The 139,407-nt window shown below is 61.7% G+C and overlaps 10 protein-coding genes across 10 annotated transcripts in view; 6 read left to right on the top strand and 4 right to left on the bottom strand.

The window, feature by feature from the left end:
• Window positions 1-12,645: 12,645 nt before the first annotated feature.
• On the top strand, window positions 12,646-15,117 carry LOC140695409 (uncharacterized). Its single transcript, XM_072958106.1, has 2 exons — window positions 12,646-13,975; window positions 14,677-15,117. The coding sequence occupies exons 1-2, from the start codon at window positions 12,656-12,658 to the stop codon at window positions 14,848-14,850; spliced, it is 1,494 nt and encodes a 497-aa protein (XP_072814207.1). The 5' UTR covers window positions 12,646-12,655; the 3' UTR covers window positions 14,851-15,117.
• Window positions 15,118-18,098: 2,981 nt separating this feature from the next.
• On the bottom strand, window positions 18,099-91,310 carry LOC140695406 (uncharacterized). Its single transcript, XM_072958103.1, has 12 exons — window positions 90,729-91,310; window positions 85,970-86,056; window positions 85,510-85,629; window positions 84,950-85,076; window positions 64,517-64,713; window positions 64,167-64,286; window positions 63,607-63,733; window positions 33,815-34,011; window positions 33,465-33,584; window positions 32,905-33,031; window positions 19,298-19,398; window positions 18,099-18,145 (listed from the first exon to the last, which is right to left on the bottom strand). Exons 1-11 carry the CDS (start codon window positions 91,046-91,048, stop codon window positions 19,315-19,317), a joined length of 1,626 nt encoding a protein of 541 aa, XP_072814204.1. The 5' UTR covers window positions 91,049-91,310; the 3' UTR covers window positions 18,099-18,145; window positions 19,298-19,314.
• LOC140695407 (uncharacterized) lies at window positions 33,989-36,460 on the top strand. Its single transcript, XM_072958104.1, has 2 exons — window positions 33,989-35,318; window positions 36,020-36,460. The coding sequence occupies exons 1-2, from the start codon at window positions 33,999-34,001 to the stop codon at window positions 36,191-36,193; spliced, it is 1,494 nt and encodes a 497-aa protein (XP_072814205.1). The 5' UTR covers window positions 33,989-33,998; the 3' UTR covers window positions 36,194-36,460.
• LOC140695400 (uncharacterized) lies at window positions 37,716-41,165 on the top strand. The gene is made up of 3 exons (XM_072958097.1): window positions 37,716-38,123; window positions 38,540-38,825; window positions 39,131-41,165. Exons 1-3 carry the CDS (start codon window positions 37,989-37,991, stop codon window positions 40,921-40,923), a joined length of 2,214 nt encoding a protein of 737 aa, XP_072814198.1. The 5' UTR covers window positions 37,716-37,988; the 3' UTR covers window positions 40,924-41,165.
• On the top strand, window positions 64,691-67,162 carry LOC140695408 (uncharacterized). The gene is made up of 2 exons (XM_072958105.1): window positions 64,691-66,020; window positions 66,722-67,162. Exons 1-2 carry the CDS (start codon window positions 64,701-64,703, stop codon window positions 66,893-66,895), a joined length of 1,494 nt encoding a protein of 497 aa, XP_072814206.1. The 5' UTR covers window positions 64,691-64,700; the 3' UTR covers window positions 66,896-67,162.
• LOC140695405 (uncharacterized) lies at window positions 69,099-71,692 on the top strand. The gene is made up of 2 exons (XM_072958102.1): window positions 69,099-69,543; window positions 69,849-71,692. The coding sequence occupies exons 1-2, from the start codon at window positions 69,369-69,371 to the stop codon at window positions 71,639-71,641; spliced, it is 1,968 nt and encodes a 655-aa protein (XP_072814203.1). The 5' UTR covers window positions 69,099-69,368; the 3' UTR covers window positions 71,642-71,692.
• Window positions 91,311-91,651: 341 nt separating the features above from the next.
• On the bottom strand, window positions 91,652-103,976 carry LOC140695411 (uncharacterized). The gene is made up of 3 exons (XM_072958108.1): window positions 103,833-103,976; window positions 103,273-103,399; window positions 91,652-92,384 (listed from the first exon to the last, which is right to left on the bottom strand). The coding sequence occupies exons 2-3, from the start codon at window positions 103,340-103,342 to the stop codon at window positions 91,840-91,842; spliced, it is 615 nt and encodes a 204-aa protein (XP_072814209.1). The 5' UTR covers window positions 103,343-103,399; window positions 103,833-103,976; the 3' UTR covers window positions 91,652-91,839.
• Window positions 103,977-109,046: 5,070 nt separating this feature from the next.
• On the bottom strand, window positions 109,047-110,824 carry LOC140695412 (uncharacterized). The gene is made up of 2 exons (XM_072958109.1): window positions 110,193-110,824; window positions 109,047-109,364 (listed from the first exon to the last, which is right to left on the bottom strand). Exons 1-2 carry the CDS (start codon window positions 110,736-110,738, stop codon window positions 109,302-109,304), a joined length of 609 nt encoding a protein of 202 aa, XP_072814210.1. The 5' UTR covers window positions 110,739-110,824; the 3' UTR covers window positions 109,047-109,301.
• A 12,931-nt stretch (window positions 110,825-123,755) lies between these two features.
• LOC140695417 (uncharacterized) overlaps window positions 123,756-139,407 on the bottom strand; it is an 82,434-nt gene continuing 66,782 nt past the window's right edge. Inside the window, exons 13-15 of the mRNA XM_072958114.1 lie at window positions 125,124-125,320; window positions 124,774-124,893; window positions 123,756-124,340 (exon numbers count right to left, since the gene is read on the bottom strand). Of these exons, the coding sequence (XP_072814215.1) occupies window positions 123,980-124,340; window positions 124,774-124,893; window positions 125,124-125,320 (678 nt within the window). The 3' untranslated portion in view covers window positions 123,756-123,979. The remainder of the gene's footprint in view (window positions 124,341-124,773; window positions 124,894-125,123; window positions 125,321-139,407) is intronic.
• LOC140695401 (uncharacterized) lies at window positions 129,025-132,474 on the top strand. The gene is made up of 3 exons (XM_072958098.1): window positions 129,025-129,432; window positions 129,849-130,134; window positions 130,440-132,474. Exons 1-3 carry the CDS (start codon window positions 129,298-129,300, stop codon window positions 132,230-132,232), a joined length of 2,214 nt encoding a protein of 737 aa, XP_072814199.1. The 5' UTR covers window positions 129,025-129,297; the 3' UTR covers window positions 132,233-132,474.

Below are 139,407 nucleotides of genomic sequence, written 5' to 3'. Positions count from 1 at the left end.
CTGGCAGTGGGTGGGAGAGACAGGATGCCCCTTAGTTTCCCTGGCAACTGCTGCAGAACTGAGTCTTTCAGGATAAATTCAAGTTAGGCCTCAGCTGCTGAAACACCCATTATTTCAAGGCTGGTTACCTTGGTGACCCAGGTGGTGAGGACGTGGTGGGAGGAGGGGGTGGAGAGGCCAGGCAGGGGGCCACCGGCTCAGAGGACAGGCTGACCCTCAGACCTAGACATGACCCTGGTCACACACTGAGCCTTGAATTTCATCACAGACTGACCTCGGGTCCTGACACAGGGTGCCTGGCCCTTATCACAGACGAGCCCTGTTCCTGGTCCCAGACCGCCACCTGAGCTTGGCCGCGCAACCACCACGGAGGGACACTCAGCGAGTGGTGACTGCTACTTCTGTTATCATTGCTGTGCCGTTAACGTGCGTCCCACTCACAGCTGACACCTAACGAATGTCATTCAGACTAGCGTAACCGCAATGGGGGACTGTTCGCAAGGACTCCTGGGGCCCACAGTGCTCGGCAGAGGCTCGCAGGACCCCCTCTGCTGGGTGGCCACAGGGCTCCTGGGCTGGGTGGGCTGTGAGGGGGCAGCAGAGGAGTGGGCAAGGCTGGGGGGTGGGCTGCCCCTCCAGGCCCAGAAGGAAGCAGCCATTCTCCCCCGGCTCAACGCCCCCTCTGTCTGGAAGCCTCACTTTCATCTCATTACCTGATAAACTGAGCAAATGAACGGCAGCCAGGCAGCCTTGGCCACCCAGGAGACAGGGCACACGGTCAGGGGGCTCCCAGCCTCCTTCCCACCCTGGCGCCCCAGCCTGCAGGCTATGGCCTCTCTGGCCCACGGGGCCTCAGTCGGCCGGGATGAGGGCCCTGGGAGAGGCCCGCATCCTGCTAGGCCTTCCTGCTTCCTGGGCAGAGCTCTCCCCAGCCCAGCAGGTGAGGCAGCAGAGGCAGTGGGTCCGCCCCTGTCCATTCCTGCCCTGTCCTCGCCCACCAGGCCGGTTCCCCAGGCATCCAGGCCGTACTCCACGACCTGTGAAGTTAGGGCGTGTCCTGGGGCATGGAGTTCCTCCTCAGCCCAGTACATGGATGTGCAAATGAGGACCACAGGGGACAGGACAGCTCTCTGAATTCCCCCACCCAGTCCCCAGTCCCCTCCACCCTAGCCCCCATGGGTCCTGACTTGGGCCATCTGTCCAGAGGCAGGCAAACGCAGAGAAGACTACCATGAGAGGGAGAGGGATACAGAGCTAAGAGGCCAGGAGAGCAGGAGAGCAGCTGCAGAGGTGCAGCCAGGCAGGGACAGAGGTGGAGGACAGGGGACAGTTGCTCAGGCCCAACAAACACTTCCCACTTGAGCCTGCACATTCCTGGGCCTGCACACTGCTGGGCCTGCACAAACCTGGGCCTGCACGAACCTGGGACTCTTGACAGCCGTGCCTGCCCTCTCCTAGGCATTCACACTCCTGGAACTGCACACTCATTGGCCTGCACCCACCTGGAGCTGCACAATCATGAGCCTGCACATACTTGGGCCTGCACCCTGCTGGGCCTGCACATTTCTGGGCCTGCCTTCTCCTGGGCCCGCACAATCCCTCATCTGCACACTCCTGGGCCTGGACATTCCTGGGCCTGCAGAGTACTGGGCCTGTATACCCCTGGGCCTGCACACTCCTGTCTCTGCACACTCCGGGTTCTGCACACTCCTCGGTCTGTATACTCCTGGGCCTGTACACACCTGGGCCTGCACACTCCTCTGTCTGCACACTCCTGGGCCAGCACACCCATGGAACTGCACACTCTGGTGTCTTCACACTCCTGGGCCTGCACGCTCCTGGGCCTTTCCTCACCTGGGCCTGCCCCCAGTTCGGCCCGCCCTCTCCTGGACCTGCACACTCTTGGGCCTGCACACTCCTGGGCCTGCACACTCCTGTCTCTGCACACTCCGGGGTCTGCACACTCCTCGGTCTGTATACTCCTGGGCCTGTACACTCATGGGCCTGCCGTGGCCTTGGCCTGCACGCTCCTGGTCCTGCACACACCTCTGTCTGCACACTCCTGGGCCTGCATACCCCTGCATCTTCACACTCCTGGGCCTGCACAACCCAGAGCCTGCACAGATCGGGGCCTCTACACACCTGGGCCAGTACACACGTGTGCTTGCTCCCCCCCGTGTCTGCAAACTCCTGGGACTGCACATTCCTGGGTCTGCACACACCTTGGCCTGCACACTCATGGGCCTGTTCCGTCTTGTGTCTGCATACCTCTGGGCCTGCACACTCCAGGGCCTGCACACACCTGGGCCTGCACGAACCTGGGCCTCTTGACTCCTGGGCCTGCCCTTTCCTAGGCCTGCCCACTCCTGTGCCTACACATTCCTGGGCCTGCACACTCCTGGACCTGTACACTCCTGGGCGTGCCCTGGCATGGGCCTGCACACAAATGGGCCTGCACTCTCCAGGGACTGCACCCTCCTGGGCCTGCACACTCCTCTGTCTGCACACTCCTGGGCCTGCCCCAAATTGCCCTGCCCTCTCCTGTGACGGCCCTCACAAGTCCTGCACACTCCTAGGCCTGCACACTCGTGTACCTCCTCCCTCCTGTGCCTGCACACTCCTGGCCATGTACACTCATGGGCCTGCCCTCTGCATGGCGTGCACGGTCCTAGGACTCCCCATTCCTGCGCCTGGACACCCTTGGGCCTGCCCTCTCCTGGGCCTGCACACTCTGGGGCCTGCCCTCACCTGGTTCTGCACACTACTGGGACTGTACACCCCTGGACCTGTACACTGCTGTGCCTTCCCTGGTCTGGGCCTTCCCTGGCCTGGGCCTGAAAACTACTGGGCCTGAAAACTGCTGGAACTGCACACTCATTGGCCTGCAAACTCCAGGACCTGCACAATCTTGGGCTTGAACACACCTGGGCCTGTATACTCCTGGGCCTGCACACTCCTGTCTCTGCACACTGTGGTGTTTGCACACGCCTGGGCCTGCACGAACGTGGGCCTGTACACTCCTGGGCCTGCACACACCTGAGTCTGCACACTCCGGGGTCTGCACACTCCTCGGTCTGTATACTCCTGGGTTGTACACTCCTGGGCCTGACCTGGCCTGGGCCTGCACGCTCCTGGGCCTGCACACTCCTCTGTCTGCACACTTCTGGGCATGCACAACCCTAGACCCTACACTCCTGGGCCTGCGCATCCCAGAGCCTGAACACACCTGGGCCTCTATACTCCTGGGCCACTACTCTCATGTGCCTGCTCCGCCCCGTGTCTACACACTCCTGGCACTGCACAGTCCTGGACCTGCACACTCCTGGGCCTGCCCTGGCCTGGGCCTGCACACTAATGGGCCTACACACACCTAGGAATGCACCCTCCTGGGCCTGCACACTCCTCTGTCTGCACACTCGTGGGCCTTCCCTGGTCTGGGCCTTCCCTGGCCTGGGCCTGCAAACTACTGGGCCTGCAAACTCCTGGAACTGCACACTCATTGGCCTGCACACTCCAGGACCTGCACAATCTTGGGCTTGAACACACCTAGGCCTGTATACTCCTGGACCTGCACACTCCTGTCTTGCACACTCTGGTGTTTGCACACGCCTGGGCCTGCACGAACTTTGGCCTGTACACACCTGGGCCTGCACACTCCTGTATCTGCTCACTTCTGAGACTGCATACACCTGGGCCTGCAAACTCCTGGGCCTGTACACTCCTGGGCCTGAACACTCCTGGACCTGTACACTCCTGGGCATGCCCTGGCCTGGGCCTGCACACTAATGGTGCTACACCCACCTAGGAATGCACACTCATGGGCCTGCACACTCCTGGGCCTGCCGACTCCTGAGCCTGCATTCTCCTGGTCCTTTCCTCGCCTGGGCCACCACCTATTAGGCCCGCCCTCTCTTTGACGTGCACACGCTTGGGCCTGCTCACTCCTCTGTCTGCACACCCCTGCGCCTTGACACCCCTGGACCTGCACACTCCGGGGCCTGCGCATCCCATGGCCTGCACACACCTGGGCCTCTACACTCCTGGGCCAGTACAGTCATGTGCCTGTTCCGCCCCGTGTCTGCACACTCTTGGGACCGCACAGTCCTGGCTATGCACACTCCTTGGCCTGCAGACTCCTAGGCCTGTTCGACTTCTGTCTGCACACCTCTGGGCCTGCACACTACAGGGCCTGCACATACCTGGGCCTGCACGAACCTGGGCCTCTTCACTGCTGGTCCTGCCCTCTCCTAGGCCTGCACACTCCTGGAACTGTACACTCATGGGCCTGCACACTCCTGGACCTGAACAATCTTGAGCCTGCACAATCCTGGGCCTGTACGCTCCTGGGCCTGCACACTCCTGTGCCTGCCCTCTCTTGGCCCTGCACTCTCCTTGGCCTGCACACTCCTGGCCTGTTCCCTCCTGTGCCGGCACACTCCTGGGACTGCACACTCCTGGGCCTGCCCTGGCCTGGGCCTGCACCCTCCTCTGTCTGCACACTCCTGGGACTGCACAGCCCTGAGCCTGTACACTCCTGGACCTGCACACTTCTGTCTCTGCACACTCTGGTGTCTGCACACTCCTGGACATGCACACTCCTGGGCCTGTACACTCCTAGGCCTGCCTTATCCTGGCCCTGGACACTCTTCTGTCTGCACACTCCTGGGGCTGCACACTCTTGGGCCTGCACACTCCTGGACCTGTACAATCCTGGGCCTTCCCTGGTCTGGGTCTTCCCTGGCCTGGTCCTGCACACTAATGGGCCTGAACACTCCTGGTCCTGTACACACCTCGGCCTGCACCCTACTGGTCCTGCACACTCCTCTGTTTGCACACACATGGAACTGCACACCCCTTGGCCTGCACACTCCCAGACCTGCACAATCTTGAGCCTGCACAATCCTGGGCCTGTACACTCCTGGGCCTACACACCCCCAGGCCTGCACACTGCTGGGCCTGCACACTCCTGAGCCTCCCTTCTCCTGGGCCTGCACAATCCCTCATCTGCACACTCCTAGGCCTGCACACCCTTGGGCCTGCACACTCCTGGGCCTGCACACTCCTGTCTCTGCACACTCCGGGGACTGCACAGTCCTCGGTCTGTATACTCCTGGGCCTGTACACTCCTGGGCCTGCCGTGGCCTGGGCCTGCACACTCCTCAGCCTGCACACTCCTCTGTCTGCACACTCCTGGGCCTGCACACACCTGGGCAGGCACACTCCAGGGCCCTCTGACACCTGTGCCTGCACACTCTTGGGCCTGTCTTCTCCTGGGCCCGCATGAACCTGGGCCTCTTCACTGCTGGTCCTGCCCTCTCCTAAGCCTGCACACTCCTGGAACTGCACACTCATGGGCCTGCAGACTCCTGGACCTGCACAATCTTGAGCCTGCACCATCCTGGGCCTGTACGCTCCTGGGCCTGCACACTCCTGTGCCTGCCCTCTCTTGGCCCTGCACTCTCCTGTGCCTGCACACTCCTGGGCCTGCTCCCACCTATGCCTGCACCCTCCTAGGCCTGTTCCCACGTGTGCCGGCACACTCCTGGGACTGCACACTCCTGGGCCTGCACACTCCTGTGCCTGCCCTCTCTTGGCCCTGCACTCTCCTTGGCCTGCACACTCCTGGCCTGTTCCCTCCTGTGCCTGCACACTCCTGGGCCTGCTCCCACCTATGCCTGCACACTCCTAGGCCTGTTCCCACGTGTGCCGGCACACTCCTGGGACTGCACACTCCTGGGCCTGCCCTGGCCTGGGCCTGCACCCTCCTCTGTCTGCACACTCCTGGGACTGCACAGCCCTGAGCCTGTACACTCCTGGACCTGCACACTTCTGTCTCTGCACACTCTGGTGTCTGCACACTCCTGGGCCTGTACACTCCTAGGCCTGCCCTATCCTGGCCCTGGACACTCTTCTGTCTGCACACTCCTGGGGCTGCACACTCCTGGGCCTGCACACCCCTGGGCATGCCCTCTCCTGGGCCTGCAAACTCCTGGGCCTGCACACTCCTCTGTCTGCACACTCCGGGGCCTTCCCTCTCCTGGGCCTGCCCCCAGTTCGGCCGGCACTCTCCTGGAGCTGCACACTCCTGGGCCTGACCTATCGTACGCCTGCACAGTCCTGGATCTGCACACTTCTGGACCTGCTCCCTCCTGTGCCATCACCCTTCTGGAACTGCACATTGGGCGCCTGCACACTCCTGTGCCTGACACACCTGGGCCTGCACGCTCCTCGGCCTGCACACTCCTCTTGTCTGCACACTCCTCTTGTCTGCACACTCCTGGGCCTGTTCCGTCTTGTGTCTTCACACCTCTCGGCCTGCGCAATCCAGGGCCTGAACACACCTGGGCCTGCACCAACCTGGGCCTGTTCACTCCTGGGCCTGCCCTCTCCTTGGCCGGCACGAACCTGGGCCTAAACACCCCTGGGCCTGCCCTGGCCTGGGCCTGCACACTAATGGGGCTGCACACACCTAGGAATGCACCCACCTGGGCCTACACACTCTTCTGTCTGTACACTCCTGGGCCTGCACACTCCTGGGCATGCACACTCCTCTGTCTGCACACTCCTCGGCCTACACACTCCTAGGCCTGCACACTCCTGGGCCTGCTGACCCCTGTGTCTGCACACTCTTGGGCCTGCACACACCTGGACCTGTACCATCCTGGGCCTTCCCTGGACTGGGTCTTCCCTGGCCTGGGCCTGCACACTACTGGGCCCGCACACTTCTGCAACTGCACACTCATCGGCCTGCAAAGGCACGACCTGCACAATATTGGGCCTGAACACACATAGGCCTTTATCCTCCTGGATCTGCACACTCCTGGGCCTGCACACTGCTGGACCTGCACAGCACTGGGCCTAAACACACCTGGGCCTGCACACTCCTTCTCTGCACACTCCTATCTCTGCACACTCTGGTGTCTACACACTCCAGGGCCTGCACGAACCTAGGCCTGCTCCCTCCTGTGCCTGCATACTCCTGGGCCTGCTCCCACCTGTGCCTGCACACTCCTAGCCCTGTTCCCACCTGTGCTGGCACATTCCTGGGACTGCACACTTCTGTGCCTGCACACTTTTGGGCCTGCACACCCCTGGGCCTGCACACTCCTGGACCTGTACACTCCTGGGCCTTCCCTGGTCTGGGCATTCCCTGGCCTGGGCCTGCAAACTCCTGGGCCTATACACTCCTGGGCCTGCACACTCCTGTACCTGTACACACCTGGGCCTGCCCTGGCCTGGGACTGCACACTAATGGGGCTGCACACACCTAGGAATGCACCCCCCTGGGCCTGCACACTCCTCTGTCTGCACACTCCTGGGCCTGCATAACCCTGGATCTGCACACTCCTGGGCCTGCGCATCCCAGAGCATGCACAGATCTGGGCCTCTACACACCTGGGCCAGTACACACGTGTGCTTGCCCCCCCCCGTGTCTGCAAACTCCTGGGACTGCACATTCCTGGGTCTGCAACACCTTGGCTTGCACACTCATGGGCCTGTTCCGTCTTGTGTCTGCATACCTGTGGGCCTGCACACCCCAGGGCCTGCACACACCTGGGCCTGCACGAACGTGGGCCTCTTGAATCCTGGGCCTGCCCTTTCCTAGGCCTGCCCACACCTGTGCCTACACATTCCTGGGCCTGCACACTCCTGGACCTGTACACTCCTGGGCGTACCCTGGCATGCGCCTGCACACTAATGGGCCTGCACTCTCCAGGGACTGCACCCTCCTGGGCCTGCACACTCCTCTGTCTGCACACTCCTGGGCCTGCCCCAAATTGCCCTGCCCTCTCCTGTGACGGCCCTCACAAGTCCTGCACACTCCTAGGCCTGCACACTCGTGTACCTCCTCCCTCCTGTGCCTGCACACTCCTGGCCATGTACACTCATGGGCCTGCCCTCTGCATGGCGTGCACGGTCCTAGGACTCCCCATTCCTGCGCCTAGACACCCTAGGGCCTGCCCTCTCCTGGGCCTGCACACTCTGGGGCCTGCCCTCACCTGGTTCTGCACACTACTGGGACTGTACACCCCTGGACCTGTACACTGCTGTGCCTTCCCTGGTCTGAGTCTTCCCTGGCCTGGGCCTGAAAACTACTGGGCCTGAAAACTGCTGGAACTGCACACTCATTGGCCTGTAAACTCCAGGACCTGCACAACCTTGGGCTTGAACACACCTGGGCCTGTATACTCCTGGGCCTGCACACTCCTGTCTCTGCCCACTGTGGTGTTAGCACACGCCTGGGCCTGCAAGAACGTGGGCCTGTACACTCCTGGGCCTGCACACACCTGAGTCTGCACACTCCGGGGTCTGCACACTCCTCGGTCTGTATACTCCTGGGTTGTACACTCCTGGGCCTGACCTGGCCTGGGCCTGCACGCTCCTGGGCCTGCACACTCCTCTGTCTGCACACTTCTGGGCATGCACAACCCTAGACCCTACACTCCTGGGCCTGCGCATCCCAGAGCCTGAACACACCTGGGCCTCTATACTCCTGGGCCACTACTCTCATGTGCCTGCTCCGCCCCGTGTCTACACACTCCTGGCACTGCACAGTCCTGGACCTGCACACTCCTGGGCCTGCCCTGGCCTGGGCCTGAACACTAATGGGCCTACACACACCTAGGAATGCACCCTCCTGGGCCTGCACACTCCTCTGTCTGCACACTCGTGGGCCTTCCCTGGTCTGGGCCTTCCCTGGCCTGGGCCTGCAAACTATTGGGCCTGCAAACTCCTGGAACTGCACACTCATTGGCCTGCACACTCCAGGACCTGCACAATCTTGGGCTTGAACACACCTAGGCCTGTATACTCCTGGACCTGCACACTCCTGTCTCTGCACACTCTGGAGTTTGCACACGCCTGGGCCTGCACGAACCTGGGCCTGTACACACCTGGGCCTGCACACTCCTTTATCTGCTCACTCCTGAGACTGCATACACCTGGGCCTGCACATTCCTGTATCTGCTCACTCCTGAGACTGCATACTCCTGTTCCTGCAAACTCCTGGGCATGTACAATCCTGGGCCTGCACACTCCTGGACCTGTACACTCCTGGGCCTGCCCTGGCCTGGGCCTGCACACTAATGGGGCTGCACACACCTAGGGATGCACCCTCCTGGGCCTACACACTCCTCTGTGTGCACACTCCTGAGCCTGCACACCCCTGGGCCTGCACACTCCTCTGTCTGCACATTCCTTGGCCTACACACTCCTAGGCCTGCACACTCCAGGGCCTGCTGACTCCTGTGTCTGCACACTCTTGGGCCTGCACACTCCTGGACCTGTACAATCCTGGGCCTTCCCTGGTCTGGGTCTTCCCTGGCCTGGGCCTGCACACTACTGGGCCCGCACACTTCTGCAACTTCACACTCATCGGCCTGCACAGTCCACGACCTGCACAATATTGGGCCTGAACACAACTAGGCCTGTATCCTCCTGGATCTGCACACTCCTGGGCCTGCACACTCCTCTGTCTGCACACTCCTGGGCCTTCACACACCTGGGCCCGCACACTCCTGGGCCTGCGCATCCCAGAGCCTGCACACACCTGGGCCTCTACACTCCTGGGCCAGTACAGTCGTGTGCCTGTTCCGCCCCGTGTCTGCACACTCTTGGGACCGCACAGTCCTGGCTATGCACACTCCTTGGCCTGCAGACTCCTAGGCCTGTTCGACTTCTGTCTGCACACCTCTGGGCCTGCACACTACAGGGCCTGCACATACCTGGGCCTGCACGAACCTGGGCCTCTTCACTGCAGGTCCTGCCCTCTCCTAGGCCTGCACACTCCTGGAACTGCACACTCATGGGCCTGCCGTCTCCTGGGCCTGCACACCCCTGTCTCTGCACACTCCGGGGACTGCACACTCCTCGCTCTGTATACTCCTGGGCCTTTACACTCCTGGGCCTGCCGTGGCCTGGGCCTGCACGCTCCTGGGCCTGCACTCTCCTCTGTCTGCACACTCCTGGGCCTTCACACCCCTGGACCTGCACACTCCTGGGCCTGCGCATCCCAGAGCCTGCACACACTTTAGCCTCTACACTCCTGGGCCAGTACATTCGTGTGACTGCTCCGCCCCGTGTCTGCACACTCCTGGGACTGCACAGTCCTGGCTATGCACACTTCTTGGCCTGCAGACTCCTGGGGTTGTTCGACTTGTGTCTGCACACCTCTGGGCCTGCACACTCCAGGACCTGCAAATCCTGGGCCTGCACACAACTGGGCCTGCACACTACTGGGACTCCACACTCTCTGTCTGCACTCTCCTGGGCCTGCACACACCTGGGCCAGCACACTCCAGGGCCTGCTGACTCCTGTGTCTGCACACTCTTGGGCCTGCCTTCTCCTGGGCCCGCACAATCCCTCGTCTGCACACTCCTGGGCCGCACGCTCCTGGGCTTTTCCTCGCCTGGGCCTGCCCCCAGTTCGGCCCGCCCTCTCCTGGACCTGCACACTCTTGGGCCTGCACACTCCTCGGCCTGCCCTCTCCTGGGCCTGCACTCTCCTTGGCCTGCACACTCCTGGGCTTGCACACTCCTGGACCTGCACACTACTGGGCCTGCTGAATCCTGTGTCTGCCCACTCCTGCGTCTGCACACTCGTGTGCCTCCTCCCTCCTGTGCCTGAACACTCCTAGGCATGCACACACCTGGGCCTGCCCTCTCTTGGCCCTGCACTCTCCTTGGCCTGCACACTCCTGGCCTGTTCCCTCCTGCGCCTGAACACCCTTAGGCCTCCCCTACCTGGTTCTGCACACTCCTGGGTTGCACACTCCTGGGCCTGCTCCCACCTATGCCTGCACACTCCTAGGCCTGTTGCCACGTGTGCCGGCACACTCCTGGGACTGCACACTCCTGGGCCTGCCATGGCCTGGGCCTGCACCCTCCACTCTCTGCACACTCCTGGGACTGCTCAGGCCTGAGCCTGTACACTCCTGGGCCTGCACACTTCTGTCTCTGCACACTCTGGTGTCTGCACACTCCTGGACATGCACACTCCTGGGCCTGTACACTCCTAGGCCTGCCCTGGCCTGGGCCTGCACCCTACTGAGCCTGCACACTCCTCTGTATGCACACTCCTGGGCCTGCACACTACTGGGCCTGCACACTCCTGGGCCTCCTCCCACCTATGCCTGCACACTCCTAGGCCTGTTCCCACCTGTGCCAGCAATCTCCTGGGCCTACACACTCCTGCACCTGCACAGTCCTGTGTCTGCACAACCCTGGGCAAGCACACTCTGGGCCTGCACACCCCTGGCCATGCCCTATCCCGGGCCAGCCCCCACTTCGCCCGACCCTCTCATGGACCTGCACACTCCAGGGTCTGCTCACATCTGTCCCTGCACACTCCTGGGCCGGCCCTCTCCAGTGTCTCCACACTCCTGGGCCCGCACACTCCTGGGCCTGCATACTCCTGGACCTGCCCTGTCCCTGGCACCAGCCTCCTTCACCCCAACGGTGCCACTCACACGGCTGTGGCGTCTAGCCAGGAGCCCCCAACCGAAACCCCTCCCGAGGGACCCCCTTGCCGGTCCCCAGGGAAGCAGCGGGGCTCCTCTTACCTGCGAGGCGGAGACGTAGTCCAGCTGCAGCCTGACGTCCAGCTGCCGGGCGTGCAGGGCCAGCGTGCATGAGGACAGCAGGATGGCCGTGATCGGCTGGAAGCTGCCCCCGGAGCCACTACCGCCCCTTGGGGAAGAGGAGGAGGAAAATCCACGTCAGTGCCAAGAACACAGGACCCGTCCACAGAGGGCCCCTCAGGTGTGACAACCCCAGAGGCGCCCGCAGCCGACCTGGGCTGAGAGCCACTTCTCTCGCGGAAGCTCAAGGACCTATGCTGAGCCTCCCTCTCCCTCCCTAAAGAGGGAAAACCCAGAGGTTTTCTAACTTTGCACTCACTGTCCATGTATCAGCCATGTCTAGTTTACCTCCCCAGCACGGCAGACCGCCTCCCTGCCTTCCCCACCCCCTGCAGGCGGCTCTCGGGGGCTGGGGGGGGCGCCCTTCCTCCCTGAGGCCAGCCCTGCTGGGGCAGCAGGTGTAATAGAAAAGACCAGATCTGACTGCCTATTAGATCTGTTCTTTTTCCTTTAACCCTCTGCTGTTTTCCAGGCTGTCTTACCAGCTCTGCACCTTTTGGAAATCAATGTTGCCTTCAGCCTGAAATTGACAGAAGAGCCTGTTCTCAAGGCTCTCAGCCTTCAGGATAAAACCTCTTTTGCTCTCCCATACACACAAGCAGCTGCAGAACAGAAAGTAACATTTGTTTTGTTAGAGGTTTTACAGGGGCCCCATGAGCTGACCCACAACTGCAAAAACAAAGAATTCCTGCACCAAGGACTTTGCACCAACCACCCACAACCCCTCTCCTTTTTAGCGTAAAAGGAGCCTGAATTCTCACTCGGAGAAGGTGGCTCTCCAGGACATTAGCCTGCCATCTTCTCGGTCAGCTGGCTTTCCAAATCAACTCACTATTCTTTACCCCGACACCGCGTCTCCCGATTTCTTGGCCTGTCGTGCGACTTGCGGAATGAGTGTGGACTTGGAAACACAGGGAAGGAAAGCCAAGTCAGGACTCTCACCCTCTGCCTCTGCTCAGAATACCACCAACGGGTTGCTGGGACAGTGGACGGAAAACTGAGGCTGCAACACGACCATGAGCACTGGGCCTGGGTGGGAGAGATGGCGGGTGCTGTCCGAAGCGCACCCGGCCTCCTTCCGAGTCACATCACACCCACGTCCCCAGACCCAGGGAGGCCTGGAGCCCCACACAGCAGAGCGCCTCCAAACCTGCAGATGCCCAGTGACCGGTCCACTGTGCACCCTCTGGCGCCCTCCTCCCCGCTCCTCCTCCTTCTGCCCCGCTGGCTCAGCCCTGGTCCCACCACATCCTCACCCAGGGCCAGCACTGCTGCAGGAACACCCTCGGCAGGCCGCCCAGCCTCACGCCCTCAGGTCCGCACACCTGGTTGGTGCAGCTCTGCCCCTTTCCAGCCCTCACCACCGACTCTCCAACCGCCTGCTCTCCCGCCCTCCGCCCCCAGTCCTACAGAGCGCCTCCTCTGGTCACGGCATCCTGCCCTCCAGGGTCGACAGGGCCTGCACAATCCTGGGCCTGCACACAACTGGGCCTGCACACTCCTGGACCTGCGCACTCCTGGACCTACGCACACCTGGGCCTGCAGGAACCTGGGCCTGTACACTCCCGGGCCCGTTCCGTATTGTATCTGCACACTTCTGGGCCTGCACGCTCCTGGACCTGCGCACACCTGGGCCTGCACGAACTTTGGCCTGTACACTCCTGTATCTGCTCACTCTTGTGACTGCATACTCCTGGGCCTGTACAACCCTGGGCCTTCTCTCTCCTGGGCCTGCCCCAGTTCGGCCGGCACTCTCCTGGAGCTGCACACTCCTGGGCCTGACCTATCGTACGCCTGCACAGTCCTGGATCTGCACACTTCTGGACCTGCTCCCTCCTGTGCCATCACCCTTCTGGGACTGCACACTTGTGCGCCTGCACACCCCTGTGCCTGACACACCTGGGCCTGCACGCTCCTCGGCCTGCACACTCCTCTTGTCTGCACACTCCTGGGCCTCACCTATCCTACGCCTGCACAGTCCTGGATCTGCACACTTCTGGGCCTGCTCCCTCCTGTGCCATCACACTTCTGGGACTGCACACTTGTGCGCCTGCACACTCCTGTGCCTGACACACCTGGGCCCGTACGCTCCTGGGCCTGTACACTCCTGGGCCAGCCCTGGCCTGGGCCTGAATACTAATGGGCCTGCACACTCCTGGGACTGTACCCTCCTGGGCCAGCACACTCCTCTGTCTGCACACTCCTGGGCCTGCACAACCCAGAGCCTGCACACACCTGGGCTGAACACTCCTGTGCCAGTACACTCGTGTGCCTGCTCCCTCCCGTGTCTGCACATTCCTGGGCCTGTACAGTCCTGGGTCTGCACACTCTTTGGCCTGCACACTCCTTGGCCTGTTCCGTATTGTGTCTGCACACTACTGGGTCGGCACACCCTAGAGCCTGCACACTCCTGGGCATGCCCTCTCCTGGGCCTGCACTCTCTTCGGCCTGAACACTCCTAAGCTTGCACACTCCTGGACTTGTACACTCCTGGGCCTGCCCTGGCCTGGGCCTGCACACTAATAGGCCTGACACTCCTGGGAATGCACACTCCTGGGCCTGCACACTCCTCTGTCTGCACACTCCTGGGCCTGCCCCATTTGGCCCTGCCCTCTCCTGTGACGGCCCTCACCTGTCCTGCACACACCTGGGCCTGAACACTACAGGCCCTGCACACATCTGGCCCTCTACCCTCCAGGGCCTGCCTTCTACTGGGACCGAACAATCCCTCGTCTGCACACTCCTGGGGCCTGCACGCTCCTGGGCCTTTCCGTGCCTGGGCCTGCCCCCAATTCGGCTGGCCCTCTCCTGGACCTGCACACTCTTGGGCCTGCACACTCCTGGGACTGCACACTCCTGGGACTGCACTCTCCTTGGCCTGCACACTCTTGGGCCTTCTTCCTCCCGTGCCTGCACACTCATAGGCCTGTTCCAACCTGTGCCGGCACACCTCTGGGTCTGCACACTACTGTGATGCATACTCCTGGGCCTGCACACTCCTGGACTTGTACACTCCTGGGCCTGCCCACTAATGGGCCTGCACACTCCTGGAAATGTACCATCCTGGGCCTGCACACTCCTCTGTCTGCACACTCCTAGGCCTGCACACTCCTGGGCCTGCACATCCCAGAGCCTGCACACACCTGGGCCTCTACACTCCTGGGCCAGTACACTCGAGTACCTGCTCTACCCCGTGTTTGCACACCCCTGAGACTGCACAGTCCCAGGTCTGCACACTCTTTGGCCTGCACACTCCTAGGCCTGTTCCGTCTTGTGTCTGCAGACCTCTGGGGCTGCACACTCCAGGGCCTACACACACCTGGGCCTGCACGAATCTGGGCCTGTTCACTCCTGGGCCTGCACACTCCTGTCTCTGCACACTCCTGGCCTTGGATACTCCTGGGACAGTACACTCCTGGGACTGACCTGCCCTGGGCCTGCACTCTCCTGGCCCTGGACAAGCTTCTGTCTGCACACACCTGGGGCTGCACACTCCTGGGCCTGCACACTCCTGGGCCTGCCCTCTCCTGGGCCTACACTCTCCTTGGCCTGCACACTCCTGGGCCTGCTCCCTCCTGTGCCGGCACACTCCTGGGCCTACTCCCACTTGTGCCTGCACACTCCTAGGCCTGTTCCCACCTGTGCCGGCACACTCCTGGGACTACACACTCCTATGTCTGCACACCCCTGGGCCTGCACACTCCTGGACCTGTACACTCTTGGGCCTGCACAATAATGGGCCTGCACACTCCTGGAAATGCACCCTCCTGGGCCTGCACACTCCTCTGTCTGCACACTACTAGGCCTGCACACTCCAGGGCCTGCTGACTTCTGTGTCTGCACACTCTTGGGCCTGCCTTCTCCTGGGCCCGCACAATCCCTCGTCTGCACACTCCTGGGCCTGTACGTTCCTGGGCCTTTCCTCGCCTGGGCCGCCCCCAATTAGACCCGCCCTCTCCTTGACCTGCACACTCCTGGGCCTGCACACTCCTGGGCCTGCACACTCCTGGGCATGCCCTCTCTTCGGCCTGTACACTCCTGGACCTGCACACTCCTGGACTTGTACACACCTGGGCCTGCCCTGGCCTGGGCCTGCACACTAATGGGCCTGAACACTCCTGTGCCTGCACACTCCTGGGCCTTTCCTTGCCTGCACCTGCCCCCAATTTGGCAGAACCCGGTCCCAGTATCCATCCAACCTGCAGGGGACTGTGTGGGAATCACACAAGGATGTGTGACCAGAAGGCAAAAAAAAAGCAGGGAGCCACTGTGGGGCAGCGCACCCTAGAGGCCTAGATGGGGCACTGGGCCTGAATCTGACATGACAGAACGACCTAGGAGGTCGCATGCCAGAATGGACGATATCAGAGTTGTGTTTAATTTCAACCCGCCGACAGGGAGCTGGGAAGCAGGCGGCAAGGAGGGTGACTTTCCCCAGATCCCAGGGCAGACCCCGGCCTGTGTGGGGTGTGCCCTGCTCCCCACAAGCCCTCTGTGGGGCCCTTCCTTTGCTGAGTCTGTGCATGAGCTCCCTGTGATGCCAGCCCGCAGAGGTGACAGGTGCAGTAGGTGTTTGTGGTTCTAGAGACATGATGGCTTTCCTAGGAAGCAGGGTCCTGAATGATCCCCACTGGGCCAATGGGGGATTGGGGAGACCCTGAGAAGCAGGTGGCTTGTCCAGGGTGACAGCACTGCTGGCGGGGGAGCCGGGTCTGAACCCAGCTGTGTCGTCAGAGCTGTGACCCTGGCTGCATCCAGGCCTCCCCAGGGCAATAGGAGGGGCCGAGTTGGTGTCACTGGGTGGACATGGCATGGGGTGGGAAGTGAGCCATCAGCAGCCCAGAGAGGCCCTTGGGGAGCTTTGTGTAAGGAGGAAGCTTGGGGAAGGGGACCCCAGGAAGTGACCTCACTTCCCTGGCAACAGAGCCCAACAGAACTTGGGACCCAGGTCACCAGGCACCCGCTGTGTAGAGAAGGACACTTCTCAACTGACTTGGCTGGTGAACTCAGCTCAGCTCAGACATGTTTTGTTGCATCCCAAGATCCCGAGGTCGCGGCCCCCGGAAAGCCCGCAGCAACGGCCTTTGCCAACAGTGCCGACAGTGGGTCGGGTCTCACCCCAGGCGCCTCTGGCCTTTTGGCCAGAGGGACCCAAAGGTAACACAGGGAGGCCCAGGGCAGGCCCGCCCAGGCCGGGTCACCACTCAGACCCCACCCGGGTGGCCCCACGGCCCCTTCCTGACTGGTGGCGGTGGGGCAGTCATGTTGGGGGGGGGTCCTGCCTCAAGCAAGAGCAGGCTGAGGAAGGGTCAGAGGCCTGGGGGGCCGATCACGTCCCCAGCCTGGGTCCAAGTGGGCTGGCTGGGATGTGGAGAACCGGGGCAGGGCCCTGCTGCCCGAGGTGGCGCCCATGCCCTAGGGTGTGTCTCTTGCCTCCCGGGTGACTGAGATGACCAAGGTCCCAGTCTGATCTGGCAGCAGAGGGTCGAGTGGGGCAGAAGCAGGAGTGGTCCTGGCCGGGCAGGGCTCTGAGACCTCCGGACCGGGCCGGCTGCCGGTCACTGTCATTGCAGAGCCAGACACCGCAGGATCCGGGGAACCAGGACACTCATGCCACCTCTCCAAGTGAGGGGCTGGTGTGCCACACTGTGGAAGGCCAGCACAGGCTCCAGAAGAGTCTGGGTATGAAGGGCTCCCCACCACCACGGCCTCCTGCCCAGACATCGCCCAGGTCTCTCCCCAGGATCTTGCCCAGGGCTGAGGGGCAGCTCAGCACCCCCGGCTCTGACCTGGAGCACCGTGCCCACCTCCTGGGGATTCAGGTAGAGGACCAGGAGCCCCCCGAAGCAGAGCCCAAAGGTGAGAAGGGCGGGGCCGGTGTGGGTGTGTAGGTGAGGGAGGGCGGAGGGCTGGGCCACACAGGGAGGCATCCCCAAAGTCTGTAGTTGGGACCAGAGCAAAGACTGGCCTCAGACCACCTGTCTGGAAGAATTCAGTCACAGAACAAGTGCCTGTGGGCACTTGCTCAGTGGGAGCTGCCTGCAAAGCTCTGGGAAGATTTCTGTCCTTGAAAAGGCACGTGGAAAGGGAGGCATGTGGGTACCTTTTTCCAGGTTGTGCCTGAGCAGAACCACTAGACTTAAAGCTCTCTCCACGTCCAACAGTTACAGGTCCAGAGCAGGCAGAGGCAGGGGAAGACGCCAGAAAACAAAAACAGGACCACCAGGGTCCAGCACGAGACCGCGAACACCCTCCAGCTGCTCCTGCTGAACATGAAGATCCTGCTGCTCCAGCTGCATATGAAGAGCCTGCCGCTCCTGCTGATCTTGCCACTCCCGAAGAGCCTGCAGCTCCTACTGATCTTGCCGCTCCTGAACAGCCTGCAGCTCCTGAAGAGCCCGCCGCTCCTGAAGCGCCTGCCATTCCTGCTGATCTAGCTGCTCCTGAAGAGCCTGCTGCTCCTGCTCATCTAGCCGCTCCTGAACAGCCTGCAGCTCCTGAAAAGCCTGCAGCTCCTGAAGAGCCTGCCGCTCCTGCTGATCTTGCCACTCCTGAAGAGCCTGCTGCTCCTGCTGCTCTAGCCGCTCCTGAAGAGCCCGCCACTCCTGAAGAACCTGCCGCTCCTGCTGATCTAGCCGCTCCTGAAGAGCCCGCCATTCCTGCTGATCAAGCCGCTCCTGAAGAGCCTGCCGCTTCTGCTGATCTAGCCGCTCCTGAAGAGCCTGCCGCTCCTGAAGAGCCCGCCGATCCTGAAGAGCCTGCTGTTCCTGCTGATCTAGCCGCTCCTGAAGCGCCTGCCATTCCTGCTGATCTAGCCACTCCTGAAGAGCCCGCTGCTCCTGCTAATCTAGCCGCTCCTGAACAGCCTGCAGCTCCTGAAGAGCCTGCCGCTCCTGCTGATCTTGCCACTCCTGAAGAGCCTGCCGCTCCTGCTGCTCTAGCCGCTCCTGAAGAGCCCGCCACTCCTGAAGAACCTGCCGCTCCTGCTGATCTAGCCGCTCCTGAAGAGCCTGCCGCTCCTGCTGATCTTGCCACTCCTGAAGACCCTGCAGCTCCTGCTGATCTTGCCACTCCTGAAGAGCCTGCAGCTCCTGCTGATCTTGCCGCTCCTGAAGAGCCCGCTACTCCTGAAGAGCCCGCCGCTCCTGCTGATCTTGCCACTCCTGAAGAGCCTGCAGCTCCTACTGATCTTGCCGCTCCTGAACAGCCTGCAGCTACTGAAGAGCCCGACGCTCCTGAAGAACCTGCCGCTCCTGCAGATCTAGCCGCTCCTGAAGAGCCCGCCATTCCTGCTGATCTAGCCGCTCCTGAAGCGCCTGCCGCTCCTGCTGATCTAGCCACTCCAGAAGAGCCCGCTGCTCCTGATCATCTAGCCGCTCCAGAACAGCCTGCAGCTCTTGAAAAGCCTGCAGCTCCTGAAGAGCCTGCCGCTCCTGCTGCTCTAGCCGCTCCTGAAGAGCCCGCTGCTCCTGCTGATCTAGCCGCTCCTGAAGAGCCCGCCGCTCCTGAAGAGCCCGCCGGTCCTGCTGATCTAGCCGCTCCTGAAGAGCCTGAAGCTCCTGAAGAGCCTGCCGCTCCTGCTGATCTTGCCACCCCTGAAGAGCCTGCAGCTCCTGCTGATCTTGCCGCTCCTGAAGAGCCCGCCGCTCCTGAAGAACCTGCCGTTCCTGCTGATCTAGCCGCTCCTGAAGAGCCTGCCGCTCCTGCTGATCTTGCTGCTCCTGAAAAGCCTGCAGATCCTGCACCTGCACCTGCGCCGCTGGGCAGTGGAGAACCATTTCGGGCATCATCACCCCCTAGGGCTGAGCCCCCTCTGCCCCCTCCTACACCTTCTCCAAAATCCCACCATGAATCCCCTCCCCTACCCGAAGTTGACTTCCCTACCCCTGAATTTGCTTTTGTTTTGTTCTTCTTTAGTTTAGTTTATTTGTTTTACATCATTTATGGCATTCTATAGTTTTCCATTTCCCACTTCCTTTAATAAAATACAGATTTTTTCCCTTTTAAACTGCATTTCAGGAACATTAAGTGCATTCCCATGCTGTCCGACCATCACTACCATGTAGTTTTATGCTATTTATGCCCGTGAAGTACATCCCACCACGGCCTCAAACCCCTCATCTGAGGACGGACTGATGCCTGAAATGGTGGGAGATGACAGGTGTGGGCACGTTGCTGGGATCAGAGTTGATCCCAGGGAACCCACTGTATTGATGGGCAGCAGGTTCAGTGTCCAGGTGCTCTGTTCCGGGGAGGGCGGCTAGAGATGTGCAGAGTCCCCTCCCAGCGGTCCCCGTGCCTGTGTTGGGAACTGACCATCAAGGGGGGCCTGGTGAATGAACCGGACGCTAGAAAGGGACACCCCTAACTCCCCCAATTTGGAAGGCGGGGCTCCTTCTCCCTGCTGAGTGATGTGGCAACTGAGAATATCACACCCCCCACGCCCTAGCAGAAACTTCTCCTCTCACAGAGCCCACCCTCCCATGGGTCCCACTTTCCCCTGAACCCAGAGGCAGAGCCCCTCTGCCAGACAAGGGATGGGTAGGAGGGGTGGCTGCAACCTTACGGGAGTGGGCGTGCACCGTGCTTGACCCCTGAGCTCCCAGCTGTGCAGCAGAGGCCCAGGGAGGACTTGCCAGGGAGGGCCGCAGGGCAGGGGCAGGGCTGAGTTCTGCATGAATCCTGACTATGCGGGGGCCGAGGGACCTGGTTTTGAGCCACGTCCTGGGTCTGGGCACGATGCCTTGTGATCCCACAAGGGAGACCTCTCTGCTCTCATTGTTCAGATGGGAAGACTTGAGCCTGCCCACCTGAAGCGACGCCCTGCTTCCCCAATTGGGGAGGAGGCTGAGTTGGACTGGGCCCCACAATCTTCAAGGAAGATTGCTCTCCCCAAGGTTGGCTCTCTGGGTATAAACCTGGGCAAGGGAGTCCTGACTACCCCCTGCGCCTGCTCTGTGCTGGTAACCTCAGTACACAGAAGCCTTGAGTCTCAGTCCACCCAGGAACCAAACGTTCACCCGCCTACAGCAGAGACAACTGAGGCTCAAAGAGGAAGGTCTGCCCTGGAGATGGTGTGGAGGCCCAAGTCTCAGAAGACAGGTGAAGCCAGGGTCTCAAGGATACTGCACAAACAGGACTTCACTCTGAACTGGGAATGTTGTGGAAAGACCCTGGGGGCCAGGGTGGAGGAGATGGGAAGCAGACCAGAGCCCGGGGGAAGGCAGGGAGCCCCAGGAATGCCTCCATGCCCTCGGCACAGGGCAGGGGAGCAGCTCTGAAGATATGACAGCCGAGGCTGCCCAGGGGGCCTTCATCACTACCACTTTGCTCGGATGACCTCAACAGCCCCATGACCACACCCATTTGACAGATGCAGACAGACACCAAGTTAGCCACCAGGCTGACAAGGAGAGGAGCTGGGATCAAATCCAGGATCAGATTCCAAGTGCTCCGCTCGCTGGCCCCAGACTAAGCCTGCCTGCCAAAACCGACCCCAGGGCCTCCCGCCTGGCACTCTATATATACCTCAGTGGGCTCCCCTGCTGAGCCATCCCATCCCATCCCATCACACTGAGACAAAAGCACAGAGGCCTGGGGTCCAGGAGACAGGACTGGTAGCAGGGCCAGGGTGGGCACGTTCTGCCCACCCCCCTTTGCTGCCCCAGCCCAGGTGTCAAGTGGAAGCCTGACTGACGTGGAAACTGGCAGTGGGTGGGAGAGACAGGATGCCCCTTAGTTTCCCTGGCAACTGCTGCAGAACTGAGTCTTTCAGGATAAATTCAAGTTAGGCCTCAGCTGCTGAAACACCCATTATTTCAAGGCTGGTTACCTTGGTGACCCAGGTGGTGAGGACGTGGTGGGAGGAGGGGGTGGAGAGGCCAGGCAGGGGGCCACCGGCTCAGAGGACAGGCTGACCCTCAGACCTAGACATGACCCTGGTCACACACTGAGCCTTGAATTTCATCACAGACTGACCTCGGGTCCTGACACAGGGTGCCTGGCCCTTATCACAGACGAGCCCTGTTCCTGGTCCCAGACCGCCACCTGAGCTTGGCCGCGCAACCACCACGGAGGGACACTCAGCGAGTGGTGACTGCTACTTCTGTTATCATTGCTGTGCCGTTAACGTGCGTCCCACTCACAGCTGACACCTAACGAATGTCATTCAGACTAGCGTAACCGCAATGGGGGACTGTTCGCAAGGACTCCTGGGGCCCACAGTGCTCGGCAGAGGCTCGCAGGACCCCCTCTGCTGGGTGGCCACAGGGCTCCTGGGCTGGGTGGGCTGTGAGGGGGCAGCAGAGGAGTGGGCAAGGCTGGGGGGTGGGCTGCCCCTCCAGGCCCAGAAGGAAGCAGCCATTCTCCCCCGGCTCAACGCCCCCTCTGTCTGGAAGCCTCACTTTCATCTCATTACCTGATAAACTGAGCAAATGAACGGCAGCCAGGCAGCCTTGGCCACCCAGGAGACAGGGCACACGGTCAGGGGGCTCCCAGCCTCCTTCCCACCCTGGCGCCCCAGCCTGCAGGCTATGGCCTCTCTGGCCCACGGGGCCTCAGTCGGCCGGGATGAGGGCCCTGGGAGAGGCCCGCATCCTGCTAGGCCTTCCTGCTTCCTGGGCAGAGCTCTCCCCAGCCCAGCAGGTGAGGCAGCAGAGGCAGTGGGTCCGCCCCTGTCCATTCCTGCCCTGTCCTCGCCCACCAGGCCGGTTCCCCAGGCATCCAGGCCGTACTCCACGACCTGTGAAGTTAGGGCGTGTCCTGGGGCATGGAGTTCCTCCTCAGCCCAGTACATGGATGTGCAAATGAGGACCACAGGGGACAGGACAGCTCTCTGAATTCCCCCACCCAGTCCCCAGTCCCCTCCACCCTAGCCCCCATGGGTCCTGACTTGGGCCATCTGTCCAGAGGCAGGCAAACGCAGAGAAGACTACCATGAGAGGGAGAGGGATACAGAGCTAAGAGGCCAGGAGAGCAGGAGAGCAGCTGCAGAGGTGCAGCCAGGCAGGGACAGAGGTGGAGGACAGGGGACAGTTGCTCAGGCCCAACAAACACTTCCCACTTGAGCCTGCACATTCCTGGGCCTGCACACTGCTGGGCCTGCACAAACCTGGGCCTGCACGAACCTGGGACTCTTGACAGCCGTGCCTGCCCTCTCCTAGGCATTCACACTCCTGGAACTGCACACTCATTGGCCTGCACCCACCTGGAGCTGCACAATCATGAGCCTGCACATACTTGGGCCTGCACCCTGCTGGGCCTGCACATTTCTGGGCCTGCCTTCTCCTGGGCCCGCACAATCCCTCATCTGCACACTCCTGGGCCTGGACATTCCTGGGCCTGCAGAGTACTGGGCCTGTATACCCCTGGGCCTGCACACTCCTGTCTCTGCACACTCCGGGTTCTGCACACTCCTCGGTCTGTATACTCCTGGGCCTGTACACACCTGGGCCTGCACACTCCTCTGTCTGCACACTCCTGGGCCAGCACACCCATGGAACTGCACACTCTGGTGTCTTCACACTCCTGGGCCTGCACGCTCCTGGGCCTTTCCTCACCTGGGCCTGCCCCCAGTTCGGCCCGCCCTCTCCTGGACCTGCACACTCTTGGGCCTGCACACTCCTGGGCCTGCACACTCCTGTCTCTGCACACTCCGGGGTCTGCACACTCCTCGGTCTGTATACTCCTGGGCCTGTACACTCATGGGCCTGCCGTGGCCTTGGCCTGCACGCTCCTGGTCCTGCACACACCTCTGTCTGCACACTCCTGGGCCTGCATACCCCTGCATCTTCACACTCCTGGGCCTGCACAACCCAGAGCCTGCACAGATCGGGGCCTCTACACACCTGGGCCAGTACACACGTGTGCTTGCTCCCCCCCGTGTCTGCAAACTCCTGGGACTGCACATTCCTGGGTCTGCACACACCTTGGCCTGCACACTCATGGGCCTGTTCCGTCTTGTGTCTGCATACCTCTGGGCCTGCACACTCCAGGGCCTGCACACACCTGGGCCTGCACGAACCTGGGCCTCTTGACTCCTGGGCCTGCCCTTTCCTAGGCCTGCCCACTCCTGTGCCTACACATTCCTGGGCCTGCACACTCCTGGACCTGTACACTCCTGGGCGTGCCCTGGCATGGGCCTGCACACAAATGGGCCTGCACTCTCCAGGGACTGCACCCTCCTGGGCCTGCACACTCCTCTGTCTGCACACTCCTGGGCCTGCCCCAAATTGCCCTGCCCTCTCCTGTGACGGCCCTCACAAGTCCTGCACACTCCTAGGCCTGCACACTCGTGTACCTCCTCCCTCCTGTGCCTGCACACTCCTGGCCATGTACACTCATGGGCCTGCCCTCTGCATGGCGTGCACGGTCCTAGGACTCCCCATTCCTGCGCCTGGACACCCTTGGGCCTGCCCTCTCCTGGGCCTGCACACTCTGGGGCCTGCCCTCACCTGGTTCTGCACACTACTGGGACTGTACACCCCTGGACCTGTACACTGCTGTGCCTTCCCTGGTCTGGGCCTTCCCTGGCCTGGGCCTGAAAACTACTGGGCCTGAAAACTGCTGGAACTGCACACTCATTGGCCTGCAAACTCCAGGACCTGCACAATCTTGGGCTTGAACACACCTGGGCCTGTATACTCCTGGGCCTGCACACTCCTGTCTCTGCACACTGTGGTGTTTGCACACGCCTGGGCCTGCACGAACGTGGGCCTGTACACTCCTGGGCCTGCACACACCTGAGTCTGCACACTCCGGGGTCTGCACACTCCTCGGTCTGTATACTCCTGGGTTGTACACTCCTGGGCCTGACCTGGCCTGGGCCTGCACGCTCCTGGGCCTGCACACTCCTCTGTCTGCACACTTCTGGGCATGCACAACCCTAGACCCTACACTCCTGGGCCTGCGCATCCCAGAGCCTGAACACACCTGGGCCTCTATACTCCTGGGCCACTACTCTCATGTGCCTGCTCCGCCCCGTGTCTACACACTCCTGGCACTGCACAGTCCTGGACCTGCACACTCCTGGGCCTGCCCTGGCCTGGGCCTGCACACTAATGGGCCTACACACACCTAGGAATGCACCCTCCTGGGCCTGCACACTCCTCTGTCTGCACACTCGTGGGCCTTCCCTGGTCTGGGCCTTCCCTGGCCTGGGCCTGCAAACTACTGGGCCTGCAAACTCCTGGAACTGCACACTCATTGGCCTGCACACTCCAGGACCTGCACAATCTTGGGCTTGAACACACCTAGGCCTGTATACTCCTGGACCTGCACACTCCTGTCTTGCACACTCTGGTGTTTGCACACGCCTGGGCCTGCACGAACTTTGGCCTGTACACACCTGGGCCTGCACACTCCTGTATCTGCTCACTTCTGAGACTGCATACACCTGGGCCTGCAAACTCCTGGGCCTGTACACTCCTGGGCCTGAACACTCCTGGACCTGTACACTCCTGGGCATGCCCTGGCCTGGGCCTGCACACTAATGGTGCTACACCCACCTAGGAATGCACACTCATGGGCCTGCACACTCCTGGGCCTGCCGACTCCTGAGCCTGCATTCTCCTGGTCCTTTCCTCGCCTGGGCCACCACCTATTAGGCCCGCCCTCTCTTTGACGTGCACACGCTTGGGCCTGCTCACTCCTCTGTCTGCACACCCCTGCGCCTTGACACCCCTGGACCTGCACACTCCGGGGCCTGCGCATCCCATGGCCTGCACACACCTGGGCCTCTACACTCCTGGGCCAGTACAGTCATGTGCCTGTTCCGCCCCGTGTCTGCACACTCTTGGGACCGCACAGTCCTGGCTATGCACACTCCTTGGCCTGCAGACTCCTAGGCCTGTTCGACTTCTGTCTGCACACCTCTGGGCCTGCACACTACAGGGCCTGCACATACCTGGGCCTGCACGAACCTGGGCCTCTTCACTGCTGGTCCTGCCCTCTCCTAGGCCTGCACACTCCTGGAACTGTACACTCATGGGCCTGCACACTCCTGGACCTGAACAATCTTGAGCCTGCACAATCCTGGGCCTGTACGCTCCTGGGCCTGCACACTCCTGTGCCTGCCCTCTCTTGGCCCTGCACTCTCCTTGGCCTGCACACTCCTGGCCTGTTCCCTCCTGTGCCGGCACACTCCTGGGACTGCACACTCCTGGGCCTGCCCTGGCCTGGGCCTGCACCCTCCTCTGTCTGCACACTCCTGGGACTGCACAGCCCTGAGCCTGTACACTCCTGGACCTGCACACTTCTGTCTCTGCACACTCTGGTGTCTGCACACTCCTGGACATGCACACTCCTGGGCCTGTACACTCCTAGGCCTGCCTTATCCTGGCCCTGGACACTCTTCTGTCTGCACACTCCTGGGGCTGCACACTCTTGGGCCTGCACACTCCTGGACCTGTACAATCCTGGGCCTTCCCTGGTCTGGGTCTTCCCTGGCCTGGTCCTGCACACTAATGGGCCTGAACACTCCTGGTCCTGTACACACCTCGGCCTGCACCCTACTGGTCCTGCACACTCCTCTGTTTGCACACACATGGAACTGCACACCCCTTGGCCTGCACACTCCCAGACCTGCACAATCTTGAGCCTGCACAATCCTGGGCCTGTACACTCCTGGGCCTACACACCCCCAGGCCTGCACACTGCTGGGCCTGCACACTCCTGAGCCTCCCTTCTCCTGGGCCTGCACAATCCCTCATCTGCACACTCCTAGGCCTGCACACCCTTGGGCCTGCACACTCCTGGGCCTGCACACTCCTGTCTCTGCACACTCCGGGGACTGCACAGTCCTCGGTCTGTATACTCCTGGGCCTGTACACTCCTGGGCCTGCCGTGGCCTGGGCCTGCACACTCCTCAGCCTGCACACTCCTCTGTCTGCACACTCCTGGGCCTGCACACACCTGGGCAGGCACACTCCAGGGCCCTCTGACACCTGTGCCTGCACACTCTTGGGCCTGTCTTCTCCTGGGCCCGCATGAACCTGGGCCTCTTCACTGCTGGTCCTGCCCTCTCCTAAGCCTGCACACTCCTGGAACTGCACACTCATGGGCCTGCAGACTCCTGGACCTGCACAATCTTGAGCCTGCACCATCCTGGGCCTGTACGCTCCTGGGCCTGCACACTCCTGTGCCTGCCCTCTCTTGGCCCTGCACTCTCCTGTGCCTGCACACTCCTGGGCCTGCTCCCACCTATGCCTGCACCCTCCTAGGCCTGTTCCCACGTGTGCCGGCACACTCCTGGGACTGCACACTCCTGGGCCTGCACACTCCTGTGCCTGCCCTCTCTTGGCCCTGCACTCTCCTTGGCCTGCACACTCCTGGCCTGTTCCCTCCTGTGCCTGCACACTCCTGGGCCTGCTCCCACCTATGCCTGCACACTCCTAGGCCTGTTCCCACGTGTGCCGGCACACTCCTGGGACTGCACACTCCTGGGCCTGCCCTGGCCTGGGCCTGCACCCTCCTCTGTCTGCACACTCCTGGGACTGCACAGCCCTGAGCCTGTACACTCCTGGACCTGCACACTTCTGTCTCTGCACACTCTGGTGTCTGCACACTCCTGGGCCTGTACACTCCTAGGCCTGCCCTATCCTGGCCCTGGACACTCTTCTGTCTGCACACTCCTGGGGCTGCACACTCCTGGGCCTGCACACCCCTGGGCATGCCCTCTCCTGGGCCTGCAAACTCCTGGGCCTGCACACTCCTCTGTCTGCACACTCCGGGGCCTTCCCTCTCCTGGGCCTGCCCCCAGTTCGGCCGGCACTCTCCTGGAGCTGCACACTCCTGGGCCTGACCTATCGTACGCCTGCACAGTCCTGGATCTGCACACTTCTGGACCTGCTCCCTCCTGTGCCATCACCCTTCTGGAACTGCACATTGGGCGCCTGCACACTCCTGTGCCTGACACACCTGGGCCTGCACGCTCCTCGGCCTGCACACTCCTCTTGTCTGCACACTCCTCTTGTCTGCACACTCCTGGGCCTGTTCCGTCTTGTGTCTTCACACCTCTCGGCCTGCGCAATCCAGGGCCTGAACACACCTGGGCCTGCACCAACCTGGGCCTGTTCACTCCTGGGCCTGCCCTCTCCTTGGCCGGCACGAACCTGGGCCTAAACACCCCTGGGCCTGCCCTGGCCTGGGCCTGCACACTAATGGGGCTGCACACACCTAGGAATGCACCCACCTGGGCCTACACACTCTTCTGTCTGTACACTCCTGGGCCTGCACACTCCTGGGCATGCACACTCCTCTGTCTGCACACTCCTCGGCCTACACACTCCTAGGCCTGCACACTCCTGGGCCTGCTGACCCCTGTGTCTGCACACTCTTGGGCCTGCACACACCTGGACCTGTACCATCCTGGGCCTTCCCTGGACTGGGTCTTCCCTGGCCTGGGCCTGCACACTACTGGGCCCGCACACTTCTGCAACTGCACACTCATCGGCCTGCAAAGGCACGACCTGCACAATATTGGGCCTGAACACACATAGGCCTTTATCCTCCTGGATCTGCACACTCCTGGGCCTGCACACTGCTGGACCTGCACAGCACTGGGCCTAAACACACCTGGGCCTGCACACTCCTTCTCTGCACACTCCTATCTCTGCACACTCTGGTGTCTACACACTCCAGGGCCTGCACGAACCTAGGCCTGCTCCCTCCTGTGCCTGCATACTCCTGGGCCTGCTCCCACCTGTGCCTGCACACTCCTAGCCCTGTTCCCACCTGTGCTGGCACATTCCTGGGACTGCACACTTCTGTGCCTGCACACTTTTGGGCCTGCACACCCCTGGGCCTGCACACTCCTGGACCTGTACACTCCTGGGCCTTCCCTGGTCTGGGCATTCCCTGGCCTGGGCCTGCAAACTCCTGGGCCTATACACTCCTGGGCCTGCACACTCCTGTACCTGTACACACCTGGGCCTGCCCTGGCCTGGGACTGCACACTAATGGGGCTGCACACACCTAGGAATGCACCCCCCTGGGCCTGCACACTCCTCTGTCTGCACACTCCTGGGCCTGCATAACCCTGGATCTGCACACTCCTGGGCCTGCGCATCCCAGAGCATGCACAGATCTGGGCCTCTACACACCTGGGCCAGTACACACGTGTGCTTGCCCCCCCCCGTGTCTGCAAACTCCTGGGACTGCACATTCCTGGGTCTGCAACACCTTGGCTTGCACACTCATGGGCCTGTTCCGTCTTGTGTCTGCATACCTGTGGGCCTGCACACCCCAGGGCCTGCACACACCTGGGCCTGCACGAACGTGGGCCTCTTGAATCCTGGGCCTGCCCTTTCCTAGGCCTGCCCACACCTGTGCCTACACATTCCTGGGCCTGCACACTCCTGGACCTGTACACTCCTGGGCGTACCCTGGCATGCGCCTGCACACTAATGGGCCTGCACTCTCCAGGGACTGCACCCTCCTGGGCCTGCACACTCCTCTGTCTGCACACTCCTGGGCCTGCCCCAAATTGCCCTGCCCTCTCCTGTGACGGCCCTCACAAGTCCTGCACACTCCTAGGCCTGCACACTCGTGTACCTCCTCCCTCCTGTGCCTGCACACTCCTGGCCATGTACACTCATGGGCCTGCCCTCTGCATGGCGTGCACGGTCCTAGGACTCCCCATTCCTGCGCCTAGACACCCTAGGGCCTGCCCTCTCCTGGGCCTGCACACTCTGGGGCCTGCCCTCACCTGGTTCTGCACACTACTGGGACTGTACACCCCTGGACCTGTACACTGCTGTGCCTTCCCTGGTCTGAGTCTTCCCTGGCCTGGGCCTGAAAACTACTGGGCCTGAAAACTGCTGGAACTGCACACTCATTGGCCTGTAAACTCCAGGACCTGCACAACCTTGGGCTTGAACACACCTGGGCCTGTATACTCCTGGGCCTGCACACTCCTGTCTCTGCCCACTGTGGTGTTAGCACACGCCTGGGCCTGCAAGAACGTGGGCCTGTACACTCCTGGGCCTGCACACACCTGAGTCTGCACACTCCGGGGTCTGCACACTCCTCGGTCTGTATACTCCTGGGTTGTACACTCCTGGGCCTGACCTGGCCTGGGCCTGCACGCTCCTGGGCCTGCACACTCCTCTGTCTGCACACTTCTGGGCATGCACAACCCTAGACCCTACACTCCTGGGCCTGCGCATCCCAGAGCCTGAACACACCTGGGCCTCTATACTCCTGGGCCACTACTCTCATGTGCCTGCTCCGCCCCGTGTCTACACACTCCTGGCACTGCACAGTCCTGGACCTGCACACTCCTGGGCCTGCCCTGGCCTGGGCCTGAACACTAATGGGCCTACACACACCTAGGAATGCACCCTCCTGGGCCTGCACACTCCTCTGTCTGCACACTCGTGGGCCTTCCCTGGTCTGGGCCTTCCCTGGCCTGGGCCTGCAAACTATTGGGCCTGCAAACTCCTGGAACTGCACACTCATTGGCCTGCACACTCCAGGACCTGCACAATCTTGGGCTTGAACACACCTAGGCCTGTATACTCCTGGACCTGCACACTCCTGTCTCTGCACACTCTGGAGTTTGCACACGCCTGGGCCTGCACGAACCTGGGCCTGTACACACCTGGGCCTGCACACTCCTTTATCTGCTCACTCCTGAGACTGCATACACCTGGGCCTGCACATTCCTGTATCTGCTCACTCCTGAGACTGCATACTCCTGTTCCTGCAAACTCCTGGGCATGTACAATCCTGGGCCTGCACACTCCTGGACCTGTACACTCCTGGGCCTGCCCTGGCCTGGGCCTGCACACTAATGGGGCTGCACACACCTAGGGATGCACCCTCCTGGGCCTACACACTCCTCTGTGTGCACACTCCTGAGCCTGCACACCCCTGGGCCTGCACACTCCTCTGTCTGCACATTCCTTGGCCTACACACTCCTAGGCCTGCACACTCCAGGGCCTGCTGACTCCTGTGTCTGCACACTCTTGGGCCTGCACACTCCTGGACCTGTACAATCCTGGGCCTTCCCTGGTCTGGGTCTTCCCTGGCCTGGGCCTGCACACTACTGGGCCCGCACACTTCTGCAACTTCACACTCATCGGCCTGCACAGTCCACGACCTGCACAATATTGGGCCTGAACACAACTAGGCCTGTATCCTCCTGGATCTGCACACTCCTGGGCCTGCACACTCCTCTGTCTGCACACTCCTGGGCCTTCACACACCTGGGCCCGCACACTCCTGGGCCTGCGCATCCCAGAGCCTGCACACACCTGGGCCTCTACACTCCTGGGCCAGTACAGTCGTGTGCCTGTTCCGCCCCGTGTCTGCACACTCTTGGGACCGCACAGTCCTGGCTATGCACACTCCTTGGCCTGCAGACTCCTAGGCCTGTTCGACTTCTGTCTGCACACCTCTGGGCCTGCACACTACAGGGCCTGCACATACCTGGGCCTGCACGAACCTGGGCCTCTTCACTGCAGGTCCTGCCCTCTCCTAGGCCTGCACACTCCTGGAACTGCACACTCATGGGCCTGCCGTCTCCTGGGCCTGCACACCCCTGTCTCTGCACACTCCGGGGACTGCACACTCCTCGCTCTGTATACTCCTGGGCCTTTACACTCCTGGGCCTGCCGTGGCCTGGGCCTGCACGCTCCTGGGCCTGCACTCTCCTCTGTCTGCACACTCCTGGGCCTTCACACCCCTGGACCTGCACACTCCTGGGCCTGCGCATCCCAGAGCCTGCACACACTTTAGCCTCTACACTCCTGGGCCAGTACATTCGTGTGACTGCTCCGCCCCGTGTCTGCACACTCCTGGGACTGCACAGTCCTGGCTATGCACACTTCTTGGCCTGCAGACTCCTGGGGTTGTTCGACTTGTGTCTGCACACCTCTGGGCCTGCACACTCCAGGACCTGCAAATCCTGGGCCTGCACACAACTGGGCCTGCACACTACTGGGACTCCACACTCTCTGTCTGCACTCTCCTGGGCCTGCACACACCTGGGCCAGCACACTCCAGGGCCTGCTGACTCCTGTGTCTGCACACTCTTGGGCCTGCCTTCTCCTGGGCCCGCACAATCCCTCGTCTGCACACTCCTGGGCCGCACGCTCCTGGGCTTTTCCTCGCCTGGGCCTGCCCCCAGTTCGGCCCGCCCTCTCCTGGACCTGCACACTCTTGGGCCTGCACACTCCTCGGCCTGCCCTCTCCTGGGCCTGCACTCTCCTTGGCCTGCACACTCCTGGGCTTGCACACTCCTGGACCTGCACACTACTGGGCCTGCTGAATCCTGTGTCTGCCCACTCCTGCGTCTGCACACTCGTGTGCCTCCTCCCTCCTGTGCCTGAACACTCCTAGGCATGCACACACCTGGGCCTGCCCTCTCTTGGCCCTGCACTCTCCTTGGCCTGCACACTCCTGGCCTGTTCCCTCCTGCGCCTGAACACCCTTAGGCCTCCCCTACCTGGTTCTGCACACTCCTGGGTTGCACACTCCTGGGCCTGCTCCCACCTATGCCTGCACACTCCTAGGCCTGTTGCCACGTGTGCCGGCACACTCCTGGGACTGCACACTCCTGGGCCTGCCATGGCCTGGGCCTGCACCCTCCACTCTCTGCACACTCCTGGGACTGCTCAGGCCTGAGCCTGTACACTCCTGGGCCTGCACACTTCTGTCTCTGCACACTCTGGTGTCTGCACACTCCTGGACATGCACACTCCTGGGCCTGTACACTCCTAGGCCTGCCCTGGCCTGGGCCTGCACCCTACTGAGCCTGCACACTCCTCTGTATGCACACTCCTGGGCCTGCACACTACTGGGCCTGCACACTCCTGGGCCTCCTCCCACCTATGCCTGCACACTCCTAGGCCTGTTCCCACCTGTGCCAGCAATCTCCTGGGCCTACACACTCCTGCACCTGCACAGTCCTGTGTCTGCACAACCCTGGGCAAGCACACTCTGGGCCTGCACACCCCTGGCCATGCCCTATCCCGGGCCAGCCCCCACTTCGCCCGACCCTCTCATGGACCTGCACACTCCAGGGTCTGCTCACATCTGTCCCTGCACACTCCTGGGCCGGCCCTCTCCAGTGTCTCCACACTCCTGGGCCCGCACACTCCTGGGCCTGCATACTCCTGGACCTGCCCTGTCCCTGGCACCAGCCTCCTTCACCCCAACGGTGCCACTCACACGGCTGTGGCGTCTAGCCAGGAGCCCCCAACCGAAACCCCTCCCGAGGGACCCCCTTGCCGGTCCCCAGGGAAGCAGCGGGGCTCCTCTTACCTGCGAGGCGGAGACGTAGTCCAGCTGCAGCCTGACGTCCAGCTGCCGGGCGTGCAGGGCCAGCGTGCATGAGGACAGCAGGATGGCCGTGATCGGCTGGAAGCTGCCCCCGGAGCCACTACCGCCCCTTGGGGAAGAGGAGGAGGAAAATCCACGTCAGTGCCAAGAACACAGGACCCGTCCACAGAGGGCCCCTCAGGTGTGACAACCCCAGAGGCGCCCGCAGCCGACCTGGGCTGAGAGCCACTTCTCTCGCGGAAGCTCAAGGACCTATGCTGAGCCTCCCTCTCCCTCCCTAAAGAGGGAAAACCCAGAGGTTTTCTAACTTTGCACTCACTGTCCATGTATCAGCCATGTCTAGTTTACCTCCCCAGCACGGCAGACCGCCTCCCTGCCTTCCCCACCCCCTGCAGGCGGCTCTCGGGGGCTGGGGGGGGCGCCCTTCCTCCCTGAGGCCAGCCCTGCTGGGGCAGCAGGTGTAATAGAAAAGACCAGATCTGACTGCCTATTAGATCTGTTCTTTTTCCTTTAACCCTCTGCTGTTTTCCAGGCTGTCTTACCAGCTCTGCACCTTTTGGAAATCAATGTTGCCTTCAGCCTGAAATTGACAGAAGAGCCTGTTCTCAAGGCTCTCAGCCTTCAGGATAAAACCTCTTTTGCTCTCCCATACACACAAGCAGCTGCAGAACAGAAAGTAACATTTGTTTTGTTAGAGGTTTTACAGGGGCCCCATGAGCTGACCCACAACTGCAAAAACAAAGAATTCCTGCACCAAGGACTTTGCACCAACCACCCACAACCCCTCTCCTTTTTAGCGTAAAAGGAGCCTGAATTCTCACTCGGAGAAGGTGGCTCTCCAGGACATTAGCCTGCCATCTTCTCGGTCAGCTGGCTTTCCAAATCAACTCACTATTCTTTACCCCGACACCGCGTCTCCCGATTTCTTGGCCTGTCGTGCGACTTGCGGAATGAGTGTGGACTTGGAAACACAGGGAAGGAAAGCCAAGTCAGGACTCTCACCCTCTGCCTCTGCTCAGAATACCACCAACGGGTTGCTGGGACAGTGGACGGAAAACTGAGGCTGCAACACGACCATGAGCACTGGGCCTGGGTGGGAGAGATGGCGGGTGCTGTCCGAAGCGCACCCGGCCTCCTTCCGAGTCACATCACACCCACGTCCCCAGACCCAGGGAGGCCTGGAGCCCCACACAGCAGAGCGCCTCCAAACCTGCAGATGCCCAGTGACCGGTCCACTGTGCACCCTCTGGCGCCCTCCTCCCCGCTCCTCCTCCTTCTGCCCCGCTGGCTCAGCCCTGGTCCCACCACATCCTCACCCAGGGCCAGCACTGCTGCAGGAACACCCTCGGCAGGCCGCCCAGCCTCACGCCCTCAGGTCCGCACACCTGGTTGGTGCAGCTCTGCCCCTTTCCAGCCCTCACCACCGACTCTCCAACCGCCTGCTCTCCCGCCCTCCGCCCCCAGTCCTACAGAGCGCCTCCTCTGGTCACGGCATCCTGCCCTCCAGGGTCGACAGGGCCTGCACAATCCTGGGCCTGCACACAACTGGGCCTGCACACTCCTGGACCTGCGCACTCCTGGACCTACGCACACCTGGGCCTGCAGGAACCTGGGCCTGTACACTCCCGGGCCCGTTCCGTATTGTATCTGCACACTTCTGGGCCTGCACGCTCCTGGACCTGCGCACACCTGGGCCTGCACGAACTTTGGCCTGTACACTCCTGTATCTGCTCACTCTTGTGACTGCATACTCCTGGGCCTGTACAACCCTGGGCCTTCTCTCTCCTGGGCCTGCCCCAGTTCGGCCGGCACTCTCCTGGAGCTGCACACTCCTGGGCCTGACCTATCGTACGCCTGCACAGTCCTGGATCTGCACACTTCTGGACCTGCTCCCTCCTGTGCCATCACCCTTCTGGGACTGCACACTTGTGCGCCTGCACACCCCTGTGCCTGACACACCTGGGCCTGCACGCTCCTCGGCCTGCACACTCCTCTTGTCTGCACACTCCTGGGCCTCACCTATCCTACGCCTGCACAGTCCTGGATCTGCACACTTCTGGGCCTGCTCCCTCCTGTGCCATCACACTTCTGGGACTGCACACTTGTGCGCCTGCACACTCCTGTGCCTGACACACCTGGGCCTGTACGCTCCTGGGCCTGTACACTCCTGGGCCAGCCCTGGCCTGGGCCTGAATACTAATGGGCCTGCACACTCCTGGGACTGTACCCTCCTGGGCCAGCACACTCCTCTGTCTGCACACTCCTGGGCCTGCACAACCCAGAGCCTGCACACACCTGGGCTGAACACTCCTGTGCCAGTACACTCGTGTGCCTGCTCCCTCCCGTGTCTGCACATTCCTGGGCCTGTACAGTCCTGGGTCTGCACACTCTTTGGCCTGCACACTCCTTGGCCTGTTCCGTATTGTGTCTGCACACTACTGGGTCGGCACACCCTAGAGCCTGCACACTCCTGGGCATGCCCTCTCCTGGGCCTGCACTCTCTTCGGCCTGAACACTCCTAAGCTTGCACACTCCTGGACTTGTACACTCCTGGGCCTGCCCTGGCCTGGGCCTGCACACTAATAGGCCTGACACTCCTGGGAATGCACACTCCTGGGCCTGCACACTCCTCTGTCTGCACACTCCTGGGCCTGCCCCATTTGGCCCTGCCCTCTCCTGTGACGGCCCTCACCTGTCCTGCACACACCTGGGCCTGAACACTACAGGCCCTGCACACATCTGGCCCTCTACCCTCCAGGGCCTGCCTTCTACTGGGACCGAACAATCCCTCGTCTGCACACTCCTGGGGCCTGCACGCTCCTGGGCCTTTCCGTGCCTGGGCCTGCCCCCAATTCGGCTGGCCCTCTCCTGGACCTGCACACTCTTGGGCCTGCACACTCCTGGGACTGCACACTCCTGGGACTGCACTCTCCTTGGCCTGCACACTCTTGGGCCTTCTTCCTCCCGTGCCTGCACACTCATAGGCCTGTTCCAACCTGTGCCGGCACACCTCTGGGTCTGCACACTACTGTGATGCATACTCCTGGGCCTGCACACTCCTGGACTTGTACACTCCTGGGCCTGCCCACTAATGGGCCTGCACACTCCTGGAAATGTACCATCCTGGGCCTGCACACTCCTCTGTCTGCACACTCCTAGGCCTGCACACTCCTGGGCCTGCACATCCCAGAGCCTGCACACACCTGGGCCTCTACACTCCTGGGCCAGTACACTCGAGTACCTGCTCTACCCCGTGTTTGCACACCCCTGAGACTGCACAGTCCCAGGTCTGCACACTCTTTGGCCTGCACACTCCTAGGCCTGTTCCGTCTTGTGTCTGCAGACCTCTGGGGCTGCACACTCCAGGGCCTACACACACCTGGGCCTGCACGAATCTGGGCCTGTTCACTCCTGGGCCTGCACACTCCTGTCTCTGCACACTCCTGGCCTTGGATACTCCTGGGACAGTACACTCCTGGGACTGACCTGCCCTGGGCCTGCACTCTCCTGGCCCTGGACAAGCTTCTGTCTGCACACACCTGGGGCTGCACACTCCTGGGCCTGCACACTCCTGGGCCTGCCCTCTCCTGGGCCTACACTCTCCTTGGCCTGCACACTCCTGGGCCTGCTCCCTCCTGTGCCGGCACACTCCTGGGCCTACTCCCACTTGTGCCTGCACACTCCTAGGCCTGTTCCCACCTGTGCCGGCACACTCCTGGGACTACACACTCCTATGTCTGCACACCCCTGGGCCTGCACACTCCTGGACCTGTACACTCTTGGGCCTGCACAATAATGGGCCTGCACACTCCTGGAAATGCACCCTCCTGGGCCTGCACACTCCTCTGTCTGCACACTACTAGGCCTGCACACTCCAGGGCCTGCTGACTTCTGTGTCTGCACACTCTTGGGCCTGCCTTCTCCTGGGCCCGCACAATCCCTCGTCTGCACACTCCTGGGCCTGTACGTTCCTGGGCCTTTCCTCGCCTGGGCCGCCCCCAATTAGACCCGCCCTCTCCTTGACCTGCACACTCTTGGGCCTGCACACTCCTGGGCATGCCCTCTCTTCGGCCTGTACACTCCTGGACCTGCACACTCCTGGACTTGTACACACCTGGGCCTGCCCTGGCCTGGGCCTGCACACTAATGGGCCTGAACACTCCTGTGCCTGCACACTCCTGGGCCTTTCCTTGCCTGCACCTGCCCCCAATTTGGCAGAACCCGGTCCCAGTATCCATCCAACCTGCAGGGGACTGTGTGGGAATCACACAAGGATGTGTGACCAGAAGGCAAAAAAAAAGCAGGGAGCCACTGTGGGGCAGCGCACCCTAGAGGCCTAGATGGGGCACTGGGCCTGAATCTGACATGACAGAACGACCTAGGAGGTCGCATGCCAGAATGGACGATATCAGAGTTGTGTTTAATTTCAACCCGCCGACAGGGAGCTGGGAAGCAGGCGGCAAGGAGGGTGACTTTCCCCAGATCCCAGGGCAGACCCCGGCCTGTGTGGGGTGTGCCCTGCTCCCCACAAGCCCTCTGTGGGGCCCTTCCTTTGCTGAGTCTGTGCATGAGCTCCCTGTGATGCCAGCCCGCAGAGGTGACAGGTGCAGTAGGTGTTTGTGGTTCTAGAGACATGATGGCTTTCCTAGGAAGCAGGGTCCTGAATGATCCCCACTGGGCCAATGGGGGATTGGGGAGACCCTGAGAAGCAGGTGGCTTGTCCAGGGTGACAGCACTGCTGGCGGGGGAGCCGGGTCTGAACCCAGCTGTGTCGTCAGAGCTGTGACCCTGGCTGCATCCAGGCCTCCCCAGGGCAATAGGAGGGGCCGAGTTGGTGTCACTGGGTGGACATGGCATGGGGTGGGAAGTGAGCCATCAGCAGCCCAGAGAGGCCCTTGGGGAGCTTTGTGTAAGGAGGAAGCTTGGGGAAGGGGACCCCAGGAAGTGACCTCACTTCCCTGGCAACAGAGCCCAACAGAACTTGGGACCCAGGTCACCAGGCACCCGCTGTGTAGAGAAGGACACTTCTCAACTGACTTGGCTGGTGAACTCAGCTCAGCTCAGACATGTTTTGTTGCATCCCAAGATCCCGAGGTCGCGGCCCCCGGAAAGCCCGCAGCAACGGCCTTTGCCAACAGTGCCGACAGTGGGTCGGGTCTCACCCCAGGCGCCTCTGGCCTTTTGGCCAGAGGGACCGAAAGGTAACACAGGGAGGCCCAGGGCAGGCCCGCCCAGGCCGGGTCACCACTCAGACCCCACCCGGGTGGCCCCACGGCCCCTTCCTGACTGGTGGCGGTGGGGCAGTCATGTTGGGGGGGGGTCCTGCCTCAAGCAAGAGCAGGCTGAGGAAGGGTCAGAGGCCTGGGGGGCCGATCACGTCCCCAGCCTGGGTCCAAGTGGGCTGGCTGGGATGTGGAGAACCGGGGCAGGGCCCTGCTGCCCGAGGTGGCGCCCATGCCCTAGGGTGTGTCTCTTGCCTCCCGGGTGACTGAGATGACCAAGGTCCCAGTCGGATCTGGCAGCAGAGGGTCGAGTGGGGCAGAAGCAGGAGTGGTCCTGGCCGGGCAGGGCTCTGAGACCTCCGGACCGGGCCGGCTGCCGGTCACTGTCATTGCAGAGCCAGACACCGCAGGATCCGGGGAACCAGGACACTCATGCCACCTCTCCAAGTGAGGGGCTGGTGTGCCACACTGTGGAAGGCCAGCACAGGCTCCAGAAGAGTCTGGGTATGAAGGGCTCCCCACCACCACGGCCTCCTGCCCAGACATCGCCCAGGTCTCTCCCCAGGATCTTGCCCAGGGCTGAGGGGCAGCTCAGCACCCCCGGCTCTGACCTGGAGCACCGTGCCCACCTCCTGGGGATTCAGGTAGAGGACCAGGAGCCCCCCGAAGCAGAGCCCAAAGGTGAGAAGGGCGGGGCCGGTGTGGGTGTGTAGGTGAGGGAGGGCGGAGGGCTGGGCCACACAGGGAGGCATCCCCAAAGTCTGTAGTTGGGACCAGAGCAAAGACTGGCCTCAGACCACCTGTCTGGAAGAATTCAGTCACAGAACAAGTGCCTGTGGGCACTTGCTCAGTGGGAGCTGCCTGCAAAGCTCTGGGAAGATTTCTGTCCTTGAAAAGGCACGTGGAAAGGGAGGCATGTGGGTACCTTTTTCCAGGTTGTGCCTGAGCAGAACCACTAGACTTAAAGCTCTCTCCACGTCCAACAGTTACAGGTCCAGAGCAGGCAGAGGCAGGGGAAGACGCCAGAAAACAAAAACAGGACCACCAGGGTCCAGCACGAGACCGCGAACACCCTCCAGCTGCTCCTGCTGAACATGAAGATCCTGCTGCTCCAGCTGCATATGAAGAGCCTGCCGCTCCTGCTGATCTTGCCACTCCCGAAGAGCCTGCAGCTCCTACTGATCTTGCCGCTCCTGAACAGCCTGCAGCTCCTGAAGAGCCCGCCGCTCCTGAAGCGCCTGCCATTCCTGCTGATCTAGCTGCTCCTGAAGAGCCTGCTGCTCCTGCTCATCTAGCCGCTCCTGAACAGCCTGCAGCTCCTGAAAAGCCTGCAGCTCCTGAAGAGCCTGCCGCTCCTGCTGATCTTGCCACTCCTGAAGAGCCTGCTGCTCCTGCTGCTCTAGCCGCTCCTGAAGAGCCCGCCACTCCTGAAGAACCTGCCGCTCCTGCTGATCTAGCCGCTCCTGAAGAGCCCGCCATTCCTGCTGATCAAGCCGCTCCTGAAGAGCCTGCCGCTTCTGCTGATCTAGCCGCTCCTGAAGAGCCTGCCGCTCCTGAAGAGCCCGCCGATCCTGAAGAGCCTGCTGTTCCTGCTGATCTAGCCGCTCCTGAAGCGCCTGCCATTCCTGCTGATCTAGCCACTCCTGAAGAGCCCGCTGCTCCTGCTAATCTAGCCGCTCCTGAACAGCCTGCAGCTCCTGAAGAGCCTGCCGCTCCTGCTGATCTTGCCACTCCTGAAGAGCCTGCCGCTCCTGCTGCTCTAGCCGCTCCTGAAGAGCCCGCCACTCCTGAAGAACCTGCCGCTCCTGCTGATCTAGCCGCTCCTGAAGAGCCTGCCGCTCCTGCTGATCTTGCCACTCCTGAAGACCCTGCAGCTCCTGCTGATCTTGCCACTCCTGAAGAGCCTGCAGCTCCTGCTGATCTTGCCGCTCCTGAAGAGCCCGCTACTCCTGAAGAGCCCGCCGCTCCTGCTGATCTTGCCACTCCTGAAGAGCCTGCAGCTCCTACTGATCTTGCCGCTCCTGAACAGCCTGCAGCTACTGAAGAGCCCGACGCTCCTGAAGAACCTGCCGCTCCTGCAGATCTAGCCGCTCCTGAAGAGCCCGCCATTCCTGCTGATCTAGCCGCTCCTGAAGCGCCTGCCGCTCCTGCTGATCTAGCCACTCCAGAAGAGCCCGCTGCTCCTGATCATCTAGCCGCTCCAGAACAGCCTGCAGCTCTTGAAAAGCCTGCCGCTCCTGAAGAGCCTGCCGCTCCTGCTGCTCTAGCCGCTCCTGAAGAGCCCGCTGCTCCTGCTGATCTAGCCGCTCCTGAAGAGCCCGCCGCTCCTGAAGAGCCCGCCGGTCCTGCTGATCTAGCCGCTCCTGAAGAGCCTGAAGCTCCTGAAGAGCCTGCCGCTCCTGCTGATCTTGCCACCCCTGAAGAGCCTGCAGCTCCTGCTGATCTTGCCGCTCCTGAAGAGCCCGCCGCTCCTGAAGAACCTGCCGTTCCTGCTGATCTAGCCGCTCCTGAAGAGCCTGCCGCTCCTGCTGATCTTGCTGCTCCTGAAAAGCCTGCAGATCCTGCACCTGCACCTGCGCCGCTGGGCAGTGGAGAACCATTTCGGGCATCATCACCCCTTAGGGCTGAGCCCCCTCTGCCCCCTCCTACACCTTCTCCAAAATCCCAACATGTATCCCCTCCCCTACCCGAAGTTGACTTCCCTACCCCTGAATTTGCTTTTGTTTTCTTCTTCTTTAGTTTAGTTTATTTGTTTTACATCATTTATGGCATTCTATAATTTTCCATTTCCCACTTCCTTTAATAAAATACAGATTTTTTCCCTTTTAAACTGCATTTCAGGAACATTAAGTGCATTCCCATGCTGTCCGACCATCACTACCATGTAGTTTTATGCTATTTATGCCCGTGAAGTACATCCCACCACGGCCTCAAACCCCTCATCTGAGGACGGACTGATGCCTGAAATGGTGGGAGATGACAGGTGTGGGCACGTTGCTGGGATCAGAGTTGATCCCAGGGAACCCACTGTATTGATGGGCAGCAGGTTCAGTGTCCAGGTGCTCTGTTCCGGGGAGGGCGGCTAGAGATGTGCAGAGTCCCCTCCCAGCGGTCCCCGTGCCTGTGTTGGGAACTGACCATCAAGGGGGGCCTGGTGAATGAACCGGACGCTAGAAAGGGACACCCCTAACTCCCCCAATTTGGAAGGCGGGGCTCCTTCTCCCTGCTGAGTGATGTGGCAACTGAGAATATCACACCCCCCACGCCCTAGCAGAAACTTCTCCTCTCACAGAGCCCACCCTCCCATGGGTCCCACTTTCCCCTGAACCCAGAGGCAGAGCCCCTCTGCCAGACAAGGGATGGGTAGGAGGGGTGGCTGCAACCTTACGGGAGTGGGCGTGCACCGTGCTTGACCCCTGAGCTCCCAGCTGTGCAGCAGAGGCCCAGGGAGGACTTGCCAGGGAGGGCCGCAGGGCAGGGGCAGGGCTGAGTTCTGCATGAATCCTGACTATGCGGGGGCCGAGGGACCTGGTTTTGAGCCACGTCCTGGGTCTGGGCACGATGCCTTGTGATCCCACAAGGGAGACCTCTCTGCTCTCATTGTTCAGATGGGAAGACTTGAGCCTGCCCACCTGAAGCGACGCCCTGCTTCCCCAATTGGGGAGGAGGCTGAGTTGGACTGGGCCCCACAATCTTCAAGGAAGATTGCTCTCCCCAAGGTTGGCTCTCTGGGTATAAACCTGGGCAAGGGAGTCCTGACTACCCCCTGCGCCTGCTCTGTGCTGGTAACCTCAGTACACAGAAGCCTTGAGTCTCAGTCCACCCAGGAACCAAACGTTCACCCGCCTACAGCAGAGACAACTGAGGCTCAAAGAGGAAGGTCTGCCCTGGAGATGGTGTGGAGGCCCAAGTCTCAGAAGACAGGTGAAGCCAGGGTCTCAAGGATACTGCACAAACAGGACTTCACTCTGAACTGGGAATGTTGTGGAAAGACCCTGGGGGCCAGGGTGGAGGAGATGGGAAGCAGACCAGAGCCCGGGGGAAGGCAGGGAGCCCCAGGAATGCCTCCATGCCCTCGGCACAGGGCAGGGGAGCAGCTCTGAAGATATGACAGCCGAGGCTGCCCAGGGGGCCTTCATCACTACCACTTTGCTCGGATGACCTCAACAGCCCCATGACCACACCCATTTGACAGATGCAGACAGACACCAAGTTAGCCACCAGGCTGACAAGGAGAGGAGCTGGGATCAAATCCAGGATCAGATTCCAAGTGCTCCGCTCGCTGGCCCCAGACTAAGCCTGCCTGCCAAAACCGACCCCAGGGCCTCCCGCCTGGCACTCTATATATACCTCAGTGGGCTCCCCTGCTGAGCCATCCCATCCCATCCCATCACACTGAGACAAAAGCACAGAGGCCTGGGGTCCAGGAGACAGGACTGGTAGCAGGGCCAGGGTGGGCACGTTCTGCCCACCCCCCTTTGCTGCCCCAGCCCAGGTGTCAAGTGGAAGCCTGACTGACGTGGAAACTGGCAGTGGGTGGGAGAGACAGGATGCCCCTTAGTTTCCCTGGCAACTGCTGCAGAACTGAGTCTTTCAGGATAAATTCAAGTTAGGCCTCAGCTGCTGAAACACCCATTATTTCAAGGCTGGTTACCTTGGTGACCCAGGTGGTGAGGACGTGGTGGGAGGAGGGGGTGGAGAGGCCAGGCAGGGGGCCACCGGCTCAGAGGACAGGCTGACCCTCAGACCTAGACATGACCCTGGTCACACACTGAGCCTTGAATTTCATCACAGACTGACCTCGGGTCCTGACACAGGGTGCCTGGCCCTTATCACAGACGAGCCCTGTTCCTGGTCCCAGACCGCCACCTGAGCTTGGCCGCGCAACCACCACGGAGGGACACTCAGCGAGTGGTGACTGCTACTTCTGTTATCATTGCTGTGCCGTTAACGTGCGTCCCACTCACAGCTGACACCTAACGAATGTCATTCAGACTAGCGTAACCGCAATGGGGGGCTGTTCGCAAGGACTCCTGGGGCCCACAGTGCTCGGCAGAGGCTCGCAGGACCCCCTCTGCTGGGTGGCCACAGGGCTCCTGGGCTGGGTGGGCTGTGAGGGGGCAGCAGAGGAGTGGGCAAGGCTGGGGGGTGGGCTGCCCCTCCAGGCCCAGAAGGAAGCAGCCATTCTCCCCCGGCTCAACGCCCCCTCTGTCTGGAAGCCTCACTTTCATCTCATTACCTGATAAACTGAGCAAATGAACGGCAGCCAGGCAGCCTTGGCCACCCAGGAGACAGGGCACACGGTCAGGGGGCTCCCAGCCTCCTTCCCACCCTGGCGCCCCAGCCTGCAGGCTATGGCCTCTCTGGCCCACGGGGCCTCAGTCGGCCGGGATGAGGGCCCTGGGAGAGGCCCGCATCCTGCTAGGCCTTCCTGCTTCCTGGGCAGAGCTCTCCCCAGCCCAGCAGGTGAGGCAGCAGAGGCAGTGGGTCCGCCCCTGTCCATTCCTGCCCTGTCCTCGCCCACCAGGCCGGTTCCCCAGGCATCCAGGCCGTACTCCACGACCTGTGAAGTTAGGGCGTGTCCTGGGGCATGGAGTTCCTCCTCAGCCCAGTACATGGATGTGCAAATGAGGACCACAGGGGACAGGACAGCTCTCTGAATTCCCCCACCCAGTCCCCAGTCCCCTCCACCCTAGCCCCCATGGGTCCTGACTTGGGCCATCTGTCCAGAGGCAGGCAAACGCAGAGAAGACTACCATGAGAGGGAGAGGGATACAGAGCTAAGAGGCCAGGAGAGCAGGAGAGCAGCTGCAGAGGTGCAGCCAGGCAGGGACAGAGGTGGAGGACAGGGGACAGTTGCTCAGGCCCAACAAACACTTCCCACTTGAGCCTGCACATTCCTGGGCCTGCACACTGCTGGGCCTGCACAAACCTGGGCCTGCACGAACCTGGGACTCTTGACAGCCGTGCCTGCCCTCTCCTAGGCATTCACACTCCTGGAACTGCACACTCATTGGCCTGCACCCACCTGGAGCTGCACAATCATGAGCCTGCACATACTTGGGCCTGCACCCTGCTGGGCCTGCACATTTCTGGGCCTGCCTTCTCCTGGGCCCGCACAATCCCTCATCTGCACACTCCTGGGCCTGGACATTCCTGGGCCTGCAGAGTACTGGGCCTGTATACCCCTGGGCCTGCACACTCCTGTCTCTGCACACTCCGGGTTCTGCACACTCCTCGGTCTGTATACTCCTGGGCCTGTACACACCTGGGCCTGCACACTCCTCTGTCTGCACACTCCTGGGCCAGCACACCCATGGAACTGCACACTCTGGTGTCTTCACACTCCTGGGCCTGCACGCTCCTGGGCCTTTCCTCACCTGGGCCTGCCCCCAGTTCGGCCCGCCCTCTCCTGGACCTGCACACTCTTGGGCCTGCACACTCCTGGGCCTGCACACTCCTGTCTCTGCACACTCCGGGGTCTGCACACTCCTCGGTCTGTATACTCCTGGGCCTGTACACTCATGGGCCTGCCGTGGCCTTGGCCTGCACGCTCCTGGTCCTGCACACACCTCTGTCTGCACACTCCTGGGCCTGCATACCCCTGCATCTTCACACTCCTGGGCCTGCACAACCCAGAGCCTGCACAGATCTGGGCCTCTACACACCTGGGCCAGTACACACGTGTGCTTGCTCCCCCCCATGTCTGCAAACTCCTGGGACTGCACATTCCTGGGTCTGCACACACCTTGGCCTGCACACTCATGGGCCTGTTCCGTCTTGTGTCTGCATACCTCTGGGCCTGCACACTCCAGGGCCTGCACACTCCTAGGCCTGCCTTATCCTGGACCTGGACACTCTTCTGTCTGCACACTCCTGGGGCTGCACACTCTTGGGCCTGCACACTCCTGGACCTGTACAATCCTGGGCCTGCCTTATCCTGGCCCTGGACACTCTTCTGTCTGCACACTCCTGGGGCTGCACACTCTTGGGCCTGCACACTCCTGGACCTGTACAATCCTGGGCCTTCCCTGGTCTGGGTCTTCCCTGGCCTGGTCCTGCACACTAATGGGCCTGAACACTCCTGGTCCTGTACACACCTCGGCCTGCACCCTACTGGTCCTGCACACTCCTCTGTTTGCACACACATGGAACTGCACACCCCTTGGCCTGCACACTCCCAGACCTGCACAATCTTGAGCCTGCACAATCCTGGGCCTGTACACTCCTGGGCCTACACACCCCCAGGCCTGCACACTGCTGGGCCTGCACACTCCTGAGCCTCCCTTCTCCTGGGCCTGCACAATCCCTCATCTGCACACTCCTAGGCCTGCACACCCTTGGGCCTGCACACTCCTGGGTCTGCACACTCCTGTCTCTGCACACTCCGGGGACTGCACAGTCCTCGGTCTGTATACTCCTGGGCCTGTACACTCCTGGGCCTGAACACTCCTGGACCTGTACACTCCTGGGCATGCCCTGGCCTGGGCCTGCACACTAATGGTGCTACACCCACCTAGGAATGCACACTCATGGGCCTGCACACTCCTGGGCCTGCCGACTCCTGAGCCTGCATTCTCCTGGTCCTTTCCTCGCCTGGGCCACCACCTATTAGGCCCGCCCTCTCTTTGACGTGCACACGCCTGGGCCTGCTCACTCCTCTGTCTGCACACCCCTGCGCCTTGACACCCCTGGACCTGCACACTCCGGGGCCTGCGCATCCCATGGCCTGCACACACCTGGGCCTCTACACTCCTGGGCCAGTACAGTCATGTGCCTGTTCCGCCCCGTGTCTGCACACTCTTGGGACCGCACAGTCCTGGCTATGCACACTCCTTGGCCTGCAGACTCCTAGGCCTGTTCGACTTCTGTCTGCACACCTCTGGGCCTGCACACTACAGGGCCTGCACATACCTGGGCCTGCACGAACCTGGGCCTCTTCACTGCTGGTCCTGCCCTCTCCTAGGCCTGCACACTCCTGGAACTGTACACTCATGGGCCTGCACACTCCTGGACCTGAACAATCTTGAGCCTGCACAATCCTGGGCCTGTACGCTCCTGGGCCTGCACACTCCTGTGCCTGCCCTCTCTTGGCCCTGCACTCTCCTTGGCCTGCACACTCCTGGCCTGTTCCCTCCTGTGCCGGCACACTCCTGGGACTGCACACTCCTGGGCCTGCCCTGGCCTGGGCCTGCACCCTCCTCTGTCTGCACACTCCTGGGACTGCACAGCCCTGAGCCTGTACACTCCTGGACCTGCACACTTCTGTCTCTGCACACTCTGGTGTCTGCACACTCCTGGACATGCACACTCCTGGGCCTGTACACTCCTAGGCCTGCCTTATCCTGGCCCTGGACACTCTTCTGTCTGCACACTCCTGGGGCTGCACACTCTTGGGCCTGCACACTCCTGGACCTGTACAATCCTGGGCCTTCCCTGGTCTGGGTCTTCCCTGGCCTGGTCCTGCACACTAATGGGCCTGAACACTCCTGGTCCTGTACACACCTCGGCCTGCACCCTACTGGTCCTGCACACTCCTCTGTTTGCACACACATGGAACTGCACACCCCTTGGCCTGCACACTCCCAGACCTGCACAATCTTGAGCCTGCACAATCCTGGGCCTGTACACTCCTGGGCCTACACACCCCCAGGCCTGCACACTGCTGGGCCTGCACACTCCTGAGCCTCCCTTCTCCTGGGCCTGCACAATCCCTCATCTGCACACTCCTAGGCCTGCACACCCTTGGGCCTGCACACTCCTGGGCCTGCACACTCCTGTCTCTGCACACTCCGGGGACTGCACAGTCCTCGGTCTGTATACTCCTGGGCCTGTACACTCCTGGGCCTGCCGTGGCCTGGGCCTGCACACTCCTCAGCCTGCACACTCCTCTGTCTGCACACTCCTGGGCCTGCACACACCTGGGCAGGCACACTCCAGGGCCCTCTGACACCTGTGCCTGCACACTCTTGGGCCTGTCTTCTCCTGGGCCCGCATGAACCTGGGCCTCTTCACTGCTGGTCCTGCCCTCTCCTAAGCCTGCACACTCCTGGAACTGCACACTCATGGGCCTGCAGACTCCTGGACCTGCACAATCTTGAGCCTGCACCATCCTGGGCCTGTACGCTCCTGGGCCTGCACACTCCTGTGCCTGCCCTCTCTTGGCCCTGCACTCTCCTGTGCCTGCACACTCCTGGGCCTGCTCCCACCTATGCCTGCACCCTCCTAGGCCTGTTCCCACGTGTGCCGGCACACTCCTGGGACTGCACACTCCTGGGCCTGCACACTCCTGTGCCTGCCCTCTCTTGGCCCTGCACTCTCCTTGGCCTGCACACTCCTGGCCTGTTCCCTCCTGTGCCTGCACACTCCTGGGCCTGCTCCCACCTATGCCTGCACACTCCTAGGCCTGTTCCCACGTGTGCCGGCACACTCCTGGGACTGCACACTCCTGGGCCTGCCCTGGCCTGGGCCTGCACCCTCCTCTGTCTGCACACTCCTGGGACTGCACAGCCCTGAGCCTGTACACTCCTGGACCTGCACACTTCTGTCTCTGCACACTCTGGTGTCTGCACACTCCTGGGCCTGTACACTCCTAGGCCTGCCCTATCCTGGCCCTGGACACTCTTCTGTCTGCACACTCCTGGGGCTGCACACTCCTGGGCCTGCACACCCCTGGGCATGCCCTCTCCTGGGCCTGCAAACTCCTGGGCCTGCACACTCCTCTGTCTGCACACTCCGGGGCCTTCCCTCTCCTGGGCCTGCCCCCAGTTCGGCCGGCACTCTCCTGGAGCTGCACACTCCTGGGCCTGACCTATCGTACGCCTGCACAGTCCTGGATCTGCACACTTCTGGACCTGCTCCCTCCTGTGCCATCACCCTTCTGGAACTGCACATTGGGCGCCTGCACACTCCTGTGCCTGACACACCTGGGCCTGCACGCTCCTCGGCCTGCACACTCCTCTTGTCTGCACACTCCTCTTGTCTGCACACTCCTGGGCCTGTTCCGTCTTGTGTCTTCACACCTCTCGGCCTGCGCACTCCAGGGCCTGAACACACCTGGGCCTGCACGAACCTGGGCCTGTTCACTCCTGGGCCTGCCCTCTCCTTGGCCGGCACGAACCTGGGCCTAAACACCCCTGGGCCTGCCCTGGCCTGGGCCTGCACACTAATGGGGCTGCACACACCTAGGAATGCACCCACCTGGGCCTACACACTCTTCTGTCTGTACACTCCTGGGCCTGCACACTCCTGGGCATGCACACTCCTCTGTCTGCACACTCCTCGGCCTACACACTCCTAGGCCTGCACACTCCTGGGCCTGCTGACCCCTGTGTCTGCACACTCTTGGGCCTGCACACACCTGGACCTGTACCATCCTGGGCCTTCCCTGGACTGGGTCTTCCCTGGCCTGGGCCTGCACACTACTGGGCCCGCACACTTCTGCAACTGCACACTCATCGGCCTGCAAAGGCACGACCTGCACAATATTGGGCCTGAACACACATAGGCCTTTATCCTCCTGGATCTGCACACTCCTGGGCCTGCACACTGCTGGACCTGCACAGCACTGGGCCTAAACACACCTGGGCCTGCACACTCCTTCTCTGCACACTCCTATCTCTGCACACTCTGGTGTCTACACACTCCAGGGCCTGCACGAACCTAGGCCTGCTCCCTCCTGTGCCTGCATACTCCTGGGCCTGCTCCCACCTGTGCCTGCACACTCCTAGCCCTGTTCCCACCTGTGCTGGCACATTCCTGGGACTGCACACTTCTGTGCCTGCACACTTTTGGGCCTGCACACCCCTGGGCCTGCACACTCCTGGACCTGTACACTCCTGGGCCTTCCCTGGTCTGGGCATTCCCTGGCCTGGGCCTGCAAACTCCTGGGCCTATACACTCCTGGGCCTGCACACTCCTGTACCTGTACACACCTGGGCCTGCCCTGGCCTGGGACTGCACACTAATGGGGCTGCACACACCTAGGAATGCACCCCCCTGGGCCTGCACACTCCTCTGTCTGCACACTCCTGGGCCTGCATAACCCTGGATCTGCACACTCCTGGGCCTGCGCATCCCAGAGCATGCACAGATCTGGGCCTCTACACACCTGGGCCAGTACACACGTGTGCTTGCTCCCCCCCGTGTCTGCAAACTCCTGGGACTGCACATTCCTGGGTCTGCAACACCTTGGCTTGCACACTCATGGGCCTGTTCCGTCTTGTGTCTGCATACCTGTGGGCCTGCACACCCCAGGGCCTGCACACACCTGGGCCTGCACGAACGTGGGCCTCTTGAATCCTGGGCCTGCCCTTTCCTAGGCCTGCCCACACCTGTGCCTACACATTCCTGGGCCTGCACACTCCTGGACCTGTACACTCCTGGGCGTACCCTGGCATGCGCCTGCACACTAATGGGCCTGCACTCTCCAGGGACTGCACCCTCCTGGGCCTGCACACTCCTCTGTCTGCACACTCCTGGGCCTGCCCCAAATTGCCCTGCCCTCTCCTGTGACGGCCCTCACAAGTCCTGCACACTCCTAGGCCTGCACACTCGTGTACCTCCTCCCTCCTGTGCCTGCACACTCCTGGCCATGTACACTCATGGGCCTGCCCTCTGCATGGCGTGCACGGTCCTAGGACTCCCCATTCCTGCGCCTAGACACCCTAGGGCCTGCCCTCTCCTGGGCCTGCACACTCTGGGGCCTGCCCTCACCTGGTTCTGCACACTACTGGGACTGTACACCCCTGGACCTGTACACTGCTGTGCCTTCCCTGGTCTGAGTCTTCCCTGGCCTGGGCCTGAAAACTACTGGGCCTGAAAACTGCTGGAACTGCACACTCATTGGCCTGTAAACTCCAGGACCTGCACAACCTTGGGCTTGAACACACCTGGGCCTGTATACTCCTGGGCCTGCACACTCCTGTCTCTGCCCACTGTGGTGTTAGCACACACCTGGGCCTGCAAGAACGTGGGCCTGTACACTCCTGGGCCTGCACACACCTGACTTTGCACACTCCGGGGTCTGCACACTCCTCGGTCTGTATACTCCTGGGTTGTACACTCCTGGGCCTGACCTGGCCTGGGCCTGCACGCTCCTGGGCCTGCACACTCCTCTGTCTGCACACTTCTGGGCATGCACAACCCTAGACCCTACACTCCTGGGCCTGCGCATCCCAGAGCCTGAACACACCTGGGCCTCTATACTCCTGGGCCACTACTCTCATGTGCCTGCTCCGCCCCGTGTCTACACACTCCTGGCACTGCACAGTCCTGGACCTGCACACTCCTGGGCCTGCCCTGGCCTGGGCCTGCACACTAATGGGCCTACACACACCTAGGAATGCACCCTCCTGGGCCTGCACACTCCTCTGTCTGCACACTCGTGGGCCTTCCCTGGTCTGGGCCTTCCCTGGCCTGGGCCTGCAAACTACTGGGCCTGCAAACTCCTGGAACTGCACACTCATTGGCCTGCACACTCCAGGACCTGCACAATCTTGGGCTTGAACACACCTAGGCCTGTATACTCCTGGACCTGCACACTCCTGTCTTGCACACTCTGGTGTTTGCACACGCCTGGGCCTGCACGAACTTTGGCCTGTACACACCTGGGCCTGCACACTCCTGTATCTGCTCACTTCTGAGACTGCATACACCTGGGCCTGCAAACTCCTGGGCCTGTACACTCCTGGGCCTGAACACTCCTGGACCTGTACACTCCTGGGCATGCCCTGGCCTGGGCCTGCACACTAATGGTGCTACACCCACCTAGGAATGCACACTCATGGGCCTGCACACTCCTGGGCCTGCCGACTCCTGAGCCTGCATTCTCCTGGTCCTTTCCTCGCCTGGGCCACCACCTATTAGGCCCGCCCTCTCTTTGACGTGCACACGCTTGGGCCTGCTCACTCCTCTGTCTGCACACCCCTGCGCCTTGACACCCCTGGACCTGCACACTCCGGGGCCTGCGCATCCCATGGCCTGCACACACCTGGGCCTCTACACTCCTGGGCCAGTACAGTCATGTGCCTGTTCCGCCCCGTGTCTGCACACTCTTGGGACCGCACAGTCCTGGCTATGCACACTCCTTGGCCTGCAGACTCCTAGGCCTGTTCGACTTCTGTCTGCACACCTCTGGGCCTGCACACTACAGGGCCTGCACATACCTGGGCCTGCACGAACCTGGGCCTCTTCACTGCTGGTCCTGCCCTCTCCTAGGCCTGCACACTCCTGGAACTGTACACTCATGGGCCTGCACACTCCTGGACCTGAACAATCTTGAGCCTGCACAATCCTGGGCCTGTACGCTCCTGGGCCTGCACACTCCTGTGCCTGCCCTCTCTTGGCCCTGCACTCTCCTTGGCCTGCACACTCCTGGCCTGTTCCCTCCTGTGCCGGCACACTCCTGGGACTGCACACTCCTGGGCCTGCCCTGGCCTGGGCCTGCACCCTCCTCTGTCTGCACACTCCTGGGACTGCACAGCCCTGAGCCTGTACACTCCTGGACCTGCACACTTCTGTCTCTGCACACTCTGGTGTCTGCACACTCCTGGACATGCACACTCCTGGGCCTGTACACTCCTAGGCCTGCCTTATCCTGGCCCTGGACACTCTTCTGTCTGCACACTCCTGGGGCTGCACACTCTTGGGCCTGCACACTCCTGGACCTGTACAATCCTGGGCCTTCCCTGGTCTGGGTCTTCCCTGGCCTGGTCCTGCACACTAATGGGCCTGAACACTCCTGGTCCTGTACACACCTCGGCCTGCACCCTACTGGTCCTGCACACTCCTCTGTTTGCACACACATGGAACTGCACACCCCTTGGCCTGCACACTCCCAGACCTGCACAATCTTGAGCCTGCACAATCCTGGGCCTGTACACTCCTGGGCCTACACACCCCCAGGCCTGCACACTGCTGGGCCTGCACACTCCTGAGCCTCCCTTCTCCTGGGCCTGCACAATCCCTCATCTGCACACTCCTAGGCCTGCACACCCTTGGGCCTGCACACTCCTGGGCCTGCACACTCCTGTCTCTGCACACTCCGGGGACTGCACAGTCCTCGGTCTGTATACTCCTGGGCCTGTACACTCCTGGGCCTGCCGTGGCCTGGGCCTGCACACTCCTCAGCCTGCACACTCCTCTGTCTGCACACTCCTGGGCCTGCACACACCTGGGCAGGCACACTCCAGGGCCCTCTGACACCTGTGCCTGCACACTCTTGGGCCTGTCTTCTCCTGGGCCCGCATGAACCTGGGCCTCTTCACTGCTGGTCCTGCCCTCTCCTAAGCCTGCACACTCCTGGAACTGCACACTCATGGGCCTGCAGACTCCTGGACCTGCACAATCTTGAGCCTGCACCATCCTGGGCCTGTACGCTCCTGGGCCTGCACACTCCTGTGCCTGCCCTCTCTTGGCCCTGCACTCTCCTGTGCCTGCACACTCCTGGGCCTGCTCCCACCTATGCCTGCACCCTCCTAGGCCTGTTCCCACGTGTGCCGGCACACTCCTGGGACTGCACACTCCTGGGCCTGCACACTCCTGTGCCTGCCCTCTCTTGGCCCTGCACTCTCCTTGGCCTGCACACTCCTGGCCTGTTCCCTCCTGTGCCTGCACACTCCTGGGCCTGCTCCCACCTATGCCTGCACACTCCTAGGCCTGTTCCCACGTGTGCCGGCACACTCCTGGGACTGCACACTCCTGGGCCTGCCCTGGCCTGGGCCTGCACCCTCCTCTGTCTGCACACTCCTGGGACTGCACAGCCCTGAGCCTGTACACTCCTGGACCTGCACACTTCTGTCTCTGCACACTCTGGTGTCTGCACACTCCTGGGCCTGTACACTCCTAGGCCTGCCCTATCCTGGCCCTGGACACTCTTCTGTCTGCACACTCCTGGGGCTGCACACTCCTGGGCCTGCACACCCCTGGGCATGCCCTCTCCTGGGCCTGCAAACTCCTGGGCCTGCACACTCCTCTGTCTGCACACTCCGGGGCCTTCCCTCTCCTGGGCCTGCCCCCAGTTCGGCCGGCACTCTCCTGGAGCTGCACACTCCTGGGCCTGACCTATCGTACGCCTGCACAGTCCTGGATCTGCACACTTCTGGACCTGCTCCCTCCTGTGCCATCACCCTTCTGGAACTGCACATTGGGCGCCTGCACACTCCTGTGCCTGACACACCTGGGCCTGCACGCTCCTCGGCCTGCACACTCCTCTTGTCTGCACACTCCTCTTGTCTGCACACTCCTGGGCCTGTTCCGTCTTGTGTCTTCACACCTCTCGGCCTGCGCACTCCAGGGCCTGAACACACCTGGGCCTGCACGAACCTGGGCCTGTTCACTCCTGGGCCTGCCCTCTCCTTGGCCGGCACGAACCTGGGCCTAAACACCCCTGGGCCTGCCCTGGCCTGGGCCTGCACACTAATGGGGCTGCACACACCTAGGAATGCACCCACCTGGGCCTACACACTCTTCTGTCTGTACACTCCTGGGCCTGCACACTCCTGGGCATGCACACTCCTCTGTCTGCACACTCCTCGGCCTACACACTCCTAGGCCTGCACACTCCTGGGCCTGCTGACCCCTGTGTCTGCACACTCTTGGGCCTGCACACACCTGGACCTGTACCATCCTGGGCCTTCCCTGGACTGGGTCTTCCCTGGCCTGGGCCTGCACACTACTGGGCCCGCACACTTCTGCAACTGCACACTCATCGGCCTGCAAAGGCACGACCTGCACAATATTGGGCCTGAACACACATAGGCCTTTATCCTCCTGGATCTGCACACTCCTGGGCCTGCACACTGCTGGACCTGCACAGCACTGGGCCTAAACACACCTGGGCCTGCACACTCCTTCTCTGCACACTCCTATCTCTGCACACTCTGGTGTCTACACACTCCAGGGCCTGCACGAACCTAGGCCTGCTCCCTCCTGTGCCTGCATACTCCTGGGCCTGCTCCCACCTGTGCCTGCACACTCCTAGCCCTGTTCCCACCTGTGCTGGCACATTCCTGGGACTGCACACTTCTGTGCCTGCACACTTTTGGGCCTGCACACCCCTGGGCCTGCACACTCCTGGACCTGTACACTCCTGGGCCTTCCCTGGTCTGGGCATTCCCTGGCCTGGGCCTGCAAACTCCTGGGCCTATACACTCCTGGGCCTGCACACTCCTGTACCTGTACACACCTGGGCCTGCCCTGGCCTGGGACTGCACACTAATGGGGCTGCACACACCTAGGAATGCACCCCCCTGGGCCTGCACACTCCTCTGTCTGCACACTCCTGGGCCTGCATAACCCTGGATCTGCACACTCCTGGGCCTGCGCATCCCAGAGCATGCACAGATCTGGGCCTCTACACACCTGGGCCAGTACACACGTGTGCTTGCTCCCCCCCGTGTCTGCAAACTCCTGGGACTGCACATTCCTGGGTCTGCAACACCTTGGCTTGCACACTCATGGGCCTGTTCCGTCTTGTGTCTGCATACCTGTGGGCCTGCACACCCCAGGGCCTGCACACACCTGGGCCTGCACGAACGTGGGCCTCTTGAATCCTGGGCCTGCCCTTTCCTAGGCCTGCCCACACCTGTGCCTACACATTCCTGGGCCTGCACACTCCTGGACCTGTACACTCCTGGGCGTACCCTGGCATGCGCCTGCACACTAATGGGCCTGCACTCTCCAGGGACTGCACCCTCCTGGGCCTGCACACTCCTCTGTCTGCACACTCCTGGGCCTGCCCCAAATTGCCCTGCCCTCTCCTGTGACGGCCCTCACAAGTCCTGCACACTCCTAGGCCTGCACACTCGTGTACCTCCTCCCTCCTGTGCCTGCACACTCCTGGCCATGTACACTCATGGGCCTGCCCTCTGCATGGCGTGCACGGTCCTAGGACTCCCCATTCCTGCGCCTAGACACCCTAGGGCCTGCCCTCTCCTGGGCCTGCACACTCTGGGGCCTGCCCTCACCTGGTTCTGCACACTACTGGGACTGTACACCCCTGGACCTGTACACTGCTGTGCCTTCCCTGGTCTGAGTCTTCCCTGGCCTGGGCCTGAAAACTACTGGGCCTGAAAACTGCTGGAACTGCACACTCATTGGCCTGTAAACTCCAGGACCTGCACAACCTTGGGCTTGAACACACCTGGGCCTGTATACTCCTGGGCCTGCACACTCCTGTCTCTGCCCACTGTGGTGTTAGCACACACCTGGGCCTGCAAGAACGTGGGCCTGTACACTCCTGGGCCTGCACACACCTGACTTTGCACACTCCGGGGTCTGCACACTCCTCGGTCTGTATACTCCTGGGTTGTACACTCCTGGGCCTGACCTGGCCTGGGCCTGCACGCTCCTGGGCCTGCACACTCCTCTGTCTGCACACTTCTGGGCATGCACAACCCTAGACCCTACACTCCTGGGCCTGCGCATCCCAGAGCCTGAACACACCTGGGCCTCTATACTCCTGGGCCACTACTCTCATGTGCCTGCTCCGCCCCGTGTCTACACACTCCTGGCACTGCACAGTCCTGGACCTGCACACTCCTGGGCCTGCCCTGGCCTGGGCCTGCACACTAATGGGCCTACACACACCTAGGAATGCACCCTCCTGGGCCTGCACACTCCTCTGTCTGCACACTCGTGGGCCTTCCCTGGTCTGGGCCTTCCCTGGCCTGGGCCTGCAAACTACTGGGCCTGCAAACTCCTGGAACTGCACACTCATTGGCCTGCACACTCCAGGACCTGCACAATCTTGGGCTTGAACACACCTAGGCCTGTATACTCCTGGACCTGCACACTCCTGTCTTGCACACTCTGGTGTTTGCACACGCCTGGGCCTGCACGAACTTTGGCCTGTACACACCTGGGCCTGCACACTCCTGTATCTGCTCACTTCTGAGACTGCATACACCTGGGCCTGCAAACTCCTGGGCCTGTACACTCCTGGGCCTGAACACTCCTGGACCTGTACACTCCTGGGCATGCCCTGGCCTGGGCCTGCACACTAATGGTGCTACACCCACCTAGGAATGCACACTCATGGGCCTGCACACTCCTGGGCCTGCCGACTCCTGAGCCTGCATTCTCCTGGTCCTTTCCTCGCCTGGGCCACCACCTATTAGGCCCGCCCTCTCTTTGACGTGCACACGCTTGGGCCTGCTCACTCCTCTGTCTGCACACCCCTGCGCCTTGACACCCCTGGACCTGCACACTCCGGGGCCTGCGCATCCCATGGCCTGCACACACCTGGGCCTCTACACTCCTGGGCCAGTACAGTCATGTGCCTGTTCCGCCCCGTGTCTGCACACTCTTGGGACCGCACAGTCCTGGCTATGCACACTCCTTGGCCTGCAGACTCCTAGGCCTGTTCGACTTCTGTCTGCACACCTCTGGGCCTGCACACTACAGGGCCTGCACATACCTGGGCCTGCACGAACCTGGGCCTCTTCACTGCTGGTCCTGCCCTCTCCTAGGCCTGCACACTCCTGGAACTGTACACTCATGGGCCTGCACACTCCTGGACCTGAACAATCTTGAGCCTGCACAATCCTGGGCCTGTACGCTCCTGGGCCTGCACACTCCTGTGCCTGCCCTCTCTTGGCCCTGCACTCTCCTTGGCCTGCACACTCCTGGCCTGTTCCCTCCTGTGCCGGCACACTCCTGGGACTGCACACTCCTGGGCCTGCCCTGGCCTGGGCCTGCACCCTCCTCTGTCTGCACACTCCTGGGACTGCACAGCCCTGAGCCTGTACACTCCTGGACCTGCACACTTCTGTCTCTGCACACTCTGGTGTCTGCACACTCCTGGACATGCACACTCCTGGGCCTGTACACTCCTAGGCCTGCCTTATCCTGGCCCTGGACACTCTTCTGTCTGCACACTCCTGGGGCTGCACACTCTTGGGCCTGCACACTCCTGGACCTGTACAATCCTGGGCCTTCCCTGGTCTGGGTCTTCCCTGGCCTGGTCCTGCACACTAATGGGCCTGAACACTCCTGGTCCTGTACACACCTCGGCCTGCACCCTACTGGTCCTGCACACTCCTCTGTTTGCACACACATGGAACTGCACACCCCTTGGCCTGCACACTCCCAGACCTGCACAATCTTGAGCCTGCACAATCCTGGGCCTGTACACTCCTGGGCCTACACACCCCCAGGCCTGCACACTGCTGGGCCTGCACACTCCTGAGCCTCCCTTCTCCTGGGCCTGCACAATCCCTCATCTGCACACTCCTAGGCCTGCACACCCTTGGGCCTGCACACTCCTGGGCCTGCACACTCCTGTCTCTGCACACTCCGGGGACTGCACAGTCCTCGGTCTGTATACTCCTGGGCCTGTACACTCCTGGGCCTGCCGTGGCCTGGGCCTGCACACTCCTCAGCCTGCACACTCCTCTGTCTGCACACTCCTGGGCCTGCACACACCTGGGCAGGCACACTCCAGGGCCCTCTGACACCTGTGCCTGCACACTCTTGGGCCTGTCTTCTCCTGGGCCCGCATGAACCTGGGCCTCTTCACTGCTGGTCCTGCCCTCTCCTAAGCCTGCACACTCCTGGAACTGCACACTCATGGGCCTGCAGACTCCTGGACCTGCACAATCTTGAGCCTGCACCATCCTGGGCCTGTACGCTCCTGGGCCTGCACACTCCTGTGCCTGCCCTCTCTTGGCCCTGCACTCTCCTGTGCCTGCACACTCCTGGGCCTGCTCCCACCTATGCCTGCACCCTCCTAGGCCTGTTCCCACGTGTGCCGGCACACTCCTGGGACTGCACACTCCTGGGCCTGCACACTCCTGTGCCTGCCCTCTCTTGGCCCTGCACTCTCCTTGGCCTGCACACTCCTGGCCTGTTCCCTCCTGTGCCTGCACACTCCTGGGCCTGCTCCCACCTATGCCTGCACACTCCTAGGCCTGTTCCCACGTGTGCCGGCACACTCCTGGGACTGCACACTCCTGGGCCTGCCCTGGCCTGGGCCTGCACCCTCCTCTGTCTGCACACTCCTGGGACTGCACAGCCCTGAGCCTGTACACTCCTGGACCTGCACACTTCTGTCTCTGCACACTCTGGTGTCTGCACACTCCTGGGCCTGTACACTCCTAGGCCTGCCCTATCCTGGCCCTGGACACTCTTCTGTCTGCACACTCCTCTTGTCTGCACACTCCTCTTGTCTGCACACTCCTGGGCCTGTTCCATCTTGTGTCTTCACACCTCTCGGCCTGCGCACTCCAGGGCCTGAACACACCTGGGCCTGCACGAACCTGGGCCTGTTCACTCCTGGGCCTGCCCTCTCCTTGGCCGGCACGAACCTGGGCCTAAACACCCCTGGGCCTGCCCTGGCCTGGGCCTGCACACTAATGGGGCTGCACACACCTAGGAATGCACCCACCTGGGCCTACACACTCTTCTGTCTGTACACTCCTGGGCCTGCACACTCCTGGGCATGCACACTCCTCTGTCTGCACACTCCTCGGCCTACACACTCCTAGGCCTGCACACTCCTGGGCCTGCTGACCCCTGTGTCTGCACACTCTTGGGCCTGCACACACCTGGACCTGTACCATCCTGGGCCTTCCCTGGACTGGGTCTTCCCTGGCCTGGGCCTGCACACTACTGGGCCCGCACACTTCTGCAACTGCACACTCATCGGCCTGCAAAGGCACGACCTGCACAATATTGGGCCTGAACACACATAGGCCTTTATCCTCCTGGATCTGCACACTCCTGGGCCTGCACACTGCTGGACCTGCACAGCACTGGGCCTAAACACACCTGGGCCTGCACACTCCTTCTCTGCACACTCCTATCTCTGCACACTCTGGTGTCTACACACTCCAGGGCCTGCACGAACCTAGGCCTGCTCCCTCCTGTGCCTGCATACTCCTGGGCCTGCTCCCACCTGTGCCTGCACACTCCTAGCCCTGTTCCCACCTGTGCTGGCACATTCCTGGGACTGCACACTTCTGTGCCTGCACACTTTTGGGCCTGCACACCCCTGGGCCTGCACACTCCTGGACCTGTACACTCCTGGGCCTTCCCTGGTCTGGGCATTCCCTGGCCTGGGCCTGCAAACTCCTGGGCCTATACACTCCTGGGCCTGCACACTCCTGTACCTGTACACACCTGGGCCTGCCCTGGCCTGGGACTGCACACTAATGGGGCTGCACACACCTAGGAATGCACCCCCCTGGGCCTGCACACTCCTCTGTCTGCACACTCCTGGGCCTGCATAACCCTGGATCTGCACACTCCTGGGCCTGCGCATCCCAGAGCATGCACAGATCTGGGCCTCTACACACCTGGGCCAGTACACACGTGTGCTTGCTCCCCCCCGTGTCTGCAAACTCCTGGGACTGCACATTCCTGGGTCTGCAACACCTTGGCTTGCACACTCATGGGCCTGTTCCGTCTTGTGTCTGCATACCTGTGGGCCTGCACACCCCAGGGCCTGCACACACCTGGGCCTGCACGAACGTGGGCCTCTTGAATCCTGGGCCTGCCCTTTCCTAGGCCTGCCCACACCTGTGCCTACACATTCCTGGGCCTGCACACTCCTGGACCTGTACACTCCTGGGCGTACCCTGGCATGCGCCTGCACACTAATGGGCCTGCACTCTCCAGGGACTGCACCCTCCTGGGCCTGCACACTCCTCTGTCTGCACACTCCTGGGCCTGCCCCAAATTGCCCTGCCCTCTCCTGTGACGGCCCTCACAAGTCCTGCACACTCCTAGGCCTGCACACTCGTGTACCTCCTCCCTCCTGTGCCTGCACACTCCTGGCCATGTACACTCATGGGCCTGCCCTCTGCATGGCGTGCACGGTCCTAGGACTCCCCATTCCTGCGCCTAGACACCCTAGGGCCTGCCCTCTCCTGGGCCTGCACACTCTGGGGCCTGCCCTCACCTGGTTCTGCACACTACTGGGACTGTACACCCCTGGACCTGTACACTGCTGTGCCTTCCCTGGTCTGAGTCTTCCCTGGCCTGGGCCTGAAAACTACTGGGCCTGAAAACTGCTGGAACTGCACACTCATTGGCCTGCAAACTCCAGGACCTGCACAACCTTGGGCTTGAACACACCTGGGCCTGTATACTCCTGGGCCTACACACTCCTGTCTCTGCCCACTGTGGTGTTAGCACACGCCTGGGCCTGCAAGAACGTGGGCCTGTACACTCCTGGGCCTGCACACACCTGACTTTGCACACTCCGGGGTCTGCACACTCCTCGGTCTGTATACTCCTGGGTTGTACACTCCTGGGCCTGACCTGGCCTGGGCCTGCACGCTCCTGGGCCTGCACACTCCTCTGTCTGCACACTTCTGGGCATGCACAACCCTAGACCCTACACTCCTGGGCCTGCGCATCCCAGAGCCTGAACACACCTGGGCCTCTATACTCCTGGGCCACTACTCTCATGTGCCTGCTCCGCCCCGTGTCTACACACTCCTGGCACTGCACAGTCCTGGACCTGCACACTCCTGGGCCTGCCCTGGCCTGGGCCTGAACACTAATGGGCCTACACACACCTAGGAATGCACCCTCCTGGGCCTGCACACTCCTCTGTCTGCACACTCGTGGGCCTTCCCTGGTCTGGGCCTTCCCTGGCCTGGGCCTGCAAACTATTGGGCCTGCAAACTCCTGGAACTGCACACTCATTGGCCTGCACACTCCAGGACCTGCACAATCTTGGGCTTGAACACACCTAGGCCTGTATACTCCTGGACCTGCACACTCCTGTCTCTGCACACTCTGGAGTTTGCACACGCCTGGGCCTGCACGAACCTGGGCCTGTACACACCTGGGCCTGCACACTCCTTTATCTGCTCACTCCTGAGACTGCATACACCTGGGCCTGCACATTCCTGTATCTGCTCACTCCTGAGACTGCATACTCCTGGGCCTGCAAACTCCTGGGCATGTACAATCCTGGGCCTGCACACTCCTGGACCTGTACACTCCTGGGCCTGCCCTGGCCTGGGCCTGCACACTAATGGGGCTGCACACACCTAGGAATGCACCCTCCTGGGCCTACACACTCCTCTGTGTGCACACTCCTGAGCCTGCACACCCCTGGGCCTGCTCACTCCTCTGTCTGCACATTCCTTGGCCTACACACTCCTAGGCCTGCACACTCCAGGGCCTGCTGACTCCTGTGTCTGCACACTCTTGGGCCTGCACACTCCTGGACCTGTACAATCCTGGGCCTTCCCTGGTCTGGGTCTTCCCTGGCCTGGGCCTGCACACTACTGGGCCCGCACACTTCTGCAACTTCACACTCATCGGCCTGCACAGTCCACGACCTGCACAATATTGGGCCTGAACACAACTAGGCCTGTATCCTCCTGGATCTGCACACTCCTGGGCCTGCACACTCCTCTGTCTGCACACTCCTGGGCCTTCACACACCTGGGCCCGCACACTCCTGGGCCTGCGCATCCCAGAGCCTGCACACACCTGGGCCTCTACACTCCTGGGCCAGTACAGTCGTGTGCCTGTTCCGCCCCGTGTCTGCACACTCTTGGGACCGCACAGTCCTGGCTATGCACACTCCTTGGCCTGCAGACTCCTAGGCCTGTTCGACTTCTGTCTGCACACCTCTGGGCCTGCACACTACAGGGCCTGCACATACCTGGGCCTGCACGAACCTGGGCCTCTTCACTGCAGGTCCTGCCCTCTCCTAGGCCTGCACACTCCTGGAACTGCACACTCATGGGCCTGCCGTCTCCTGGGCCTGCACACCCCTGTCTCTGCACACTCCGGGGACTGCACACTCCTCGCTCTGTATACTCCTGGGCCTTTACACTCCTGGGCCTGCCGTGGCCTGGGCCTGCACGCTCCTGGGCCTGCACTCTCCTCTGTCTGCACACTCCTGGGCCTTCACACCCCTGGACCTGCACACTCCTGGGCCTGCGCATCCCAGAGCCTGCACACACTTTAGCCTCTACACTCCTGGGCCAGTACATTCGTGTGACTGCTCCGCCCCGTGTCTGCACACTCCTGGGACTGCACAGTCCTGGCTATGCACACTTCTTGGCCTGCAGACTCCTGGGGTTGTTCGACTTGTGTCTGCACACCTCTGGGCCTGCACACTCCAGGACCTGCAAATCCTGGGCCTGCACACAACTGGGCCTGCACACTACTGGGACTCCACACTCTCTGTCTGCACTCTCCTGGGCCTGCACACACCTGGGCCAGCACACTCCAGGGCCTGCTGACTCCTGTGTCTGCACACTCTTGGGCCTGCCTTCTCCTGGGCCCGCACAATCCCTCGTCTGCACACTCCTGGGCCGCACGCTCCTGGGCTTTTCCTCGCCTGGGCCTGCCCCCAGTTCGGCCCGCCCTCTCCTGGACCTGCACACTCTTGGGCCTGCACACTCCTCGGCCTGCCCTCTCCTGGGCCTGCACTCTCCTTGGCCTGCACACTCCTGGGCTTGCACACTCCTGGACCTGCACACTACTGGGCCTGCTGAATCCTGTGTCTGCCCACTCCTGCGTCTGCACACTCGTGTGCCTCCTCCCTCCTGTGCCTGAACACTCCTAGGCATGCACACACCTGGGCCTGCCCTCTCTTGGCCCTGCACTCTCCTTGGCCTGCACACTCCTGGCCTGTTCCCTCCTGCGCCTGAACACCCTTAGGCCTCCCCTACCTGGTTCTGCACACTCCTGGGTTGCACACTCCTGGGCCTGCTCCCACCTATGCCTGCACACTCCTAGGCCTGTTGCCACGTGTGCCGGCACACTCCTGGGACTGCACACTCCTGGGCCTGCCATGGCCTGGGCCTGCACCCTCCACTCTCTGCACACTCCTGGGACTGCTCAGGCCTGAGCCTGTACACTCCTGGGCCTGCACACTTCTGTCTCTGCACACTCTGGTGTCTGCACACTCCTGGACATGCACACTCCTGGGCCTGTACTCTCCTAGGCCTGCCCTGGCCTGGGCCTGCACCCTACTGAGCCTGCACACTCCTCTGTATGCACACTCCTGGGCCTGCACACTACTGGGCCTGCACACTCCTGGGCCTCCTCCCACCTATGCCTGCACACTCCTAGGCCTGTTCCCACCTGTGCCAGCAATCTCCTGGGCCTACACACTCCTGCACCTGCACAGTCCTGTGTCTGCATAACCCTGGGCAAGCACACTCTGGGCCTGCACACCCCTGGCCATGCCCTATCCCGGGCCAGCCCCCACTTCGCCCGACCCTCTCATGGACCTGCACACTCCAGGGTCTGCTCACATCTGTCCCTGCACACTCCTGGGCCGGCCCTCTCCAGTGTCTCCACACTCCTGGGCCCGCACACTCCTGGGCCTGCATACTCCTGGACCTGCCCTGTTCCTGGCACCAGCCTCCTTCACCCCAACGGTGCCACTCACACGGCTGTGGCGTCTAGCCAGGAGCCCCCAACCGAAACCCCTCCCGAGGGACCCCCTTGCCGGTCCCCAGGGAAGCAGCGGGGCTCCTCTTACCTGCGAGGCGGAGACGTAGTCCAGCTGCAGCCTGACGTCCAGCTGCCGGGCGTGCAGGGCCAGCGTGCATGAGGACAGCAGGATGGCCGTGATCGGCTGGAAGCTGCCCCCGGAGCCACTACCGCCCCTTGGGGAAGAGGAGGAGGAAAATCCACGTCAGTGCCAAGAACACAGGACCCGTCCACAGAGGGCCCCTCAGGTGTGACAACCCCAGAGGCGCCCGCAGCCGACCTGGGCTGAGAGCCACTTCTCTCGCGGAAGCTCAAGGACCTATGCTGAGCCTCCCTCTCCCTCCCTAAAGAGGGAAAACCCAGAGGTTTTCTAACTTTGCACTCACTGTCCATGTATCAGCCATGTCTAGTTTACCTCCCCAGCACGGCAGACCCCCTCCCTGCCTTCCCCACCCCCTGCAGGCGGCTCTCGGGGGCTGGGGGGGGCGCCCTTCCTCCCTGAGGCCAGCCCTGCTGGGGCAGCAGGTGTAATAGAAAAGACCAGATCTGACTGCCTATTAGATCTGTTCTTTTTCCTTTAACCCTCTGCTGTTTTCCAGGCTGTCTTACCAGCTCTGCACCTTTTGGAAATCAATGTTGCCTTCAGCCTGAAATTGACAGAAGAGCCTGTTCTCAAGGCTCTCAGCCTTCAGGATAAAACCTCTTTTGCTCTCCCATACACACAAGCAGCTGCAGAACAGAAAGTAACATTTGTTTTGTTAGAGGTTTTACAGGGGCCCCATGGGCTGACCCACAACTGCAAAAACAAAGAATTCCTGCACCAAGGACTTTGCACCAACCACCCACAACCCCTCTCCTTTTTAGCGTAAAAGGAGCCTGAATTCTCACTCGGAGAAGGTGGCTCTCCAGGACATTAGCCTGCCATCTTCTCGGTCAGCTGGCTTTCCAAATCAACTCACTATTCTTTACCCCGACACCGCGTCTCCCGATTTCTTGGCCTGTCGTGCGACTTGCGGAATGAGTGTGGACTTGGAAACACAGGGAAGGAAAGCCAAGTCAGGACTCTCACCCTCTGCCTCTGCTCAGAATACCACCAACGGGTTGCTGGGACAGTGGACGGAAAACTGAGGCTGCAACACGACCATGAGCACTGGGCCTGGGTGGGAGAGATGGCGGGTGCTGTCCGAAGCGCACCCGGCCTCCTTCCGAGTCACATCACACCCACGTCCCCAGACCCAGGGAGGCCTGGAGCCCCACACAGCAGAGCGCCTCCAAACCTGCAGATGCCCAGTGACCGGTCCACTGTGCACCCTCTGGCGCCCTCCTCCCCGCTCCTCCTCCTTCTGCCCCGCTGGCTCAGCCCTGGTCCCACCACATCCTCACCCAGGGCCAGCACTGCTGCAGGAACACCCTCGGCAGGCCGCCCAGCCTCACGCCCTCAGGTCCGCACACCTGGTTGGTGCAGCTCTGCCCCTTTCCAGCCCTCACCACCGACTCTCCAACCGCCTGCTCTCCCGCCCTCCGCCCCCAGTCCTACAGAGCGCCTCCTCTGGTCACGGCATCCTGCCCTCCAGGGTCGACAGGGCCTGCACAATCCTGGGCCTGCACACAACTGGGCCTGCACACTCCTGGACCTGCGCACTCCTGGACCTACGCACACCTGGGCCTGCAGGAACCTGGGCCTGTACACTCCCGGGCCCGTTCCGTATTGTATCTGCACACTTCTGGGCCTGCACGCTCCTGGACCTGCGCACACCTGGGCCTGCACGAACTTTGGCCTGTACACTCCTGTATCTGCTCACTCTTGTGACTGCATACTCCTGGGCCTGTACAACCCTGGGCCTTCTCTCTCCTGGGCCTGCCCCAGTTCGGCCGGCACTCTCCTGGAGCTGCACACTCCTGGGCCTGACCTATCGTACGCCTGCACAGTCCTGGATCTGCACACTTCTGGACCTGCTCCCTCCTGTGCCATCACCCTTCTGGGACTGCACACTTGTGCGCCTGCACACCCCTGTGCCTGACACACCTGGGCCTGCACGCTCCTCGGCCTGCACACTCCTCTTGTCTGCACACTCCTGGGCCTCACCTATCCTACGCCTGCACAGTCCTGGATCTGCACACTTCTGGGCCTGCTCCCTCCTGTGCCATCACACTTCTGGGACTGCACACTTGTGCGCCTGCACACTCCTGTGCCTGACACACCTGGGCCCGTACGCTCCTGGGCCTGTACACTCCTGGGCCAGCCCTGGCCTGGGCCTGAATACTAATGGGCCTGCACACTCCTGGGACTGTACCCTCCTGGGCCAGCACACTCCTCTGTCTGCACACTCCTGGGCCTGCACAACCCAGAGCCTGCACACACCTGGGCTGAACACTCCTGTGCCAGTACACTCGTGTGCCTGCTCCCTCCCGTGTCTGCACATTCCTGGGCCTGTACAGTCCTGGGTCTGCACACTCTTTGGCCTGCACACTCCTTGGCCTGTTCCGTATTGTGTCTGCACACTACTGGGTCGGCACACCCTAGAGCCTGCACACTCCTGGGCATGCCCTCTCCTGGGCCTGCACTCTCTTCGGCCTGAACACTCCTAAGCTTGCACACTCCTGGACTTGTACACTCCTGGGCCTGCCCTGGCCTGGGCCTGCACACTAATAGGCCTGACACTCCTGGGAATGCACACTCCTGGGCCTGCACACTCCTCTGTCTGCACACTCCTGGGCCTGCCCCATTTGGCCCTGCCCTCTCCTGTGACGGCCCTCACCTGTCCTGCACACACCTGGGCCTGAACACTACAGGCCCTGCACACATCTGGCCCTCTACCCTCCAGGGCCTGCCTTCTACTGGGACCGAACAATCCCTCGTCTGCACACTCCTGGGGCCTGCACGCTCCTGGGCCTTTCCGTGCCTGGGCCTGCCCCCAATTCGGCTGGCCCTCTCCTGGACCTGCACACTCTTGGGCCTGCACACTCCTGGGACTGCACACTCCTGGGACTGCACTCTCCTTGGCCTGCACACTCTTGGGCCTTCTTCCTCCCGTGCCTGCACACTCATAGGCCTGTTCCAACCTGTGCCGGCACACCTCTGGGTCTGCACACTACTGTGATGCATACTCCTGGGCCTGCACACTCCTGGACTTGTACACTCCTGGGCCTGCCCACTAATGGGCCTGCACACTCCTGGAAATGTACCATCCTGGGCCTGCACACTCCTCTGTCTGCACACTCCTAGGCCTGCACACTCCTGGGCCTGCACATCCCAGAGCCTGCACACACCTGGGCCTCTACACTCCTGGGCCAGTACACTCGAGTACCTGCTCTACCCCGTGTTTGCACACCCCTGAGACTGCACAGTCCCAGGTCTGCACACTCTTTGGCCTGCACACTCCTAGGCCTGTTCCGTCTTGTGTCTGCAGACCTCTGGGGCTGCACACTCCAGGGCCTACACACACCTGGGCCTGCACGAATCTGGGCCTGTTCACTCCTGGGCCTGCACACTCCTGTCTCTGCACACTCCTGGCCTTGGATACTCCTGGGACAGTACACTCCTGGGACTGACCTGCCCTGGGCCTGCACTCTCCTGGCCCTGGACAAGCTTCTGTCTGCACACACCTGGGGCTGCACACTCCTGGGCCTGCACACTCCTGGGCCTGCCCTCTCCTGGGCCTACACTCTCCTTGGCCTGCACACTCCTGGGCCTGCTCCCTCCTGTGCCGGCACACTCCTGGGCCTACTCCCACTTGTGCCTGCACACTCCTAGGCCTGTTCCCACCTGTGCCGGCACACTCCTGGGACTACACACTCCTATGTCTGCACACCCCTGGGCCTGCACACTCCTGGACCTGTACACTCTTGGGCCTGCACAATAATGGGCCTGCACACTCCTGGAAATGCACCCTCCTGGGCCTGCACACTCCTCTGTCTGCACACTACTAGGCCTGCACACTCCAGGGCCTGCTGACTTCTGTGTCTGCACACTCTTGGGCCTGCCTTCTCCTGGGCCCGCACAATCCCTCGTCTGCACACTCCTGGGCCTGTACGTTCCTGGGCCTTTCCTCGCCTGGGCCGCCCCCAATTAGACCCGCCCTCTCCTTGACCTGCACACTCCTGGGCCTGCACACTCCTGGGCCTGCACACTCCTGGGCATGCCCTCTCTTCGGCCTGTACACTCCTGGACCTGCACACTCCTGGACTTGTACACACCTGGGCCTGCCCTGGCCTGGGCCTGCACACTAATGGGCCTGAACACTCCTGTGCCTGCACACTCCTGGGCCTTTCCTTGCCTGCACCTGCCCCCAATTTGGCAGAACCCGGTCCCAGTATCCATCCAACCTGCAGGGGACTGTGTGGGAATCACACAAGGATGTGTGACCAGAAGGCAAAAAAAAAGCAGGGAGCCACTGTGGGGCAGCGCACCCTAGAGGCCTAGATGGGGCACTGGGCCTGAATCTGACATGACAGAACGACCTAGGAGGTCGCATGCCAGAATGGACGATATCAGAGTTGTGTTTAATTTCAACCCGCCGACAGGGAGCTGGGAAGCAGGCGGCAAGGAGGGTGACTTTCCCCAGATCCCAGGGCAGACCCCGGCCTGTGTGGGGTGTGCCCTGCTCCCCACAAGCCCTCTGTGGGGCCCTTCCTTTGCTGAGTCTGTGCATGAGCTCCCTGTGATGCCAGCCCGCAGAGGTGACAGGTGCAGTAGGTGTTTGTGGTTCTAGAGACATGATGGCTTTCCTAGGAAGCAGGGTCCTGAATGATCCCCACTGGGCCAATGGGGGATTGGGGAGACCCTGAGAAGCAGGTGGCTTGTCCAGGGTGACAGCACTGCTGGCGGGGGAGCCGGGTCTGAACCCAGCTGTGTCGTCAGAGCTGTGACCCTGGCTGCATCCAGGCCTCCCCAGGGCAATAGGAGGGGCCGAGTTGGTGTCACTGGGTGGACATGGCATGGGGTGGGAAGTGAGCCATCAGCAGCCCAGAGAGGCCCTTGGGGAGCTTTGTGTAAGGAGGAAGCTTGGGGAAGGGGACCCCAGGAAGTGACCTCACTTCCCTGGCAACAGAGCCCAACAGAACTTGGGACCCAGGTCACCAGGCACCCGCTGTGTAGAGAAGGACACTTCTCAACTGACTTGGCTGGTGAACTCAGCTCAGCTCAGACATGTTTTGTTGCATCCCAAGATCCCGAGGTCGCGGCCCCCGGAAAGCCCGCAGCAACGGCCTTTGCCAACAGTGCCGACAGTGGGTCGGGTCTCACCCCAGGCGCCTCTGGCCTTTTGGCCAGAGGGACCCAAAGGTAACACAGGGAGGCCCAGGGCAGGCCCGCCCAGGCCGGGTCACCACTCAGACCCCACCCGGGTGGCCCCACGGCCCCTTCCTGACTGGTGGCGGTGGGGCAGTCATGTTGGGGGGGGGTCCTGCCTCAAGCAAGAGCAGGCTGAGGAAGGGTCAGAGGCCTGGGGGGCCGATCACGTCCCCAGCCTGGGTCCAAGTGGGCTGGCTGGGATGTGGAGAACCGGGGCAGGGCCCTGCTGCCCGAGGTGGCGCCCATGCCCTAGGGTGTGTCTCTTGCCTCCCGGGTGACTGAGATGACCAAGGTCCCAGTCTGATCTGGCAGCAGAGGGTCGAGTGGGGCAGAAGCAGGAGTGGTCCTGGCCGGGCAGGGCTCTGAGACCTCCGGACCGGGCCGGCTGCCGGTCACTGTCATTGCAGAGCCAGACACCGCAGGATCCGGGGAACCAGGACACTCATGCCACCTCTCCAAGTGAGGGGCTGGTGTGCCACACTGTGGAAGGCCAGCACAGGCTCCAGAAGAGTCTGGGTATGAAGGGCTCCCCACCACCACGGCCTCCTGCCCAGACATCGCCCAGGTCTCTCCCCAGGATCTTGCCCAGGGCTGAGGGGCAGCTCAGCACCCCCGGCTCTGACCTGGAGCACCGTGCCCACCTCCTGGGGATTCAGGTAGAGGACCAGGAGCCCCCCGAAGCAGAGCCCAAAGGTGAGAAGGGCGGGGCCGGTGTGGGTGTGTAGGTGAGGGAGGGCGGAGGGCTGGGCCACACAGGGAGGCATCCCCAAAGTCTGTAGTTGGGACCAGAGCAAAGACTGGCCTCAGACCACCTGTCTGGAAGAATTCAGTCACAGAACAAGTGCCTGTGGGCACTTGCTCAGTGGGAGCTGCCTGCAAAGCTCTGGGAAGATTTCTGTCCTTGAAAAGGCACGTGGAAAGGGAGGCATGTGGGTACCTTTTTCCAGGTTGTGCCTGAGCAGAACCACTAGACTTAAAGCTCTCTCCACGTCCAACAGTTACAGGTCCAGAGCAGGCAGAGGCAGGGGAAGACGCCAGAAAACAAAAACAGGACCACCAGGGTCCAGCACGAGACCGCGAACACCCTCCAGCTGCTCCTGCTGAACATGAAGATCCTGCTGCTCCAGCTGCATATGAAGAGCCTGCCGCTCCTGCTGATCTTGCCACTCCCGAAGAGCCTGCAGCTCCTACTGATCTTGCCGCTCCTGAACAGCCTGCAGCTCCTGAAGAGCCCGCCGCTCCTGAAGCGCCTGCCATTCCTGCTGATCTAGCTGCTCCTGAAGAGCCTGCTGCTCCTGCTCATCTAGCCGCTCCTGAACAGCCTGCAGCTCCTGAAAAGCCTGCAGCTCCTGAAGAGCCTGCCGCTCCTGCTGATCTTGCCACTCCTGAAGAGCCTGCTGCTCCTGCTGCTCTAGCCGCTCCTGAAGAGCCCGCCACTCCTGAAGAACCTGCCGCTCCTGCTGATCTAGCCGCTCCTGAAGAGCCCGCCATTCCTGCTGATCAAGCCGCTCCTGAAGAGCCTGCCGCTTCTGCTGATCTAGCCGCTCCTGAAGAGCCTGCCGCTCCTGAAGAGCCCGCCGATCCTGAAGAGCCTGCTGTTCCTGCTGATCTAGCCGCTCCTGAAGCGCCTGCCATTCCTGCTGATCTAGCCACTCCTGAAGAGCCCGCTGCTCCTGCTAATCTAGCCGCTCCTGAACAGCCTGCAGCTCCTGAAGAGCCTGCCGCTCCTGCTGATCTTGCCACTCCTGAAGAGCCTGCCGCTCCTGCTGCTCTAGCCGCTCCTGAAGAGCCCGCCACTCCTGAAGAACCTGCCGCTCCTGCTGATCTAGCCGCTCCTGAAGAGCCTGCCGCTCCTGCTGATCTTGCCACTCCTGAAGACCCTGCAGCTCCTGCTGATCTTGCCACTCCTGAAGAGCCTGCAGCTCCTGCTGATCTTGCCGCTCCTGAAGAGCCCGCTACTCCTGAAGAGCCCGCCGCTCCTGCTGATCTTGCCACTCCTGAAGAGCCTGCAGCTCCTACTGATCTTGCCGCTCCTGAACAGCCTGCAGCTACTGAAGAGCCCGACGCTCCTGAAGAACCTGCCGCTCCTGCAGATCTAGCCGCTCCTGAAGAGCCCGCCATTCCTGCTGATCTAGCCGCTCCTGAAGCGCCTGCCGCTCCTGCTGATCTAGCCACTCCAGAAGAGCCCGCTGCTCCTGATCATCTAGCCGCTCCAGAACAGCCTGCAGCTCTTGAAAAGCCTGCAGCTCCTGAAGAGCCTGCCGCTCCTGCTGCTCTAGCCGCTCCTGAAGAGCCCGCTGCTCCTGCTGATCTAGCCGCTCCTGAAGAGCCCGCCGCTCCTGAAGAGCCCGCCGGTCCTGCTGATCTAGCCGCTCCTGAAGAGCCTGAAGCTCCTGAAGAGCCTGCCGCTCCTGCTGATCTTGCCACCCCTGAAGAGCCTGCAGCTCCTGCTGATCTTGCCGCTCCTGAAGAGCCCGCCGCTCCTGAAGAACCTGCCGTTCCTGCTGATCTAGCCGCTCCTGAAGAGCCTGCCGCTCCTGCTGATCTTGCTGCTCCTGAAAAGCCTGCAGATCCTGCACCTGCACCTGCGCCGCTGGGCAGTGGAGAACCATTTCGGGCATCATCACCCCCTAGGGCTGAGCCCCCTCTGCCCCCTCCTACACCTTCTCCAAAATCCCACCATGAATCCCCTCCCCTACCCGAAGTTGACTTCCCTACCCCTGAATTTGCTTTTGTTTTGTTCTTCTTTAGTTTAGTTTATTTGTTTTACATCATTTATGGCATTCTATAGTTTTCCATTTCCCACTTCCTTTAATAAAATACAGATTTTTTCCCTTTTAAACTGCATTTCAGGAACATTAAGTGCATTCCCATGCTGTCCGACCATCACTACCATGTAGTTTTATGCTATTTATGCCCGTGAAGTACATCCCACCACGGCCTCAAACCCCTCATCTGAGGACGGACTGATGCCTGAAATGGTGGGAGATGACAGGTGTGGGCACGTTGCTGGGATCAGAGTTGATCCCAGGGAACCCACTGTATTGATGGGCAGCAGGTTCAGTGTCCAGGTGCTCTGTTCCGGGGAGGGCGGCTAGAGATGTGCAGAGTCCCCTCCCAGCGGTCCCCGTGCCTGTGTTGGGAACTGACCATCAAGGGGGGCCTGGTGAATGAACCGGACGCTAGAAAGGGACACCCCTAACTCCCCCAATTTGGAAGGCGGGGCTCCTTCTCCCTGCTGAGTGATGTGGCAACTGAGAATATCACACCCCCCACGCCCTAGCAGAAACTTCTCCTCTCACAGAGCCCACCCTCCCATGGGTCCCACTTTCCCCTGAACCCAGAGGCAGAGCCCCTCTGCCAGACAAGGGATGGGTAGGAGGGGTGGCTGCAACCTTACGGGAGTGGGCGTGCACCGTGCTTGACCCCTGAGCTCCCAGCTGTGCAGCAGAGGCCCAGGGAGGACTTGCCAGGGAGGGCCGCAGGGCAGGGGCAGGGCTGAGTTCTGCATGAATCCTGACTATGCGGGGGCCGAGGGACCTGGTTTTGAGCCACGTCCTGGGTCTGGGCACGATGCCTTGTGATCCCACAAGGGAGACCTCTCTGCTCTCATTGTTCAGATGGGAAGACTTGAGCCTGCCCACCTGAAGCGACGCCCTGCTTCCCCAATTGGGGAGGAGGCTGAGTTGGACTGGGCCCCACAATCTTCAAGGAAGATTGCTCTCCCCAAGGTTGGCTCTCTGGGTATAAACCTGGGCAAGGGAGTCCTGACTACCCCCTGCGCCTGCTCTGTGCTGGTAACCTCAGTACACAGAAGCCTTGAGTCTCAGTCCACCCAGGAACCAAACGTTCACCCGCCTACAGCAGAGACAACTGAGGCTCAAAGAGGAAGGTCTGCCCTGGAGATGGTGTGGAGGCCCAAGTCTCAGAAGACAGGTGAAGCCAGGGTCTCAAGGATACTGCACAAACAGGACTTCACTCTGAACTGGGAATGTTGTGGAAAGACCCTGGGGGCCAGGGTGGAGGAGATGGGAAGCAGACCAGAGCCCGGGGGAAGGCAGGGAGCCCCAGGAATGCCTCCATGCCCTCGGCACAGGGCAGGGGAGCAGCTCTGAAGATATGACAGCCGAGGCTGCCCAGGGGGCCTTCATCACTACCACTTTGCTCGGATGACCTCAACAGCCCCATGACCACACCCATTTGACAGATGCAGACAGACACCAAGTTAGCCACCAGGCTGACAAGGAGAGGAGCTGGGATCAAATCCAGGATCAGATTCCAAGTGCTCCGCTCGCTGGCCCCAGACTAAGCCTGCCTGCCAAAACCGACCCCAGGGCCTCCCGCCTGGCACTCTATATATACCTCAGTGGGCTCCCCTGCTGAGCCATCCCATCCCATCCCATCACACTGAGACAAAAGCACAGAGGCCTGGGGTCCAGGAGACAGGACTGGTAGCAGGGCCAGGGTGGGCACGTTCTGCCCACCCCCCTTTGCTGCCCCAGCCCAGGTGTCAAGTGGAAGCCTGACTGACGTGGAAACTGGCAGTGGGTGGGAGAGACAGGATGCCCCTTAGTTTCCCTGGCAACTGCTGCAGAACTGAGTCTTTCAGGATAAATTCAAGTTAGGCCTCAGCTGCTGAAACACCCATTATTTCAAGGCTGGTTACCTTGGTGACCCAGGTGGTGAGGACGTGGTGGGAGGAGGGGGTGGAGAGGCCAGGCAGGGGGCCACCGGCTCAGAGGACAGGCTGACCCTCAGACCTAGACATGACCCTGGTCACACACTGAGCCTTGAATTTCATCACAGACTGACCTCGGGTCCTGACACAGGGTGCCTGGCCCTTATCACAGACGAGCCCTGTTCCTGGTCCCAGACCGCCACCTGAGCTTGGCCGCGCAACCACCACGGAGGGACACTCAGCGAGTGGTGACTGCTACTTCTGTTATCATTGCTGTGCCGTTAACGTGCGTCCCACTCACAGCTGACACCTAACGAATGTCATTCAGACTAGCGTAACCGCAATGGGGGACTGTTCGCAAGGACTCCTGGGGCCCACAGTGCTCGGCAGAGGCTCGCAGGACCCCCTCTGCTGGGTGGCCACAGGGCTCCTGGGCTGGGTGGGCTGTGAGGGGGCAGCAGAGGAGTGGGCAAGGCTGGGGGGTGGGCTGCCCCTCCAGGCCCAGAAGGAAGCAGCCATTCTCCCCCGGCTCAACGCCCCCTCTGTCTGGAAGCCTCACTTTCATCTCATTACCTGATAAACTGAGCAAATGAACGGCAGCCAGGCAGCCTTGGCCACCCAGGAGACAGGGCACACGGTCAGGGGGCTCCCAGCCTCCTTCCCACCCTGGCGCCCCAGCCTGCAGGCTATGGCCTCTCTGGCCCACGGGGCCTCAGTCGGCCGGGATGAGGGCCCTGGGAGAGGCCCGCATCCTGCTAGGCCTTCCTGCTTCCTGGGCAGAGCTCTCCCCAGCCCAGCAGGTGAGGCAGCAGAGGCAGTGGGTCCGCCCCTGTCCATTCCTGCCCTGTCCTCGCCCACCAGGCCGGTTCCCCAGGCATCCAGGCCGTACTCCACGACCTGTGAAGTTAGGGCGTGTCCTGGGGCATGGAGTTCCTCCTCAGCCCAGTACATGGATGTGCAAATGAGGACCACAGGGGACAGGACAGCTCTCTGAATTCCCCCACCCAGTCCCCAGTCCCCTCCACCCTAGCCCCCATGGGTCCTGACTTGGGCCATCTGTCCAGAGGCAGGCAAACGCAGAGAAGACTACCATGAGAGGGAGAGGGATACAGAGCTAAGAGGCCAGGAGAGCAGGAGAGCAGCTGCAGAGGTGCAGCCAGGCAGGGACAGAGGTGGAGGACAGGGGACAGTTGCTCAGGCCCAACAAACACTTCCCACTTGAGCCTGCACATTCCTGGGCCTGCACACTGCTGGGCCTGCACAAACCTGGGCCTGCACGAACCTGGGACTCTTGACAGCCGTGCCTGCCCTCTCCTAGGCATTCACACTCCTCGAACTGCACACTCATTGGCCTGCACCCACCTGGAGCTGCACAATCATGAGCCTGCACATACTTGGGCCTGCACCCTGCTGGGCCTGCACATTTCTGGGCCTGCCTTCTCCTGGGCCCGCACAATCCCTCATCTGCACACTCCTGGGCCTGGACATTCCTGGGCCTGCAGAGTACTGGGCCTGTATACCCCTGGGCCTGCACACTCCTGTCTCTGCACACTCCGGGTTCTGCACACTCCTCGGTCTGTATACTCCTGGGCCTGTACACACCTGGGCCTGCACACTCCTCTGTCTGCACACTCCTGGGCCAGCACACCCATGGAACTGCACACTCTGGTGTCTTCACACTCCTGGGCCTGCACGCTCCTGGGCCTTTCCTCACCTGGGCCTGCCCCCAGTTCGGCCCGCCCTCTCCTGGACCTGCACACTCTTGGGCCTGCACACTCCTGGGCCTGCACACTCCTGTCTCTGCACACTCCGGGGTCTGCACACTCCTCGGTCTGTATACTCCTGGGCCTGTACACTCATGGGCCTGCCGTGGCCTTGGCCTGCACGCTCCTGGTCCTGCACACACCTCTGTCTGCACACTCCTGGGCCTGCATACCCCTGCATCTTCACACTCCTGGGCCTGCACAACCCAGAGCCTGCACAGATCGGGGCCTCTACACACCTGGGCCAGTACACACGTGTGCTTGCTCCCCCCCGTGTCTGCAAACTCCTGGGACTGCACATTCCTGGGTCTGCACACACCTTGGCCTGCACACTCATGGGCCTGTTCCGTCTTGTGTCTGCATACCTCTGGGCCTGCACACTCCAGGGCCTGCACACACCTGGGCCTGCACGAACCTGGGCCTCTTGACTCCTGGGCCTGCCCTTTCCTAGGCCTGCCCACTCCTGTGCCTACACATTCCTGGGCCTGCACACTCCTGGACCTGTACACTCCTGGGCGTGCCCTGGCATGGGCCTGCACACAAATGGGCCTGCACTCTCCAGGGACTGCACCCTCCTGGGCCTGCACACTCCTCTGTCTGCACACTCCTGGGCCTGCCCCAAATTGCCCTGCCCTCTCCTGTGACGGCCCTCACAAGTCCTGCACACTCCTAGGCCTGCACACTCGTGTACCTCCTCCCTCCTGTGCCTGCACACTCCTGGCCATGTACACTCATGGGCCTGCCCTCTGCATGGCGTGCACGGTCCTAGGACTCCCCATTCCTGCGCCTGGACACCCTTGGGCCTGCCCTCTCCTGGGCCTGCACACTCTGGGGCCTGCCCTCACCTGGTTCTGCACACTACTGGGACTGTACACCCCTGGACCTGTACACTGCTGTGCCTTCCCTGGTCTGGGCCTTCCCTGGCCTGGGCCTGAAAACTACTGGGCCTGAAAACTGCTGGAACTGCACACTCATTGGCCTGCAAACTCCAGGACCTGCACAATCTTGGGCTTGAACACACCTGGGCCTGTATACTCCTGGGCCTGCACACTCCTGTCTCTGCACACTGTGGTGTTTGCACACGCCTGGGCCTGCACGAACGTGGGCCTGTACACTCCTGGGCCTGCACACACCTGAGTCTGCACACTCCGGGGTCTGCACACTCCTCGGTCTGTATACTCCTGGGTTGTACACTCCTGGGCCTGACCTGGCCTGGGCCTGCACGCTCCTGGGCCTGCACACTCCTCTGTCTGCACACTTCTGGGCATGCACAACCCTAGACCCTACACTCCTGGGCCTGCGCATCCCAGAGCCTGAACACACCTGGGCCTCTATACTCCTGGGCCACTACTCTCATGTGCCTGCTCCGCCCCGTGTCTACACACTCCTGGCACTGCACAGTCCTGGACCTGCACACTCCTGGGCCTGCCCTGGCCTGGGCCTGCACACTAATGGGCCTACACACACCTAGGAATGCACCCTCCTGGGCCTGCACACTCCTCTGTCTGCACACTCGTGGGCCTTCCCTGGTCTGGGCCTTCCCTGGCCTGGGCCTGCAAACTACTGGGCCTGCAAACTCCTGGAACTGCACACTCATTGGCCTGCACACTCCAGGACCTGCACAATCTTGGGCTTGAACACACCTAGGCCTGTATACTCCTGGACCTGCACACTCCTGTCTTGCACACTCTGGTGTTTGCACACGCCTGGGCCTGCACGAACTTTGGCCTGTACACACCTGGGCCTGCACACTCCTGTATCTGCTCACTTCTGAGACTGCATACACCTGGGCCTGCAAACTCCTGGGCCTGTACACTCCTGGGCCTGAACACTCCTGGACCTGTACACTCCTGGGCATGCCCTGGCCTGGGCCTGCACACTAATGGTGCTACACCCACCTAGGAATGCACACTCATGGGCCTGCACACTCCTGGGCCTGCCGACTCCTGAGCCTGCATTCTCCTGGTCCTTTCCTCGCCTGGGCCACCACCTATTAGGCCCGCCCTCTCTTTGACGTGCACACGCTTGGGCCTGCTCACTCCTCTGTCTGCACACCCCTGCGCCTTGACACCCCTGGACCTGCACACTCCGGGGCCTGCGCATCCCATGGCCTGCACACACCTGGGCCTCTACACTCCTGGGCCAGTACAGTCATGTGCCTGTTCCGCCCCGTGTCTGCACACTCTTGGGACCGCACAGTCCTGGCTATGCACACTCCTTGGCCTGCAGACTCCTAGGCCTGTTCGACTTCTGTCTGCACACCTCTGGGCCTGCACACTACAGGGCCTGCACATACCTGGGCCTGCACGAACCTGGGCCTCTTCACTGCTGGTCCTGCCCTCTCCTAGGCCTGCACACTCCTGGAACTGTACACTCATGGGCCTGCACACTCCTGGACCTGAACAATCTTGAGCCTGCACAATCCTGGGCCTGTACGCTCCTGGGCCTGCACACTCCTGTGCCTGCCCTCTCTTGGCCCTGCACTCTCCTTGGCCTGCACACTCCTGGCCTGTTCCCTCCTGTGCCGGCACACTCCTGGGACTGCACACTCCTGGGCCTGCCCTGGCCTGGGCCTGCACCCTCCTCTGTCTGCACACTCCTGGGACTGCACAGCCCTGAGCCTGTACACTCCTGGACCTGCACACTTCTGTCTCTGCACACTCTGGTGTCTGCACACTCCTGGACATGCACACTCCTGGGCCTGTACACTCCTAGGCCTGCCTTATCCTGGCCCTGGACACTCTTCTGTCTGCACACTCCTGGGGCTGCACACTCTTGGGCCTGCACGCTCCTGGACCTGTACAATCCTGGGCCTTCCCTGGTCTGGGTCTTCCCTGGCCTGGTCCTGCACACTAATGGGCCTGAACACTCCTGGTCCTGTACACACCTCGGCCTGCACCCTACTGGTCCTGCACACTCCTCTGTTTGCACACACATGGAACTGCACACCCCTTGGCCTGCACACTCCCAGACCTGCACAATCTTGAGCCTGCACAATCCTGGGCCTGTACACTCCTGGGCCTACACACCCCCAGGCCTGCACACTGCTGGGCCTGCACACTCCTGAGCCTCCCTTCTCCTGGGCCTGCACAATCCCTCATCTGCACACTCCTAGGCCTGCACACCCTTGGGCCTGCACACTCCTGGGCCTGCACACTCCTGTCTCTGCACACTCCGGGGACTGCACAGTCCTCGGTCTGTATACTCCTGGGCCTGTACACTCCTGGGCCTGCCGTGGCCTGGGCCTGCACACTCCTCAGCCTGCACACTCCTCTGTCTGCACACTCCTGGGCCTGCACACACCTGGGCAGGCACACTCCAGGGCCCTCTGACACCTGTGCCTGCACACTCTTGGGCCTGTCTTCTCCTGGGCCCGCATGAACCTGGGCCTCTTCACTGCTGGTCCTGCCCTCTCCTAAGCCTGCACACTCCTGGAACTGCACACTCATGGGCCTGCAGACTCCTGGACCTGCACAATCTTGAGCCTGCACCATCCTGGGCCTGTACGCTCCTGGGCCTGCACACTCCTGTGCCTGCCCTCTCTTGGCCCTGCACTCTCCTGTGCCTGCACACTCCTGGGCCTGCTCCCACCTATGCCTGCACCCTCCTAGGCCTGTTCCCACGTGTGCCGGCACACTCCTGGGACTGCACACTCCTGGGCCTGCACACTCCTGTGCCTGCCCTCTCTTGGCCCTGCACTCTCCTTGGCCTGCACACTCCTGGCCTGTTCCCTCCTGTGCCTGCACACTCCTGGGCCTGCTCCCACCTATGCCTGCACACTCCTAGGCCTGTTCCCACGTGTGCCGGCACACTCCTGGGACTGCACACTCCTGGGCCTGCCCTGGCCTGGGCCTGCACCCTCCTCTGTCTGCACACTCCTGGGACTGCACAGCCCTGAGCCTGTACACTCCTGGACCTGCACACTTCTGTCTCTGCACACTCTGGTGTCTGCACACTCCTGGGCCTGTACACTCCTAGGCCTGCCCTATCCTGGCCCTGGACACTCTTCTGTCTGCACACTCCTGGGGCTGCACACTCCTGGGCCTGCACACCCCTGGGCATGCCCTCTCCTGGGCCTGCAAACTCCTGGGCCTGCACACTCCTCTGTCTGCACACTCCGGGGCCTTCCCTCTCCTGGGCCTGCCCCCAGTTCGGCCGGCACTCTCCTGGAGCTGCACACTCCTGGGCCTGACCTATCGTACGCCTGCACAGTCCTGGATCTGCACACTTCTGGACCTGCTCCCTCCTGTGCCATCACCCTTCTGGAACTGCACATTGGGCGCCTGCACACTCCTGTGCCTGACACACCTGGGCCTGCACGCTCCTCGGCCTGCACACTCCTCTTGTCTGCACACTCCTCTTGTCTGCACACTCCTGGGCCTGTTCCGTCTTGTGTCTTCACACCTCTCGGCCTGCGCACTCCAGGGCCTGAACACACCTGGGCCTGCACCAACCTGGGCCTGTTCACTCCTGGGCCTGCCCTCTCCTTGGCCGGCACGAACCTGGGCCTAAACACCCCTGGGCCTGCCCTGGCCTGGGCCTGCACACTAATGGGGCTGCACACACCTAGGAATGCACCCACCTGGGCCTACACACTCTTCTGTCTGTACACTCCTGGGCCTGCACACTCCTGGGCATGCACACTCCTCTGTCTGCACACTCCTCGGCCTACACACTCCTAGGCCTGCACACTCCTGGGCCTGCTGACCCCTGTGTCTGCACACTCTTGGGCCTGCACACACCTGGACCTGTACCATCCTGGGCCTTCCCTGGACTGGGTCTTCCCTGGCCTGGGCCTGCACACTACTGGGCCCGCACACTTCTGCAACTGCACACTCATCGGCCTGCAAAGGCACGACCTGCACAATATTGGGCCTGAACACACATAGGCCTTTATCCTCCTGGATCTGCACACTCCTGGGCCTGCACACTGCTGGACCTGCACAGCACTGGGCCTAAACACACCTGGGCCTGCACACTCCTTCTCTGCACACTCCTATCTCTGCACACTCTGGTGTCTACACACTCCAGGGCCTGCACGAACCTAGGCCTGCTCCCTCCTGTGCCTGCATACTCCTGGGCCTGCTCCCACCTGTGCCTGCACACTCCTAGCCCTGTTCCCACCTGTGCTGGCACATTCCTGGGACTGCACACTTCTGTGCCTGCACACTTTTGGGCCTGCACACCCCTGGGCCTGCACACTCCTGGACCTGTACACTCCTGGGCCTTCCCTGGTCTGGGCATTCCCTGGCCTGGGCCTGCAAACTCCTGGGCCTATACACTCCTGGGCCTGCACACTCCTGTACCTGTACACACCTGGGCCTGCCCTGGCCTGGGACTGCACACTAATGGGGCTGCACACACCTAGGAATGCACCCCCCTGGGCCTGCACACTCCTCTGTCTGCACACTCCTGGGCCTGCATAACCCTGGATCTGCACACTCCTGGGCCTGCGCATCCCAGAGCATGCACAGATCTGGGCCTCTACACACCTGGGCCAGTACACACGTGTGCTTGCCCCCCCCCGTGTCTGCAAACTCCTGGGACTGCACATTCCTGGGTCTGCAACACCTTGGCTTGCACACTCATGGGCCTGTTCCGTCTTGTGTCTGCATACCTGTGGGCCTGCACACCCCAGGGCCTGCACACACCTGGGCCTGCACGAACCTGGGCCTCTTGAATCCTGGGCCTGCCCTTTCCTAGGCCTGCCCACACCTGTGCCTACACATTCCTGGGCCTGCACACTCCTGGACCTGTACACTCCTGGGCGTACCCTGGCATGCGCCTGCACACTAATGGGCCTGCACTCTCCAGGGACTGCACCCTCCTGGGCCTGCACACTCCTCTGTCTGCACACTCCTGGGCCTGCCCCAAATTGCCCTGCCCTCTCCTGTGACGGCCCTCACAAGTCCTGCACACTCCTAGGCCTGCACACTCGTGTACCTCCTCCCTCCTGTGCCTGCACACTCCTGGCCATGTACACTCATGGGCCTGCCCTCTGCATGGCGTGCACGGTCCTAGGACTCCCCATTCCTGCGCCTAGACACCCTAGGGCCTGCCCTCTCCTGGGCCTGCACACTCTGGGGCCTGCCCTCACCTGGTTCTGCACACTACTGGGACTGTACACCCCTGGACCTGTACACTGCTGTGCCTTCCCTGGTCTGAGTCTTCCCTGGCCTGGGCCTGAAAACTACTGGGCCTGAAAACTGCTGGAACTGCACACTCATTGGCCTGTAAACTCCAGGACCTGCACAACCTTGGGCTTGAACACACCTGGGCCTGTATACTCCTGGGCCTGCACACTCCTGTCTCTGCCCACTGTGGTGTTAGCACACGCCTGGGCCTGCAAGAACGTGGGCCTGTACACTCCTGGGCCTGCACACACCTGAGTCTGCACACTCCGGGGTCTGCACACTCCTCGGTCTGTATACTCCTGGGTTGTACACTCCTGGGCCTGACCTGGCCTGGGCCTGCACGCTCCTGGGCCTGCACACTCCTCTGTCTGCACACTTCTGGGCATGCACAACCCTAGACCCTACACTCCTGGGCCTGCGCATCCCAGAGCCTGAACACACCTGGGCCTCTATACTCCTGGGCCACTACTCTCATGTGCCTGCTCCGCCCCGTGTCTACACACTCCTGGCACTGCACAGTCCTGGACCTGCACACTCCTGGGCCTGCCCTGGCCTGGGCCTGAACACTAATGGGCCTACACACACCTAGGAATGCACCCTCCTGGGCCTGCACACTCCTCTGTCTGCACACTCGTGGGCCTTCCCTGGTCTGGGCCTTCCCTGGCCTGGGCCTGCAAACTATTGGGCCTGCAAACTCCTGGAACTGCACACTCATTGGCCTGCACACTCCAGGACCTGCACAATCTTGGGCTTGAACACACCTAGGCCTGTATACTCCTGGACCTGCACACTCCTGTCTCTGCACACTCTGGAGTTTGCACACGCCTGGGCCTGCACGAACCTGGGCCTGTACACACCTGGGCCTGCACACTCCTTTATCTGCTCACTCCTGAGACTGCATACACCTGGGCCTGCACATTCCTGTATCTGCTCACTCCTGAGACTGCATACTCCTGGGCCTGCAAACTCCTGGGCATGTACAATCCTGGGCCTGCACACTCCTGGACCTGTACACTCCTGGGCCTGCCCTGGCCTGGGCCTGCACACTAATGGGGCTGCACACACCTAGGGATGCACCCTCCTGGGCCTACACACTCCTCTGTGTGCACACTCCTGAGCCTGCACACCCCTGGGCCTGCACACTCCTCTGTCTGCACATTCCTTGGCCTACACACTCCTAGGCCTGCACACTCCAGGGCCTGCTGACTCCTGTGTCTGCACACTCTTGGGCCTGCACACTCCTGGACCTGTACAATCCTGGGCCTTCCCTGGTCTGGGTCTTCCCTGGCCTGGGCCTGCACACTACTGGGCCCGCACACTTCTGCAACTTCACACTCATCGGCCTGCACAGTCCACGACCTGCACAATATTGGGCCTGAACACAACTAGGCCTGTATCCTCCTGGATCTGCACACTCCTGGGCCTGCACACTCCTCTGTCTGCACACTCCTGGGCCTTCACACACCTGGGCCCGCACACTCCTGGGCCTGCGCATCCCAGAGCCTGCACACACCTGGGCCTCTACACTCCTGGGCCAGTACAGTCGTGTGCCTGTTCCGCCCCGTGTCTGCACACTCTTGGGACCGCACAGTCCTGGCTATGCACACTCCTTGGCCTGCAGACTCCTAGGCCTGTTCGACTTCTGTCTGCACACCTCTGGGCCTGCACACTACAGGGCCTGCACATACCTGGGCCTGCACGAACCTGGGCCTCTTCACTGCAGGTCCTGCCCTCTCCTAGGCCTGCACACTCCTGGAACTGCACACTCATGGGCCTGCCGTCTCCTGGGCCTGCACACCCCTGTCTCTGCACACTCCGGGGACTGCACACTCCTCGCTCTGTATACTCCTGGGCCTTTACACTCCTGGGCCTGCCGTGGCCTGGGCCTGCACGCTCCTGGGCCTGCACTCTCCTCTGTCTGCACACTCCTGGGCCTTCACACCCCTGGACCTGCACACTCCTGGGCCTGCGCATCCCAGAGCCTGCACACACTTTAGCCTCTACACTCCTGGGCCAGTACATTCGTGTGACTGCTCCGCCCCGTGTCTGCACACTCCTGGGACTGCACAGTCCTGGCTATGCACACTTCTTGGCCTGCAGACTCCTGGGGTTGTTCGACTTGTGTCTGCACACCTCTGGGCCTGCACACTCCAGGACCTGCAAATCCTGGGCCTGCACACAACTGGGCCTGCACACTACTGGGACTCCACACTCTCTGTCTGCACTCTCCTGGGCCTGCACACACCTGGGCCAGCACACTCCAGGGCCTGCTGACTCCTGTGTCTGCACACTCTTGGGCCTGCCTTCTCCTGGGCCCGCACAATCCCTCGTCTGCACACTCCTGGGCCGCACGCTCCTGGGCTTTTCCTCGCCTGGGCCTGCCCCCAGTTCGGCCCGCCCTCTCCTGGACCTGCACACTCTTGGGCCTGCACACTCCTCGGCCTGCCCTCTCCTGGGCCTGCACTCTCCTTGGCCTGCACACTCCTGGGCTTGCACACTCCTGGACCTGCACACTACTGGGCCTGCTGAATCCTGTGTCTGCCCACTCCTGCGTCTGCACACTCGTGTGCCTCCTCCCTCCTGTGCCTGAACACTCCTAGGCATGCACACACCTGGGCCTGCCCTCTCTTGGCCCTGCACTCTCCTTGGCCTGCACACTCCTGGCCTGTTCCCTCCTGCGCCTGAACACCCTTAGGCCTCCCCTACCTGGTTCTGCACACTCCTGGGTTGCACACTCCTGGGCCTGCTCCCACCTATGCCTGCACACTCCTAGGCCTGTTGCCACGTGTGCCGGCACACTCCTGGGACTGCACACTCCTGGGCCTGCCATGGCCTGGGCCTGCACCCTCCACTCTCTGCACACTCCTGGGACTGCTCAGGCCTGAGCCTGTACACTCCTGGGCCTGCACACTTCTGTCTCTGCACACTCTGGTGTCTGCACACTCCTGGACATGCACACTCCTGGGCCTGTACACTCCTAGGCCTGCCCTGGCCTGGGCCTGCACCCTACTGAGCCTGCACACTCCTCTGTATGCACACTCCTGGGCCTGCACACTACTGGGCCTGCACACTCCTGGGCCTCCTCCCACCTATGCCTGCACACTCCTAGGCCTGTTCCCACCTGTGCCAGCAATCTCCTGGGCCTACACACTCCTGCACCTGCACAGTCCTGTGTCTGCACAACCCTGGGCAAGCACACTCTGGGCCTGCACACCCCTGGCCATGCCCTATCCCGGGCCAGCCCCCACTTCGCCCGACCCTCTCATGGACCTGCACACTCCAGGGTCTGCTCACATCTGTCCCTGCACACTCCTGGGCCGGCCCTCTCCAGTGTCTCCACACTCCTGGGCCCGCACACTCCTGGGCCTGCATACTCCTGGACCTGCCCTGTCCCTGGCACCAGCCTCCTTCACCCCAACGGTGCCACTCACACGGCTGTGGCGTCTAGCCAGGAGCCCCCAACCGAAACCCCTCCCGAGGGACCCCCTTGCCGGTCCCCAGGGAAGCAGCGGGGCTCCTCTTACCTGCGAGGCGGAGACGTAGTCCAGCTGCAGCCTGACGTCCAGCTGCCGGGCGTGCAGGGCCAGCGTGCATGAGGACAGCAGGATGGCCGTGATCGGCTGGAAGCTGCCCCCGGAGCCACTACCGCCCCTTGGGGAAGAGGAGGAGGAAAATCCACGTCAGTGCCAAGAACACAGGACCCGTCCACAGAGGGCCCCTCAGGTGTGACAACCCCAGAGGCGCCCGCAGCCGACCTGGGCTGAGAGCCACTTCTCTCGCGGAAGCTCAAGGACCTATGCTGAGCCTCCCTCTCCCTCCCTAAAGAGGGAAAACCCAGAGGTTTTCTAACTTTGCACTCACTGTCCATGTATCAGCCATGTCTAGTTTACCTCCCCAGCACGGCAGACCGCCTCCCTGCCTTCCCCACCCCCTGCAGGCGGCTCTCGGGGGCTGGGGGGGGCGCCCTTCCTCCCTGAGGCCAGCCCTGCTGGGGCAGCAGGTGTAATAGAAAAGACCAGATCTGACTGCCTATTAGATCTGTTCTTTTTCCTTTAACCCTCTGCTGTTTTCCAGGCTGTCTTACCAGCTCTGCACCTTTTGGAAATCAATGTTGCCTTCAGCCTGAAATTGACAGAAGAGCCTGTTCTCAAGGCTCTCAGCCTTCAGGATAAAACCTCTTTTGCTCTCCCATACACACAAGCAGCTGCAGAACAGAAAGTAACATTTGTTTTGTTAGAGGTTTTACAGGGGCCCCATGAGCTGACCCACAACTGCAAAAACAAAGAATTCCTGCACCAAGGACTTTGCACCAACCACCCACAACCCCTCTCCTTTTTAGCGTAAAAGGAGCCTGAATTCTCACTCGGAGAAGGTGGCTCTCCAGGACATTAGCCTGCCATCTTCTCGGTCAGCTGGCTTTCCAAATCAACTCACTATTCTTTACCCCGACACCGCGTCTCCCGATTTCTTGGCCTGTCGTGCGACTTGCGGAATGAGTGTGGACTTGGAAACACAGGGAAGGAAAGCCAAGTCAGGACTCTCACCCTCTGCCTCTGCTCAGAATACCACCAACGGGTTGCTGGGACAGTGGACGGAAAACTGAGGCTGCAACACGACCATGAGCACTGGGCCTGGGTGGGAGAGATGGCGGGTGCTGTCCGAAGCGCACCCGGCCTCCTTCCGAGTCACATCACACCCACGTCCCCAGACCCAGGGAGGCCTGGAGCCCCACACAGCAGAGCGCCTCCAAACCTGCAGATGCCCAGTGACCGGTCCACTGTGCACCCTCTGGCGCCCTCCTCCCCGCTCCTCCTCCTTCTGCCCCGCTGGCTCAGCCCTGGTCCCACCACATCCTCACCCAGGGCCAGCACTGCTGCAGGAACACCCTCGGCAGGCCGCCCAGCCTCACGCCCTCAGGTCCGCACACCTGGTTGGTGCAGCTCTGCCCCTTTCCAGCCCTCACCACCGACTCTCCAACCGCCTGCTCTCCCGCCCTCCGCCCCCAGTCCTACAGAGCGCCTCCTCTGGTCACGGCATCCTGCCCTCCAGGGTCGACAGGGCCTGCACAATCCTGGGCCTGCACACAACTGGGCCTGCACACTCCTGGACCTGCGCACTCCTGGACCTACGCACACCTGGGCCTGCAGGAACCTGGGCCTGTACACTCCCGGGCCCGTTCCGTATTGTATCTGCACACTTCTGGGCCTGCACGCTCCTGGACCTGCGCACACCTGGGCCTGCACGAACTTTGGCCTGTACACTCCTGTATCTGCTCACTCTTGTGACTGCATACTCCTGGGCCTGTACAACCCTGGGCCTTCTCTCTCCTGGGCCTGCCCCAGTTCGGCCGGCACTCTCCTGGAGCTGCACACTCCTGGGCCTGACCTATCGTACGCCTGCACAGTCCTGGATCTGCACACTTCTGGACCTGCTCCCTCCTGTGCCATCACCCTTCTGGGACTGCACACTTGTGCGCCTGCACACCCCTGTGCCTGACACACCTGGGCCTGCACGCTCCTCGGCCTGCACACTCCTCTTGTCTGCACACTCCTGGGCCTCACCTATCCTACGCCTGCAGTCCTGGATCTGCACACTTCTGGGCCTGCTCCCTCCTGTGCCATCACACTTCTGGGACTGCACACTTGTGCGCCTGCACACTCCTGTGCCTGACACACCTGGGCCTGTACGCTCCTGGGCCTGTACACTCCTGGGCCAGCCCTGGCCTGGGCCTGCACACTAATAGGCCTGACACTCCTGGGAATGCACACTCCTGGGCCTGCACACTCCTCTGTCTGCACACTCCTGGGCCTGCCCCATTTGGCCCTGCCCTCTCCTGTGACGGCCCTCACCTGTCCTGCACACACCTGGGCCTGAACACTACAGGCCCTGCACACATCAGGCCCTCTACACTCCTGGGCCTGCCTTCTACTGGGACCGAACAATCCCTCGTCTGCACACTCCTGGGCCTGCACGCTCCTGGGCCTTTCCGTGCCTGGGCCTGCCCCCAATTCGGCTGGCCCTCTCCTGGACCTGCACACTCTTCGGCCTGCACACTCCTGGGACTGCACTCTCCTTGGCCTGCACACTCTTGGGCCTTCTCCCTCCCGTGCCTGCACACTCATAGGCCTGTTCCAACCTGTGCCGGCACACCTCTGGGTCTGCACACTACTGTGATGCATACTCCTGGGCCTGCACACTCCTGGACTTGTACACTCCTGGGCCTGCCCACTAATGGGCCTGCACACTCCTGGAAATGTACCATCCTGGGCCTGCACACTCCTCTGTCTGCACACTCCTAGGCCTGCACACTCCTGGGCCTGCACATCCCAGAGCCTGCACACACCTGGGCCTCTACACTCCTGGGCCAGTACACTCGAGTACCTGCTCTACCCCGTGTTTGCACACCCCTGAGACTGCACAGTCCCAGGTCTGCACACTCTTTGGCCTGCACACTCCTAGGCCTGTTCCGTCTTGTGTCTGCAGACCTCTGGGGCTGCACACTCCAGGGCCTACACACACCTGGGCCTGCACGAATCTGGGCCTGTTCACTCCTGGGCCTGCACACTCCTGTCTCTGCACACTCCTGGCCTTGGATACTCCTGGGACAGTACACTCCTGGGACTGACCTGCCCTGGGCCTGCACTCTCCTGGCCCTGGACAAGCTTCTGTCTGCACACACCTGGGGCTGCACACTCCTGGGCCTGCACACTCCTGGGCCTGCCCTCTCCTGGGCCTACACTCTCCTTGGCCTGCACACTCCTGGGCCTGCTCCCTCCTGTGCCGGCACACTCCTGGGCCTACTCCCACTTGTGCCTGCACACTCCTAGGCCTGTTCCCACCTGTGCCGGCACACTCCTGGGACTACACACTCCTATGTCTGCACACCCCTGGGCCTGCACACTCCTGGACCTGTACACTCTTGGGCCTGCACAATAATGGGCCTGCACACTCCTGGAAATGCACCCTCCTGGGCCTGCACACTCCTCTGTCTGCACACTACTAGGCCTGCACACTCCAGGGCCTGCTGACTTCTGTGTCTGCACACTCTTGGGCCTGCCTTCTCCTGGGCCCGCACAATCCCTCGTCTGCACACTCCTGGGCCTGTACGTTCCTGGGCCTTTCCTCGCCTGGGCCGCCCCCAATTAGACCCGCCCTCTCCTTGACCTGCACACTCCTGGGCCTGCACACTCCTGGGCCTGCACACTCCTGGGCATGCCCTCTCTTCGGCCTGTACACTCCTGGACCTGCACACTCCTGGACTTGTACACACCTGGGCCTGCCCTGGCCTGGGCCTGCACACTAATGGGCCTGAACACTCCTGTGCCTGCACACTCCTGGGCCTTTCCTTGCCTGCACCTGCCCCCAATTTGGCAGAACCCGGTCCCAGTATCCATCCAACCTGCAGGGGACTGTGTGGGAATCACACAAGGATGTGTGACCAGAAGGCAAAAAAAAAGCAGGGAGCCACTGTGGGGCAGCGCACCCTAGAGGCCTAGATGGGGCACTGGGCCTGAATCTGACATGACAGAACGACCTAGGAGGTCGCATGCCAGAATGGACGATATCAGAGTTGTGTTTAATTTCAACCCGCCGACAGGGAGCTGGGAAGCAGGCGGCAAGGAGGGTGACTTTCCCCAGATCCCAGGGCAGACCCCGGCCTGTGTGGGGTGTGCCCTGCTCCCCACAAGCCCTCTGTGGGGCCCTTCCTTTGCTGAGTCTGTGCATGAGCTCCCTGTGATGCCAGCCCGCAGAGGTGACAGGTGCAGTAGGTGTTTGTGGTTCTAGAGACATGATGGCTTTCCTAGGAAGCAGGGTCCTGAATGATCCCCACTGGGCCAATGGGGGATTGGGGAGACCCTGAGAAGCAGGTGGCTTGTCCAGGGTGACAGCACTGCTGGCGGGGGAGCCGGGTCTGAACCCAGCTGTGTCGTCAGAGCTGTGACCCTGGCTGCATCCAGGCCTCCCCAGGGCAATAGGAGGGGCCGAGTTGGTGTCACTGGGTGGACATGGCATGGGGTGGGAAGTGAGCCATCAGCAGCCCAGAGAGGCCCTTGGGGAGCTTTGTGTAAGGAGGAAGCTTGGGGAAGGGGACCCCAGGAAGTGACCTCACTTCCCTGGCAACAGAGCCCAACAGAACTTGGGACCCAGGTCACCAGGCACCCGCTGTGTAGAGAAGGACACTTCTCAACTGACTTGGCTGGTGAACTCAGCTCAGCTCAGACATGTTTTGTTGCATCCCAAGATCCCGAGGTCGCGGCCCCCGGAAAGCCCGCAGCAACGGCCTTTGCCAACAGTGCCGACAGTGGGTCGGGTCTCACCCCAGGCGCCTCTGGCCTTTTGGCCAGAGGGACCCAAAGGTAACACAGGGAGGCCCAGGGCAGGCCCGCCCAGGCCGGGTCACCACTCAGACCCCACCCGGGTGGCCCCACGGCCCCTTCCTGACTGGTGGCGGTGGGGCAGTCATGTTGGGGGGGGGTCCTGCCTCAAGCAAGAGCAGGCTGAGGAAGGGTCAGAGGCCTGGGGGGCCGATCACGTCCCCAGCCTGGGTCCAAGTGGGCTGGCTGGGATGTGGAGAACCGGGGCAGGGCCCTGCTGCCCGAGGTGGCGCCCATGCCCTAGGGTGTGTCTCTTGCCTCCCGGGTGACTGAGATGACCAAGGTCCCAGTCTGATCTGGCAGCAGAGGGTCGAGTGGGGCAGAAGCAGGAGTGGTCCTGGCCGGGCAGGGCTCTGAGACCTCCGGACCGGGCCGGCTGCCGGTCACTGTCATTGCAGAGCCAGACACCGCAGGATCCGGGGAACCAGGACACTCATGCCACCTCTCCAAGTGAGGGGCTGGTGTGCCACACTGTGGAAGGCCAGCACAGGCTCCAGAAGAGTCTGGGTATGAAGGGCTCCCCACCACCACGGCCTCCTGCCCAGACATCGCCCAGGTCTCTCCCCAGGATCTTGCCCAGGGCTGAGGGGCAGCTCAGCACCCCCGGCTCTGACCTGGAGCACCGTGCCCACCTCCTGGGGATTCAGGTAGAGGACCAGGAGCCCCCCGAAGCAGAGCCCAAAGGTGAGAAGGGCGGGGCCGGTGTGGGTGTGTAGGTGAGGGAGGGCGGAGGGCTGGGCCACACAGGGAGGCATCCCCAAAGTCTGTAGTTGGGACCAGAGCAAAGACTGGCCTCAGACCACCTGTCTGGAAGAATTCAGTCACAGAACAAGTGCCTGTGGGCACTTGCTCAGTGGGAGCTGCCTGCAAAGCTCTGGGAAGATTTCTGTCCTTGAAAAGGCACGTGGAAAGGGAGGCATGTGGGTACCTTTTTCCAGGTTGTGCCTGAGCAGAACCACTAGACTTAAAGCTCTCTCCACGTCCAACAGTTACAGGTCCAGAGCAGGCAGAGGCAGGGGAAGACGCCAGAAAACAAAAACAGGACCACCAGGGTCCAGCACGAGACCGCGAACACCCTCCAGCTGCTCCTGCTGAACATGAAGATCCTGCTGCTCCAGCTGCATATGAAGAGCCTGCCGCTCCTGCTGATCTTGCCACTCCCGAAGAGCCTGCAGCTCCTACTGATCTTGCCGCTCCTGAACAGCCTGCAGCTCCTGAAGAGCCCGCCGCTCCTGAAGCGCCTGCCATTCCTGCTGATCTAGCTGCTCCTGAAGAGCCTGCTGCTCCTGCTCATCTAGCCGCTCCTGAACAGCCTGCAGCTCCTGAAAAGCCTGCAGCTCCTGAAGAGCCTGCCGCTCCTGCTGATCTTGCCACTCCTGAAGAGCCTGCTGCTCCTGCTGCTCTAGCCGCTCCTGAAGAGCCCGCCACTCCTGAAGAACCTGCCGCTCCTGCTGATCTAGCCGCTCCTGAAGAGCCCGCCATTCCTGCTGATCAAGCCGCTCCTGAAGAGCCTGCCGCTTCTGCTGATCTAGCCGCTCCTGAAGAGCCTGCCGCTCCTGAAGAGCCCGCCGATCCTGAAGAGCCTGCTGTTCCTGCTGATCTAGCCGCTCCTGAAGCGCCTGCCATTCCTGCTGATCTAGCCACTCCTGAAGAGCCCGCTGCTCCTGCTAATCTAGCCGCTCCTGAACAGCCTGCAGCTCCTGAAGAGCCTGCCGCTCCTGCTGATCTTGCCACTCCTGAAGAGCCTGCCGCTCCTGCTGCTCTAGCCGCTCCTGAAGAGCCCGCCACTCCTGAAGAACCTGCCGCTCCTGCTGATCTAGCCGCTCCTGAAGAGCCTGCCGCTCCTGCTGATCTTGCCACTCCTGAAGACCCTGCAGCTCCTGCTGATCTTGCCACTCCTGAAGAGCCTGCAGCTCCTGCTGATCTTGCCGCTCCTGAAGAGCCCGCTACTCCTGAAGAGCCCGCCGCTCCTGCTGATCTTGCCACTCCTGAAGAGCCTGCAGCTCCTACTGATCTTGCCGCTCCTGAACAGCCTGCAGCTACTGAAGAGCCCGACGCTCCTGAAGAACCTGCCGCTCCTGCAGATCTAGCCGCTCCTGAAGAGCCCGCCATTCCTGCTGATCTAGCCGCTCCTGAAGCGCCTGCCGCTCCTGCTGATCTAGCCACTCCAGAAGAGCCCGCTGCTCCTGATCATCTAGCCGCTCCAGAACAGCCTGCAGCTCTTGAAAAGCCTGCCGCTCCTGAAGAGCCTGCCGCTCCTGCTGCTCTAGCCGCTCCTGAAGAGCCCGCTGCTCCTGCTGATCTAGCCGCTCCTGAAGAGCCCGCCGCTCCTGAAGAGCCCGCCGGTCCTGCTGATCTAGCCGCTCCTGAAGAGCCTGAAGCTCCTGAAGAGCCTGCCGCTCCTGCTGATCTTGCCACCCCTGAAGAGCCTGCAGCTCCTGCTGATCTTGCCGCTCCTGAAGAGCCCGCCGCTCCTGAAGAACCTGCCGTTCCTGCTGATCTAGCCGCTCCTGAAGAGCCTGCCGCTCCTGCTGATCTTGCTGCTCCTGAAAAGCCTGCAGATCCTGCACCTGCACCTGCGCCGCTGGGCAGTGGAGAACCATTTCGGGCATCATCACCCCTTAGGGCTGAGCCCCCTCTGCCCCCTCCTACACCTTCTCCAAAATCCCAACATGTATCCCCTCCCCTACCCGAAGTTGACTTCCCTACCCCTGAATTTGCTTTTGTTTTCTTCTTCTTTAGTTTAGTTTATTTGTTTTACATCATTTATGGCATTCTATAATTTTCCATTTCCCACTTCCTTTAATAAAATACAGATTTTTTCCCTTTTAAACTGCATTTCAGGAACATTAAGTGCATTCCCATGCTGTCCGACCATCACTACCATGTAGTTTTATGCTATTTATGCCCGTGAAGTACATCCCACCACGGCCTCAAACCCCTCATCTGAGGACGGACTGATGCCTGAAATGGTGGGAGATGACAGGTGTGGGCACGTTGCTGGGATCAGAGTTGATCCCAGGGAACCCACTGTATTGATGGGCAGCAGGTTCAGTGTCCAGGTGCTCTGTTCCGGGGAGGGCGGCTAGAGATGTGCAGAGTCCCCTCCCAGCGGTCCCCGTGCCTGTGTTGGGAACTGACCATCAAGGGGGGCCTGGTGAATGAACCGGACGCTAGAAAGGGACACCCCTAACTCCCCCAATTTGGAAGGCGGGGCTCCTTCTCCCTGCTGAGTGATGTGGCAACTGAGAATATCACACCCCCCACGCCCTAGCAGAAACTTCTCCTCTCACAGAGCCCACCCTCCCATGGGTCCCACTTTCCCCTGAACCCAGAGGCAGAGCCCCTCTGCCAGACAAGGGATGGGTAGGAGGGGTGGCTGCAACCTTACGGGAGTGGGCGTGCACCGTGCTTGACCCCTGAGCTCCCAGCTGTGCAGCAGAGGCCCAGGGAGGACTTGCCAGGGAGGGCCGCAGGGCAGGGGCAGGGCTGAGTTCTGCATGAATCCTGACTATGCGGGGGCCGAGGGACCTGGTTTTGAGCCACGTCCTGGGTCTGGGCACGATGCCTTGTGATCCCACAAGGGAGACCTCTCTGCTCTCATTGTTCAGATGGGAAGACTTGAGCCTGCCCACCTGAAGCGACGCCCTGCTTCCCCAATTGGGGAGGAGGCTGAGTTGGACTGGGCCCCACAATCTTCAAGGAAGATTGCTCTCCCCAAGGTTGGCTCTCTGGGTATAAACCTGGGCAAGGGAGTCCTGACTACCCCCTGCGCCTGCTCTGTGCTGGTAACCTCAGTACACAGAAGCCTTGAGTCTCAGTCCACCCAGGAACCAAACGTTCACCCGCCTACAGCAGAGACAACTGAGGCTCAAAGAGGAAGGTCTGCCCTGGAGATGGTGTGGAGGCCCAAGTCTCAGAAGACAGGTGAAGCCAGGGTCTCAAGGATACTGCACAAACAGGACTTCACTCTGAACTGGGAATGTTGTGGAAAGACCCTGGGGGCCAGGGTGGAGGAGATGGGAAGCAGACCAGAGCCCGGGGGAAGGCAGGGAGCCCCAGGAATGCCTCCATGCCCTCGGCACAGGGCAGGGGAGCAGCTCTGAAGATATGACAGCCGAGGCTGCCCAGGGGGCCTTCATCACTACCACTTTGCTCGGATGACCTCAACAGCCCCATGACCACACCCATTTGACAGATGCAGACAGACACCAAGTTAGCCACCAGGCTGACAAGGAGAGGAGCTGGGATCAAATCCAGGATCAGATTCCAAGTGCTCCGCTCGCTGGCCCCAGACTAAGCCTGCCTGCCAAAACCGACCCCAGGGCCTCCCGCCTGGCACTCTATATATACCTCAGTGGGCTCCCCTGCTGAGCCATCCCATCCCATCCCATCACACTGAGACAAAAGCACAGAGGCCTGGGGTCCAGGAGACAGGACTGGTAGCAGGGCCAGGGTGGGCACGTTCTGCCCACCCCCCTTTGCTGCCCCAGCCCAGGTGTCAAGTGGAAGCCTGACTGACGTGGAAACTGGCAGTGGGTGGGAGAGACAGGATGCCCCTTAGTTTCCCTGGCAACTGCTGCAGAACCGAGTCTTTCAGGATAAATTCAAGTTAGGCCTCAGCTGCTGAAACACCCATTATTTCAAGGCTGGTTACCTTGGTGACCCAGGTGGTGAGGACGTGGTGGGAGGAGGGGGTGGAGAGGCCAGGCAGGGGGCCACCGGCTCAGAGGACAGGCTGACCCTCAGACCTAGACATGACCCTGGTCACACACTGAGCCTTGAATTTCATCACAGACTGACCTCGGGTCCTGACACAGGGTGCCTGGCCCTTATCACAGACGAGCCCTGTTCCTGGTCCCAGACCGCCACCTGAGCTTGGCCGCGCAACCACCACGGAGGGACACTCAGCGAGTGGTGACTGCTACTTCTGTTATCATTGCTGTGCCGTTAACGTGCGTCCCACTCACAGCTGACACCTAACGAATGTCATTCAGACTAGCGTAACCGCAATGGGGGGCTGTTCGCAAGGACTCCTGGGGCCCACAGTGCTCGGCAGAGGCTCGCAGGACCCCCTCTGCTGGGTGGCCACAGGGCTCCTGGGCTGGGTGGGCTGTGAGGGGGCAGCAGAGGAGTGGGCAAGGCTGGGGGGTGGGCTGCCCCTCCAGGCCCAGAAGGAAGCAGCCATTCTCCCCCGGCTCAACGCCCCCTCTGTCTGGAAGCCTCACTTTCATCTCATTACCTGATAAACTGAGCAAATGAACGGCAGCCAGGCAGCCTTGGCCACCCAGGAGACAGGGCACACGGTCAGGGGGCTCCCAGCCTCCTTCCCACCCTGGCGCCCCAGCCTGCAGGCTATGGCCTCTCTGGCCCACGGGGCCTCAGTCGGCCGGGATGAGGGCCCTGGGAGAGGCCCGCATCCTGCTAGGCCTTCCTGCTTCCTGGGCAGAGCTCTCCCCAGCCCAGCAGGTGAGGCAGCAGAGGCAGTGGGTCCGCCCCTGTCCATTCCTGCCCTGTCCTCGCCCACCAGGCCGGTTCCCCAGGCATCCAGGCCGTACTCCACGACCTGTGAAGTTAGGGCGTGTCCTGGGGCATGGAGTTCCTCCTCAGCCCAGTACATGGATGTGCAAATGAGGACCACAGGGGACAGGACAGCTCTCTGAATTCCCCCACCCAGTCCCCAGTCCCCTCCACCCTAGCCCCCATGGGTCCTGACTTGGGCCATCTGTCCAGAGGCAGGCAAACGCAGAGAAGACTACCATGAGAGGGAGAGGGATACAGAGCTAAGAGGCCAGGAGAGCAGGAGAGCAGCTGCAGAGGTGCAGCCAGGCAGGGACAGAGGTGGAGGACAGGGGACAGTTGCTCAGGCCCAACAAACACTTCCCACTTGAGCCTGCACATTCCTGGGCCTGCACACTGCTGGGCCTGCACAAACCTGGGCCTGCACGAACCTGGGACTCTTGACAGCCGTGCCTGCCCTCTCCTAGGCATTCACACTCCTGGAACTGCACACTCATTGGCCTGCACCCACCTGGAGCTGCACAATCATGAGCCTGCACATACTTGGGCCTGCACCCTGCTGGGCCTGCACATTTCTGGGCCTGCCTTCTCCTGGGCCCGCACAATCCCTCATCTGCACACTCCTGGGCCTGGACATTCCTGGGCCTGCAGAGTACTGGGCCTGTATACCCCTGGGCCTGCACACTCCTGTCTCTGCACACTCCGGGTTCTGCACACTCCTCGGTCTGTATACTCCTGGGCCTGTACACACCTGGGCCTGCACACTCCTCTGTCTGCACACTCCTGGGCCAGCACACCCATGGAACTGCACACTCTGGTGTCTTCACACTCCTGGGCCTGCACGCTCCTGGGCCTTTCCTCACCTGGGCCTGCCCCCAGTTCGGCCCGCCCTCTCCTGGACCTGCACACTCTTGGGCCTGCACACTCCTGGGCCTGCACACTCCTGTCTCTGCACACTCCGGGGTCTGCACACTCCTCGGTCTGTATACTCCTGGGCCTGTACACTCATGGGCCTGCCGTGGCCTTGGCCTGCACGCTCCTGGTCCTGCACACACCTCTGTCTGCACACTCCTGGGCCTGCATACCCCTGCATCTTCACACTCCTGGGCCTGCACAACCCAGAGCCTGCACAGATCGGGGCCTCTACACACCTGGGCCAGTACACACGTGTGCTTGCTCCCCCCCGTGTCTGCAAACTCCTGGGACTGCACATTCCTGGGTCTGCACACACCTTGGCCTGCACACTCATGGGCCTGTTCCGTCTTGTGTCTGCATACCTCTGGGCCTGCACACTCCAGGGCCTGCACACACCTGGGCCTGCACGAACCTGGGCCTCTTGACTCCTGGGCCTGCCCTTTCCTAGGCCTGCCCACTCCTGTGCCTACACATTCCTGGGCCTGCACACTCCTGGACCTGTACACTCCTGGGCGTGCCCTGGCATGGGCCTGCACACAAATGGGCCTGCACTCTCCAGGGACTGCACCCTCCTGGGCCTGCACACTCCTCTGTCTGCACACTCCTGGGCCTGCCCCAAATTGCCCTGCCCTCTCCTGTGACGGCCCTCACAAGTCCTGCACACTCCTAGGCCTGCACACTCGTGTACCTCCTCCCTCCTGTGCCTGCACACTCCTGGCCATGTACACTCATGGGCCTGCCCTCTGCATGGCGTGCACGGTCCTAGGACTCCCCATTCCTGCACCTGGACACCCTTGGGCCTGCCCTCTCCTGGGCCTGCACACTCTGGGGCCTGCCCTCACCTGGTTCTGCACACTACTGGGACTGTACACCCCTGGACCTGTACACTGCTGTGCCTTCCCTGGTCTGGGCCTTCCCTGGCCTGGGCCTGAAAACTACTGGGCCTGAAAACTGCTGGAACTGCACACTCATTGGCCTGCAAACTCCAGGACCTGCACAATCTTGGGCTTGAACACACCTGGGCCTGTATACTCCTGGGCCTGCACACTCCTGTCTCTGCACACTGTGGTGTTTGCACACGCCTGGGCCTGCACGAACGTGGGCCTGTACACTCCTGGGCCTGCACACACCTGAGTCTGCACACTCCGGGGTCTGCACACTCCTCGGTCTGTATACTCCTGGGTTGTACACTCCTGGGCCTGACCTGGCCTGGGCCTGCACGCTCCTGGGCCTGCACACTCCTCTGTCTGCACACTTCTGGGCATGCACAACCCTAGACCCTACACTCCTGGGCCTGCGCATCCCAGAGCCTGAACACACCTGGGCCTCTATACTCCTGGGCCACTACTCTCATGTGCCTGCTCCGCCCCGTGTCTACACACTCCTGGCACTGCACAGTCCTGGACCTGCACACTCCTGGGCCTGCCCTGGCCTGGGCCTGCACACTAATGGGCCTACACACACCTAGGAATGCACCCTCCTGGGCCTGCACACTCCTCTGTCTGCACACTCGTGGGCCTTCCCTGGTCTGGGCCTTCCCTGGCCTGGGCCTGCAAACTACTGGGCCTGCAAACTCCTGGAACTGCACACTCATTGGCCTGCACACTCCAGGACCTGCACAATCTTGGGCTTGAACACACCTAGGCCTGTATACTCCTGGACCTGCACACTCCTGTCTTGCACACTCTGGTGTTTGCACACGCCTGGGCCTGCACGAACTTTGGCCTGTACACACCTGGGCCTGCACACTCCTGTATCTGCTCACTTCTGAGACTGCATACACCTGGGCCTGCAAACTCCTGGGCCTGTACACTCCTGGGCCTGAACACTCCTGGACCTGTACACTCCTGGGCATGCCCTGGCCTGGGCCTGCACACTAATGGTGCTACACCCACCTAGGAATGCACACTCATGGGCCTGCACACTCCTGGGCCTGCCGACTCCTGAGCCTGCATTCTCCTGGTCCTTTCCTCGCCTGGGCCACCACCTATTAGGCCCGCCCTCTCTTTGACGTGCACACGCTTGGGCCTGCTCACTCCTCTGTCTGCACACCCCTGCGCCTTGACACCCCTGGACCTGCACACTCCGGGGCCTGCGCATCCCATGGCCTGCACACACCTGGGCCTCTACACTCCTGGGCCAGTACAGTCATGTGCCTGTTCCGCCCCGTGTCTGCACACTCTTGGGACCGCACAGTCCTGGCTATGCACACTCCTTGGCCTGCAGACTCCTAGGCCTGTTCGACTTCTGTCTGCACACCTCTGGGCCTGCACACTACAGGGCCTGCACATACCTGGGCCTGCACGAACCTGGGCCTCTTCACTGCTGGTCCTGCCCTCTCCTAGGCCTGCACACTCCTGGAACTGTACACTCATGGGCCTGCACACTCCTGGACCTGAACAATCTTGAGCCTGCACAATCCTGGGCCTGTACGCTCCTGGGCCTGCACACTCCTGTGCCTGCCCTCTCTTGGCCCTGCACTCTCCTTGGCCTGCACACTCCTGGCCTGTTCCCTCCTGTGCCGGCACACTCCTGGGACTGCACACTCCTGGGCCTGCCCTGGCCTGGGCCTGCACCCTCCTCTGTCTGCACACTCCTGGGACTGCACAGCCCTGAGCCTGTACACTCCTGGACCTGCACACTTCTGTCTCTGCACACTCTGGTGTCTGCACACTCCTGGACATGCACACTCCTGGGCCTGTACACTCCTAGGCCTGCCTTATCCTGGCCCTGGACACTCTTCTGTCTGCACACTCCTGGGGCTGCACACTCTTGGGCCTGCACACTCCTGGACCTGTACAATCCTGGGCCTTCCCTGGTCTGGGTCTTCCCTGGCCTGGTCCTGCACACTAATGGGCCTGAACACTCCTGGTCCTGTACACACCTCGGCCTGCACCCTACTGGTCCTGCACACTCCTCTGTTTGCACACACATGGAACTGCACACCCCTTGGCCTGCACACTCCCAGACCTGCACAATCTTGAGCCTGCACAATCCTGGGCCTGTACACTCCTGGGCCTACACACCCCCAGGCCTGCACACTGCTGGGCCTGCACACTCCTGAGCCTCCCTTCTCCTGGGCCTGCACAATCCCTCATCTGCACACTCCTAGGCCTGCACACCCTTGGGCCTGCACACTCCTGGGCCTGCACACTCCTGTCTCTGCACACTCCGGGGACTGCACAGTCCTCGGTCTGTATACTCCTGGGCCTGTACACTCCTGGGCCTGCCGTGGCCTGGGCCTGCACACTCCTCAGCCTGCACACTCCTCTGTCTGCACACTCCTGGGCCTGCACACACCTGGGCAGGCACACTCCAGGGCCCTCTGACACCTGTGCCTGCACACTCTTGGGCCTGTCTTCTCCTGGGCCCGCATGAACCTGGGCCTCTTCACTGCTGGTCCTGCCCTCTCCTAAGCCTGCACACTCCTGGAACTGCACACTCATGGGCCTGCAGACTCCTGGACCTGCACAATCTTGAGCCTGCACCATCCTGGTCCTGCCCTCTCCTAAGCCTGCACACTCCTGGAACTGCACACTCATGGGCCTGCAGACTCCTGGACCTGCACAATCTTGAGCCTGCACCATCCTGGGCCTGCTCCCACCTATGCCTGCACCCTCCTAGGCCTGTTCCCACGTGTGCCGGCACACTCCTGGGACTGCACACTCCTGGGCCTGCACACTCCTGTGCCTGCCCTCTCTTGGCCCTGCACTCTCCTTGGCCTGCACACTCCTGGCCTGTTCCCTCCTGTGCCTGCACACTCCTGGGCCTGCTCCCACCTATGCCTGCACACTCCTAGGCCTGTTCCCACGTGTGCCGGCACACTCCTGGGACTGCACACTCCTGGGCCTGCCCTGGCCTGGGCCTGCACCCTCCTCTGTCTGCACACTCCTGGGACTGCACAGCCCTGAGCCTGTACACTCCTGGACCTGCACACTTCTGTCTCTGCACACTCTGGTGTCTGCACACTCCTGGGCCTGTACACTCCTAGGCCTGCCCTATCCTGGCCCTGGACACTCTTCTGTCTGCACACTCCTGGGGCTGCACACTCCTGGGCCTGCACACCCCTGGGCATGCCCTCTCCTGGGCCTGCAAACTCCTGGGCCTGCACACTCCTCTGTCTGCACACTCCGGGGCCTTCCCTCTCCTGGGCCTGCCCCCAGTTCGGCCGGCACTCTCCTGGAGCTGCACACTCCTGGGCCTGACCTATCGTACGCCTGCACAGTCCTGGATCTGCACACTTCTGGACCTGCTCCCTCCTGTGCCATCACCCTTCTGGAACTGCACATTGGGCGCCTGCACACTCCTGTGCCTGACACACCTGGGCCTGCACGCTCCTCGGCCTGCACACTCCTCTTGTCTGCACACTCCTCTTGTCTGCACACTCCTGGGCCTGTTCCGTCTTGTGTCTTCACACCTCTCGGCCTGCGCACTCCAGGGCCTGAACACACCTGGGCCTGCACGAACCTGGGCCTGTTCACTCCTGGGCCTGCCCTCTCCTTGGCCGGCACGAACCTGGGCCTAAACACCCCTGGGCCTGCCCTGGCCTGGGCCTGCACACTAATGGGGCTGCACACACCTAGGAATGCACCCACCTGGGCCTACACACTCTTCTGTCTGTACACTCCTGGGCCTGCACACTCCTGGGCATGCACACTCCTCTGTCTGCACACTCCTCGGCCTACACACTCCTAGGCCTGCACACTCCTGGGCCTGCTGACCCCTGTGTCTGCACACTCTTGGGCCTGTACACACCTGGACCTGTACCATCCTGGGCCTTCCCTGGACTGGGTCTTCCCTGGCCTGGGCCTGCACACTACTGGGCCCGCACACTTCTGCAACTGCACACTCATCGGCCTGCAAAGGCACGACCTGCACAATATTGGGCCTGAACACACATAGGCCTTTATCCTCCTGGATCTGCACACTCCTGGGCCTGCACACTCCTCTGTCTGCACACTCCTGGGCCTTCACACACCTGGACCCGCACACTCCTGGGCCTGCGCATCCCAGAGCCTGCACACACCTGGGCCTCTACACTCCTGGGCCAGTACAGTCGTGTGCCTGTTCCGCCCCGTGTCTGCACACTCTTGGGACCGCACAGTCCTGGCTATGCACACTCCTTGGCCTGCAGACTCCTAGGCCTGTTCGACTTCTGTCTGCACACCTCTGGGCCTGCACACTACAGTGCCTGCACATACCTGGGCCTGCACGAACCTGGGCCTCTTCACTGCAGGTCCTGCCCTCTCCTAGGCCTGCACACTCCTGGAACTGCACACTCATGGGCCTGCCGTCTCCTGGGCCTGCACACCCCTGTCTCTGCACACTCCGGGGACTGCACACTCCTCGCTCTGTATACTCCTGGGCCTTTACACTCCTGGGCCTGCCGTGGCCTGGGCCTGCACGCTCCTGGGCCTGCACTCTCCTCTGTCTGCACACTCCTGGGCCTTCACACCCCTGGACCTGCACACTCCTGGGCCTGCGCATCCCAGAGCCTGCACACACTTTAGCCTCTACACTCCTGGGCCAGTACATTCGTGTGACTCCTCCGCCCCGTGTCTGCACACTCCTGGGACTGCACAGTCCTGGCTATGCACACTTCTTGGCCTGCAGACTCCTGGGGATGTTCGACTTGTGTCTGCACACCTCTGGGCCTGCACACTCCAGGACCTGCAAATCCTGGGCCTGCACACAACTGGGCCTGCACACTACTGGGACTCCACACTCTCTGTCTGCACTCTCCTGGGCCTGCACACACCTGGGCCAGCACACTCCAGGGCCTGCTGACTCCTGTGTCTGCACACTCTTGGGCCTGCCTTCTCCTGGGCCCGCACAATCCCTCGTCTGCACACTCCTGGGCCGCACGCTCCTGGGCTTTTCCTCGCCTGGGCCTGCCCCCAGTTCGGCCCGCCCTCTCCTGGACCTGCACACTCTTGGGCCTGCACACTCCTCGGCCTGCCCTCTCCTGGGCCTGCACTCTCCTTGGCCTGCACACTCCTGGGCTTGCACACTCCTGGACCTGCACACTACTGGGCCTGCTGAATCCTGTGTCTGCCCACTCCTGCGTCTGCACACTCGTGTGCCTCCTCCCTCCTGTGCCTGAACACTCCTAGGCATGCACACACCTGGGCCTGCCCTCTCTTGGCCCTGCACTCTCCTTGGCCTGCACACTCCTGGCCTGTTCCCTCCTGCGCCTGAACACCCTTAGGCCTCCCCTACCTGGTTCTGCACACTCCTGGGTTGCACACTCCTGGGCCTGCTCCCACCTATGCCTGCACACTCCTAGGCCTGTTGCCACGTGTGCCGGCACACTCCTGGGACTGCACACTCCTGGGCCTGCCATGGCCTGGGCCTGCACCCTCCACTCTCTGCACACTCCTGGGACTGCTCAGGCCTGAGCCTGTACACTCCTGGGCCTGCACACTTCTGTCTCTGCACACTCTGGTGTCTGCACACTCCTGGACATGCACACTCCTGGGCCTGTACTCTCCTAGGCCTGCCCTGGCCTGGGCCTGCACCCTACTGAGCCTGCACACTCCTCTGTATGCACACTCCTGGGCCTGCACACTACTGGGCCTGCACACTCCTGGGCCTCCTCCCACCTATGCCTGCACACTCCTAGGCCTGTTCCCACCTGTGCCAGCAATCTCCTGGGCCTACACACTCCTGCACCTGCACAGTCCTGTGTCTGCATAACCCTGGGCAAGCACACTCTGGGCCTGCACACCCCTGGCCATGCCCTATCCCGGGCCAGCCCCCACTTCGCCCGACCCTCTCATGGACCTGCACACTCCAGGGTCTGCTCACATCTGTCCCTGCACACTCCTGGGCCGGCCCTCTCCAGTGTCTCCACACTCCTGGGCCCGCACACTCCTGGGCCTGCATACTCCTGGACCTGCCCTGTCCCTGGCACCAGCCTCCTTCACCCCAACGGTGCCACTCACACGGCTGTGGCGTCTAGCCAGGAGCCCCCAACCGAAACCCCTCCCGAGGGACCCCCTTGCCGGTCCCCAGGGAAGCAGCGGGGCTCCTCTTACCTGCGAGGCGGAGACGTAGTCCAGCTGCAGCCTGACGTCCAGCTGCCGGGCGTGCAGGGCCAGCGTGCATGAGGACAGCAGGATGGCCGTGATCGGCTGGAAGCTGCCCCCGGAGCCACTACCGCCCCTTGGGGAAGAGGAGGAGGAAAATCCACGTCAGTGCCAAGAACACAGGACCCGTCCACAGAGGGCCCCTCAGGTGTGACAACCCCAGAGGCGCCCGCAGCCGACCTGGGCTGAGAGCCACTTCTCTCGCGGAAGCTCAAGGACCTATGCTGAGCCTCCCTCTCCCTCCCTAAAGAGGGAAAACCCAGAGGTTTTCTAACTTTGCACTCACTGTCCATGTATCAGCCATGTCTAGTTTACCTCCCCAGCACGGCAGACCCCCTCCCTGCCTTCCCCACCCCCTGCAGGCGGCTCTCGGGGGCTGGGGGGGGCGCCCTTCCTCCCTGAGGCCAGCCCTGCTGGGGCAGCAGGTGTAATAGAAAAGACCAGATCTGACTGCCTATTAGATCTGTTCTTTTTCCTTTAACCCTCTGCTGTTTTCCAGGCTGTCTTACCAGCTCTGCACCTTTTGGAAATCAATGTTGCCTTCAGCCTGAAATTGACAGAAGAGCCTGTTCTCAAGGCTCTCAGCCTTCAGGATAAAACCTCTTTTGCTCTCCCATACACACAAGCAGCTGCAGAACAGAAAGTAACATTTGTTTTGTTAGAGGTTTTACAGGGGCCCCATGAGCTGACCCACAACTGCAAAAACAAAGAATTCCTGCACCAAGGACTTTGCACCAACCACCCACAACCCCTCTCCTTTTTAGCGTAAAAGGAGCCTGAATTCTCACTCGGAGAAGGTGGCTCTCCAGGACATTAGCCTGCCATCTTCTCGGTCAGCTGGCTTTCCAAATCAACTCACTATTCTTTACCCCGACACCGCGTCTCCCGATTTCTTGGCCTGTCGTGCGACTTGCGGAATGAGTGTGGACTTGGAAACACAGGGAAGGAAAGCCAAGTCAGGACTCTCACCCTCTGCCTCTGCTCAGAATACCACCAACGGGTTGCTGGGACAGTGGACGGAAAACTGAGGCTGCAACACGACCATGAGCACTGGGCCTGGGTGGGAGAGATGGCGGGTGCTGTCCGAAGCGCACCCGGCCTCCTTCCGAGTCACATCACACCCACGTCCCCAGACCCAGGGAGGCCTGGAGCCCCACACAGCAGAGCGCCTCCAAACCTGCAGATGCCCAGTGACCGGTCCACTGTGCACCCTCTGGCGCCCTCCTCCCCGCTCCTCCTCCTTCTGCCCCGCTGGCTCAGCCCTGGTCCCACCACATCCTCACCCAGGGCCAGCACTGCTGCAGGAACACCCTCGGCAGGCCGCCCAGCCTCACGCCCTCAGGTCCGCACACCTGGTTGGTGCAGCTCTGCCCCTTTCCAGCCCTCACCACCGACTCTCCAACCGCCTGCTCTCCCGCCCTCCGCCCCCAGTCCTACAGAGCGCCTCCTCTGGTCACGGCATCCTGCCCTCCAGGGTCGACAGGGCCTGCACAATCCTGGGCCTGCACACAACTGGGCCTGCACACTCCTGGACCTGCGCACTCCTGGACCTACGCACACCTGGGCCTGCAGGAACCTGGGCCTGTACACTCCCGGGCCCGTTCCGTATTGTATCTGCACACTTCTGGGCCTGCACGCTCCTGGACCTGCGCACACCTGGGCCTGCACGAACTTTGGCCTGTACACTCCTGTATCTGCTCACTCTTGTGACTGCATACTCCTGGGCCTGTACAACCCTGGGCCTTCTCTCTCCTGGGCCTGCCCCAGTTCGGCCGGCACTCTCCTGGAGCTGCACACTCCTGGGCCTGACCTATCGTACGCCTGCACAGTCCTGGATCTGCACACTTCTGGACCTGCTCCCTCCTGTGCCATCACCCTTCTGGGACTGCACACTTGTGCGCCTGCACACCCCTGTGCCTGACACACCTGGGCCTGCACGCTCCTCGGCCTGCACACTCCTCTTGTCTGCACACTCCTGGGCCTCACCTATCCTACGCCTGCAGTCCTGGATCTGCACACTTCTGGGCCTGCTCCCTCCTGTGCCATCACACTTCTGGGACTGCACACTTGTGCGCCTGCACACTCCTGTGCCTGACACACCTGGGCCTGTACGCTCCTGGGCCTGTACACTCCTGGGCCAGCCCTGGCCTGGGCCTGCACACTAATAGGCCTGACACTCCTGGGAATGCACACTCCTGGGCCTGCACACTCCTCTGTCTGCACACTCCTGGGCCTGCCCCATTTGGCCCTGCCCTCTCCTGTGACGGCCCTCACCTGTCCTGCACACACCTGGGCCTGAACACTACAGGCCCTGCACACATCAGGCCCTCTACACTCCTGGGCCTGCCTTCTACTGGGACCGAACAATCCCTCGTCTGCACACTCCTGGGCCTGCACGCTCCTGGGCCTTTCCGTGCCTGGGCCTGCCCCCAATTCGGCTGGCCCTCTCCTGGACCTGCACACTCTTCGGCCTGCACACTCCTGGGACTGCACTCTCCTTGGCCTGCACACTCTTGGGCCTTCTCCCTCCCGTGCCTGCACACTCATAGGCCTGTTCCAACCTGTGCCGGCACACCTCTGGGTCTGCACACTACTGTGATGCATACTCCTGGGCCTGCACACTCCTGGACTTGTACACTCCTGGGCCTGCCCACTAATGGGCCTGCACACTCCTGGAAATGTACCATCCTGGGCCTGCACACTCCTCTGTCTGCACACTCCTAGGCCTGCACACTCCTGGGCCTGCACATCCCAGAGCCTGCACACACCTGGGCCTCTACACTCCTGGGCCAGTACACTCGAGTACCTGCTCTACCCCGTGTTTGCACACCCCTGAGACTGCACAGTCCCAGGTCTGCACACTCTTTGGCCTGCACACTCCTAGGCCTGTTCCGTCTTGTGTCTGCAGACCTCTGGGGCTGCACACTCCAGGGCCTACACACACCTGGGCCTGCACGAATCTGGGCCTGTTCACTCCTGGGCCTGCACACTCCTGTCTCTGCACACTCCTGGCCTTGGATACTCCTGGGACAGTACACTCCTGGGACTGACCTGCCCTGGGCCTGCACTCTCCTGGCCCTGGACAAGCTTCTGTCTGCACACACCTGGGGCTGCACACTCCTGGGCCTGCACACTCCTGGGCCTGCCCTCTCCTGGGCCTACACTCTCCTTGGCCTGCACACTCCTGGGCCTGCTCCCTCCTGTGCCGGCACACTCCTGGGCCTACTCCCACTTGTGCCTGCACACTCCTAGGCCTGTTCCCACCTGTGCCGGCACACTCCTGGGACTACACACTCCTATGTCTGCACACCCCTGGGCCTGCACACTCCTGGACCTGTACACTCTTGGGCCTGCACAATAATGGGCCTGCACACTCCTGGAAATGCACCCTCCTGGGCCTGCACACTCCTCTGTCTGCACACTACTAGGCCTGCACACTCCAGGGCCTGCTGACTTCTGTGTCTGCACACTCTTGGGCCTGCCTTCTCCTGGGCCCGCACAATCCCTCGTCTGCACACTCCTGGGCCTGTACGTTCCTGGGCCTTTCCTCGCCTGGGCCGCCCCCAATTAGACCCGCCCTCTCCTTGACCTGCACACTCCTGGGCCTGCACACTCCTGGGCCTGCACACTCCTGGGCATGCCCTCTCTTCGGCCTGTACACTCCTGGACCTGCACACTCCTGGACTTGTACACACCTGGGCCTGCCCTGGCCTGGGCCTGCACACTAATGGGCCTGAACACTCCTGTGCCTGCACACTCCTGGGCCTTTCCTTGCCTGCACCTGCCCCCAATTTGGCAGAACCCGGTCCCAGTATCCATCCAACCTGCAGGGGACTGTGTGGGAATCACACAAGGATGTGTGACCAGAAGGCAAAAAAAAAGCAGGGAGCCACTGTGGGGCAGCGCACCCTAGAGGCCTAGATGGGGCACTGGGCCTGAATCTGACATGACAGAACGACCTAGGAGGTCGCATGCCAGAATGGACGATATCAGAGTTGTGTTTAATTTCAACCCGCCGACAGGGAGCTGGGAAGCAGGCGGCAAGGAGGGTGACTTTCCCCAGATCCCAGGGCAGACCCCGGCCTGTGTGGGGTGTGCCCTGCTCCCCACAAGCCCTCTGTGGGGCCCTTCCTTTGCTGAGTCTGTGCATGAGCTCCCTGTGATGCCAGCCCGCAGAGGTGACAGGTGCAGTAGGTGTTTGTGGTTCTAGAGACATGATGGCTTTCCTAGGAAGCAGGGTCCTGAATGATCCCCACTGGGCCAATGGGGGATTGGGGAGACCCTGAGAAGCAGGTGGCTTGTCCAGGGTGACAGCACTGCTGGCGGGGGAGCCGGGTCTGAACCCAGCTGTGTCGTCAGAGCTGTGACCCTGGCTGCATCCAGGCCTCCCCAGGGCAATAGGAGGGGCCGAGTTGGTGTCACTGGGTGGACATGGCATGGGGTGGGAAGTGAGCCATCAGCAGCCCAGAGAGGCCCTTGGGGAGCTTTGTGTAAGGAGGAAGCTTGGGGAAGGGGACCCCAGGAAGTGACCTCACTTCCCTGGCAACAGAGCCCAACAGAACTTGGGACCCAGGTCACCAGGCACCCGCTGTGTAGAGAAGGACACTTCTCAACTGACTTGGCTGGTGAACTCAGCTCAGCTCAGACATGTTTTGTTGCATCCCAAGATCCCGAGGTCGCGGCCCCCGGAAAGCCCGCAGCAACGGCCTTTGCCAACAGTGCCGACAGTGGGTCGGGTCTCACCCCAGGCGCCTCTGGCCTTTTGGCCAGAGGGACCCAAAGGTAACACAGGGAGGCCCAGGGCAGGCCCGCCCAGGCCGGGTCACCACTCAGACCCCACCCGGGTGGCCCCACGGCCCCTTCCTGACTGGTGGCGGTGGGGCAGTCATGTTGGGGGGGGGTCCTGCCTCAAGCAAGAGCAGGCTGAGGAAGGGTCAGAGGCCTGGGGGGCCGATCACGTCCCCAGCCTGGGTCCAAGTGGGCTGGCTGGGATGTGGAGAACCGGGGCAGGGCCCTGCTGCCCGAGGTGGCGCCCATGCCCTAGGGTGTGTCTCTTGCCTCCCGGGTGACTGAGATGACCAAGGTCCCAGTCTGATCTGGCAGCAGAGGGTCGAGTGGGGCAGAAGCAGGAGTGGTCCTGGCCGGGCAGGGCTCTGAGACCTCCGGACCGGGCCGGCTGCCGGTCACTGTCATTGCAGAGCCAGACACCGCAGGATCCGGGGAACCAGGACACTCATGCCACCTCTCCAAGTGAGGGGCTGGTGTGCCACACTGTGGAAGGCCAGCACAGGCTCCAGAAGAGTCTGGGTATGAAGGGCTCCCCACCACCACGGCCTCCTGCCCAGACATCGCCCAGGTCTCTCCCCAGGATCTTGCCCAGGGCTGAGGGGCAGCTCAGCACCCCCGGCTCTGACCTGGAGCACCGTGCCCACCTCCTGGGGATTCAGGTAGAGGACCAGGAGCCCCCCGAAGCAGAGCCCAAAGGTGAGAAGGGCGGGGCCGGTGTGGGTGTGTAGGTGAGGGAGGGCGGAGGGCTGGGCCACACAGGGAGGCATCCCCAAAGTCTGTAGTTGGGACCAGAGCAAAGACTGGCCTCAGACCACCTGTCTGGAAGAATTCAGTCACAGAACAAGTGCCTGTGGGCACTTGCTCAGTGGGAGCTGCCTGCAAAGCTCTGGGAAGATTTCTGTCCTTGAAAAGGCACGTGGAAAGGGAGGCATGTGGGTACCTTTTTCCAGGTTGTGCCTGAGCAGAACCACTAGACTTAAAGCTCTCTCCACGTCCAACAGTTACAGGTCCAGAGCAGGCAGAGGCAGGGGAAGACGCCAGAAAACAAAAACAGGACCACCAGGGTCCAGCACGAGACCGCGAACACCCTCCAGCTGCTCCTGCTGAACATGAAGATCCTGCTGCTCCAGCTGCATATGAAGAGCCTGCCGCTCCTGCTGATCTTGCCACTCCCGAAGAGCCTGCAGCTCCTACTGATCTTGCCGCTCCTGAACAGCCTGCAGCTCCTGAAGAGCCCGCCGCTCCTGAAGCGCCTGCCATTCCTGCTGATCTAGCTGCTCCTGAAGAGCCTGCTGCTCCTGCTCATCTAGCCGCTCCTGAACAGCCTGCAGCTCCTGAAAAGCCTGCAGCTCCTGAAGAGCCTGCCGCTCCTGCTGATCTTGCCACTCCTGAAGAGCCTGCTGCTCCTGCTGCTCTAGCCGCTCCTGAAGAGCCCGCCACTCCTGAAGAACCTGCCGCTCCTGCTGATCTAGCCGCTCCTGAAGAGCCCGCCATTCCTGCTGATCAAGCCGCTCCTGAAGAGCCTGCCGCTTCTGCTGATCTAGCCGCTCCTGAAGAGCCTGCCGCTCCTGAAGAGCCCGCCGATCCTGAAGAGCCTGCTGTTCCTGCTGATCTAGCCGCTCCTGAAGCGCCTGCCATTCCTGCTGATCTAGCCACTCCTGAAGAGCCCGCTGCTCCTGCTAATCTAGCCGCTCCTGAACAGCCTGCAGCTCCTGAAGAGCCTGCCGCTCCTGCTGATCTTGCCACTCCTGAAGAGCCTGCCGCTCCTGCTGCTCTAGCCGCTCCTGAAGAGCCCGCCACTCCTGAAGAACCTGCCGCTCCTGCTGATCTAGCCGCTCCTGAAGAGCCTGCCGCTCCTGCTGATCTTGCCACTCCTGAAGACCCTGCAGCTCCTGCTGATCTTGCCACTCCTGAAGAGCCTGCAGCTCCTGCTGATCTTGCCGCTCCTGAAGAGCCCGCTACTCCTGAAGAGCCCGCCGCTCCTGCTGATCTTGCCACTCCTGAAGAGCCTGCAGCTCCTACTGATCTTGCCGCTCCTGAACAGCCTGCAGCTACTGAAGAGCCCGACGCTCCTGAAGAACCTGCCGCTCCTGCAGATCTAGCCGCTCCTGAAGAGCCCGCCATTCCTGCTGATCTAGCCGCTCCTGAAGCGCCTGCCGCTCCTGCTGATCTAGCCACTCCAGAAGAGCCCGCTGCTCCTGATCATCTAGCCGCTCCAGAACAGCCTGCAGCTCTTGAAAAGCCTGCAGCTCCTGAAGAGCCTGCCGCTCCTGCTGCTCTAGCCGCTCCTGAAGAGCCCGCTGCTCCTGCTGATCTAGCCGCTCCTGAAGAGCCCGCCGCTCCTGAAGAGCCCGCCGGTCCTGCTGATCTAGCCGCTCCTGAAGAGCCTGAAGCTCCTGAAGAGCCTGCCGCTCCTGCTGATCTTGCCACCCCTGAAGAGCCTGCAGCTCCTGCTGATCTTGCCGCTCCTGAAGAGCCCGCCGCTCCTGAAGAACCTGCCGTTCCTGCTGATCTAGCCGCTCCTGAAGAGCCTGCCGCTCCTGCTGATCTTGCTGCTCCTGAAAAGCCTGCAGATCCTGCACCTGCACCTGCGCCGCTGGGCAGTGGAGAACCATTTCGGGCATCATCACCCCCTAGGGCTGAGCCCCCTCTGCCCCCTCCTACACCTTCTCCAAAATCCCACCATGAATCCCCTCCCCTACCCGAAGTTGACTTCCCTACCCCTGAATTTGCTTTTGTTTTGTTCTTCTTTAGTTTAGTTTATTTGTTTTACATCATTTATGGCATTCTATAGTTTTCCATTTCCCACTTCCTTTAATAAAATACAGATTTTTTCCCTTTTAAACTGCATTTCAGGAACATTAAGTGCATTCCCATGCTGTCCGACCATCACTACCATGTAGTTTTATGCTATTTATGCCCGTGAAGTACATCCCACCACGGCCTCAAACCCCTCATCTGAGGACGGACTGATGCCTGAAATGGTGGGAGATGACAGGTGTGGGCACGTTGCTGGGATCAGAGTTGATCCCAGGGAACCCACTGTATTGATGGGCAGCAGGTTCAGTGTCCAGGTGCTCTGTTCCGGGGAGGGCGGCTAGAGATGTGCAGAGTCCCCTCCCAGCGGTCCCCGTGCCTGTGTTGGGAACTGACCATCAAGGGGGGCCTGGTGAATGAACCGGACGCTAGAAAGGGACACCCCTAACTCCCCCAATTTGGAAGGCGGGGCTCCTTCTCCCTGCTGAGTGATGTGGCAACTGAGAATATCACACCCCCCACGCCCTAGCAGAAACTTCTCCTCTCACAGAGCCCACCCTCCCATGGGTCCCACTTTCCCCTGAACCCAGAGGCAGAGCCCCTCTGCCAGACAAGGGATGGGTAGGAGGGGTGGCTGCAACCTTACGGGAGTGGGCGTGCACCGTGCTTGACCCCTGAGCTCCCAGCTGTGCAGCAGAGGCCCAGGGAGGACTTGCCAGGGAGGGCCGCAGGGCAGGGGCAGGGCTGAGTTCTGCATGAATCCTGACTATGCGGGGGCCGAGGGACCTGGTTTTGAGCCACGTCCTGGGTCTGGGCACGATGCCTTGTGATCCCACAAGGGAGACCTCTCTGCTCTCATTGTTCAGATGGGAAGACTTGAGCCTGCCCACCTGAAGCGACGCCCTGCTTCCCCAATTGGGGAGGAGGCTGAGTTGGACTGGGCCCCACAATCTTCAAGGAAGATTGCTCTCCCCAAGGTTGGCTCTCTGGGTATAAACCTGGGCAAGGGAGTCCTGACTACCCCCTGCGCCTGCTCTGTGCTGGTAACCTCAGTACACAGAAGCCTTGAGTCTCAGTCCACCCAGGAACCAAACGTTCACCCGCCTACAGCAGAGACAACTGAGGCTCAAAGAGGAAGGTCTGCCCTGGAGATGGTGTGGAGGCCCAAGTCTCAGAAGACAGGTGAAGCCAGGGTCTCAAGGATACTGCACAAACAGGACTTCACTCTGAACTGGGAATGTTGTGGAAAGACCCTGGGGGCCAGGGTGGAGGAGATGGGAAGCAGACCAGAGCCCGGGGGAAGGCAGGGAGCCCCAGGAATGCCTCCATGCCCTCGGCACAGGGCAGGGGAGCAGCTCTGAAGATATGACAGCCGAGGCTGCCCAGGGGGCCTTCATCACTACCACTTTGCTCGGATGACCTCAACAGCCCCATGACCACACCCATTTGACAGATGCAGACAGACACCAAGTTAGCCACCAGGCTGACAAGGAGAGGAGCTGGGATCAAATCCAGGATCAGATTCCAAGTGCTCCGCTCGCTGGCCCCAGACTAAGCCTGCCTGCCAAAACCGACCCCAGGGCCTCCCGCCTGGCACTCTATATATACCTCAGTGGGCTCCCCTGCTGAGCCATCCCATCCCATCCCATCACACTGAGACAAAAGCACAGAGGCCTGGGGTCCAGGAGACAGGACTGGTAGCAGGGCCAGGGTGGGCACGTTCTGCCCACCCCCCTTTGCTGCCCCAGCCCAGGTGTCAAGTGGAAGCCTGACTGACGTGGAAACTGGCAGTGGGTGGGAGAGACAGGATGCCCCTTAGTTTCCCTGGCAACTGCTGCAGAACTGAGTCTTTCAGGATAAATTCAAGTTAGGCCTCAGCTGCTGAAACACCCATTATTTCAAGGCTGGTTACCTTGGTGACCCAGGTGGTGAGGACGTGGTGGGAGGAGGGGGTGGAGAGGCCAGGCAGGGGGCCACCGGCTCAGAGGACAGGCTGACCCTCAGACCTAGACATGACCCTGGTCACACACTGAGCCTTGAATTTCATCACAGACTGACCTCGGGTCCTGACACAGGGTGCCTGGCCCTTATCACAGACGAGCCCTGTTCCTGGTCCCAGACCGCCACCTGAGCTTGGCCGCGCAACCACCACGGAGGGACACTCAGCGAGTGGTGACTGCTACTTCTGTTATCATTGCTGTGCCGTTAACGTGCGTCCCACTCACAGCTGACACCTAACGAATGTCATTCAGACTAGCGTAACCGCAATGGGGGACTGTTCGCAAGGACTCCTGGGGCCCACAGTGCTCGGCAGAGGCTCGCAGGACCCCCTCTGCTGGGTGGCCACAGGGCTCCTGGGCTGGGTGGGCTGTGAGGGGGCAGCAGAGGAGTGGGCAAGGCTGGGGGGTGGGCTGCCCCTCCAGGCCCAGAAGGAAGCAGCCATTCTCCCCCGGCTCAACGCCCCCTCTGTCTGGAAGCCTCACTTTCATCTCATTACCTGATAAACTGAGCAAATGAACGGCAGCCAGGCAGCCTTGGCCACCCAGGAGACAGGGCACACGGTCAGGGGGCTCCCAGCCTCCTTCCCACCCTGGCGCCCCAGCCTGCAGGCTATGGCCTCTCTGGCCCACGGGGCCTCAGTCGGCCGGGATGAGGGCCCTGGGAGAGGCCCGCATCCTGCTAGGCCTTCCTGCTTCCTGGGCAGAGCTCTCCCCAGCCCAGCAGGTGAGGCAGCAGAGGCAGTGGGTCCGCCCCTGTCCATTCCTGCCCTGTCCTCGCCCACCAGGCCGGTTCCCCAGGCATCCAGGCCGTACTCCACGACCTGTGAAGTTAGGGCGTGTCCTGGGGCATGGAGTTCCTCCTCAGCCCAGTACATGGATGTGCAAATGAGGACCACAGGGGACAGGACAGCTCTCTGAATTCCCCCACCCAGTCCCCAGTCCCCTCCACCCTAGCCCCCATGGGTCCTGACTTGGGCCATCTGTCCAGAGGCAGGCAAACGCAGAGAAGACTACCATGAGAGGGAGAGGGATACAGAGCTAAGAGGCCAGGAGAGCAGGAGAGCAGCTGCAGAGGTGCAGCCAGGCAGGGACAGAGGTGGAGGACAGGGGACAGTTGCTCAGGCCCAACAAACACTTCCCACTTGAGCCTGCACATTCCTGGGCCTGCACACTGCTGGGCCTGCACAAACCTGGGCCTGCACGAACCTGGGACTCTTGACAGCCGTGCCTGCCCTCTCCTAGGCATTCACACTCCTGGAACTGCACACTCATTGGCCTGCACCCACCTGGAGCTGCACAATCATGAGCCTGCACATACTTGGGCCTGCACCCTGCTGGGCCTGCACATTTCTGGGCCTGCCTTCTCCTGGGCCCGCACAATCCCTCATCTGCACACTCCTGGGCCTGGACATTCCTGGGCCTGCAGAGTACTGGGCCTGTATACCCCTGGGCCTGCACACTCCTGTCTCTGCACACTCCGGGTTCTGCACACTCCTCGGTCTGTATACTCCTGGGCCTGTACACACCTGGGCCTGCACACTCCTCTGTCTGCACACTCCTGGGCCAGCACACCCATGGAACTGCACACTCTGGTGTCTTCACACTCCTGGGCCTGCACGCTCCTGGGCCTTTCCTCACCTGGGCCTGCCCCCAGTTCGGCCCGCCCTCTCCTGGACCTGCACACTCTTGGGCCTGCACACTCCTGGGCCTGCACACTCCTGTCTCTGCACACTCCGGGGTCTGCACACTCCTCGGTCTGTATACTCCTGGGCCTGTACACTCATGGGCCTGCCGTGGCCTTGGCCTGCACGCTCCTGGTCCTGCACACACCTCTGTCTGCACACTCCTGGGCCTGCATACCCCTGCATCTTCACACTCCTGGGCCTGCACAACCCAGAGCCTGCACAGATCGGGGCCTCTACACACCTGGGCCAGTACACACGTGTGCTTGCTCCCCCCCGTGTCTGCAAACTCCTGGGACTGCACATTCCTGGGTCTGCACACACCTTGGCCTGCACACTCATGGGCCTGTTCCGTCTTGTGTCTGCATACCTCTGGGCCTGCACACTCCAGGGCCTGCACACACCTGGGCCTGCACGAACCTGGGCCTCTTGACTCCTGGGCCTGCCCTTTCCTAGGCCTGCCCACTCCTGTGCCTACACATTCCTGGGCCTGCACACTCCTGGACCTGTACACTCCTGGGCGTGCCCTGGCATGGGCCTGCACACAAATGGGCCTGCACTCTCCAGGGACTGCACCCTCCTGGGCCTGCACACTCCTCTGTCTGCACACTCCTGGGCCTGCCCCAAATTGCCCTGCCCTCTCCTGTGACGGCCCTCACAAGTCCTGCACACTCCTAGGCCTGCACACTCGTGTACCTCCTCCCTCCTGTGCCTGCACACTCCTGGCCATGTACACTCATGGGCCTGCCCTCTGCATGGCGTGCACGGTCCTAGGACTCCCCATTCCTGCGCCTGGACACCCTTGGGCCTGCCCTCTCCTGGGCCTGCACACTCTGGGGCCTGCCCTCACCTGGTTCTGCACACTACTGGGACTGTACACCCCTGGACCTGTACACTGCTGTGCCTTCCCTGGTCTGGGCCTTCCCTGGCCTGGGCCTGAAAACTACTGGGCCTGAAAACTGCTGGAACTGCACACTCATTGGCCTGCAAACTCCAGGACCTGCACAATCTTGGGCTTGAACACACCTGGGCCTGTATACTCCTGGGCCTGCACACTCCTGTCTCTGCACACTGTGGTGTTTGCACACGCCTGGGCCTGCACGAACGTGGGCCTGTACACTCCTGGGCCTGCACACACCTGAGTCTGCACACTCCGGGGTCTGCACACTCCTCGGTCTGTATACTCCTGGGTTGTACACTCCTGGGCCTGACCTGGCCTGGGCCTGCACGCTCCTGGGCCTGCACACTCCTCTGTCTGCACACTTCTGGGCATGCACAACCCTAGACCCTACACTCCTGGGCCTGCGCATCCCAGAGCCTGAACACACCTGGGCCTCTATACTCCTGGGCCACTACTCTCATGTGCCTGCTCCGCCCCGTGTCTACACACTCCTGGCACTGCACAGTCCTGGACCTGCACACTCCTGGGCCTGCCCTGGCCTGGGCCTGCACACTAATGGGCCTACACACACCTAGGAATGCACCCTCCTGGGCCTGCACACTCCTCTGTCTGCACACTCGTGGGCCTTCCCTGGTCTGGGCCTTCCCTGGCCTGGGCCTGCAAACTACTGGGCCTGCAAACTCCTGGAACTGCACACTCATTGGCCTGCACACTCCAGGACCTGCACAATCTTGGGCTTGAACACACCTAGGCCTGTATACTCCTGGACCTGCACACTCCTGTCTTGCACACTCTGGTGTTTGCACACGCCTGGGCCTGCACGAACTTTGGCCTGTACACACCTGGGCCTGCACACTCCTGTATCTGCTCACTTCTGAGACTGCATACACCTGGGCCTGCAAACTCCTGGGCCTGTACACTCCTGGGCCTGAACACTCCTGGACCTGTACACTCCTGGGCATGCCCTGGCCTGGGCCTGCACACTAATGGTGCTACACCCACCTAGGAATGCACACTCATGGGCCTGCACACTCCTGGGCCTGCCGACTCCTGAGCCTGCATTCTCCTGGTCCTTTCCTCGCCTGGGCCACCACCTATTAGGCCCGCCCTCTCTTTGACGTGCACACGCTTGGGCCTGCTCACTCCTCTGTCTGCACACCCCTGCGCCTTGACACCCCTGGACCTGCACACTCCGGGGCCTGCGCATCCCATGGCCTGCACACACCTGGGCCTCTACACTCCTGGGCCAGTACAGTCATGTGCCTGTTCCGCCCCGTGTCTGCACACTCTTGGGACCGCACAGTCCTGGCTATGCACACTCCTTGGCCTGCAGACTCCTAGGCCTGTTCGACTTCTGTCTGCACACCTCTGGGCCTGCACACTACAGGGCCTGCACATACCTGGGCCTGCACGAACCTGGGCCTCTTCACTGCTGGTCCTGCCCTCTCCTAGGCCTGCACACTCCTGGAACTGTACACTCATGGGCCTGCACACTCCTGGACCTGAACAATCTTGAGCCTGCACAATCCTGGGCCTGTACGCTCCTGGGCCTGCACACTCCTGTGCCTGCCCTCTCTTGGCCCTGCACTCTCCTTGGCCTGCACACTCCTGGCCTGTTCCCTCCTGTGCCGGCACACTCCTGGGACTGCACACTCCTGGGCCTGCCCTGGCCTGGGCCTGCACCCTCCTCTGTCTGCACACTCCTGGGACTGCACAGCCCTGAGCCTGTACACTCCTGGACCTGCACACTTCTGTCTCTGCACACTCTGGTGTCTGCACACTCCTGGACATGCACACTCCTGGGCCTGTACACTCCTAGGCCTGCCTTATCCTGGCCCTGGACACTCTTCTGTCTGCACACTCCTGGGGCTGCACACTCTTGGGCCTGCACACTCCTGGACCTGTACAATCCTGGGCCTTCCCTGGTCTGGGTCTTCCCTGGCCTGGTCCTGCACACTAATGGGCCTGAACACTCCTGGTCCTGTACACACCTCGGCCTGCACCCTACTGGTCCTGCACACTCCTCTGTTTGCACACACATGGAACTGCACACCCCTTGGCCTGCACACTCCCAGACCTGCACAATCTTGAGCCTGCACAATCCTGGGCCTGTACACTCCTGGGCCTACACACCCCCAGGCCTGCACACTGCTGGGCCTGCACACTCCTGAGCCTCCCTTCTCCTGGGCCTGCACAATCCCTCATCTGCACACTCCTAGGCCTGCACACCCTTGGGCCTGCACACTCCTGGGCCTGCACACTCCTGTCTCTGCACACTCCGGGGACTGCACAGTCCTCGGTCTGTATACTCCTGGGCCTGTACACTCCTGGGCCTGCCGTGGCCTGGGCCTGCACACTCCTCAGCCTGCACACTCCTCTGTCTGCACACTCCTGGGCCTGCACACACCTGGGCAGGCACACTCCAGGGCCCTCTGACACCTGTGCCTGCACACTCTTGGGCCTGTCTTCTCCTGGGCCCGCATGAACCTGGGCCTCTTCACTGCTGGTCCTGCCCTCTCCTAAGCCTGCACACTCCTGGAACTGCACACTCATGGGCCTGCAGACTCCTGGACCTGCACAATCTTGAGCCTGCACCATCCTGGGCCTGTACGCTCCTGGGCCTGCACACTCCTGTGCCTGCCCTCTCTTGGCCCTGCACTCTCCTGTGCCTGCACACTCCTGGGCCTGCTCCCACCTATGCCTGCACCCTCCTAGGCCTGTTCCCACGTGTGCCGGCACACTCCTGGGACTGCACACTCCTGGGCCTGCACACTCCTGTGCCTGCCCTCTCTTGGCCCTGCACTCTCCTTGGCCTGCACACTCCTGGCCTGTTCCCTCCTGTGCCTGCACACTCCTGGGCCTGCTCCCACCTATGCCTGCACACTCCTAGGCCTGTTCCCACGTGTGCCGGCACACTCCTGGGACTGCACACTCCTGGGCCTGCCCTGGCCTGGGCCTGCACCCTCCTCTGTCTGCACACTCCTGGGACTGCACAGCCCTGAGCCTGTACACTCCTGGACCTGCACACTTCTGTCTCTGCACACTCTGGTGTCTGCACACTCCTGGGCCTGTACACTCCTAGGCCTGCCCTATCCTGGCCCTGGACACTCTTCTGTCTGCACACTCCTGGGGCTGCACACTCCTGGGCCTGCACACCCCTGGGCATGCCCTCTCCTGGGCCTGCAAACTCCTGGGCCTGCACACTCCTCTGTCTGCACACTCCGGGGCCTTCCCTCTCCTGGGCCTGCCCCCAGTTCGGCCGGCACTCTCCTGGAGCTGCACACTCCTGGGCCTGACCTATCGTACGCCTGCACAGTCCTGGATCTGCACACTTCTGGACCTGCTCCCTCCTGTGCCATCACCCTTCTGGAACTGCACATTGGGCGCCTGCACACTCCTGTGCCTGACACACCTGGGCCTGCACGCTCCTCGGCCTGCACACTCCTCTTGTCTGCACACTCCTCTTGTCTGCACACTCCTGGGCCTGTTCCGTCTTGTGTCTTCACACCTCTCGGCCTGCGCACTCCAGGGCCTGAACACACCTGGGCCTGCACCAACCTGGGCCTGTTCACTCCTGGGCCTGCCCTCTCCTTGGCCGGCACGAACCTGGGCCTAAACACCCCTGGGCCTGCCCTGGCCTGGGCCTGCACACTAATGGGGCTGCACACACCTAGGAATGCACCCACCTGGGCCTACACACTCTTCTGTCTGTACACTCCTGGGCCTGCACACTCCTGGGCATGCACACTCCTCTGTCTGCACACTCCTCGGCCTACACACTCCTAGGCCTGCACACTCCTGGGCCTGCTGACCCCTGTGTCTGCACACTCTTGGGCCTGCACACACCTGGACCTGTACCATCCTGGGCCTTCCCTGGACTGGGTCTTCCCTGGCCTGGGCCTGCACACTACTGGGCCCGCACACTTCTGCAACTGCACACTCATCGGCCTGCAAAGGCACGACCTGCACAATATTGGGCCTGAACACACATAGGCCTTTATCCTCCTGGATCTGCACACTCCTGGGCCTGCACACTGCTGGACCTGCACAGCACTGGGCCTAAACACACCTGGGCCTGCACACTCCTTCTCTGCACACTCCTATCTCTGCACACTCTGGTGTCTACACACTCCAGGGCCTGCACGAACCTAGGCCTGCTCCCTCCTGTGCCTGCATACTCCTGGGCCTGCTCCCACCTGTGCCTGCACACTCCTAGCCCTGTTCCCACCTGTGCTGGCACATTCCTGGGACTGCACACTTCTGTGCCTGCACACTTTTGGGCCTGCACACCCCTGGGCCTGCACACTCCTGGACCTGTACACTCCTGGGCCTTCCCTGGTCTGGGCATTCCCTGGCCTGGGCCTGCAAACTCCTGGGCCTATACACTCCTGGGCCTGCACACTCCTGTACCTGTACACACCTGGGCCTGCCCTGGCCTGGGACTGCACACTAATGGGGCTGCACACACCTAGGAATGCACCCCCCTGGGCCTGCACACTCCTCTGTCTGCACACTCCTGGGCCTGCATAACCCTGGATCTGCACACTCCTGGGCCTGCGCATCCCAGAGCATGCACAGATCTGGGCCTCTACACACCTGGGCCAGTACACACGTGTGCTTGCCCCCCCCCGTGTCTGCAAACTCCTGGGACTGCACATTCCTGGGTCTGCAACACCTTGGCTTGCACACTCATGGGCCTGTTCCGTCTTGTGTCTGCATACCTGTGGGCCTGCACACCCCAGGGCCTGCACACACCTGGGCCTGCACGAACGTGGGCCTCTTGAATCCTGGGCCTGCCCTTTCCTAGGCCTGCCCACACCTGTGCCTACACATTCCTGGGCCTGCACACTCCTGGACCTGTACACTCCTGGGCGTACCCTGGCATGCGCCTGCACACTAATGGGCCTGCACTCTCCAGGGACTGCACCCTCCTGGGCCTGCACACTCCTCTGTCTGCACACTCCTGGGCCTGCCCCAAATTGCCCTGCCCTCTCCTGTGACGGCCCTCACAAGTCCTGCACACTCCTAGGCCTGCACACTCGTGTACCTCCTCCCTCCTGTGCCTGCACACTCCTGGCCATGTACACTCATGGGCCTGCCCTCTGCATGGCGTGCACGGTCCTAGGACTCCCCATTCCTGCGCCTAGACACCCTAGGGCCTGCCCTCTCCTGGGCCTGCACACTCTGGGGCCTGCCCTCACCTGGTTCTGCACACTACTGGGACTGTACACCCCTGGACCTGTACACTGCTGTGCCTTCCCTGGTCTGAGTCTTCCCTGGCCTGGGCCTGAAAACTACTGGGCCTGAAAACTGCTGGAACTGCACACTCATTGGCCTGTAAACTCCAGGACCTGCACAACCTTGGGCTTGAACACACCTGGGCCTGTATACTCCTGGGCCTGCACACTCCTGTCTCTGCCCACTGTGGTGTTAGCACACGCCTGGGCCTGCAAGAACGTGGGCCTGTACACTCCTGGGCCTGCACACACCTGAGTCTGCACACTCCGGGGTCTGCACACTCCTCGGTCTGTATACTCCTGGGTTGTACACTCCTGGGCCTGACCTGGCCTGGGCCTGCACGCTCCTGGGCCTGCACACTCCTCTGTCTGCACACTTCTGGGCATGCACAACCCTAGACCCTACACTCCTGGGCCTGCGCATCCCAGAGCCTGAACACACCTGGGCCTCTATACTCCTGGGCCACTACTCTCATGTGCCTGCTCCGCCCCGTGTCTACACACTCCTGGCACTGCACAGTCCTGGACCTGCACACTCCTGGGCCTGCCCTGGCCTGGGCCTGAACACTAATGGGCCTACACACACCTAGGAATGCACCCTCCTGGGCCTGCACACTCCTCTGTCTGCACACTCGTGGGCCTTCCCTGGTCTGGGCCTTCCCTGGCCTGGGCCTGCAAACTATTGGGCCTGCAAACTCCTGGAACTGCACACTCATTGGCCTGCACACTCCAGGACCTGCACAATCTTGGGCTTGAACACACCTAGGCCTGTATACTCCTGGACCTGCACACTCCTGTCTCTGCACACTCTGGAGTTTGCACACGCCTGGGCCTGCACGAACCTGGGCCTGTACACACCTGGGCCTGCACACTCCTTTATCTGCTCACTCCTGAGACTGCATACACCTGGGCCTGCACATTCCTGTATCTGCTCACTCCTGAGACTGCATACTCCTGGGCCTGCAAACTCCTGGGCATGTACAATCCTGGGCCTGCACACTCCTGGACCTGTACACTCCTGGGCCTGCCCTGGCCTGGGCCTGCACACTAATGGGGCTGCACACACCTAGGGATGCACCCTCCTGGGCCTACACACTCCTCTGTGTGCACACTCCTGAGCCTGCACACCCCTGGGCCTGCACACTCCTCTGTCTGCACATTCCTTGGCCTACACACTCCTAGGCCTGCACACTCCAGGGCCTGCTGACTCCTGTGTCTGCACACTCTTGGGCCTGCACACTCCTGGACCTGTACAATCCTGGGCCTTCCCTGGTCTGGGTCTTCCCTGGCCTGGGCCTGCACACTACTGGGCCCGCACACTTCTGCAACTTCACACTCATCGGCCTGCACAGTCCACGACCTGCACAATATTGGGCCTGAACACAACTAGGCCTGTATCCTCCTGGATCTGCACACTCCTGGGCCTGCACACTCCTCTGTCTGCACACTCCTGGGCCTTCACACACCTGGGCCCGCACACTCCTGGGCCTGCGCATCCCAGAGCCTGCACACACCTGGGCCTCTACACTCCTGGGCCAGTACAGTCGTGTGCCTGTTCCGCCCCGTGTCTGCACACTCTTGGGACCGCACAGTCCTGGCTATGCACACTCCTTGGCCTGCAGACTCCTAGGCCTGTTCGACTTCTGTCTGCACACCTCTGGGCCTGCACACTACAGGGCCTGCACATACCTGGGCCTGCACGAACCTGGGCCTCTTCACTGCAGGTCCTGCCCTCTCCTAGGCCTGCACACTCCTGGAAATGCACACTCATGGGCCTGCCGTCTCCTGGGCCTGCACACCCCTGTCTCTGCACACTCCGGGGACTGCACACTCCTCGCTCTGTATACTCCTGGGCCTTTACACTCCTGGGCCTGCCGTGGCCTGGGCCTGCACGCTCCTGGGCCTGCACTCTCCTCTGTCTGCACACTCCTGGGCCTTCACACCCCTGGACCTGCACACTCCTGGGCCTGCGCATCCCAGAGCCTGCACACACTTTAGCCTCTACACTCCTGGGCCAGTACATTCGTGTGACTGCTCCGCCCCGTGTCTGCACACTCCTGGGACTGCACAGTCCTGGCTATGCACACTTCTTGGCCTGCAGACTCCTGGGGTTGTTCGACTTGTGTCTGCACACCTCTGGGCCTGCACTCTCCAGGACCTGCAAATCCTGGGCCTGCACACAACTGGGCCTGCACACTACTGGGACTCCACACTCTCTGTCTGCACTCTCCTGGGCCTGCACACACCTGGGCCAGCACACTCCAGGGCCTGCTGACTCCTGTGTCTGCACACTCTTGGGCCTGCCTTCTCCTGGGCCCGCACAATCCCTCGTCTGCACACTCCTGGGCCGCACGCTCCTGGGCTTTTCCTCGCCTGGGCCTGCCCCCAGTTCGGCCCGCCCTCTCCTGGACCTGCACACTCTTGGGCCTGCACACTCCTCGGCCTGCCCTCTCCTGGGCCTGCACTCTCCTTGGCCTGCACACTCCTGGGCTTGCACACTCCTGGACCTGCACACTACTGGGCCTGCTGAATCCTGTGTCTGCCCACTCCTGCGTCTGCACACTCGTGTGCCTCCTCCCTCCTGTGCCTGAACACTCCTAGGCATGCACACACCTGGGCCTGCCCTCTCTTGGCCCTGCACTCTCCTTGGCCTGCACACTCCTGGCCTGTTCCCTCCTGCGCCTGAACACCCTTAGGCCTCCCCTACCTGGTTCTGCACACTCCTGGGTTGCACACTCCTGGGCCTGCTCCCACCTATGCCTGCACACTCCTAGGCCTGTTGCCACGTGTGCCGGCACACTCCTGGGACTGCACACTCCTGGGCCTGCCATGGCCTGGGCCTGCACCCTCCACTCTCTGCACACTCCTGGGACTGCTCAGGCCTGAGCCTGTACACTCCTGGGCCTGCACACTTCTGTCTCTGCACACTCTGGTGTCTGCACACTCCTGGACATGCACACTCCTGGGCCTGTACACTCCTAGGCCTGCCCTGGCCTGGGCCTGCACCCTACTGAGCCTGCACACTCCTCTGTATGCACACTCCTGGGCCTGCACACTACTGGGCCTGCACACTCCTGGGCCTCCTCCCACCTATGCCTGCACACTCCTAGGCCTGTTCCCACCTGTGCCAGCAATCTCCTGGGCCTACACACTCCTGCACCTGCACAGTCCTGTGTCTGCACAACCCTGGGCAAGCACACTCTGGGCCTGCACACCCCTGGCCATGCCCTATCCCGGGCCAGCCCCCACTTCGCCCGACCCTCTCATGGACCTGCACACTCCAGGGTCTGCTCACATCTGTCCCTGCACACTCCTGGGCCGGCCCTCTCCAGTGTCTCCACACTCCTGGGCCCGCACACTCCTGGGCCTGCATACTCCTGGACCTGCCCTGTCCCTGGCACCAGCCTCCTTCACCCCAACGGTGCCACTCACACGGCTGTGGCGTCTAGCCAGGAGCCCCCAACCGAAACCCCTCCCGAGGGACCCCCTTGCCGGTCCCCAGGGAAGCAGCGGGGCTCCTCTTACCTGCGAGGCGGAGACGTAGTCCAGCTGCAGCCTGACGTCCAGCTGCCGGGCGTGCAGGGCCAGCGTGCATGAGGACAGCAGGATGGCCGTGATCGGCTGGAAGCTGCCCCCGGAGCCACTACCGCCCCTTGGGGAAGAGGAGGAGGAAAATCCACGTCAGTGCCAAGAACACAGGACCCGTCCACAGAGGGCCCCTCAGGTGTGACAACCCCAGAGGCGCCCGCAGCCGACCTGGGCTGAGAGCCACTTCTCTCGCGGAAGCTCAAGGACCTATGCTGAGCCTCCCTCTCCCTCCCTAAAGAGGGAAAACCCAGAGGTTTTCTAACTTTGCACTCACTGTCCATGTATCAGCCATGTCTAGTTTACCTCCCCAGCACGGCAGACCGCCTCCCTGCCTTCCCCACCCCCTGCAGGCGGCTCTCGGGGGCTGGGGGGGGCGCCCTTCCTCCCTGAGGCCAGCCCTGCTGGGGCAGCAGGTGTAATAGAAAAGACCAGATCTGACTGCCTATTAGATCTGTTCTTTTTCCTTTAACCCTCTGCTGTTTTCCAGGCTGTCTTACCAGCTCTGCACCTTTTGGAAATCAATGTTGCCTTCAGCCTGAAATTGACAGAAGAGCCTGTTCTCAAGGCTCTCAGCCTTCAGGATAAAACCTCTTTTGCTCTCCCATACACACAAGCAGCTGCAGAACAGAAAGTAACATTTGTTTTGTTAGAGGTTTTACAGGGGCCCCATGAGCTGACCCACAACTGCAAAAACAAAGAATTCCTGCACCAAGGACTTTGCACCAACCACCCACAACCCCTCTCCTTTTTAGCGTAAAAGGAGCCTGAATTCTCACTCGGAGAAGGTGGCTCTCCAGGACATTAGCCTGCCATCTTCTCGGTCAGCTGGCTTTCCAAATCAACTCACTATTCTTTACCCCGACACCGCGTCTCCCGATTTCTTGGCCTGTCGTGCGACTTGCGGAATGAGTGTGGACTTGGAAACACAGGGAAGGAAAGCCAAGTCAGGACTCTCACCCTCTGCCTCTGCTCAGAATACCACCAACGGGTTGCTGGGACAGTGGACGGAAAACTGAGGCTGCAACACGACCATGAGCACTGGGCCTGGGTGGGAGAGATGGCGGGTGCTGTCCGAAGCGCACCCGGCCTCCTTCCGAGTCACATCACACCCACGTCCCCAGACCCAGGGAGGCCTGGAGCCCCACACAGCAGAGCGCCTCCAAACCTGCAGATGCCCAGTGACCGGTCCACTGTGCACCCTCTGGCGCCCTCCTCCCCGCTCCTCCTCCTTCTGCCCCGCTGGCTCAGCCCTGGTCCCACCACATCCTCACCCAGGGCCAGCACTGCTGCAGGAACACCCTCGGCAGGCCGCCCAGCCTCACGCCCTCAGGTCCGCACACCTGGTTGGTGCAGCTCTGCCCCTTTCCAGCCCTCACCACCGACTCTCCAACCGCCTGCTCTCCCGCCCTCCGCCCCCAGTCCTACAGAGCGCCTCCTCTGGTCACGGCATCCTGCCCTCCAGGGTCGACAGGGCCTGCACAATCCTGGGCCTGCACACAACTGGGCCTGCACACTCCTGGACCTGCGCACTCCTGGACCTACGCACACCTGGGCCTGCAGGAACCTGGGCCTGTACACTCCCGGGCCCGTTCCGTATTGTATCTGCACACTTCTGGGCCTGCACGCTCCTGGACCTGCGCACACCTGGGCCTGCACGAACTTTGGCCTGTACACTCCTGTATCTGCTCACTCTTGTGACTGCATACTCCTGGGCCTGTACAACCCTGGGCCTTCTCTCTCCTGGGCCTGCCCCAGTTCGGCCGGCACTCTCCTGGAGCTGCACACTCCTGGGCCTGACCTATCGTACGCCTGCACAGTCCTGGATCTGCACACTTCTGGACCTGCTCCCTCCTGTGCCATCACCCTTCTGGGACTGCACACTTGTGCGCCTGCACACCCCTGTGCCTGACACACCTGGGCCTGCACGCTCCTCGGCCTGCACACTCCTCTTGTCTGCACACTCCTGGGCCTCACCTATCCTACGCCTGCACAGTCCTGGATCTGCACACTTCTGGGCCTGCTCCCTCCTGTGCCATCACACTTCTGGGACTGCACACTTGTGCGCCTGCACACTCCTGTGCCTGACACACCTGGGCCTGTACGCTCCTGGGCCTGTACACTCCTGGGCCAGCCCTGGCCTGGGCCTGAATACTAATGGGCCTGCACACTCCTGGGACTGTACCCTCCTGGGCCAGCACACTCCTCTGTCTGCACACTCCTGGGCCTGCACAACCCAGAGCCTGCACACACCTGGGCTGAACACTCCTGTGCCAGTACACTCGTGTGCCTGCTCCCTCCCGTGTCTGCACATTCCTGGGCCTGTACAGTCCTGGGTCTGCACACTCTTTGGCCTGCACACTCCTTGGCCTGTTCCGTATTGTGTCTGCACACTACTGGGTCGGCACACCCTAGAGCCTGCACACTCCTGGGCATGCCCTCTCCTGGGCCTGCACTCTCTTCGGCCTGAACACTCCTAAGCTTGCACACTCCTGGACTTGTACACTCCTGGGCCTGCCCTGGCCTGGGCCTGCACACTAATAGGCCTGACACTCCTGGGAATGCACACTCCTGGGCCTGCACACTCCTCTGTCTGCACACTCCTGGGCCTGCCCCATTTGGCCCTGCCCTCTCCTGTGACGGCCCTCACCTGTCCTGCACACACCTGGGCCTGAACACTACAGGCCCTGCACACATCTGGCCCTCTACCCTCCAGGGCCTGCCTTCTACTGGGACCGAACAATCCCTCGTCTGCACACTCCTGGGGCCTGCACGCTCCTGGGCCTTTCCGTGCCTGGGCCTGCCCCCAATTCGGCTGGCCCTCTCCTGGACCTGCACACTCTTGGGCCTGCACACTCCTGGGACTGCACACTCCTGGGACTGCACTCTCCTTGGCCTGCACACTCTTGGGCCTTCTTCCTCCCGTGCCTGCACACTCATAGGCCTGTTCCAACCTGTGCCGGCACACCTCTGGGTCTGCACACTACTGTGATGCATACTCCTGGGCCTGCACACTCCTGGACTTGTACACTCCTGGGCCTGCCCACTAATGGGCCTGCACACTCCTGGAAATGTACCATCCTGGGCCTGCACACTCCTCTGTCTGCACACTCCTAGGCCTGCACACTCCTGGGCCTGCACATCCCAGAGCCTGCACACACCTGGGCCTCTACACTCCTGGGCCAGTACACTCGAGTACCTGCTCTACCCCGTGTTTGCACACCCCTGAGACTGCACAGTCCCAGGTCTGCACACTCTTTGGCCTGCACACTCCTAGGCCTGTTCCGTCTTGTGTCTGCAGACCTCTGGGGCTGCACACTCCAGGGCCTACACACACCTGGGCCTGCACGAATCTGGGCCTGTTCACTCCTGGGCCTGCACACTCCTGTCTCTGCACACTCCTGGCCTTGGATACTCCTGGGACAGTACACTCCTGGGACTGACCTGCCCTGGGCCTGCACTCTCCTGGCCCTGGACAAGCTTCTGTCTGCACACACCTGGGGCTGCACACTCCTGGGCCTGCACACTCCTGGGCCTGCCCTCTCCTGGGCCTACACTCTCCTTGGCCTGCACACTCCTGGGCCTGCTCCCTCCTGTGCCGGCACACTCCTGGGCCTACTCCCACTTGTGCCTGCACACTCCTAGGCCTGTTCCCACCTGTGCCGGCACACTCCTGGGACTACACACTCCTATGTCTGCACACCCCTGGGCCTGCACACTCCTGGACCTGTACACTCTTGGGCCTGCACAATAATGGGCCTGCACACTCCTGGAAATGCACCCTCCTGGGCCTGCACACTCCTCTGTCTGCACACTACTAGGCCTGCACACTCCAGGGCCTGCTGACTTCTGTGTCTGCACACTCTTGGGCCTGCCTTCTCCTGGGCCCGCACAATCCCTCGTCTGCACACTCCTGGGCCTGTACGTTCCTGGGCCTTTCCTCGCCTGGGCCGCCCCCAATTAGACCCGCCCTCTCCTTGACCTGCACACTCTTGGGCCTGCACACTCCTGGGCATGCCCTCTCTTCGGCCTGTACACTCCTGGACCTGCACACTCCTGGACTTGTACACACCTGGGCCTGCCCTGGCCTGGGCCTGCACACTAATGGGCCTGAACACTCCTGTGCCTGCACACTCCTGGGCCTTTCCTTGCCTGCACCTGCCCCCAATTTGGCAGAACCCGGTCCCAGTATCCATCCAACCTGCAGGGGACTGTGTGGGAATCACACAAGGATGTGTGACCAGAAGGCAAAAAAAAAGCAGGGAGCCACTGTGGGGCAGCGCACCCTAGAGGCCTAGATGGGGCACTGGGCCTGAATCTGACATGACAGAACGACCTAGGAGGTCGCATGCCAGAATGGACGATATCAGAGTTGTGTTTAATTTCAACCCGCCGACAGGGAGCTGGGAAGCAGGCGGCAAGGAGGGTGACTTTCCCCAGATCCCAGGGCAGACCCCGGCCTGTGTGGGGTGTGCCCTGCTCCCCACAAGCCCTCTGTGGGGCCCTTCCTTTGCTGAGTCTGTGCATGAGCTCCCTGTGATGCCAGCCCGCAGAGGTGACAGGTGCAGTAGGTGTTTGTGGTTCTAGAGACATGATGGCTTTCCTAGGAAGCAGGGTCCTGAATGATCCCCACTGGGCCAATGGGGGATTGGGGAGACCCTGAGAAGCAGGTGGCTTGTCCAGGGTGACAGCACTGCTGGCGGGGGAGCCGGGTCTGAACCCAGCTGTGTCGTCAGAGCTGTGACCCTGGCTGCATCCAGGCCTCCCCAGGGCAATAGGAGGGGCCGAGTTGGTGTCACTGGGTGGACATGGCATGGGGTGGGAAGTGAGCCATCAGCAGCCCAGAGAGGCCCTTGGGGAGCTTTGTGTAAGGAGGAAGCTTGGGGAAGGGGACCCCAGGAAGTGACCTCACTTCCCTGGCAACAGAGCCCAACAGAACTTGGGACCCAGGTCACCAGGCACCCGCTGTGTAGAGAAGGACACTTCTCAACTGACTTGGCTGGTGAACTCAGCTCAGCTCAGACATGTTTTGTTGCATCCCAAGATCCCGAGGTCGCGGCCCCCGGAAAGCCCGCAGCAACGGCCTTTGCCAACAGTGCCGACAGTGGGTCGGGTCTCACCCCAGGCGCCTCTGGCCTTTTGGCCAGAGGGACCGAAAGGTAACACAGGGAGGCCCAGGGCAGGCCCGCCCAGGCCGGGTCACCACTCAGACCCCACCCGGGTGGCCCCACGGCCCCTTCCTGACTGGTGGCGGTGGGGCAGTCATGTTGGGGGGGGGTCCTGCCTCAAGCAAGAGCAGGCTGAGGAAGGGTCAGAGGCCTGGGGGGCCGATCACGTCCCCAGCCTGGGTCCAAGTGGGCTGGCTGGGATGTGGAGAACCGGGGCAGGGCCCTGCTGCCCGAGGTGGCGCCCATGCCCTAGGGTGTGTCTCTTGCCTCCCGGGTGACTGAGATGACCAAGGTCCCAGTCTGATCTGGCAGCAGAGGGTCGAGTGGGGCAGAAGCAGGAGTGGTCCTGGCCGGGCAGGGCTCTGAGACCTCCGGACCGGGCCGGCTGCCGGTCACTGTCATTGCAGAGCCAGACACCGCAGGATCCGGGGAACCAGGACACTCATGCCACCTCTCCAAGTGAGGGGCTGGTGTGCCACACTGTGGAAGGCCAGCACAGGCTCCAGAAGAGTCTGGGTATGAAGGGCTCCCCACCACCACGGCCTCCTGCCCAGACATCGCCCAGGTCTCTCCCCAGGATCTTGCCCAGGGCTGAGGGGCAGCTCAGCACCCCCGGCTCTGACCTGGAGCACCGTGCCCACCTCCTGGGGATTCAGGTAGAGGACCAGGAGCCCCCCGAAGCAGAGCCCAAAGGTGAGAAGGGCGGGGCCGGTGTGGGTGTGTAGGTGAGGGAGGGCGGAGGGCTGGGCCACACAGGGAGGCATCCCCAAAGTCTGTAGTTGGGACCAGAGCAAAGACTGGCCTCAGACCACCTGTCTGGAAGAATTCAGTCACAGAACAAGTGCCTGTGGGCACTTGCTCAGTGGGAGCTGCCTGCAAAGCTCTGGGAAGATTTCTGTCCTTGAAAAGGCACGTGGAAAGGGAGGCATGTGGGTACCTTTTTCCAGGTTGTGCCTGAGCAGAACCACTAGACTTAAAGCTCTCTCCACGTCCAACAGTTACAGGTCCAGAGCAGGCAGAGGCAGGGGAAGACGCCAGAAAACAAAAACAGGACCACCAGGGTCCAGCACGAGACCGCGAACACCCTCCAGCTGCTCCTGCTGAACATGAAGATCCTGCTGCTCCAGCTGCATATGAAGAGCCTGCCGCTCCTGCTGATCTTGCCACTCCCGAAGAGCCTGCAGCTCCTACTGATCTTGCCGCTCCTGAACAGCCTGCAGCTCCTGAAGAGCCCGCCGCTCCTGAAGCGCCTGCCATTCCTGCTGATCTAGCTGCTCCTGAAGAGCCTGCTGCTCCTGCTCATCTAGCCGCTCCTGAACAGCCTGCAGCTCCTGAAAAGCCTGCAGCTCCTGAAGAGCCTGCCGCTCCTGCTGATCTTGCCACTCCTGAAGAGCCTGCTGCTCCTGCTGCTCTAGCCGCTCCTGAAGAGCCCGCCACTCCTGAAGAACCTGCCGCTCCTGCTGATCTAGCCGCTCCTGAAGAGCCCGCCATTCCTGCTGATCAAGCCGCTCCTGAAGAGCCTGCCGCTTCTGCTGATCTAGCCGCTCCTGAAGAGCCTGCCGCTCCTGAAGAGCCCGCCGATCCTGAAGAGCCTGCTGTTCCTGCTGATCTAGCCGCTCCTGAAGCGCCTGCCATTCCTGCTGATCTAGCCACTCCTGAAGAGCCCGCTGCTCCTGCTAATCTAGCCGCTCCTGAACAGCCTGCAGCTCCTGAAGAGCCTGCCGCTCCTGCTGATCTTGCCACTCCTGAAGAGCCTGCCGCTCCTGCTGCTCTAGCCGCTCCTGAAGAGCCCGCCACTCCTGAAGAACCTGCCGCTCCTGCTGATCTAGCCGCTCCTGAAGAGCCTGCCGCTCCTGCTGATCTTGCCACTCCTGAAGACCCTGCAGCTCCTGCTGATCTTGCCACTCCTGAAGAGCCTGCAGCTCCTGCTGATCTTGCCGCTCCTGAAGAGCCCGCTACTCCTGAAGAGCCCGCCGCTCCTGCTGATCTTGCCACTCCTGAAGAGCCTGCAGCTCCTACTGATCTTGCCGCTCCTGAACAGCCTGCAGCTACTGAAGAGCCCGACGCTCCTGAAGAACCTGCCGCTCCTGCAGATCTAGCCGCTCCTGAAGAGCCCGCCATTCCTGCTGATCTAGCCGCTCCTGAAGCGCCTGCCGCTCCTGCTGATCTAGCCACTCCAGAAGAGCCCGCTGCTCCTGATCATCTAGCCGCTCCAGAACAGCCTGCAGCTCTTGAAAAGCCTGCCGCTCCTGAAGAGCCTGCCGCTCCTGCTGCTCTAGCCGCTCCTGAAGAGCCCGCTGCTCCTGCTGATCTAGCCGCTCCTGAAGAGCCCGCCGCTCCTGAAGAGCCCGCCGGTCCTGCTGATCTAGCCGCTCCTGAAGAGCCTGAAGCTCCTGAAGAGCCTGCCGCTCCTGCTGATCTTGCCACCCCTGAAGAGCCTGCAGCTCCTGCTGATCTTGCCGCTCCTGAAGAGCCCGCCGCTCCTGAAGAACCTGCCGTTCCTGCTGATCTAGCCGCTCCTGAAGAGCCTGCCGCTCCTGCTGATCTTGCTGCTCCTGAAAAGCCTGCAGATCCTGCACCTGCACCTGCGCCGCTGGGCAGTGGAGAACCATTTCGGGCATCATCACCCCTTAGGGCTGAGCCCCCTCTGCCCCCTCCTACACCTTCTCCAAAATCCCAACATGTATCCCCTCCCCTACCCGAAGTTGACTTCCCTACCCCTGAATTTGCTTTTGTTTTCTTCTTCTTTAGTTTAGTTTATTTGTTTTACATCATTTATGGCATTCTATAATTTTCCATTTCCCACTTCCTTTAATAAAATACAGATTTTTTCCCTTTTAAACTGCATTTCAGGAACATTAAGTGCATTCCCATGCTGTCCGACCATCACTACCATGTAGTTTTATGCTATTTATGCCCGTGAAGTACATCCCACCACGGCCTCAAACCCCTCATCTGAGGACGGACTGATGCCTGAAATGGTGGGAGATGACAGGTGTGGGCACGTTGCTGGGATCAGAGTTGATCCCAGGGAACCCACTGTATTGATGGGCAGCAGGTTCAGTGTCCAGGTGCTCTGTTCCGGGGAGGGCGGCTAGAGATGTGCAGAGTCCCCTCCCAGCGGTCCCCGTGCCTGTGTTGGGAACTGACCATCAAGGGGGGCCTGGTGAATGAACCGGACGCTAGAAAGGGACACCCCTAACTCCCCCAATTTGGAAGGCGGGGCTCCTTCTCCCTGCTGAGTGATGTGGCAACTGAGAATATCACACCCCCCACGCCCTAGCAGAAACTTCTCCTCTCACAGAGCCCACCCTCCCATGGGTCCCACTTTCCCCTGAACCCAGAGGCAGAGCCCCTCTGCCAGACAAGGGATGGGTAGGAGGGGTGGCTGCAACCTTACGGGAGTGGGCGTGCACCGTGCTTGACCCCTGAGCTCCCAGCTGTGCAGCAGAGGCCCAGGGAGGACTTGCCAGGGAGGGCCGCAGGGCAGGGGCAGGGCTGAGTTCTGCATGAATCCTGACTATGCGGGGGCCGAGGGACCTGGTTTTGAGCCACGTCCTGGGTCTGGGCACGATGCCTTGTGATCCCACAAGGGAGACCTCTCTGCTCTCATTGTTCAGATGGGAAGACTTGAGCCTGCCCACCTGAAGCGACGCCCTGCTTCCCCAATTGGGGAGGAGGCTGAGTTGGACTGGGCCCCACAATCTTCAAGGAAGATTGCTCTCCCCAAGGTTGGCTCTCTGGGTATAAACCTGGGCAAGGGAGTCCTGACTACCCCCTGCGCCTGCTCTGTGCTGGTAACCTCAGTACACAGAAGCCTTGAGTCTCAGTCCACCCAGGAACCAAACGTTCACCCGCCTACAGCAGAGACAACTGAGGCTCAAAGAGGAAGGTCTGCCCTGGAGATGGTGTGGAGGCCCAAGTCTCAGAAGACAGGTGAAGCCAGGGTCTCAAGGATACTGCACAAACAGGACTTCACTCTGAACTGGGAATGTTGTGGAAAGACCCTGGGGGCCAGGGTGGAGGAGATGGGAAGCAGACCAGAGCCCGGGGGAAGGCAGGGAGCCCCAGGAATGCCTCCATGCCCTCGGCACAGGGCAGGGGAGCAGCTCTGAAGATATGACAGCCGAGGCTGCCCAGGGGGCCTTCATCACTACCACTTTGCTCGGATGACCTCAACAGCCCCATGACCACACCCATTTGACAGATGCAGACAGACACCAAGTTAGCCACCAGGCTGACAAGGAGAGGAGCTGGGATCAAATCCAGGATCAGATTCCAAGTGCTCCGCTCGCTGGCCCCAGACTAAGCCTGCCTGCCAAAACCGACCCCAGGGCCTCCCGCCTGGCACTCTATATATACCTCAGTGGGCTCCCCTGCTGAGCCATCCCATCCCATCCCATCACACTGAGACAAAAGCACAGAGGCCTGGGGTCCAGGAGACAGGACTGGTAGCAGGGCCAGGGTGGGCACGTTCTGCCCACCCCCCTTTGCTGCCCCAGCCCAGGTGTCAAGTGGAAGCCTGACTGACGTGGAAACTGGCAGTGGGTGGGAGAGACAGGATGCCCCTTAGTTTCCCTGGCAACTGCTGCAGAACCGAGTCTTTCAGGATAAATTCAAGTTAGGCCTCAGCTGCTGAAACACCCATTATTTCAAGGCTGGTTACCTTGGTGACCCAGGTGGTGAGGACGTGGTGGGAGGAGGGGGTGGAGAGGCCAGGCAGGGGGCCACCGGCTCAGAGGACAGGCTGACCCTCAGACCTAGACATGACCCTGGTCACACACTGAGCCTTGAATTTCATCACAGACTGACCTCGGGTCCTGACACAGGGTGCCTGGCCCTTATCACAGACGAGCCCTGTTCCTGGTCCCAGACCGCCACCTGAGCTTGGCCGCGCAACCACCACGGAGGGACACTCAGCGAGTGGTGACTGCTACTTCTGTTATCATTGCTGTGCCGTTAACGTGCGTCCCACTCACAGCTGACACCTAACGAATGTCATTCAGACTAGCGTAACCGCAATGGGGGGCTGTTCGCAAGGACTCCTGGGGCCCACAGTGCTCGGCAGAGGCTCGCAGGACCCCCTCTGCTGGGTGGCCACAGGGCTCCTGGGCTGGGTGGGCTGTGAGGGGGCAGCAGAGGAGTGGGCAAGGCTGGGGGGTGGGCTGCCCCTCCAGGCCCAGAAGGAAGCAGCCATTCTCCCCCGGCTCAACGCCCCCTCTGTCTGGAAGCCTCACTTTCATCTCATTACCTGATAAACTGAGCAAATGAACGGCAGCCAGGCAGCCTTGGCCACCCAGGAGACAGGGCACACGGTCAGGGGGCTCCCAGCCTCCTTCCCACCCTGGCGCCCCAGCCTGCAGGCTATGGCCTCTCTGGCCCACGGGGCCTCAGTCGGCCGGGATGAGGGCCCTGGGAGAGGCCCGCATCCTGCTAGGCCTTCCTGCTTCCTGGGCAGAGCTCTCCCCAGCCCAGCAGGTGAGGCAGCAGAGGCAGTGGGTCCGCCCCTGTCCATTCCTGCCCTGTCCTCGCCCACCAGGCCGGTTCCCCAGGCATCCAGGCCGTACTCCACGACCTGTGAAGTTAGGGCGTGTCCTGGGGCATGGAGTTCCTCCTCAGCCCAGTACATGGATGTGCAAATGAGGACCACAGGGGACAGGACAGCTCTCTGAATTCCCCCACCCAGTCCCCAGTCCCCTCCACCCTAGCCCCCATGGGTCCTGACTTGGGCCATCTGTCCAGAGGCAGGCAAACGCAGAGAAGACTACCATGAGAGGGAGAGGGATACAGAGCTAAGAGGCCAGGAGAGCAGGAGAGCAGCTGCAGAGGTGCAGCCAGGCAGGGACAGAGGTGGAGGACAGGGGACAGTTGCTCAGGCCCAACAAACACTTCCCACTTGAGCCTGCACATTCCTGGGCCTGCACACTGCTGGGCCTGCACAAACCTGGGCCTGCACGAACCTGGGACTCTTGACAGCCGTGCCTGCCCTCTCCTAGGCATTCACACTCCTGGAACTGCACACTCATTGGCCTGCACCCACCTGGAGCTGCACAATCATGAGCCTGCACATACTTGGGCCTGCACCCTGCTGGGCCTGCACATTTCTGGGCCTGCCTTCTCCTGGGCCCGCACAATCCCTCATCTGCACACTCCTGGGCCTGGACATTCCTGGGCCTGCAGAGTACTGGGCCTGTATACCCCTGGGCCTGCACACTCCTGTCTCTGCACACTCCGGGTTCTGCACACTCCTCGGTCTGTATACTCCTGGGCCTGTACACACCTGGGCCTGCACACTCCTCTGTCTGCACACTCCTGGGCCAGCACACCCATGGAACTGCACACTCTGGTGTCTTCACACTCCTGGGCCTGCACGCTCCTGGGCCTTTCCTCACCTGGGCCTGCCCCCAGTTCGGCCCGCCCTCTCCTGGACCTGCACACTCTTGGGCCTGCACACTCCTGGGCCTGCACACTCCTGTCTCTGCACACTCCGGGGTCTGCACACTCCTCGGTCTGTATACTCCTGGGCCTGTACACTCATGGGCCTGCCGTGGCCTTGGCCTGCACGCTCCTGGTCCTGCACACACCTCTGTCTGCACACTCCTGGGCCTGCATACCCCTGCATCTTCACACTCCTGGGCCTGCACAACCCAGAGCCTGCACAGATCGGGGCCTCTACACACCTGGGCCAGTACACACGTGTGCTTGCTCCCCCCCGTGTCTGCAAACTCCTGGGACTGCACATTCCTGGGTCTGCACACACCTTGGCCTGCACACTCATGGGCCTGTTCCGTCTTGTGTCTGCATACCTCTGGGCCTGCACACTCCAGGGCCTGCACACACCTGGGCCTGCACGAACCTGGGCCTCTTGACTCCTGGGCCTGCCCTTTCCTAGGCCTGCCCACTCCTGTGCCTACACATTCCTGGGCCTGCACACTCCTGGACCTGTACACTCCTGGGCGTGCCCTGGCATGGGCCTGCACACAAATGGGCCTGCACTCTCCAGGGACTGCACCCTCCTGGGCCTGCACACTCCTCTGTCTGCACACTCCTGGGCCTGCCCCAAATTGCCCTGCCCTCTCCTGTGACGGCCCTCACAAGTCCTGCACACTCCTAGGCCTGCACACTCGTGTACCTCCTCCCTCCTGTGCCTGCACACTCCTGGCCATGTACACTCATGGGCCTGCCCTCTGCATGGCGTGCACGGTCCTAGGACTCCCCATTCCTGCACCTGGACACCCTTGGGCCTGCCCTCTCCTGGGCCTGCACACTCTGGGGCCTGCCCTCACCTGGTTCTGCACACTACTGGGACTGTACACCCCTGGACCTGTACACTGCTGTGCCTTCCCTGGTCTGGGCCTTCCCTGGCCTGGGCCTGAAAACTACTGGGCCTGAAAACTGCTGGAACTGCACACTCATTGGCCTGCAAACTCCAGGACCTGCACAATCTTGGGCTTGAACACACCTGGGCCTGTATACTCCTGGGCCTGCACACTCCTGTCTCTGCACACTGTGGTGTTTGCACACGCCTGGGCCTGCACGAACGTGGGCCTGTACACTCCTGGGCCTGCACACACCTGAGTCTGCACACTCCGGGGTCTGCACACTCCTCGGTCTGTATACTCCTGGGTTGTACACTCCTGGGCCTGACCTGGCCTGGGCCTGCACGCTCCTGGGCCTGCACACTCCTCTGTCTGCACACTTCTGGGCATGCACAACCCTAGACCCTACACTCCTGGGCCTGCGCATCCCAGAGCCTGAACACACCTGGGCCTCTATACTCCTGGGCCACTACTCTCATGTGCCTGCTCCGCCCCGTGTCTACACACTCCTGGCACTGCACAGTCCTGGACCTGCACACTCCTGGGCCTGCCCTGGCCTGGGCCTGCACACTAATGGGCCTACACACACCTAGGAATGCACCCTCCTGGGCCTGCACACTCCTCTGTCTGCACACTCGTGGGCCTTCCCTGGTCTGGGCCTTCCCTGGCCTGGGCCTGCAAACTACTGGGCCTGCAAACTCCTGGAACTGCACACTCATTGGCCTGCACACTCCAGGACCTGCACAATCTTGGGCTTGAACACACCTAGGCCTGTATACTCCTGGACCTGCACACTCCTGTCTTGCACACTCTGGTGTTTGCACACGCCTGGGCCTGCACGAACTTTGGCCTGTACACACCTGGGCCTGCACACTCCTGTATCTGCTCACTTCTGAGACTGCATACACCTGGGCCTGCAAACTCCTGGGCCTGTACACTCCTGGGCCTGAACACTCCTGGACCTGTACACTCCTGGGCATGCCCTGGCCTGGGCCTGCACACTAATGGTGCTACACCCACCTAGGAATGCACACTCATGGGCCTGCACACTCCTGGGCCTGCCGACTCCTGAGCCTGCATTCTCCTGGTCCTTTCCTCGCCTGGGCCACCACCTATTAGGCCCGCCCTCTCTTTGACGTGCACACGCTTGGGCCTGCTCACTCCTCTGTCTGCACACCCCTGCGCCTTGACACCCCTGGACCTGCACACTCCGGGGCCTGCGCATCCCATGGCCTGCACACACCTGGGCCTCTACACTCCTGGGCCAGTACAGTCATGTGCCTGTTCCGCCCCGTGTCTGCACACTCTTGGGACCGCACAGTCCTGGCTATGCACACTCCTTGGCCTGCAGACTCCTAGGCCTGTTCGACTTCTGTCTGCACACCTCTGGGCCTGCACACTACAGGGCCTGCACATACCTGGGCCTGCACGAACCTGGGCCTCTTCACTGCTGGTCCTGCCCTCTCCTAGGCCTGCACACTCCTGGAACTGTACACTCATGGGCCTGCACACTCCTGGACCTGAACAATCTTGAGCCTGCACAATCCTGGGCCTGTACGCTCCTGGGCCTGCACACTCCTGTGCCTGCCCTCTCTTGGCCCTGCACTCTCCTTGGCCTGCACACTCCTGGCCTGTTCCCTCCTGTGCCGGCACACTCCTGGGACTGCACACTCCTGGGCCTGCCCTGGCCTGGGCCTGCACCCTCCTCTGTCTGCACACTCCTGGGACTGCACAGCCCTGAGCCTGTACACTCCTGGACCTGCACACTTCTGTCTCTGCACACTCTGGTGTCTGCACACTCCTGGACATGCACACTCCTGGGCCTGTACACTCCTAGGCCTGCCTTATCCTGGCCCTGGACACTCTTCTGTCTGCACACTCCTGGGGCTGCACACTCTTGGGCCTGCACACTCCTGGACCTGTACAATCCTGGGCCTTCCCTGGTCTGGGTCTTCCCTGGCCTGGTCCTGCACACTAATGGGCCTGAACACTCCTGGTCCTGTACACACCTCGGCCTGCACCCTACTGGTCCTGCACACTCCTCTGTTTGCACACACATGGAACTGCACACCCCTTGGCCTGCACACTCCCAGACCTGCACAATCTTGAGCCTGCACAATCCTGGGCCTGTACACTCCTGGGCCTACACACCCCCAGGCCTGCACACTGCTGGGCCTGCACACTCCTGAGCCTCCCTTCTCCTGGGCCTGCACAATCCCTCATCTGCACACTCCTAGGCCTGCACACCCTTGGGCCTGCACACTCCTGGGCCTGCACACTCCTGTCTCTGCACACTCCGGGGACTGCACAGTCCTCGGTCTGTATACTCCTGGGCCTGTACACTCCTGGGCCTGCCGTGGCCTGGGCCTGCACACTCCTCAGCCTGCACACTCCTCTGTCTGCACACTCCTGGGCCTGCACACACCTGGGCAGGCACACTCCAGGGCCCTCTGACACCTGTGCCTGCACACTCTTGGGCCTGTCTTCTCCTGGGCCCGCATGAACCTGGGCCTCTTCACTGCTGGTCCTGCCCTCTCCTAAGCCTGCACACTCCTGGAACTGCACACTCATGGGCCTGCAGACTCCTGGACCTGCACAATCTTGAGCCTGCACCATCCTGGTCCTGCCCTCTCCTAAGCCTGCACAC

This window comes from Vicugna pacos, unplaced genomic scaffold, assembly GCF_048564905.1.
Source record: "Vicugna pacos unplaced genomic scaffold, VicPac4 scaffold_203, whole genome shotgun sequence".
NCBI lineage: Eukaryota > Metazoa > Chordata > Mammalia > Artiodactyla > Camelidae > Vicugna > Vicugna pacos.
The sequence above is the reverse complement of the archived record's forward strand: the minus strand, read 5'-3'. Positions and strand labels throughout refer to the sequence as shown.

Coding starts and splice junctions, on each gene's coding strand:
- LOC140695409 (XM_072958106.1), top strand. CDS start 12,656: ATGAGCACTGGGCCTGGGTGGGAGAGATGGCGGGTGCTGTCCGAAGCG. Junction 13,976..14,676: donor GGGTCTGCACACTCTTTGGC/CTGCACACTCCT, acceptor CCACTAATGGGC/CTGCACACTCCTGGAAATGT.
- LOC140695407 (XM_072958104.1), top strand. CDS start 33,999: ATGAGCACTGGGCCTGGGTGGGAGAGATGGCGGGTGCTGTCCGAAGCG. Junction 35,319..36,019: donor GGGTCTGCACACTCTTTGGC/CTGCACACTCCT, acceptor CCACTAATGGGC/CTGCACACTCCTGGAAATGT.
- LOC140695400 (XM_072958097.1), top strand. CDS start 37,989: ATGTTTTGTTGCATCCCAAGATCCCGAGGTCGCGGCCCCCGGAAAGCC. Junction 38,124..38,539: donor TTGGCCAGAGGGACCGAAAG/GTAACACAGGGA, acceptor CTGTCATTGCAG/AGCCAGACACCGCAGGATCC. Junction 38,826..39,130: donor CCCCGAAGCAGAGCCCAAAG/GTGAGAAGGGCG, acceptor CACGTCCAACAG/TTACAGGTCCAGAGCAGGCA.
- LOC140695408 (XM_072958105.1), top strand. CDS start 64,701: ATGAGCACTGGGCCTGGGTGGGAGAGATGGCGGGTGCTGTCCGAAGCG. Junction 66,021..66,721: donor GGGTCTGCACACTCTTTGGC/CTGCACACTCCT, acceptor CCACTAATGGGC/CTGCACACTCCTGGAAATGT.
- LOC140695405 (XM_072958102.1), top strand. CDS start 69,369: ATGAAGGGCTCCCCACCACCACGGCCTCCTGCCCAGACATCGCCCAGG. Junction 69,544..69,848: donor CCCCGAAGCAGAGCCCAAAG/GTGAGAAGGGCG, acceptor CACGTCCAACAG/TTACAGGTCCAGAGCAGGCA.
- LOC140695406 (XM_072958103.1), bottom strand. CDS start 91,048: ATGGCAGGCGCTTCAGGAGCGGCGGGCTCTTCAGGAGCTGCAGGCTGT. Junction 34,012..63,606: donor ACTACGTCTCCGCCTCGCAG/GTAAGAGGAGCC, acceptor TCTCCCACCCAG/GCCCAGTGCTCATGGTCGTG. Junction 33,032..33,464: donor TTCCAAAAGGTGCAGAGCTG/GTAAGACAGCCT, acceptor CTCTTCCCCAAG/GGGCGGTAGTGGCTCCGGGG.
- LOC140695411 (XM_072958108.1), bottom strand. CDS start 103,342: ATGCACGCTGGCCCTGCACGCCCGGCAGCTGGACGTCAGGCTGCAGCT. Junction 92,385..103,272: donor ACTACGTCTCCGCCTCGCAG/GTAAGAGGAGCC, acceptor TCCACTGCCCAG/CGGCGCAGGTGCAGGTGCAG.
- LOC140695412 (XM_072958109.1), bottom strand. CDS start 110,738: ATGATGCCCGAAATGGTTCTCCACTGCCCAGCGGCGCAGGTGCAGGTG. Junction 109,365..110,192: donor TAGATCTGCAGGAGCGGCAG/GTTCTTCAGGAG, acceptor CAGGAATGGCAG/GCGCTTCAGGAGCGGCGGGC.
- LOC140695401 (XM_072958098.1), top strand. CDS start 129,298: ATGTTTTGTTGCATCCCAAGATCCCGAGGTCGCGGCCCCCGGAAAGCC. Junction 129,433..129,848: donor TTGGCCAGAGGGACCGAAAG/GTAACACAGGGA, acceptor CTGTCATTGCAG/AGCCAGACACCGCAGGATCC. Junction 130,135..130,439: donor CCCCGAAGCAGAGCCCAAAG/GTGAGAAGGGCG, acceptor CACGTCCAACAG/TTACAGGTCCAGAGCAGGCA.